The sequence below is a fragment of the Pithys albifrons genome, chromosome 2, assembly GCF_047495875.1.
Source record: "Pithys albifrons albifrons isolate INPA30051 chromosome 2, PitAlb_v1, whole genome shotgun sequence".
In the NCBI taxonomy this organism is placed as follows: domain Eukaryota; kingdom Metazoa; phylum Chordata; class Aves; order Passeriformes; family Thamnophilidae; genus Pithys; species Pithys albifrons.
The window spans coordinates 86,317,085-86,461,263 of NC_092459.1; the positions used below are offsets into that span (position 1 = coordinate 86,317,085).

At 40.9% G+C, this 144,179-nt stretch overlaps 2 protein-coding genes across 2 annotated transcripts; one reads left to right on the top strand and one right to left on the bottom strand.

The window, feature by feature from the left end:
* The first annotated feature begins 6,097 nt into the window (after positions 1–6,097).
* On the top strand, positions 6,098–102,191 carry GLP1R (glucagon like peptide 1 receptor). Its single transcript, XM_071576734.1, is given in 16 exon segments — positions 6,098–6,144; positions 6,146–6,281; positions 6,284–6,387; positions 6,389–6,503; positions 39,145–39,241; positions 40,502–40,612; positions 67,480–67,589; positions 70,132–70,238; positions 73,646–73,799; positions 75,257–75,416; positions 83,981–84,041; positions 88,102–88,171; positions 88,899–88,987; positions 93,182–93,320; positions 94,225–94,266; positions 98,745–102,191. Coding segments are annotated over 16 exon segments (1,710 nt in total). The 3' UTR covers positions 98,913–102,191.
* SAYSD1 (SAYSVFN motif domain containing 1) lies at positions 101,783–105,119 on the bottom strand. The gene is made up of 2 exons (XM_071576746.1): positions 104,938–105,119; positions 101,783–104,860 (listed from the first exon to the last, which is right to left on the bottom strand). Exons 1-2 carry the CDS (start codon positions 105,091–105,093, stop codon positions 104,570–104,572), a joined length of 447 nt encoding a protein of 148 aa, XP_071432847.1. The 5' UTR covers positions 105,094–105,119; the 3' UTR covers positions 101,783–104,569.
* Positions 105,120–144,179: the final 39,060 nt, after the last annotated feature.

Sequence of the window (144,179 nt, forward strand, 5' to 3'; positions counted from 1 at the left end):
CAATTTCTATCAAAATTATTTTATCATTTCTCACAAATACTGATAACTCATCCAAAATTCAAGCTCAATGTCAGTGCCAACATTTACCTTAATTAACATACAGTTATCAGTATTTTCTTCCTAAGTCTCATTTAGCTCCAGGGAGATGTGATTCCACTCTCTGGACATTAGGAAAACACTACCTTTTATTCTTTCAAGGACAGAATTACATACCCCAAGTTAAAGAATTCCCTCTCTGACTCCTTGCCTTTTCCCTCACCCCTGTCCCAACTCCTGCACTTTCCTTGTGGATCCACAACTTCAAATGTCTTACAATATCAACAGCCTGACTCATTCAATTCACCTTACACTTCATTTTCCAATTATCGCAGTATGTCTTAACAGGTAAACTGTCTGCAGCTTCCTGCATGTATTCACTAATCAATAATTCCCCCACCAGTGTTTATATGTTTATATTTGATATTCAGATTAGTCAAGGGGTTGTTCAAGAAGTTAGCTAATTAAAACTCTTAATTTAGTTTCTCAAAGTCTGCCGGCTAATCAGAAAAGCAGGATTTCTGTGACCAGACACTCAAAGGCAGAGCGATTATTTGCCGTTACAGACACCGTAATTACAGATAACTGACCTTCATCCTGGCAGCTTCAGATGACTTATGAGCAGGCTGCTCTATAGCAATGGAAATGAATGATGGTTAGGGTCACCCTCTCTTTTTTGGGGGATATTTATGACGTGACAAGCAAAAGCCTCAAAGACACTGTGATTAGCAGTTTGTGATCTGCTTCTCACTGGGCATATGAGCACTAAAAGTAAAATTACTTTAATGTAAATATCCATGTAAACATAGATGAAAACTCTTAAACCTGCATATTTACGGTCTAGAGAATTTAATCCAAACAGGACCCTTCTCTCTCTCTTTACTCACAGCCATGATGGCACAGGGCAAATCCAAGAAACAGGTTCCCAATCTCATTCATCAAGGGAATATTTTGATACAAAATGCTAAGACTAAAAAGTTTTATTTCTCAAGAGACACATCCTGTTTCTTGTCAAATTATATTTTTCTCAAAAATCCATCAGATACTGCAGATAAGTAAATAAATGCCTATCTCAGCATTTGGGATGCATTTTACTGAGGGGATAAAGGTCCTACCTACTATGAATCCAGAAGCAGAGTAGACAAAAGTTCTGTCTCTTTCTGTGGAAAAGACCAACACTATGATCATTGCACAAGATGCATATCCAACTGTACAAGGCAGTTTTCCTTTTCTGTATTGAGGTTTCCCTTGGTGGGAAAATATTGAATAGAGTGATTTTCAAATAATTTCCTCACATTAAAAACCAATCACTACAAAAAAAGCAAGATTGAAGAGAAGTATTTCTGTCAATTTTACTTAATAAAAAATAATTTGACTTCTCTTTTTCTTCTTTTGTTCTGTGATTCATGGCTTCCTACTTTCTTGTGAAAAATAAGGAAATTCAATTCTTTACCAAGAATTTCTTACCATCATTTCCTTTGTGCTAGCATCTTTTCTTTCATTCGTTCATCCTGGCAGCCTCCAGTAGTCTAAAATACAATTCTTAACAAAGCTTTTCAAACTGGGGATTTTTAATCAGGAATTTTTAATTAGGAGTTGGGAATTTTGGTAAAAAATTCATACTGTATTTAAAAAGTTATTTTCTATTATATTACATGACTGCAAATAGCCCTGACATTTCTATAATTCTAAGCTTTTTAAATATAAAAATTACTGGGTCAGATTCACAAATTAATGCAGAGCCATAAGAATTCTTCAACAACAGTTTATGGAAAGATTGAAATCAATTTCTTCTTTATTAGATGAAGAATATGTTTTCTATTGAAATTAAATACTTAACAATGTAAGCTTTGTACTGAAATTAAACACTTATCTAAATAATCCCCTCCATACAATCATTACATAGAATAAATTCCACAAGCTAGACTCCAAAAGTAGATACAACTTTCATTATACAGTTTATAAAAGTTTAGTTTAAAAAACCATTATATTTGCACTCACTTCTTTGTTGTCATCAAGAAATACATAGCCCGAAGTGTACAAGCCATATTATCTGACAGCTGAAAAATGGAGCTACCCATTTCGATCAAGCACTAGTGGTTCTTCTCTTATATTTACATACAACCAGGCCCTTATGTCTGGAACTTTAATCGAGCAATACTTTATGTTTATTCATTCTAAATCAGCAACTTATAATTATGGAAAGCTGGTTGATTTCAACCCCTTCATTCCAGCCCTGTGCAGCCAGCATAAAATATTCCATGTACTGAGCACATTCTCCTGCATGTGGGCAGGTAACTTACGCAACAGAATAATTAATACTTAAAAGCACTAAATTAAAAATAACGAAATTTATTGCAAAATGTGTACTTATGGCCAGTAACCAGCAGAAGTGCTCCTGCTCCCTAATGTTCTTTTAAAACATTTAAAAGTATTGGACATGGATCTGTCACATAGCTATTTGCTGTAGTCATGATCTGGTACAGAATACTTTAAGATCATTTTGAGTTTTACTAAGAAATGTAAATTAACCCAATGTTAAGGTCTCAAGGTGCAATTTATATGATTTAGTTTCTCCAAATATGTAGAAGTATATATAGCTCCAAGACACGATGATGTCATTTCTAAACACCAATGTGCTTGTAATTACAGTTGTGTCTTATATGTTTGTAACTCCCATTTGCATAATCCTTCTCAGAGATACCTTTCTTGCCCCCAGGTGGCCTACAGAAGGATTCAGTTTAGATAAACTTTTATTTCAGTTAAGTAGGTATTGGTATGAATTACAATTGTACAAACACCATTCAAATTCAATGAATCAACATTAAAATTCTTCTGCTTCCTTTCCTAAGCGTGTAAGTCAAATGTCTAAGTGATTTATTTGAATAAATTCATAGGTGCTAGTCCTTAGCTCAGACACTTCAGTTTTATTGAGCTTGGAAAGATCCTTACTGACATCTCCTTTTGGCTTTGTAAAGAAAAAAAAAGCCAAAGCATCTTCACTGCTGCAGCACAGTACAGAGTACAAAGCACAAAAGCAAAAGGGTAACAGCCTTTCAGGCAACACTTGCACAGCCACTGTACAGGGCAGCCAGTCCCTCCAGTTTTCATAGGACAATGTCTGTTAACCAGAAAACATCAGAGCAGAAACATGGAGTTTCTCCAGGACAGATCAGATTTTTCCATTTAGAAGGTTTCAGGGACAAAGCATTCAGTCTGTTATGGGACAGGGGTGTTAGTTTCTGCATATGAGTCCAGTGGTGACAATTTTCAAGTAGCAGAGCACCTGAACCCCTGTGAAGGCTTTGTCACTTGGCTGCAGGAACCTCCTGTGGCAAGCAGCTCATTGTGCAGCCTCTGCAGAAAGGGATTATCAGGAGACATTAGTAAAGGAGACACTGAGCTTTTTCAAAATGCAGTTTTGCCCTCTAAAAACAGTAATTGAATTAATAATGCTTAATAGTTATAGGCATACCATAATCCCTGTGTTGCAGTGTAACTGCAAGGCAGCTCCTCCTTAATACATGAGAGCCTCCTTAACACACGAGAGGTGTGGTGCAGCCGGGAGGTAAAGGAGCAAGAGAGGAGTTACAAAATCCTGCATTTTCAATAGCATCTTCAGTCTCTCAGCTACAGTAAAAGAAGTACTTGCCTCAACAAACAAAATTCTGAAGTTGAGAAAAGCTTTGTCAACTCATTGCATTGTATTTTTCAAACTGAAAGGACCCCAGCACCTGTCAAATTTTAAAGCTTCACTTGGCTATTTTCAAACTGTTCTTTTCTTGCATAAACACTAATAAAATATGAAGTTATATTTTAGAATTAATAAAACTATGAATAAATATAAAAATCCAGCACACCCAGGTTAGAGAGACAAATTTCAACAGTTTTTTAAAAAAAAGTAAATACATTATTTAATAAATACCTTTCCATCTCTAGGAAAATGACCTGTCTTTTTTAATACAGTGATTTAGGTCAAAAGGATTTGCTCAGCCTTCTGAAATTTGCTAACAGCTTCTTAATGGGAACAGTGAAAATGTGCCTCTTCAGAATTTACTCCAATCCATTTTGGTTTTTTCCTCCATTCATGTAGTATATGTGCTGCATTAGGAGTATAGAAATTTAGCATAAAAATAAATCCCCTTGTGCTCCAGCTGATCTTCAGAGATCAGAGGGGCTGGGTGTGGCTGGGCTTAATTTCTGATTATAGCCAATTTGGCATTTTAAGTCTGATCCTATTCAATAGGAACTTCCACAAACAGAGATTCACGAATACTGAAGTTTCAACATGGTTGGTCTGGAACAGGAACTTGTGCGATCACAGATTCACAACTAGTGTGGTTAGTGAAGCAACAGAAATACAGATTTGGAGCTGCAGTTGACAAATAAATGTACTTGCTACAATAGAGCTCCAATAATAACAATAATATTATCTTAACACCAGTAATAATAATAATTGTATGCAGAAGCTTACCAAGAAGACATCTCTGCTTGGGAGGAGGGACAGGTGAAGAGAGTAGCCCATTAACTGTCTCCAAGGTCCTTTTGCATCTTCCCCCTAACTAGGTGACATTTCTACTCTGCTTACACACAGCCTAGTCTTATATTCCTCCTCCTTATGTATAACCTGATCTAATGGGAGAATTGAGTAATATAGCCATACACGTGGTAGCATGAACCTCACTGAGATTATTAGCACATGCTGAGCTTTCATTTTAATATTTAAATACACCTTAATTAGGAAAAAGTTTTTTTGGCCATAGTGTCCTTCAAAGTTGTGATAATATGAATTTGTTCTGCCTTGTCCTGTTTGTTGGAGCTTAAAAAGGACCATCCTGTCTCCACGGGACCTCCTCCTTCAGCCAACTCATCCTTTCTTGATGTCAGCCATGTAGATCTTCCCTTACAAAGATAACATAGAAGGTACACAGTGTAAGCTGCAGATAGAAAGCCCTAGCTCTTGCCTGGCTCCTTGGTCATCATCCTGCAGTATGATGTCATCATGCCTGAAGAGTTACTTCTGATTATTTGTGGAAAGCAGAATTATTCCAAAGTAAAACCTCTGATTCCAACTTGGTATGTGTCACCCTCATAGCCCTGATAAGGCTTTTCAGTGGAGAGGTGAGCCTACTAAGGTCTTGCAAAAGCAGCTGACCCTCTGCTATGCACAGGTGCTGGGAGTCATCTTAGGAGCAGAAGTCCTAATTGGAAAACTTAATTAATAAGCCTGGTGCAGAAACAATAAGAGCAGTAAAGATTTTCTTGTGAAATAGGGGCATCCTGCTAAGGTTGACAGTGCTATCCAGGTGGAAGTTTCTTTCCCTTCATTTAAAGGTTTCTGTTGTCTGGCCTGAAGGTAGTAACAATTTTTTTCCTTCAATCTTTGTTTTCTTGCACTTTAGAGAAGTTGAAGGAAATATCTTTTCAGCCTTCAGTCAACCAAACGACCATGGCAAATTCTTTGTTCCTGGTGTTAGCTGTTGAGGTGCAATTGCCCTTGCAGTTCTCACTATGAGCAATTTCATGATTTCATGATCTCACAGCATCGATTCCCTGACTAGTTACACTCCCAGCCTGATGCTGGGTTGTATTTGAAAATAATACACATCATTAATATTTAAGCTATTAACTTTTTTATATTCCAGCAGCATCTAACAGACCAATGTGAAATCTTTTCCCCACTTCCTGGTTCAATTCTGAGCTTTCCTTCTCACTCTGTTGGCTCTGTATACTTTCTTCTTCCGGATTCTGGTGTATAATCTGATAAAATATAGATGATTTAGTGGAAGTTTAGTTTTACCAGTCAGAGCAAAATTAATAAATAAGAACAATAACACGAATCTAGCACAAAGCAGATTCAGAGCCTTCCTTTGCTAGGCAAGTAAGTGCTCTGAATCCTCCAAATATACACATTATACTACTGCCGGGACTGACCTTTCCCCCAACCCCAACTAAGAAACCAAGCTCTGATCTGACGTGCAGCTCTGCAAATTCATGTTATAAATGGATAATTGCATTTGCTGTTATTAAAACCTAATAAAACTTGGACGTCACGAACAGTATGAAGGTCACCAAGATGCACAAGCGTGAAAAGATTCAGAGTAAAATAAAACAAGAAGTTGCAGAGGTGGGGGGACGGCATCGCAAAGCCGCTTCCTCGGCCTTTTTCTTTCCCTTCTGCCGAACCCCGTCCGCGCCCCGCGGACCGAATCCCCCGTGGCGGTCTCCGATCCCCGCCGGGCGGCGCCGGGCCGGGCCGGGCCGGGCCGTACCTGGGCCGGCCCCTCCCCGCCTCCGCCGCCGCTACAAAAGCGGCCGCCGGAGCCCCCGGCGTGTTCACCGCCGCTCCGCCGGGAAGCCTCGTCGGGCCCCGCGCATGGGGGGCCGCCCCGGACATGCCCTTCTCGCCGCTCGGCTTCGCTCTGCTACTGCTGGCGGCCGCGGGAAGGTCCCTCCCGGTGAGGCGGGTGAGTGCCGCGCCGGCCCCTGCCCCTGCCCAGGGGATGCTGCCGCTGCCCCGCCGCTGCCTGGCCGGGCGCCCCGGGGGGATCCCGCTGAGCTCCGCCGCCGTTCTCCGCCCCGAGCAACGGGACGTGGGAGATGCGGGAGGGCTGCGGGGCACGGCCGCGGCTCCGGGCGCACCTCGAAGAAAAATCTGAAGTTTAAACGCGTTACTTTTGGGGCACCCACGCCAATACTTGCGGCGCAAGGAGCGGCCACTGGAGCGCGGGGATTTCGCGCGTGGGTCCCTGCGCGGCCCCGCGTCCGTCGCGCGCGCCCCCGCCGGGGGGTCGGGGTGGGCTATGGGGGCGCGTTTGGGTTTAAGGAGAACCGAGTGAGTGGAGGAAAGAAGCGGAGATGCTGCTACTGCGAGGGCATTGCCCTCGAGGTAACGCTCCCCGCGTCGCCCACAGGAAATAACACGCGTGTCTGTTTTGTCAAACAAATGTAGCGTCGTGGGAAAACCAGGGCAGGGTCACGGCGGGGGATTGCAGGGTCGGCTGTGACATAGCGCGAGGGTGGGAAAACAAAGTATAATCTGTGTGAAGAGCAAGGGGAGACGATAGGGAAAGAGAGGGCGTGAGGGAAGGGAGGATGGACAGAAAGCTGGCTACGGTTCTATGGGTTGGGGACAGAGAGGGACGAGAGGCTGTTCGAGAGGGATGGAGGTTACAGCGTTGGGGTGGCAGCAGGAGGCTACTGCTATAGGGAGAGCAAGGACAGGCTCAAAGCTGAGGTTGTGGGCTGCAGAGGTGAAGGAAAGGACAGAGTAGCTGATAATAAACCACATGTACTGCCTGTGTGGTTCCTTTTCAGTTGCTAAAAGTTTTTGAGGTTACAGATTTACACAGAAGATCTGTTTAATACCCAACCAGGTCTAAGTCTGTAAGGTTGTCTTGCGTCTTGGCTTATAGATTGTTTTTTGTTTCTTTTGAGGGGGGGAAATTTGTTTTCCTTGCTGTCTACTACAGGTCCTGAAAGGAACAAAAGGCACAATTTGCATGAGAGTAAATTCTATTTAGGAAAATCTCTTAATTGTGAAGATGATCAGACACTGAAATGGGGACCCAGGGAGGCTCCATCTGTGGAGGTGTTTGGTATTTGACAGGATAAGGCACTGAGCAACTTGAGCTTGTACCTTGTGGTGGGGTTGCCAGCAGCAGAGAATCAAAGTACCTTTTCTAGCAAAGGGATCTCCTCTAGCTGGATGTAGAACTGGGGGCGGGTGGGAAGAAAGAGGCTGCTCTGCCTCAATGCTGTGCCTTCAGTCATGCAATAAAATGTGTACTTTTAGGGCCTTTTCTGACACTAGAGGGTCTTATCTGACAACTTCTCTAGAGTAATGGTTGTACTTGTTGTATGCTGAGAAACTGCTCAATCCTAAGTGTATGCAAGCATGAGACTTTGGCTATCCTGATTTTTTTTCCTCTAATTCAGTTTAGAATAGTGTTAACTATGGTATTTAAAGGAAACTGAAAATAGCAGTGCATAGGATGGTAGTGGGTAGTATAACGTCTTGATTGAAAAAGTCACCTGCAAGTTCTGGTTTAAATACACAAGACAGATAGGAGGGGAAGGTAGAATGGTTTGATACAGAGTTGTAGGAGAAGTATTTTATTGGTGGTGTGACTACTGTTTTACCTTGTCCTTCCCTCTCCACTCAAACCCTAAAAAAATGAGAAAGAAGAAGAGGGAAATCTCGGGAATGTAAGTAGAAGGAAGAAAAATTTAAGTTATCTGAGCTGGTGCTGCTTACATGCCATCATCTTAAATGCAGGATGACTGGAAATTCCTTAGTAAGTGTTTAGATCTTCCTTACAGCATTGAGGGTAATAAAATGACCAAGAGCTGGTAGCACATGGCTGCATTGCAGAATCTTATTACTAATGACAAGCCTGTGTCCTTTGCCTGCTTGGCCTTGAGCAGCGATGCCCTGCTGCTGAGAGAGCTGACACACAGCTGGCCACTGGTTCCCTATCATCCAGTCCTCTCTTGGATTTGGATTTCAGATCCTGTTTTTCTATGCAGTATTTATGCTCAAATGTTTGATGAGGTAATCTTGAAGAAAGTAGTTTAAATGTCAGTGAAGAGCAGAAGGGAGCTGTGCCACAAGTCTTAGTTGGGGATTCTGTTCTTCAAACTACCCTGGTGCCTTTGTTCCACGGGCTATGAATAATACAGACGCCTGGTTAGAAATACAAACAGATGAATTCAGTTGGAAGGTTTCAGGTCTTTTGATCTCCTCACCTCCTATTTCTGAAGTGCACTGGTGTAGGAATAGAAAATCACTCACATCAATATCAACATTAATTAGAGTGTATTGCTATGTGTATGTTACAAATAGAAAAGTGATCTGGAAACTAGTGACTGCTTGCAGAAGAAGGATGGGGAGTTGAGCTGCATCTGGATTAGGTCTTCATTTAGGCAAAAATCCCTCCATACTTAGATTGGCTGGAAGTTCTGAGTTACTCCTTTTATTTCTCCATTTTCTGCTCCCAAAAGCTGGCATAAAACTGGTTTTCTTGTTGCCTGCACTCTGCAAATCAAAGTATGCTGGACCAGTCTCAGCAGCATGTACTGGCAGAGATATAGAAATCAGTGGAGGAGAGGGTTAACAGGCAAAGTCTGACACTGGACCACCTTGCTGTAGTTATTATTCAAGTTACTTGGCTGGCTTCTATGTAATGGGCTTCTTTCCCAGGAATATGGCCAGCTTCTTAAAAACTTAATATTTGTAGGCTACTTAAATTCATGACTGTATTAGTATGGTGTAAAACTTAAATTAGATGATTTTCCTATTAAGTTATTCAATACAAATTAAAATGCTCTCCCAAATGACTAAAACCTTTATGTATTCATAGAACAGTATGTGTGTGGAGTTGTTTGCTGCCTTTAAAAAAAAAATAAAAACAACAACAACTCTAATTTTCTGGAAACTCTATAAAGCTAGTGACAGTGTGTTTGCTATGAAGCCAGATGGCCTAACATAGCAAATCTGATTATAAAAAGCTAAAAAGGAGATACTTATTTACTTGTTATGATATCTCAAATATAGCTATACTGGGGAGGGATGGGGATGGCATATGACATTGCAGGCTTAAGGAGCCTAGGACAAGAGCATGTAGTGACAGAACAAGAGGGATTGGTTTCAAACTGAGGGTAGGTTTAGATTAGATATTAGGAAAATGTTCTTTACTGTTGAGGTGGTGAGGCTCTGCAGTGTTCAAGGCCAGGTTGGATGGAGCTCTGAGAAACCTGGTGTAGTGTGTGGCATCCCTGCCCCTGGCAGAGGGGTTGGAATTAGAGGATCTTCAGGGTCCCTTCTAACCCAGGTCATTCTGTGGTTCTGTGATCTCCAAGGGCAAAGAAAAGGACTGTATTTCACACAACAGAACAATGACTTGGTCCTTGGCATTGTTTTAAAGCTCTGATGCCTGTTCCAGGAAAGTTTAAGTTAGTGAAACAGCTCTTAAATCCTGTCACCTTCCCCATAATTGTGTTGCCATTACTGCACCACCACCACCACACACACCACCCACCTCCTGCCCAGACTAGGCAGCAGTCTGAAGAAGTTAGGACAAAAGTATTTGAAATAAAGTGTAGGCAGATACATTTGGGCATGGAAGGACAGGTTTCACGACTGTACAAGCATATGTGGCTGTCTTCTGTGAGAAAACTTGTATTCTCAAAATGACGGAAGTGATGGAGCTTTGCAAAACTAAGACTCCTGCACTCCAAAAGTTGGAGCGCTATAGCTGAGATAAAGTTCAGTGAAACTGTGCCTGATATACAAAGCATAAACAGTTGTCTACTGACTGTCAAACAGATTTTTAAAGGTATTGTATCATATCCTGTTTCTGTTAGCCTGTCAAACTAAATAGAGCTTTAATTTGCTGCATTGATTGATTGTCAGTTACTTGAGAGAACACACCAGGAGGAGCTGTTATCTCTGAAATCGCAGGGTCTCCACTAGTTTATAACTTGGAAAAGTCATTTTCAGAACTGATTGTTTCTTTCTGCAATGCAGTAGGGAAGCAAAAGCTGTTATGTTTTTGTTCAGCTTCATTCATTAAAAGCTTTTGTGTTTCTTTCTCTATGGTAAACCAGTGTACATAGTTCCGCCAAGGCTGTCTGCTGAAATTTCCTTGGTGCAGTACATCAGTTCTATTAGTTTGTGTCTTAACAAAAGTAAGTGTACACAATAGCAGGTATGTCTCTGTTTCTGGAAAAATAAAAGTTGTCAGCCTAGTAGATAAGAGACCTTTTCTTTAAGCTGTACGATGTTGTTTTCTTGTGAGCCTGAATTAAAACATTGAACAGTAACTCCTTTAATTAAACAAATCTTCCTAATGTAACTACAAAAAAAGAGAGAAAAGACCAAGTTTATTGCTTGCATCTAATGCTTCCCATTAGAAGAGGAATAGGGTAAACAGTATCCAGGGAACTCTAGCTTGCCCCTTCAAATGTCATAGTTTTATATGCAGCAAAGTAGAATTTATGGTGGGTGAAAAATGTTTGCAGTTGGTGGCTGAATACTCTTCTTTGGTGCCTCTTTTTCTTCAGTATTGGAAACAGATATTTATAAATCTCAACCACACTGGCCCATGATTGCTGCATTCCAGGCATCCTTTTGGGTGAATGTGAAGTAGTTTATGAAATTCATGTTGATCTTCACAGGCAGGAGGAGAGTCTTCCAGGCAAAGTAGCAGCATCATCATAATCTGTGGTTTGTAAGCAGAGAAATGGAAAGCCCAAACTCTTCCATTGTTGAAGGAAAGTAGATGACTCTACTTTTGACTGCCATGAATATGGACCCATGCACAAAGGAACTCCCTGCAGTTTTACTGGGACTTCAGTAAGCCTTAGTGTTCTGGGGTACAGTGAGGCCCATCTTTGTGGAGAACATGAGTGGATTTGTGCCAGTTGTCTTCCATTTAATCTTGATGGTCTTACCTTCTTAAAGAGAAAAGCAACTTTCCTCTCATGTGTATGAATGAATTGATACAGTGATAACATAAATAGCTCTTTCCCAAATGTTTACATGAAACCTTGTGAGCAACTCCTGCTGAGGTTCAAGTATGGCTTCTAATAGTCTTATAAATACTGCAGCTATGTATAGAAAAGACATGGCCTTAATTAAATTGTACAAACAATCAAAAAAATGGTAGCTGGGTATGGGAAATTGTAGTTTATGCATGTGGAAAAGAATAGTTCCTTCAGCTGGTCATTTTACTGACTACATTTTATTGCTGTTTCACCATAATTGATTGTTAATGGATTGCTGCCTTAGTGCAGTCTGGTACTAATTGAAATTTTTCTTGTAATTGATTGCATTTCATTGTTAGTTCACCCTCTCAACATCTCTTTCCTCAATTGTTTTATGCTGGCTTTTCCAATTACCATATTTTTGTCTTGTGCTTGTCTGTCCACTGAGCTCATCTGCATTCACCTGTTCTCTTCTTGCCTCGTCCCATTCTGCGCATGGCCTGTTAGACTTGCAGTGCCTTCTTTGATGCCTTCAGGGCAATTTTTGAAACTTACATTTTAGTTTTGATGTGTGCTTTTAGCTGCTGTTTGTTGCTGCCCTTTTCCCTGCTCTATTGCTGCTCCTATGTGTTCTATGCTGCACTGTGGGAGAAGTGTAGGAAAATGAACCTGCTTTTTCATTGTGCCTGGGAAGTAGCTGGAGATTCAAGAACTTTGTGAAACTATTATCTCCTTGAGCACAACTGAGAAGCTTGTGATTCTTTTGGTGTCCTGCCTTCTTCACTACCTTCTGGTTCCCTGGTTCTTTAAGGGATAAGGTAGATTGACTTAACTTACCATATAAGTTGTGTTGTAATTGGAGCATATTGTCTGCTCACTCCTTCGTGTCTCTTACTGTTGTTCAGGATGACTTTTCCCTGCCCCCTTGTAAAATTGCACAGTTTCTCTGTTCATGGTACCCTCCCTGCCCCTTTCCCCTCACAAAGCAGTTTCTTGCCCATTTGTTAGACTTAATGAGCTCAGGGCCAACAGAAGGCAGAGTGTGGGATGTTTTTATGGACATGTCTGCATAGGATGCTCTCTGAAATCTTGCTCTTCTTCCGATTTGTGTTTCTGGCTAGAATGGTTTGGTAACTCCTCTGACATTTGACAAGTTTACAGGTGACACAAAACTAGGAGGAGGCCCTGCAGAGAGACCTCACAACATAAAGGTCTGGGCAATCACCAACCATATCAAGTTTAACAAGGGAAAGTGCCAGATTCAGCCCCTGGGGTGGGGCAACCCGGGATGTTCATACAGACTGGGAAATGATATGCTGGAAAGCAGTGCTGCAGAAAGGCACCTGGGGGTCCTGGTCAATGGCAAGCTGAATCTGAGTCAGCAGTGCCCTGGCAGCCAGGAGGGCCAACCATGCCATGGGGGCACAGCAGTGCCCAGCCACTCTGAGTGAAGAACCTTTTTCTGATATTCAACTTAAACCTCCCCTGACACAACTTCATTCCAGGAGGTCCTGTCACTGGTCAACAAAGAGAAGAGATCAGTGTTTGCCCCTCCTCTTCCCCTTGTGAGGAAGTTGTAACTGCAATGAGGTCTCCCCTCAGTCTCCTTTTCTCCAGGTTGAACAGACCAAGTGCCCTTAGCTGCTCCTCACACACCTTCCCCTCAAGGCCCTTCACCATCTTCATTGCTCGCTCTCCTTTGAACACACTATAGCAGTTTCTTATCTTTCTTACATTGTAGTGCCCCAAACTTCACACCATATTCAAGGCGAGACCACCCCAGTGCAGAGCAGAGCGGGACAATCCCCTCCCTCAACCAGCTGGTGATGCTGCCTGATGCCCCCCAGGACACAGATGGCTCTCCTGGCTGCCAGGGCACTGCTGACTCAGATTCAACTTGCCATTGACCAGGACCCCCAGGTGCCTTTCCTCTCCAAGGCTGTCAGTGCTAGTTATAGTGTTGGCCAACATCTCCTGATGCTATATTCATCCTTATGTCCTGTGTCATTATGAAAACTGAAAAATGTGTTTTGGGGTGTTTTTTTTTTCTCAAAGTATATTGCAGTTGTTGCATCGCAGCCCAACTTTTTTGTGACTGTGTTTCAAAGGGTTTTGCATGTGACCAAACTCAGTCAAAATGTCCATAAGCTCCTCTGTTTTATCAACTCAGTCTTTCTCAGCATACGAAAGAAGCCCTATTAGAGTGAGTGTATTTGTACTGCACAAAAATAAAGTGCGTGACTGGGTGGTATAAATTACAGATGACAAACAGGTGACTTCTCAACTGCAGTAAGGGGGATCCAGTCCACTAAGGACCTCTCAGGGCAAATAAATCAGAGGATTACCTTATTACCTTGCTGGGTGTCAAAACCTGTGACCACATTAAAAGAAAACAAACCCAAAAAAACTACCCTAAAATAGAACTGACCTTCTAAAGCATTCTAGAACTTCTGTTGTTTGTTTTTTTTTTGAAGTTTGCTGTCACTGTGTAAGGCATTAGGATAGTAGGTGAGGGGGTATGGAATGTCCCTGCAATTGCAGGGATCTTACCATCAAGTCTGTAGTTTTGTTTCAAGGTGACATGGTCTGCTTTTATCAGAGAGAAGAAAGACAGAGTTTGTGCAGAGTGACATGGGGAGATTGTTTCTAACTTACTTGTTAGAGTCGAGGCCACATGTGCACAAAGCATGCAAGAAAGTGTTTGATGTCTATGTTAGCAGGAACCTTGGTGGATGTGGCCTAATAATTGTATTCTGTGCTTCTGTTCATCTCTAAACCCTCATCTCTGGGGAGAGGTTGCAGATATTAAACTAACGTTCTCTTGACTTTTGGCTAACATCTTTCTGTGATATTTGGTTTGTTTTTAGCTTTTTCTCAAGTGGAAGATAAATCCTAGGCAGTGTACCATGTGCGTTGTCAGCAACCCAGTAGATTTTTTTTTTTGCCCCCTGCAGTGAAAGAGCCTAACTCCAAGCTATGGCAGGTGAAGTAATGGCAGAAAACTTGCTCCCTTTGGGTAGTGTTTCTGGTCCAGTTTTCTCCTTCTGCAGGTGCCTGGTAGAAATTCTGAAGGATGAGGTTAATGTAACTATTAAGCTGCAGTGTGAAAAAGTGGTAATTATTGCCTTTCAGACCTTCTTGGAAAGACTGACATGACTGATATTTGCAGGCTTCTCTCACAAGATTCATTTCCTGACATGCATGGACTCCTGGCAGTGCAGTAGCCTCTTCATAGATTTTCTTCAAGATGGAAATTGATAACTTTATTTGCTCCTTTGACATGTCTGGAGTGTTGTACAGAGGCTACTGAAGAGTCTCTGTGAATTCATTTTGATATGCAGAAATCGTTGTGTGTACAGAAGCATTGACAAGTATCACATATCTTTGTCTGACTGGAGGGGAAACCAGAAAACTCAAGAGACTTGTTTTATAAGTTAAAGAATGCTCTATTCAAGTACTACTTTATTAAATTACTAATTTACTCATCCCAGTGTGACCTTTGTGTTGTTCAGACTGAGTGAGTACCTTGAAAGCTAGCATGGGGTGGCAGGGCAAAGTACCTGTCAGGTTTGCAAAGTCCAGAAACCTGTTGCCTTTATGGCTGACTGTGACTTCTTTACAGACTGATCATGCTGCTGAGGTGTTCTGTACATAGAAATCCAAATTTTGTGCCTGTCAAAGAGAGTGAGAATCTAGGCATCAGGGCTTGAAACAGTGTGCAGGGAACCCAACATCTAGGAAGATAACAGCTAGTTGCAAATGCTGTAGTATCACTAGAGGTGGTACTGCTGTTGTGGAAGGAGCCAGATCCTGTAAAAACACTTCCACTTCCACCTAAAGCATCTTTAAGAGTGTTGTAGATATTGGTACAGCTGTAGATGGGTTACAAATAAGATACACAGCTGTGTATCACTGAATCAATGATACTCTGTTAGGTCACTCTCCATCTTCCTTATTCAGTCTCATTCATCCAAAATAAAAATGTTCTGATGTAAAAAGCTAGTCATCCAGAATGAATGAATCTTTCAGTTTTTATCCCTTGAAATAGGAAAATTAAAGGTATAATATTTAGTCTAAATTATTTGAAATAACTGTTGGTCTTTGCTTTGGTCAGATGCTGTGATGTCTTCTAATATACTGCTCTTTTCATTAGTGTTCCTTAATGAAAGGAAATACATCAAGTACGATTTGAAATGCATCACTCTAAGAATAACAAAGAGATACCATTCCTTTTAAACTTGGTGACACTGTAGGCAGAGTATGCCCTGAAAAAGAAAGGCAAGACATTATTATGTGCTGTTTACAGTGACACTGTGTAGTTATAAATTGCACATCAAATAAATTGTGTTTGTAGTGGACTTCTTTCCAAAAGTCCTAAATTCTTAATATGTATGACTTGTCTAAATGAAATACGAAGCATCACAGAGCTGGCACCGATGGCTTTCAGATATTAAGGTTGTCAGAAACATCTTGTTCAAACAGTATTTCAGAAAACTAAGTTCCAACACATTTGGAATCTATCACATTGTTGTGATAGCTGTTCTTTAAGTCTAGATATTGGCAATCCTGTTTATTAGTTGAATTGAGCTAAAAGTTGGCACAGGAAGGTTCAAAAACCTGCATTCAGTTACTCTCAGCTTTGCTCCCTGTGGGCTTCCAAGGGGCAGCAATTTTCTTTTAACCAACTTAGTTAAAAGATAAACTTGCATTAGAATATACGTTTAGAATAATTATTCTATAACTATTCAGTATGGTCTGTATTTGTTCATTGCTCTTTGGGGATTAAGACACCTGGTGGTAATGAATGAGGCTATTAAAGCTTTATAGAATAAAACTGATTTTATTACTAATGAGATGTAACAAGAAAGGAATGTTAACTTAATAATTTGAACTCCTAACTTAATGGCCTTGCTGTAGTCAAGATGGTTGTAAATTGCAGGAAACACAGATGGAGTTGGAAACTGCATTTCTTGATTGCTTACTTGTTTTGACGTTTAAATGACATTGGTGTCTCAGGGCTGGAACCACAGAATGGCTGACGTTGGAAGGAACCTCTGCAAGTAATCTGGTTCAACCTCCTTGCAAAAACAGGCCCTCCTAGTTATTTACTCATGTGTTCAGGTAACATCCGTGCCAGTGGGTTGTTGAGCTGCTAGAGCTCTGCATTTCCTAATCTGTTGTGCTACTTGCTTCTCAGATTGAATGAGTGTTGGGACCTCCTGTAATGGTTGAAGGAAGCTTTCATCTTGTTCCTTGCTCCTGCCTCCTCTTGCACTCTGCTACTGTTCATCTTTCTTAATTAACTATAAACTTAATTTACATGCGGTATTTCACCAATCAAAGCTTTTTTCAAGGTGCAAAGGTCTAATAAATCTCTGTGCAATAGACTTATGATCTCCTCATTGGACTCAAATAGACCTTTACATGATCACACCAGCAATTAAACATTATGAGTAGGGAAATGGGCAGATGATTATATGGGTTAATCTCTCCCTCTACCATATTAATTCTAGAGGAAGCTCTTACAGTTGTGGACTGTTAATTATCTGTAAAAGAAGCCTTGAGTTAGTGCGGCTTTAATTACTTCTGCTTGGTTTTAGCTAAAGGCTGTCAGAGACTTTCAAATGTGAACAGCACTCTCTTCTTTGGACTTATGGTGATCTTCCGGGATGATTTTACTTTTTCTAGAAGGAAGATAGAGAGGCATTTGGTGGTAGGTTTAGTTTGTGAGGTTTTTTGATTGGTTGTATTGTTTTTTTGTTGTTGTATTGGTTTTTTCTTTTCATTATTTGTTTTGCGGGGTGTCTATACTGTATTGTGGGAGAACTCTTTTAAAGCCTGTTCAGGATAAAACGTTTCTTGTTTTCAAGAGAAAACTAATTTCGGTGTCAACGTGGGTGGGAGGTGTGTGCTTGCAGCTACAAAAATTAGCTGGAGCCTTCTTTGGCGACAGAGTTCTGTCTTCACACAGGAAAGAGGAGAAGGTGAGTAACAAGCCGTCTACCTTGTTGCTGTAGTTGTCATTGTTAGTCTGAGCAATTAAGGGCCATGGGGCATCCAAGACAAAGTGCCAAGGAATGCGACCACACTGAAACTTGTGGTTCATTCGTAAGCCATTTTTATCAGAGTTTTCTTTCTAGCTTATATGGTGCCTGCCCTTGCAGATGAAGGTGTTCTTCCAGAAGTAGCAAATAGGTGAAAAGAGACAGAAGGTTCTCAAGATCTGTGTTAAGTGTGTCTCTGAGGCCTCCGTGCAAGTCTGCTGGAACATCTTGTGACTGATAGATGACAAGAAATGTTCAGGTTTGATTTTGAGAGGGGTTTGCTTTTTTCTTTGACTATCTTGCACAGAAATATTTCAAGTTGCAGACTTTTATTATCTTATTGTCTTAATTTTACAGAAATTGAGTCAGATGAGTAACATTCCTGTGGGTTTCTGTTTTAATTATTGCATAGAGAAATGGGTTGCAGTGTTGTCTTCCATTTTGCATAAGGAATAGGAGCTGTTGTTGCTCTCTTTATTAATAGCAAGGTAGGATGAGCACATGTGCATGTTGCTATAATCCGTTCAATAAAAAGACCCCTTCCAAATGCCTGTTATGGGGAAGGAATGGTAGTGTTCTCTGCTGTCTGCACTTAATTCACCAAGTCTGTGTGCTTGAATGCTAATATGGGTGCCTTGGAAATACCAAATAGCTAAAGAAAGTAGTATGTAAGTATGAAGGTAGAGCATGAATTGCTTTTTATATTGAGTTGGGGTTGAAGGACTGTTTGTTTGCAAATGTTCTCAGTTCCTGTGTAATTGACTGCTGGGGGAGGAGGGGTTACAGCTACACAGTAGACATCTTCATCAATGAGACTATTTTTACTATTAAGCAGTTACACTTTTTAGAGCCAGGCACTTCATAACAAATGAAGCTGTCAGTCGGTGCGGCACATCCTATTTAGGGAACTTAAAGGCTGTCATATTGGGAGAATGAAGCTAATGTAAACATCATTTACAGTTCATGAGGTTAAATTTCTACTTGCTCAAGCTTTCAAGAATTAGTTTTCTTGATGTCTGTCTTTTGTATTGCCCCTTGCTTGTGGAGTTCTGATGTTCAGCAACTTGTGCTGTACCCTGTTGTCTTTGAAAATAGTCTGTAGTTTTTCTTGAACTGAAAAACTTACAGACCTCTTTAATCTTGGCTTTGCCATTTCATCTGAGCTGCTTGACATAATGCTTAATTAAAGCTTTAAATAAAAGTCACATGTTCAGGTAATTCATGAATAGACATGTGCTTAAAGAAGGGGAATGAGAGAGAGTACAGACTGATTGAGGAGTAACCAAATTTCCAGGTAGTGTACTAGAAAGAACTTGCATAAAAATCCTGAATTCCAAATACTTTTTATTGTCCCCAAATTACATCTGAGATGATGATCTTTATGTTGATGCTACTCTATGGCCTCTGGAGTTTTTTGGTTTGTTTTTAATTTATAATTGTTCTTATTCTTCCCTCCTTCTCCTAGTTTTGTAATGCTGGAAATATTTGGAGCAAAATCAAATTCTCGAAAAAACCAGATTTATTATACCATTCAAAGTATCTGTATCCTGCTCTATGGACAGCTGTGATCAGCACAGAAGAAAAGTATTTCGTGAAAGACAGCATAGACAGCAGACTGTGTCACTGGGAAAGGAGAAGATAATTTCATAGCAAATTTGTAGCAAGCTTGGAACACTGTCAAGTACAGGATGACAGGCAGCCGACATGGAAATGTTTAACTTCCACTACCGTTGTGATCTATCTGCTTTGTGCTTATTTTGCAATGCTTATCTTTTATTTAGTTTTATGATCCAAACTGGAAAAGAAACTATTTGAACAGTAGGGAATGGAAAGTGTCAGCCTGCTTTGGTTTTGACTAAATCATTTTCTCTTTAGACTTCTTTTCCCTCTCATCTATCTTTTCCTCCGCCCTGGCGCCGCCTTAAGTTTTTGACTATTTCTGGTCCAAGTAATCTGACAGGAGAGATGTTCTGTGGGTTAGTGTCCTTTCCATTAAAAGTTTTAGTAGAAACAAAGCAGACAAGCTATCCTGTCTGCTGTGTGTTTGTCCGGTTGCCCAAGCTGCTCATCTCATGGGCTCCTCCAGGGAGCACGTCCCGGCCCTGGCCAGTGTTTTAAACTGTTTTAAACTGAAATGTTTCAGTGTACTTTCTGCCCTCAAAAGTCTACACTGAAAAAGTAAGAAGATACTTGAGGCAGGAGAGGAACTGTTGTCTGTAGGGCAGCAGTGTGCGACTTGGTAGCTGTGAGGAGCACAGTTACTTTTTTGGGCAGAGCAGTCAGGCGTGAAAGCTTTTACCAATCTCTAGAAGCAGTTGTGATCTACAGCCCTGATACTTCATCGCTTTAATCTACAGATTTTGACTTGTTTACCCAATTCATTCCTCCTAATTGGTAAAGCAGGAAAAAAAAGTAAGCTACCATCTGCAGCTGCAAAACTGAAAGAGTGAAAATTATGTGGAAAGAAAATAGTATCATATAAAAGCACAAATACTTGTGGCTTTGAGGTGGTAGTGATGCTGATAATGTCCCCGATACCTCCAGCTGTGTAGTTGTCTTCTGTAATAACTTAAATCATTCTTGTAAGAAATTGAAGTGCTGGCGAAAATAACTCACGCAGTTACTTATAAAAAAGGGTAAGAAAGCTGATGGCAACAAGTAAAAATCAACAGTTTCAAAAATGCTAATAAAGGGTAAAGGATCTGACAAGTCTGTGGTGTCTAGGCCTAATGGACAACTGCCTACTTTGTCAGAAACCAACTCAGTCTTAATTGGTGGTGGGATGGAGAAGCCCAGACTCGCCTTTGCTACCATTTGTTACCATTCTAACTTTCTGCTCTGGAGCCCTTAATCTATGAAAATTCACTTTGTTTGCTTTCACTAGTTGCTATTAGCTATTTATCTTGTAGTCATCCAACAGTGTTGTGAAAAGACTGAAGAATTATATAACATCATAAACATTAACCAACCTGTTACTTAAGGAAAATTCAGTCAGGTATAATATGATTACATAATGTCTAGCTTATTAATTAAAACTATTGTGACATACTTCATGTTTTGCTAGATAGTTGCTTTTAAGGAAAGTTACTTGTGTGGTAATTTCAGCTCAGACCAGTAATAAGTGAAGAATTCAGTACTGAGGGTGATCAACCACAGTAACAGCTTGCCTAAGGGGACAGTGAATTCTGGATCACTGGGAGTCTTCAAGCCAGGATTAGATCTGCTTCTGAATGGTATTTTCTGGTTAAGCTAGCACATTTGAGATGGATGTGGCTGTTGCTGTGGGATTCTAGAAGGTGCTGTGTGGGAAATGGATGGGTTTATCATCGTGAGTCCTTCTGGCCTCCAGGTCACCATGGTTGCAAAAGGTGAAAAATTGCAACCTGTATAGTGGGGGACATAGATGAGGAAAACTTAAAGGCTATTGCTCCAATTGCTGAACTCCTCAAGTCTTTACTTCTTTAAGTAATTATGTTCAACTCCTAGTTTAACATTTTTATACAGGTAGTTCATTTTATATGCTATACGGCACTTCATGCACTTCTTCTAACGTGGTGAATAATTAAGATTATTCTTATGCCTCACTGTAAGGTGTGCTGCATTTATCTCTGCTTCACAGCAACTCTTACACTCTCAAACATTTTTTTTCCTGTTTAATTTTACTTTGGAGAGTTTGACTGTCTGGCTTACAGTGTTGATGGTAGGAGTGCTTGTGGTGGCATAAGGAAAAGAAGGGAGTGAGGTGTGGGAGAGAAAATCTCCACGTTTCTCTGGGGACTGAGAAACCACTACTTTCAACAGTAATGCTGGTTTATGCCACTTTAAATGCAGATAGTTATGCTATAAGATGACTCAGTGCTCCAGAAGTACATCTTATGTTTTACATCTCAGTTTATCCTTAAGTCCTTTGCAGAGCAGGTTAGCTCAGAGAGCAGATTTTTCCTCTGAAAAGGCAACATGTCAAGCCTGTGCTATTTAACATCCTAAGTTTTTTTTTTCCTCTGACATCTTCTCTGTGAATCTATTCTGTTCCTACAAGTGCTGCTTGATATAAAGTTAATGTCAGATGGGGAAATATGTAGCTGTGAAACTACTAACATGGAATGAGTTTAGTTCCTTTAAGTGACCAATCCATTTTCAGCTTTATTACTGCATGGTCACTGCTTCTCTCTGTGCTTTTCAAATTGGAGCTGAGGGAGGGGAAACTTTATGCACAACTTGACCTTCCTGAAAATGAATAATTTAGAGACTTGACTGGAGAGGCAGCTCTCTTCTGTGTTTCCATTTGTCCAGGCTGGGCAGCTTACTTGAATCTCTCTGCATGTTTTTCTTTGCTTGGATTATGAAGTTGCTTCTCCCTTGAGCTTTATCCTATCTCTTGCTTTCTGAAAACTGGTGTACTGATTGCCTGAACAGCAATCTTCCTCTCTTGCTCAGTTTTCCCTTTCTTTTGAAGATGCCACCAAGGAAGAGTGGGAAAAAGCGGAAGCCCCTCAGCTTTAACATCACCACAATCACAGTTCTGGAGCTTAAACCACAAATCTCTTTAGCTCCACATACCTCTATGAGAGTATGGGAAGGAAAGACAGGCTGAGGGGGAGGCTGAGTGATTTCTCTGGGAAGTTGTGACTATTTTTCCAACTGGCTGTTGACACAGCAGACCTGCAGGGCTGAAGGGCTGTGCTACCTGACTGAACCAAAGAAGCACGATCCAGCCCTGAGACTGGTAAGGATTCTGAATGAAGAAAATAAACTGATTTTCAATGATTTTCTGTATGTTGGAAAATGATGCTGTGAGATTGTAGTGATGGAGATCAAAGGCTGCTAGAAGTGGCCCAAGAATGAGGTAGGGATAAACTTCTGGAAAAGTAGAAGTTAGATCTTGCATTCAAGTTTCTTTCTTGTGCTGCAGTTTGGGGACAGAAGCACAGTAGCATGTGGGATTGCCTTGCACAACTAATGTATAGTTCCTTTGTTACTGATTCAATTTGTGCAGTCAGTGCCAGGATCTCGGGGCACAAGAGGGACTGAGTATGTGAATATTGGGTATGGAAGGTTAATGCAGTAGATGTAAGAATGTTGAGGTATGGGGAGAACAGTGAGCCGCTGTGAACACGATACTGAAATGGGCTGGAGGCTGTTCACTCATTTCTTACCCTGTTAAAATACTTGGAGAGGGACTTGGGGAAAATTGCTAGTTTGTTTGACCCAGCTGCAGTGTAGAATGTCTGATAAACTGGCCCAGTACTGAATACAGAATGAAATGTTTGAAGATGATTGTTTTTTATTAAAACCTTTGCACTTGAAAATCTCTAAAAATCAAGGGAATGGTATGCAAAGTCTCAGGATTAAGCATACCAGAAGGATTTTTAATTTTATTTACTATTGTCTCATCTACACATGCAGCTGTTGTGGTACTATTATCATCTCCTTGGGGAACTAGGAGAAGACAAAAATCCCAGAGTCTGCAGGTATTTTGGTCACCCGTTTGCTTGCTGTCACACTTGCCGTCTCATAATATTTTCAATTTAATGTGTTTCTGAAATTTAGAAACTATGGTAATCTCTTTGAAAGAGGCATTGCGGTAGATTAATTCAGATTTGAGGAAAAACCTGATCTGATTATTGTACTAATAGTGTGGTTCATAAGTTGCTCTGCAGTACTAGAGCAAGCAAAGTCTGTGATCCACTTGCCTTGCCTATATGTCTGTAGTTGGTTTCCCTGGCTGAGAGGGATTGCAGGAAAACTGGGGAGTAAATCTATTAGGTGTAAGTTTGTCTGCAAGTGTAAAGATGTAGGAGGGGAGGGCATTATTTACCTTTCAATCATTTGAGTCCAAGGTGATAGCAAAATGTTCAAATGAAACAGTGAACAGCTAAGACTTGTTTGGAATTATTTCAGAATCTTCAGCCTACTCATTCCTATTGAAAGCTCTAAAAGCATCAGACCTATTTTACAGATACCAAAGCCAACAAACAAAAAAAATCCAAAATGCAAAAGAAGAGAAAGCTAATGCCAATTAATGTATTCATGAAAGCTTCTGGGTTTAATGACTTTCATTCATGTGTCCAGCAACTAGATGAATTCTGTTTGATTGTAATGTTAAATCTTGTAGATGGTGTTAACTGTTCTCAGAGAGTGAAAACTTGGAAAAATTAGATTTCAGTTATATTTTTTGCCTTCAAGAAAGCTGATTTGGCCTCTGCAAATAAAAGTAAATGCAGAACTGTGCAGAAATGAAAGCAAACAATGTAGTTCTCTCATATCTGCTGTTGACTCTTGTACCATCACTGCTGGAGAAAGATGATCACGCAGCCTTAGCTTCCAAGACCTCACAAATACAACAGGCTGTTGTCAAGTTAAGAGGATGCTTTAGAGCACCTTTCTGCTGAGAGGCTTTCAGAAGCATAGCCAGAAAAAAAAGGAGAAAGAAAAGAATAATCCAGGGAACTAAACTCTTCTGTTTTAAAGAAGGAAATTGGGCAGGAAGGACATGTTAGGTGGGATGGTGATGGGAATGCAAGTTCCATGTTTGGGTACTCTCTGGAAGGGGTAATGTCATCTGGCCCACTCTGCCTGGGAACACCGCCCTGATGAGGATGCTGCTGATTGTGGGGCCAGATTTTTTGATTCTGACTTGTTGATTTTGATATCCAGAGGCTGCAAGATCTTTTCCTCAAACTTTGGATAAACATGATCATCCAGTGTAAGTTTAACTTCAGACATGCTGATTTTTGTCCTTGTTTATCAACTTATGTTACTTTGGTGTTTCACATGATCAAAGTGAAGGCCCTGGGTAGCATCTTGATACACCATTTTCATTTGTCTTACTACTCTTTTGCTGTTGTTGTTGATCTCAATGTTTCCCTGTATTGAACTGAGTAAAGACTGCAGCCTTTATGGAACAGTGCTCCTATCTTGGTTTTGACAAATAAAGCCCTTGGAATATAATAATTGGCAAGTTTCTGGATTGAATGCTGAAAAGTACAAGATTACATGTAGGCTATAAAACACCACACTGCATCTGACCAAGTATGTATGGCCAGACTTCACGAATGCAGATTTGAGCAGGGCTCTCCCATGTGGGTGTGCCCTTCCAGCCTGTGCAGTGGATTTTTTTAGGTGAGGCACAGCATGCACAGAACTGGCCCCACTGTTTAAGTCCTAAGGTCCATCTGCAACAGCCGAGCGAGCTTGGACAGTGACAGTGAAGTCCTCGGGACTGTCACAGCACCTGGTACTAACTGGGGCTGACCCTGCTGAGCATCTGAGATCATAGAATCATAGAATCGATTGGGTTGGAAAAGACCTCCAAGATCATCGAGTCCAACCCTTGGTCCAACTCTAGTCCATTTACTAGATCATGGCACCCAGCGCCACGTCCAATCTGTGTTTAAAAATCTCTAGGGATGGTGAATCCACCACCTCTCTGGGCAGCCCATTCCAATGCCTGATTACTCTCTCTGTAAAGAATTTTTTTCTGATATCCAACTTAAATTTCCCCTGGCAGAGCTTAAGCCCGTGCCCCCTTGTCCTATTGCTGAGTGCCTGGGAGAAGAGACCAACCCCCACCTGGCTATAACTTCCCTTCAGGTAGTTCTAGACAGTGATGAGGTCACCTCTGAGCCTCCTCTTCTCCAGGCTAAACAACCCCAGCTCCCTCAGCCTCTCCCCATAGGACTTGTGCTCCAGTCCCTTCACCAGCATTGTTGCTCTTCTCTGGACCTGCTCCAGCACCTCAATATCCTTTCTGAACTGAGGGGCCCAGAACTGAACGCAGTACTCAAGGTGTGGCCTCACCAATGCAGAGTACAGGGGAAGGATGGGATGGGATGGGATGGCAGGGAGGCATTGAACTGCCAGGGGATGGTCCCACTGAGACTTGAACTCAGGTCCTTGGGATTCAGAGTCCAGAGTGCTCTTCTTTACACCACGGGGCTGCCCCCATCTGACTAATGTTAACTCTACTATACATGATTTGGTACCACAAGGGTCTTGTTATAGAGGTCTTGTCCTGTCACTGAGTATTACAAAGGTGTACCTCTGCATTGCCTTTTTTTTAGGATTTGAAAGGCAAACAGATGACTTCTGGAGAGTGAGTTTCACTGGCGAACTTCTCTTGTATGCTCTGTTCTCAAATGTAGCTGTTGATGAAAACACTGGCAATTTGTGAAGGTGCTACATATAACTACCTTGGCAGGGACAAGGCAATATGGCATATAATGGGACAGTGGACCTTGAGCCACTGTGACAATGAGCTGCCGAGGGAGTTAATTCACATTTGTTAAAACCAAAATAAACTACTCCCCCCAACTAGGACTGCAAAAGCAATACAGATTTCATTGCATTCTTCTCCTGCAATCTCTAAACAATAGTAGATGCAGAACCCATGAAATTGTATGCTGAAGTTTTTGGGTTTGTGTCTGGTGGTGTTTTTTAAATAGCTTTGTGGTGATTGCTCTTCTGTCAAATAATTTTTTTTAACTGGAGAACTGAATTTGTTTACAAATTAAAAAGTGCAAATGGGAATGCATTCAGTGAGGAAAAAGCTATATGAAGGTTAAGGTGTCTGATTTATTTGTTCCCTTCTGAGGGGAACTGAGGGCCCTATATGTCGGCCAGACCCGTCCCACAGGGAAGTTTGCTGCCTTCCCGGGGCCAGGGTGAGGGATATTACCAAAAGACTTCCTAAACTTATCCAACCCTCAGACTATTACCCGCTGTTGGTTGTCCAGGTTGGAAGTGATGACATTAATAAAAGGAGTACCAGAGTAATTAAAAAAGATTTCAAGGCACTGACCCGATCTCTTCATGGAACAGGAGCACAGGTAGTAATTGCCTCAGTTCCTGTGCTAGCTGGGATGAATGAGGAGAGGTTTAGGAAAGCCCAGCTTACCAATAGGTGGCTTAGGGGATGGTACTATCGTCAAAATTTTGGTTTTTTTGATCATGCGTCAAACTCCGTGTTGCCCAGTCTCATCAAAGCAGATGGGCTTCATTTATCCAGGAAGGGCAAAAGAACTGTAGCCCATAAGTTGGCAGGGTTGGTTAGGAGGGCTTTAAACTAGGTTTGAAGGGGGAAGGGACAGCAACTGTGCTCTCCAGAGATAGGCCTAAGGGCATAGAGCCCGAGTTGAGAATGAAATCAATGGCCCAGCTGAAGTGCATGTACACCAATGCACGCAGTATGGGAAACAAACAAGAGGAGCTGGAAGCCATAGTGCAGCAGGAAAACTATGACATAGTTGCTGTCACAGAAACGTGGTGGGATGACTCACATGACTGGAGTGCTGCTATGGGGGGCTACAAGCTCTTCAGAAAGGACAGGCAGGGAAGGAGAGGTGGAGGGGTGGCTTTATATGTTAGAGAGTCTCTTGACTCTGTTGAAGTTGAGGTCAGCAGTGACAATGTTGAGTGCCTGTGGGCCAGAATCAGAGGCAAGGCCAACAAGGCTGACACCCTTGTGGGAGTCTGTTACAGACCGCCCAACCAGGATGATGAAGGGGATGAATTATTCTACAAGCAGGTGGCGGATGTCTCAAAATCTCCAGCCCTTGTTCTTGTGGGTGACTTTAACCTGCCAGATATCTGCTGGGAGCTTCATCCTGCAGAGAAGAGGCAGTCAAGGAGGTTCCTGGAGTGTATAGAGGACAATTTCCTTCATCAACTGGTAAGTGAGCCTACCAGGGGTAAGGCTGCGCTAGACCTCCTGTTTACAAACAGAGAGGGGCTGGTAGATGATGTAGTGGTTGGAGGTAGCCTGGGGCATAGTGACCATGAAATAATAGAATTTTCAGTCCTCAGGGATGTAAGGAGAGCCACCATTAAAACCTCTACTTTGGACTTCCGGAGAGCAGATTTTGGCCTATTCAAAAAACTGATTCAGAGCATACCCTGGGAAACAACCCTTAAAGGCAAGGGGGTCCAGGAGGGATGGACATGTTTTAAGAAGGAAATTTTGAGTGCACAGGAACAGGCTATACCAGTGTGCTGAAAGGCCAGCCGGAGGGGAAGACAGCCAGCTTGGTTAAATAGGGAGATTCTGCAAGAAATGAGGGATAAAAAGAAAGTTTACAGACTATGGAAAAAAGGGCTGGCTACTTACGAAGAATTTACAGATAGAGCTAAGTCATGCAGGAAAAAAATTAGGGAAAGAAAAGTGGAGTTTGAAGTAAATTTGGCTATTTCAGTTAGGGATAACAAAAAGTCCTTTTATAAATACATTAATAACAAAAGGAGGGGCAAGGAAAGCCTCCATTCTCTGTTGGACTTGGAGGGAAATATAGTTAAGGAAGATGAGGAGAAGGCTGAGGTACTTAACACCTACTTTGCCTCAGTTTTCACCAGTAAGACAGGTGGCCCTCAAGACAACTGGCCTCTGGAGCTGGTAGACAGGGAGAGGAAGCTGAATACCCCTCCTGTATTCCAGGAGGATATAGTTAGTGACTTACTGAGCCAGCTGGATCCTAACAAGTCTATGGGACCAGATGGGATCCATCCCAGGGTGATGAAGGAGCTGGCAGAAGAGCTTGCCAAACCACTCTCCATCATCTTCCAACAGTCCTGGCTCTCTGGGGAGGTCCCAGATGATTGGAGGTTGGCGAATGTCACCCCAATCCACAAAAAGGGCTGCAAGCAGGACCCTGGCAACTACAGGCCTGTCAGCCTGACCTCTGTGCCTGGCAGGGTTATGGAGCAGTTCATCCTGAGTGCAATCACACAGCACCTTCAGGGTGGACAAGGGATTAGACCCAGCCAGCATGGGTTTAGGAGGGGCAGGTCCTGTCTGACCAACCTGATCTCTTTTTACGATCAGGTGACCCACCTGGTGGATGAGGGGAAGGCTGTGGATGTGGTCTGTCTGGACTTCAGCAAGGCCTTTGACACTGTCTCCCATAATATACTCCTGGAAAAGCTGATAGCCCATGGCCTGGACAAGTGTACCCTCTCCTGGATTAAAAGCTGGCTGGAGGGTCGGGCCCAGAGAGTGCTGATGAACAGAGCTGCATCCAGCTGGCGGCCGGTCACCAGTGGTGTTCCCCAGGGGTCTGTGTTGGTTCCAGTCCTGTTTAACATCTTTATTGATGATTTAGATGAGGGGATTGAGTCCATCATCAGCAAATTTGCTGATGACACCAAATTGGGAGGGAGTGTCGACCTGCTGGAAGGCAGGAGGGCTCTGCAGAGGGATCTGGATAGACTTGAGAGATGGGCTGATTCCAATGGGATGAAGTTCAATAAGGCCAAGTGCCGGGTCCTGCACTTTGGCCACAACAACCCCCTGCAGCGCTACAGACGGGGCACAGTGTGGCTGGAGAGCAGCCAGGCAGAAAGGGACCTTGCAGTACTAATTGACAGGAAGCTCAACATGAGCCAACAGTGTGCCCAGGTGGCCAAGAAGGCCAGTGGGATCCTGTCCTGTATCAAAAATAGCATGGCCAGCAGGACCAGGGAAGTGATCCTTCCCCTGTACTCTGCATTGGTGAGGCTGCACCTTGAGTACTGTGTTCAGTTCTGGGCCCCTCAGTTCAGAAAAGATGTTGAGGTGCTGGAGTGAGTCCAGAGAAGAGCAACAAGGCTGGTGAAGGGACTGGAGCACAAGCCCTATGGGGAGAGGCTGAGGGAGCTGGGGTTTAGCCTGGAGAAGAGGAGGCTCAGAGGTGACCTCATCACTGTCTAGAACTACCTGAAGGGAAGTTTATACCCAGGTGGGGACTGGTCTCTTCTCCCAGGCACTCAGCAATAGGACAAGGGGGCACGGGCTTAAGCTCTGCCAGGGGAAATTTAAGTTGGATATCAGAAAAAAAATTCTTTACAGAAAGAGTAATCAGGCATTGGAATGGGCTGCCTAGAGAAGTGGTGGATTCCCCATCCCTAGAGATTTTCAAACGCAGATTGGATGTGGCGCTGGGTGCCATGATCTAGTAAATGGACTAGAGTTGGACCAAGGGTTGGACTCGATGATCTTGGAGGTCTTTTCCAACCCAATCGATTCTATGATTCTATGATTTTTTCCTTGTTTGTTGAACTTATTGCAGGGATTGCAGTGATGGGGTGGCAAACTGGTGACCAGGTTTACATTGCTACAGCATTTGTGAGCTAGCTCTCTGCACCTTGCACCACGGTTCTTTAAGAAGAATTATGGTTTAATAGTCATTTGGATAATTGGTGGGGGGTTTCACTCCCTTGGATTGCTTTGGTATGGAAAGTGAAAAGATTTAGAGTTTTTCCTGCCAAGTGAAAATACGGGTTATTTACAATGAAATTATGTTCATTCAGTCTCTGAGATTTTGATGAAGATTACTTTTGGATTTTTTTGTGGAATTTTTTTTTAGCTTGGAAACTCAAATGTTGCAATTCCATGGCTCTGTGGAACTGCCAGCTCAGTCTGTCCCTCTGCTGAGCCAGTTCTGAGACCGGACAATTTCTGGCTGGTGCAGAGAAACCAGTCAGAAGTGTAAGATAAAGATCCTTTGAAATGCGCTTGGCTCAGTATGTCCTAAAGAGCCAGCTTAACTAATTGCATTTTAAACCTCAGCAAGAGGAGCCAGAAGTCCAGCTTTGACAGATGTTCTTTGCTTTGTTTTGCTTCAGCAGCTCAGAGATGAGGATAAATCAGTTGCCCAAATGTAACCATCTAGTGCTGCTCAAGACTTCTCAGTATTCAAGACCCTGTATGGGACCAATGGGTATGATGCAGGATATAAGGAATCCTGTACCTCTCTGTAGCTGTGGCAGAAGACAAAACATGGGACCCATCTGTGCTGAGGGGACGTGTAGGTACCTATAATTAGGCATCTGAGTTCAGCCCTAAATCTTTGCTTTTTCAGCCCAATATATCCCTCACTGTCCCTCTACTACATTTGATAGTATGCAATTGTAATGTCCCTCTGGTCTGTACTGGGACCAGTACTCTTAAATATCTCTATTAATAGACATAGACAGTGGGATTGAGTGCACCCTTGGCAAACTCTTGCAAGTTTGCAGGTGACGTTAAGCTGAGTGGTGCAGTTCATTCAGTGGAGGGAAGGGATGCCATCCAGAGAGACCTTGACAGGCTAGATAGGTTGGCCCATGTGAATTTCATCAAATTCAACAGGGCCAAGTGCAAAGTCTAGCACCTGAATCAGAGGAATGATCAGCGTCAGGACAGGCTGGGTGGAGAAAGGATTGAGAGCAGCCTTGCAGATAAGAACTTGAGGGACTGGACTTGAGCTGACAATGTGCACTTGCAGCCCAGAAATTAGTCATATCCTGAACATCATTGAATGCAGTGTGGATAGGAGATCGAGGGAGGTGATTCTGCCCCCTACTCTGTTCTCATGGGATCCCACCTGGAGTACTACCTCCAGCTCTGGGGCCCCCAGTACCAGAAAGAAATCGGTCTGTTAGACTGGGTCTTGAAGAGGACCGTGAAAGTGACCTCAGAGCTGGATAACCTCTCCTCAAAGGCTGAGAGCACTCATATAGTTCAGCCTGGAGGAGAGAGGTCTCTGAGGAGACCTTATTGTGACCTTTCAATACTTAAAGGAGGCCTATAAGAAAGGTGGAGACAGACTTTTTATGAGAGCTAGGGGTAATGGTTTAAACTGAAGGCAGACAGAATTATAGCAGATGGAAGAAATGATTTGGTATTAGAGTTAGCATGGCAGTGGTGAGCCACTGGAATAGGTTACTCAGAGAAGCTGTGGATGTCCATTCCTGGAAGTGTTCAAAGCGAGGTTAGATGGGGCTCTGAGAAACCTGTTCTAAGTGAGATGTCCCTGTCCCCAGCAGGGGTATTAGAACTAGATGATTCTTAAATGTCTTTTCCAACTCAAACCATTCAGTGATTCTATAATATTATAATGTTTTTAGTGAAATGCTGAGTTCCTTTTCCAATAGCGTAGGCCAAATTTAATTTCTCAGTCTGAGGGTAGATCTGAAGTGCTTATCTCATCTTCAACATTTTAGCTTCCCTTGTTCCTGCAATGTTCTTCAAATTTGCCTTTGTTCCTTCCTTAATGTTTCTAGAGCCATGCCTTGTGTATCTGTCTAAAAATGGATTTTAAACTATTCTGTTCTTTTGCTTGCTCTGTTGTATGACTGCATCTGTAAGTCCTTTTCTAAAGAGCACTTCACAAAGCATACGTCTGGATTTGCAATGCACAGTAAAGTCTCCTTGTATGATAATGTAATTCTCATGAGTGCTGCATACCACGTCTCCCACTAAAATTGTTGAATTGCTTTCTTCTCTCCAAAAGTTTGTGAGTTATAGTTTTGAATTTTTTTTGCTGTTCCCCTGTGTAGTTGCTCATAGTTTCTTCTGTTATTTGACTCATACAATACATCCTTGACAGGAACACTTAGAAGAACAGATGAAAGACATTGTAATGAAAATAACATCTTCTGGTAACAGTGGCTGCCAATTTAAATGTGTATCTTCTTCAGCTGTAAGCATATGCATTCATGGGTTCTACAGTCATCAAAGAGGAAACATCTTTCCAGGCTAGGAAAGGTCTTTATGAGACTGAAAAACTCTGCAAATACATGTCCCAGGTCTGTCCATCACTGAAGTCAGAAACATTAGGACCTTGAACCGCATAAACACAGGTATGCACCACATTTTCAGACTATCTTACTTCACCTACAGGAGTTTGATTTTATGTATTTATGTCTTTAGAAGATAATGCTGGGTTTTTTATCATGGCCAAATCTTAGGCTTTACTTTTTTCTCTTTATTTTGAGACTATATACTATGCAAGTTGATTTAGGTCTTTAAAAAGCTTGCTTTGACATCTGTGTCCCTGTATGCCAAATACTTTGTCTTGATCCAGAATATTATAGGGGCCAAGAGATATTTTTTCATTGAAATGCACCTTGTCAAAACAAAAATTTCAGTGTTGGGATAACTGGTTATTTTCAAAGCACGAATGAAGGATCCCAGGACAGACCTGGATGTTTGGTCCTGGAGTGGAAACTCTTGTGGTCAGAGCTGTATTCTCTTGCCTGTTCAGACGGTTTACATATTTGGAATGATTTGTGGAGCAGTAAGTCAGCTAAAGTGGGAGCTGCCTATGCAGAAGTACCAAGAAACAGGAATGTGCCTCAAGTCAGTTTTGATTTTGTTCTTTAAAATGCCTAATCTGGGACTCTGGGCAGAACCATTCTACATTTTGAAACCTTCTTTAAGAGATGCATATGCTTATTCTTTTGTTCTTAATCTAGAAAAAACAGGTTTTAAGAACTGGGAAGGGTTTAGTGGTGGTAATGAGGGCCCTGTGCTGTTACGGGCTGCTGTGGGACTGAGCTCAGCTAAATCTTCCTTCTGAAGCTCTGGGCAGGTGTGTACAAGAGAAAGAAAAAATTCATGAAGGACAGGATGAGGGACCATGTGGTGCAGGGGTTATTTTACAGCTGAGAGAGAGAGGAATGCTGAGATTCAGCCTCTGGTTTAAAACAAACAAAAAGAACAACAGCAACAAACACCACCAAAAGAAAGAAATCAAAAAGAAACCAAACTAAAACCTCCACCCAGGTATTTTTATACATACTCTTGTCTTTGAGTGGAGTGGTGTTTGTTCTTTCAGGATGCTGTCTGTATTGTCTGAAATACTGTTTTGGAGCTTCTCTGGCAGAGGATGAACTGGAACTGGGGGGTTATTTTGGGTTTTGGGGGAAGCTATTTGAAAGCCAGATATTACTGTTTGGAACTGGAGGTCTGCCGTCAGTCTGGGCTGAGAGGCTCTGAAGGGACAGGGAGAGGAGTGTCTCTGCCATGTATTGATCATATGTAGGTGTCCCCTCAGAATAGAGGGGTTTCAGTGCTTTGACAGGTGGTTAAACACTGTTCTCAAGATTTCCCTTTATCAAAGTCCTGAGACATTTTTTTTTCTTAAAAGTACTTTTAAGTACTAAACTGCTTCAGCAAGAGAAAGAACAGCTGGCAGATGCCATCAGGGAGTTTCTCCCTAAATCCAGTAGCTCCTTTTGAGGGAGCTCATTTGTTGTTTTTTTTACTATCAGGGAAGATGCTGAAAGGTTTCTTTTTCTGGTGCACTTGAGGTACTAAAGCCATTGGTTCATTAGTAACTAAGGAACAGAAGCATTTGCAGGAAAAGCTCCTAGAAGCTGGCAATAGTCTTTCCTCTGAAAGGAAAGTTGTTTTGATCCTGTTTGCTTTTTTTTTTTTCTGAAGGATGAGGAATGTGTGCAAAGCGATCCAACTGCTGATGAAGTATCTTGTAAAATATGACTTGGGAAGCATAATTAATGTTATATCATCTGATCAGTCAAGCAGCCCTACAGAAGGGACCAAGAATAATGACATTACCTTAGAGGGTCACTTAGTGTTGCATAATGTCAAATAACTACATTAAACTTGATGACTGGGCAGCATAATGTGGAAGGAGAATGTGATAAATAGAGAAATCTGGGGAATGTTAGATGTCCTAAAGTGTGATCTCTGGAAAAGGTGTAGGGTGGGTACCTTTTAATGACACTTCTTTTGAACTACTTATAGTAGAGACAGCACTGTAATTTTTGATGTACCTCTCTCTCCTGTGGCATACCTTCAGTACTTAAAGGAGAGTGACTGGACTGTCAGGTGTTGTGTATAATGGGTTTGGATTAACTTATATAGAATTTGAACTACGTAGTTATAGTATTGAGTTGAATATGACCTCTTGGGTTAGAATCAGGGTTGAACAATGAAGCCTACTCCCATACTAACACATTTCCAGAACCTCTTTTGACCTTCAGGAAGCATTGTACTTGAAGGACTGATCTTCAACAGGATTGCTTTGTGGTGTGGTGCATAGTGGGTCAAAGGATTCTGTTAATATCAGACTTGTTGGGTATTTTGGCTTAGAGTTGGGTTTCTTTCTGCAACAATTAGAAAAAATTCATAGTAACTCCAGAGAAATTGCATCTTGCCAGTCATATGCTTTCATAGTTACTTCAAGTTAGAAGTGGATAAATGTGATGATGAATTGCAAGGGGAAATGAGTTTGTTCTGTGAAAAGCTAGTCCTGTTGCAGAGTTATGCTGTGCTACAGCCTCTGTTTTTAAGCTTCTGCTTCTAGAGGGATGTTGTGGCAAGATGAAACATCTTGTTAGGTGGGCAAGCACTTTCAGGAGAGTGACTGTATTTAAGACCCACGCAAATTAATTCATTTAAGTTTGAACCCTGGAAATAATTCTTTCTTGGACAGGAAGAATCTCATCCCAATAAATGAAAGGTGCTATTGGGTCCCAGAAAATCTTTGTGGGGTCGCAATGCTGTATTCTGCCCCATTTAGCAGTGATTTGAGGGCAAACCTGTAAATTCAAACTGATGTCAATGCTATGAATTAAATAAACATGTTAGGTGACCACTGTGTTGGATTTTATTGAGGCAGACCTATAGGTGATGTTGTATAACAGATGATTCACCCTCTGGGGGAAGAACCTCTTTTTAATATCCAACCTAAACACCCCACCCCCACCGCCCCCCAACACAGCTTCAGGCCATTCTCTTGGGTCCTGTCACTGGTCAACAAAGAAAAGATATCAGTGCCTGTCCCTCCTCTTCAGCTCACAAGGAAATTGTAACTGCAGTGAGGTCTCCCCTCAGTCTCCTCTTCTCCAAGTGACCTCAGCTGCTCCTCACATAGCTTTCCCTCAAGGCCCTTCACCATCTTCATTTCCCTCCTTTGTACACTACAAGAGTTTGATATCTTTCTTATATTGCAGTGCCCCAGACTGCACACAATATTCAAGATGAGGCCACCCCAGTGCAGAGCAGAGCAGGACAATCCCCTCCCTTGCCTGGCTGGTGATGCTGTGCCTGATGCCCCCCAGGTCATGGTTGGTCCTCCAGGCTGCCAGGGCACTGCTGACTCATAATTAACTTGCCAGAGAGCCTTTAGCAGCAAGTTGAAGTCTTGTTATCATGACATGTTAGAAGCATGAAAAAGTTTTAAGATAAGTGTTCCCATTTTAAAAGAGACAACGATAAAAGAAATACAAATGTAAGGAGGAATTTCTCATTCCATTGCATGTGAGTCCATATATGTGGTGATGACAGAAGAGGGAAGAAGACAACCCCAGAAGTCACCAGCTGTTTCTGAAGCTCTGAGAACTCTCCCTTCCACTTTGGTGCCATTTCATGGTGCATTTTGCCTGCAGGTTTATACTATGTGTGCTCAGACTAGACTGTATTAGAATATTGCTTTTATGGCACTGGTCACCTTGGGGTTTGTATGGATGTCATTTTTGTTTCAGCAGAAATAGTTCCAAAGATGTCGAAAAGTGATTAAAATGCTTCCTTTTACAGCAGGGCCTATGAAGACAAATGATGGCTGTAGAGAGGGGCTTTCCTATAAATTTGTTAAGGATTTGTTGGGAATTCTGTCTTCAAACTGTTGAATGTGCTAATTTAGAGGGTGCTCTCTAGAGATTAATTGTATACATACACTGAGAGGCTCCAAGTCTCTCTTCTTTCCTGTGCTAATTTTTCAGCATCTGTTTTATACTCCTCAGGCTGCACCATTGCTCACCTCCCTAATGAAATTCATCCATTCATGCCTTTTGACTCCTCCACCTTAAGCACTCAGCCATGCTTTCATCTACTTCTTTTCCACTATCTTTTTGTGGTGTTTTCACCACAGCAAACTATTGCTGTTTTGCCTCCCATGGTTGAGTATAACTGGGGAAAAATCCTGAAAGAGACTCACAACTACATGCTTTTAGCCAGAAAAATATAGTTCCAAGTTGAATAAAGCTGTATTTTTCTTCTATTTGCTCCAAATTTTAGGTACTGACACTTGGCCTTTTATATGTTCCAGTGCTTTGTTGTAGAAGAAATAAAACAACTTTTCAAGAAAATACAGTTTCTCTTACTGGAATAACTACTCACACAGTAAATCTGTGGCACTGTGTAACTTGTGATTCTCGTTCATGTGGGCCTGGGCCAAAACCCCTGGGAAATAGGGATTAGCATATATTAAAATCAAGTTTAAGTCAATTTCTCTGATAAGAAGCCATGGTATTTAGCTGAACCAGAGTGAACTGTTTCATGGAGAGAAAAAATTACGAAGTCTTGGAATTTGTTTGATTGTCTTATTGCAACAAACGACAGGTAATAGAAAACTGTCTACCAAATCAGTCATCTCCACACAAAGGCATGTGTAATTATTTTACGCTTATAGTTTGCTAATCTCCTTGTTAGAGTTTCTTCTCACATTATGAAAAACCAATAAAAGTAGCATGTTTTTACTTTTTCATTAAATGAAGGATAGAGGCTTGCTTTTTCCTGAGCTGTATTAAAACTGGTTGTACCTGCATATATGAAGGCAATAGAGAAAAACTTGATTTATAAAAAAATACTTTAAGGTTTGCTGACTTCAAAGGAGCTAATTTTCTTAGTGCCAGCAGTTTTAGGATATTTTAAAAGGTGGAGTCTCGTTTCTAAATGAGACTATGTATCTTTGTGTTGTAATGCTTTTAAAAGCTAAATTTGGATTAATTGATGGAGTTATCAGCATGCTTGATCAAGGGTTACTTTTTGAGAAGGTGTGTGATGTTTAGTAATTTCTGAAAGCATTCTGTATTGTAATTTGAGTTCATCCTGAAAATGATCCTTTTTATTCCTTTGTTAGAGTGTTAACCTGGTGATGAGAAGATAGTGAGGCAGTCCTGTGTAACTTCAATAACCACCTTTGTTAGATGAAGACCTTGAAATGATTCTGTCATTTTAAATGACTTATAACCTGTAATCATTTTTAAAAGGCTTCCTGAGAGAAACTTAGGTTTGAAAGCTGTGCCTCTCCCTGTACTCCAGTCATCTATCCTTACTTAGCCTACATGGATCTGTAAATGGCATTTTAATTTCAGTTACTGATTATCTGTTTCTTTACACACACCTGTTGACCTAATTTAGGTGATGTTTTCTTTCCCCTTCAGGTATGTTGAGCACAGATCACTATGCTACAGGTTTGTGTTTCCATAGGCACATGAAGTTAAAATTCAATAGAATTTTATACTAGGGACTTCAGCACAGACAGGCTTTGCAGCATTTATTGGCATAGATAAGATTATTAAACTCAGGCACTCAGGGTCAGGGTTTCCAAGATCCACAGGCTTGTACTTGTTTTGACTTCAGGCAGAGATGGTTAAATTCTAAAATTGTGGCCATGAGGCCCTAGCTGCAGCTCAGTTATAGGCAGTTATTCTTGAAACACAACACAGGTATCTACTAAGTGTTGTATGTCATCACATGTACAAGAGCATTTTTGTAATTAAATGCAGTGCCTTAATCCAGGCAGAAGCATTATACATATGGTGTTTGGATTTTCTAACACTCTTTTTTAATTGGAAGAATATAAAAGAAGAGGACTTGAGATGGCTGTAGTGCCAGAAATGCCAGTTGTACTTCTTTTATACCAAGGTGATTCCACTGGTGTCTAAATTTTAGTCACCTTGGTTGTAGTGAACAGCATTCAGCTTACCTTTCCTGAAACGCAGTATAGTTTTGTAAGGACTTCTTCATTTTAAAACAATTCTTCCTGTGCTCTGGCTTTATTCTAACCACCTGAAAGAGGTTTAGAAAGACAACTGGAAAATGAAAATTAGCAATTGAAGCTGGGAGGGTAGGATTATTTACCCTCATGCTTCACTAAATAAACTGATTGACATCCGGGATTAAATGAATGTTTCTTCACTCAGTGTGTTGTACCTGTTGATTGTGTGTCTGAGACATCCATGCTGGGCCTTTCTCTGGAAAAAGAAGGCTGAGTTGGCTGCACTGTTGATCACTGACAGCCTGCTAATCTTAACTTTCGTAATTTGGTTTACATAAATGCGAAGAGGGGAGAGAAGGACTAATGTCTCTATTTAAATGCAGTGAGTAAGCTGGATCTCTGCGAGGTAGGTGGGACACCTGCTAGGGTTGAGTGAGCAGCCAGCGCTGAGTTAGCTGCTCATTCTAATAACAGCTAATTTCCTTTGCCCTCAGATGAAGTTTGTATGTACTTGTCCCCTCACTACTTGGAGTAGCTGATGGTGAAACCTGGACCCTGTCAAAGTGCGCAAAAAGGAAGTCTGTTCTCTCTACAGTTTCAGGGAAAATATGCTGGATGCAGGGAAAAGCTGTTCATGGAAGAAAAGATGAGCTGGAAAAGCTTTCATTCACATTCTGGAAAAATGCTTAGGGAATATCCGCTGAATACAGTGAATTAACTTGGTTTCTTTTATGGGAAAGCAGAAATACTGCAGTTGGGAAGAAAATCTCTGCTAATAAAGGGCTTACTGCCAAATCTGTCTTTTCTTGAGATAATAAATCACGCAACTGGGGCATGTTCAAGACAGCAAGGCTAACTCAGTTTGGGTTTCAATGAGAACACGGTTTAGTTTGTGGGTTTTTAATTTCCTTGTGGTACAAATAGAAAGGCATTTGTTGGATTGCAATTAAGCACATGCACAGCAGCATGTGTACCCTTTATGGTAAGCAGTGCTGTTTTGTCTTGTAGTCATTTTCACATCCACCTACTCAGTTTGCATGAAAAACCATGCAGTTTCAATCCCTGCCAATGTCTGAGACTCATGGTTTCTCTTTCAGAATTCAGATGGGTCCCTCTCTGAGGTTGTGCAGAAGTGGAAGGAATATCAGCTCCAATGCCAGAAATACTTGTATGAGACACCCCCCATTGTGGCAGGTAAGCTGGTTGTTCAGGATAGGATATATTATTTTTTTAAATGCATAGTAACAGTAGCAAGGGAGTGACTATGAACTCGAAAATACTTCTCCAGCTTGCTTTCTGGTCTGTTGCTTCTTTATCCCATTTGCTTTTGCCTGCTCTGTGGGACTCTTCCATCTGCTGAGGAAGCATTTTATAGAACAATTTCATTTTAAAGATGTTTGTCCTTAAATCCAGAGTGTCTTGCAGTGCCAAGTGGTGGCTGTAGCACATCAAACAGCCCACTAATGTGTAATACCCCTGGAACTTTTACAGGGGTCAAGGTGTTAGGAAATCTGGAACCATGCTGTTCACTTTAAACTAGGAGTTTGTGGGTTGTAAAGTTGGTCTACATTATTCTGAGTATTGTAAAATGCTGAAATGACTTTGGAAAAAACAAGTGACTTAAGGAGAATGAGAATCTAGCTTGTCTTAGCACATTGCAGGAGCTCAAATGCTGGGAGCATCTGCAAGGTGTGTCAGCATCTTGGTGTTTAGAGGACACCGGTGACTTGTCAGTGATGCTCACAACTGGACACCATGCAGCCTCTCCTATGCTTCAGTGCATTTGTGACACACTGAGGAAAGCTAATATGGGTCTAAACTTGTGTCTGTAAAGAATCATTTCAAAACTGTTAATATTCCTTGTCTTAACTATGTTATTATGGCAGAATGAGAGCAGTAGCTGGTGACAGCAATGCCAGGGACACATTCATCTCCCTCCACTCCATTATCCTGTTAAGCAGTTGAGTGCTGCCCTCTAAGAATGACAGTTTAATAAATCTGAAGTTGAAATATTGTCATGGTGATTGAGCTGTAATGCAAAGTTATAGTTGTGTGTGTGAGTTTTGTTGATAGATCTATATATTAGGCTAGACTTTCCAACTGCATGACTGTGAACCATTCTGGGAAATTTATTTAGTTTTCAGAGCAAAAATGATTTTAAATTAAACTGAGACACATAAAGGTGTAAGATAGAAAATACGTTAATAGGTTAGTATCAATTTACCTTTTTTTGTCTATTGGTTTAGTCTTAAGACCCTAATCTGCTCTTGAGTTCCTCCCTGAAACAACAGTTTCCTGTGTGGGGATAAACCCTTGGACAAATAAATTATTAAATGCTGTTATGGCTTAAATGCATGTTCCTGTATTTCCTTCTATGTTCTGCTCTTCAGTCTTTTCCTTGTTGCAGTATTAATCCAAGGCAGTGGCACGACCCTCCCTTCTCTCTCTCTGCAGAAGGCAAGTTCTGCAACCGAACATTTGACGATTATGCCTGCTGGCCAGATGGACTGCCTGGCACCTACGTGAATGTCAGCTGCCCCTGGTATCTCCCCTGGGCTAATGCAGGTAAGAGGCTTTCCTTATAGGCAGAGCTTTAAACCAACCCTGTTTTCCTTGCACAGTTTAGCAAGGATAAGAACAGCTTAAATAACTGAGAATACAGTAAGTTTTCTGTAATAGAAAAGCAGGAATGCATTAGTATGATACACTCTACCTTTGTTTAGCAGGAGCAAATGAAAATGAGGGAAGAGACTGTTTTTAAAGATTTCATTTAGTTTGGGTTTTCTTTGCTCTCATGTGATTTTTCTGCTTGAGTAGTGGTGACTTAATAAAATAGCTCTGTGGTACTTGTTGAAGTCTATCTAACAATGATAATGGCTGAGATGGAAATGGAAAATTCAAATAAAAGTAACAAAGCTAACTGGTAGGTCATCGTGTAGCAGATAAAGACAAGTCTAAATTGAAAGTGTTTTGTGCTACTTCCTGAGCACAAACTTTTTTCTCAGAATGCTGTGAGATGAAGGCATTTGCTGTGGCTGCAAAGACTTTTTTTCCATGAAGGACTGAATGTCACCTTTAGATTTTGCATCCTTATGTGCATGTATACTTGAAGGCAATGTGTATTATATCACTTTGTCTAGTATTCTGTCTTTGAAACCAGTGACTTGTATAGCTTGTTTTGTGAAGACTCTTCTATGTTTTGAAGTGTAAATGAAACAGTTGTTTATCTAGCTACCTTGGTGAGGAGAGTTGGCTTTGGCCCCTGTTAAAGGCCAGAGGATTTTGGTTAATGTGCATGTGTAAGTCTGACTGATGGACTTAAAGATGGTTTAAGTGTGGAGAACATATTGTAAATGTTGGTATAAATGGCTTTCAGGAACGACAAAGAAAAGGGATGGTATGGCTAGAGGTTGCTTAGATGTGTTGGGTAATGTGGGACCTGGGCATAATACAGGTGGTATGAAATAAGGGGTAGGGATGGTATTGGGTTTGGCTGCGATGAAAGCACCTTTCTTCACAGCAGCCCACGTGGTGCTTTTCTTTGTCTTTATGGCTGCAAGTGTTGATAACGCACCAGTGGCTGTTGCTGAACAGCACTTGCACAGCATCAAAGCCCTCCCTCTAAGCCCTGCCCAAGACCAGCAGGCTGAGTCTGCAGGAGGCAGAGAGGTGACATAACTGGAACCACTGGCCTGATCTGACCAAAGGGTTATTGCCTACCACTGGATACTGTGGTTGGAAATAAAAGCTGAGGGAAAGCAGGGAAGAAAAAGATAGAGGCATTCATAATGGTGTTTGTCTTCCAAGTAATGGTTACATATGCTGAGGCCCTGCTTTTCAGGAAGTGGCTGGACATTTGCCTGCTGATGGCAAGCAGTAAATCAATTCCTTATTTTGCTTTACTTGCATGTGCAGCTCTTGCTTTCCTTACTAAACGGTCATTATCTTGAAGGGTTGGTGGTGTGTGTGTGTGGGGGAAATCGCCACTAAAATCAGAATGTCATCAAAACAGGTTAAAAATTTACCCCTTGTCCCTTCACCGCTTTCCAACCACAAAAGATTCTCCATAGGGAAATAATTATGTGACTGTCTGATCCCAGTTTTTGCCATTTCCTTTCCCAGTTACTTATTTACTTTGACCAGGAAATTTTCCATCTTACTTTCTCCCCCGTCCTGTTGAGGACTGAAAGCGGCTGGGTGGGCATTTGTCAGCCAGCCAAAGTCAATTTGTCTCATCCACCATGGTATCTCCAGGAGCTGTGAAGAAGTCTCTGCTGTGGTGCCAGTGGTATCTTCTCACCCTAGTGCTCATAGGGCTGTTTCTGATATATGTTTTCTCACCCCTCACTGCCAGGCAGTGTCTGGCCCTTTCCTTGCATGTTTTCCCCAAGGTGGCACCATTGTGGGTGAAGTGCTCAGCTATGCTCTACAGTGGATCTTTGGAACCAGTTATGTCCAGCATGGGGCAGCTCCAGCCTCTCCTTGCAGAGGCCATCCTTAGTTACCTCTTCAGCCTTGCCTGCTTTCCTAAGTGACCTCAGAAGTTAAATTTCTGCTTGCCAGTCCCCTTCAGATTACTATTAAAGATGTTATGCTCTTAGAATGGGTAAACAAGCTTTTATAAATGTATTAAGTTAATATTTACCTTAAAATTCATTATCATAAAATGATTGGATGCTGCAGAGTTTCTTTCCAATAATGCTACTCTTTCTGGGTACCTAAAACTCTTCACGGAATTTAACTTCTTTCCTCCTAACGTGTTTATTTTCAGTCTTTAAAAGCTTGGGCACAGTTATTTGACTTCCAACTGCTCTTGAAACATCACTGCTGGAAAGAGCCATGGTTTAAGACAGTACTGCAGATTAATAAATTATTGGAATGTGCAGTATCTTTCATACTTTTGGAAATAAGTTTTTTAAAAAATTAATTATCCTGAAAAGAGTGTTTGTTTCAGTGAAAAGAATAGCATCATTTTTTAAACTTCTTGCTAGGGAGAATTGTGGAATACTTCAGAAGTTCATTAAACCCCTGGATATGTTCTCTTGTTGTGCATATACCTCAGCTTCTGTTTTATCAGCTAGGAATAAGAATGGAACAAGGAGGTCTTTCGTTGTCTAATATTAAACAAGAAGTTTGTATTGGTGCCAGGTATGCAGTTTAGGAGCCTGAATTACCTGACAGTATTTTGTGACATCTTGTGGAGTCGTGTTCAAAGTGAATGCTAATAAGCTCCATGATGAAGAGGTAATGTCTGTATAATGGAAGATCTAGAGCAACAGGAAATTGAACACCCTGTGCTTTAGAGTGGTCACTAAAGCATGCTTATTACTTGTTCTTGCTTAGCCCCCTACCTGGAACTTGGAAGCCCTGCAGTGCTAGAATCTATTTCATCTCATCATGCAATGGAAACAGAGAAAATGAAAAGATGAGACATTGTTTGGGAAGTACCTTTGAAACATGCTCAGTGAAAATCATCATTTAGCAGGAAGTGCTTCAGTCAAGTGTACTCATTTAAGATTAATGTTCCTTTGATTAAGAGTCAGGTTTTCAAGTTCATAAAAAGCTTGTTGTAGGACTTCTTGCCATATCCCCTGAAGTCCCCTGGGGATGAATTGAGTCACTTGAAACTGAATGCTGCTTATGGTGGGGTACTGAAATGGAGGAAGCATTGAGTGCAAGTCCCCATGACCTGACCACTTCTGTAAAAAGGTGTAGAGGAGGTGGAAGCAGGGAAGGTGGCCCAGGAAGCATATAGAGACACTAATCATTAATGGATAGCATCAGGAAAGCCATAGCTCACCTGACAAGTGATGTGAAGAGCAACAAGAAGGGCTTCTAAACAGGTATGAGAGAAAATTGGGATCCGGGGCAGGAAGATTTTGTGGTAAAGGATGGGGAAATGACAGAAATATTCACTACCACCATCATGGCCTTTATTGGTAAAACTTGCTTTCAACAGTCCCAGGTCACTGAGATCAGTGGTGAAGTCAGGAGCAATGGAAACTTACTGGATGAGGCTCAGAATATGGAATACTCTAGCAGGACATACACAGGTCCACAGCACTTAGGGGAATGTGCTAACAAGTGCTGAAGGAGCTAATGGATGCCAGTGTGAGGCCACTCTTGATTGTCTTTGAAATGTTGTAGCAGTTGAGGTAGAGTCCTGCATTTGTCACCGCTCCCTTCAAAAGGTGCAAGGAGGCAAATGTGAGCACTTTTGGAAGATACGCTTCCTGCCAGTCCCCAGGCAGGTTAATGGAGCAAATAATCCTGGAAACTGTTTCCAAACACATGAAGGACAAGAAGGTGACTGGGAGTAAGTCAGCATGGATTTATGAAGGTGATATCATGCTTGATGAACCTGATGAGATGACTAGCCTGATAGATAAGGGAAAGAGCAATGGATGTGTTTATCTTGTCTTTAATAAGGCTGGAAAGCAGCTTTGCAGGAGAGGCTCTGGAGGTACTGGTGGGACACCAGGCTCAGGATGAGCAGTAATGTGCCCTTGAGGCAAAGCATAGCAGTACCTTCCTGGGTTGTGTTAGGAAGAGCATCACTGGCAGCTCAAGAGAATGATCCTTCCCCTCTACTATGGACGGTGTAACACATCTGGAGTGTTTTTTCCAACTTTGAGCTCCCCAGTATAAGAGAGACATGGACTTACTGCAGCAAATCTAGCAAATGATGGTGAAGATTATTAAGGGATGAGAGTGTCTTTTATGAGTTGAGACACTGGAACCTGGTATTCTTCAGCCTGGAGAGGAGAAGCATCAGGGACAGTCTTATAAATGTGTATGCTTACAAACTGAAATACAGGAAATTTCCTTTACCATAATTGTTTTACTTTGCGGTAGGTCATACATCTAGGACAGGATTCGGAGTCTCTATCCTTGAAGATGTTGATGATAACCTGACTGGACATGGAGTGGGAAACTTGCCCTAGGTCACCCTGGTTTGAACAGGGTATTAGGAAGTCTTCAGAGTCACCCTGTGGTGATGTCTGTTTTGTGATTATTTTTTTATAAGATGATAACTCTTGGTAACTAGTTACTGTCAGGTGTTACAGGTTTCTGTATATGTCAGCCAGAATATGAGATGAGGAAAAGAATTTGCATGGTAAATGCTTGGAAAGCTGGAATATTCCTTGGTGAAATACAGGTTTCACAAACATGATGCTGTGACAGCTCTTACTCTGTGTGCTGCTCTTCTCCTAGTGGCTGTCAGTCTTGAGCCTGCCCTTCAGCAAATCTCAACAGCAGATGTGGCTCAGCAGGTTGCCTAATAAAGTGGCAAGCTGGAAATGATATGAAGAACTTTTTACCTACTCATCAGGTATGAGCTGTGTCCAGCTGCACAGGAGGTTCTTGTCTCTACTTGCTGCTACAAGGTGCTCGCTGAGGTTTAACTTTCTTCTTGCTCATTTAATGTGACAGCTTCCAAGTCCCTGCCTGCACTGTGGGCACAGTTCAGCAATAATACTTTCTCCAGGTCTTTAGATTGCTTGTTTATCTCCAGGTACAAGAGCAACTGCAGAGAGATGGGAATCTGTTAATTAAAAAACTTGAGAGTTAAACTGGTGTTCAGTGCTGTATTCCTTTTCAGATTTGTGTGTATATGGAGACTCAAGACCCACCTTTCACAAGACACATTCATGGAGGATGGACCTGCAGGTCTTTTGTGCTAAGCAGCGATGTATTTGCAAAGTTTTTTTCTTACAGGATCACTTGCCTTATGATTGCAACGTTCATCTTTTGCCCTTTTTGAAAGTGCTGATTGCTAAGGCAGCCTATAAAGTACAGCAGAGACAATCAATACTGCCCTACTCATGTGTCGGATCTCTTTAGAAATGCTGAGGCTGAGACTTCTTTTTGTTGTGTTACCTAGCAGGTGTATCAGCATCCCTGCCAGACTCAGTATTGGTGTACTGTCTGCAAGGATGTAGTCTGAGGGCTTGGAGTACGTTAGTGATAATTGAATAGGAGGAAGATCACATTAGACACAGATTTTATCCTTGAAACCATGCATCCTTGTACTGGTGCAGACTTTTTGTAACAGGCAAGTAAATTAAACCTGAATTTTTAGAGGAATTTTTGTTTTATAGTTGCACTATAATACTGGTTATTCATTTGTGGGGGTGTTTTGAGGTGTGACCTGAAGGTTGGGTTATCGTATGTTTCTTGAGTGGCACTGCACTGTTGCTGTGCAGCAAACTAGATTGGGAATCTCACCTAACTGAAATGTGGGGTTTTCTCCTCATTCCTTTGAGTCTTTCTTTTAGTTTCATCTCTCATGCAGATCAGTTTCCTGACTGATGTGATTGCAGCTGTATTAGCATTCATCTGCTTCAAGTATATTGGTAATTATACTATTTTCTTTCACAGGAAACTGTGAAATAGAATATTATGGGTATCTGGGCAATCCATATCACACTGAAGCCAAAGGAGCTGAGATTTAGAGTAGCCTTTGCTTCAGTGCAGGTTAAGTTGTCACTGGAATGAGAAATAGGTGGCTGATGTGTCTCACAGCACAGTGCGGGGGTTTGGTACCATAGCATATGAGAAACCCAGATACTGCTGGACTGTGACTACATAGTAGGAGTTCATAAAGTCACCTGTGTCCTTTGAGTGCCATATAAAATATTGTTGTGCCTGTTGTGAGGAAGCCATTTGGGACAGCAAGAAGCAGTGTCATTGGGACAAATGGAAGGTGGAAGAGAATCTAATTTTTGTCAAACAAAGCATGTTGTTCAGGACTCTGCAGTAAAATTCTTAAATTTACTCTTTGAGAAGACTTCTTGGTTTTTGAAGTGCTGTTTCAAAATGCTTTGAAAATATGAAGTGAAGCATCTGGACTATCAGAACACACACATACTTAACTTATGCCATGCTCTGCTTCCTTACCCCTCAAAAAACACCAAAACCAAAGGAAAGCTTTTTTTGGCCTGCTTATACATCTCAGAAAGAGCAAACTACAGAAGTTTCAAACCCATATGAGCTATTTCACTCCAATTCTGTTTGGCTTACGTTTGTTCTTATGCACTTCCCTCTGTGGGCAGGTCTTTATGGAGAGATACTGAAGAAGCAGGAGGGAGGTTGCTGTTAAGTGAATTTCTTCTCCAAAGCTGCCAGTACAGATCTTGGGCCACAGCCAAAGCTTGTTGAAGGCAGATTTTCCTTACTTGTGTCTGTCTGACAGAGTTGAAGATTTTGCTCCCGTTTATGAAGCCTACTCAGGTTTCAGTAGCATGAAAGTTACACCAGGTAGACTTGGCACACCTTGCTATCCATGTGGTAGCCAATGAGATTATGACAAGTTCTAGGCCACAGATGTCTCAAAGTTCAATTCGTGCAGAAACTCCAGGGGGAGCAGTATTCCTTTAAGGGACAGCAGGCACCTTGCCTCACTGTCACTGGCTGTGTGCTTTTTCTTGTTACCTTCTTATAATTGAAGGCCAGCTGCCAGTAACACCATGTGGATTTGGAAACTGTGGAGCTGCACAATTCATCTTGCAATTATGCCTCCTCTGGGGTTCTGATATTTTATTGTTTAATAGCACTAAATCCTTTTTAATTAAAAAACCTTCCAGAGGTACTAGTTTCAAACAAGAGTTACGTGAAAATAGCCACATCAGTTGCTCCTATATGCACTGGACTGCACAAAGGCTGGCTACAGACTTGCATCAGCACAGATATGGATGTTATTGAGATCTCCACTCAAAATCTTCTGAAATCTGAGTGGTTTTTTCTCAGTTTTGGAGCCATCTCTAGTTTTGAGGGGTCTGACACCTAAACTGCTTAACTGCTGGTCTGTATCTGTATCGGTATCTTGTTAGTGAATTTTGAAGCAACCTCCTGATTGTCCTGCTTGCTGTGACTGAGTTAATTTGAGCAGTTTTGGTGTCTGTTTCTTTGAAGGGAATTAAACCAGAAGCTGTGCCCCAGGAGTGCATTGGATTCTTTTCACTCCTGGGTGGTGGCATAAAACCCAATGATTTGTCTATACTACTGTGAAGTCTTCCAGTATGACCCATACATAGGCCATTGGAGGACTTCTGAACTACCAAGCTGTTACTAAATTATGAGTGTTTCTTGTGCCAGGTAAAGGGCCAGATGACTTGTATGTTGTCCATGAGGCTTCAATGTTTTGTGATTCCCTGCGCTCTCTGGATCCACCTTTCTCCTAGTTTGAAACCCTTTTCTTTGTTCAATAACTTATGTTGTCATTCACCTTTGCTTGAATCACTTGTCTCCTATAATTCACTTTATTATCTATATTATCCTCCTTTCACTATGTTATGTGTTTCAATGGTGACACCTGCTACTTTGTTCTCCCAGATCATCAGGCAAAGTACAGCCTGGAGACCCCTGGAAACAACATTGCTTTTCAGCCTGTGATATGAAAGACCTGAAAGTCTCTCTGGTAGCAGAATAACCCAACACTAATACCAGATGATATCTGATAGTAACCTTGTGGCTGCCTCTGACTACCAGAGGTGCAGACACTCTCATTAATAGAGGCGATCTGGTACCACAGCTGTACTTCACACAGTAATTTTGCCTGGTCCCAGACATTGCATGAACTGAGCTTCACATGAGGGTGTTGTAATGCAGAGATCAGAGACCAGATTGCTGCTTCAGAGTACCTTTAGTTGAAAGAATACATCTAGGTCAGCTTTTTCTCATTTCTTCCTGCTATAACCTACGTTTGAGACTCTCTGTCTAGCACTCCTGATTTTTCTCTCTGATGGCAGAACTTCTTTATCTGATGTGTCTTGAGGTAGCTCTGCACGAGGCTTAGCATGGAAGTGAGACATTACCTTGGAACTCCCAAGTGTCAGTAATTAGCAGTTTGACCATGAGAATTTTATGCTTTTTTAAAGCAATTTCCCTAGGGTTATGAGATATAGACAAAGCTTGAGGTGGAGAAGGAGATGATGGAAATTGTCTGCACAGTCCCCATGCAGCATTAGTCTCTAGTTTGGTCCTGGCTGTTGTTTACATTGTGAACTAACACCTTCCTTCGTGTGTGGTGTCTTACCCCCTCCAAAAGCTGTAATTATAGACTTTCACAATTTGAATCATGTCATATATGGCAATATTGCAGATCCTGTTCTATGCTACACAAGCAGCAAAATTGGAAGTGTTGAAAAAGGTTTTGTTTGGGATCAGATAGATTCACCTGTGATTGTTGTGCCCACCAAGAGCAAGGGCTGAGAAAAGAAACAGAACTTTGTTGTGTTTGCCAAGGTGTTGCCACAAGTGCTTTAGGTTCATGGCATGCTCTACCATGACCCACTTGAGAGAAAATTACGAGTAGACTTCTGCCTGAGCAGGGATTTTGTCACTGACTGCTGATGGGGTGGCCAGTAGCACAATGCCCTCCCTGCAGCAGAGTGCTCCAGGCTGGGCAGGCAGCAGCGTGGTGGGGAGAAAGCTGGTGGTAAGCACTGGTTTGAGGTTGTGAGAGTAGAATAAGTGACTTCATCTAACTGTATCTGTATGTCTTGCTCAAATGTTGTCACATGAATGATGTTGTCCCACCACCTATGGGCCACTGGAAAAGCTTCTGCTGCTAACATTTTCCTAATTGTGATGTAGTGCTCCCTGCACCCCCTTGCTGTCAAACATGGTTACTGAGAGCTGATGTTTAAGCAGCTGAAGTCCTTGAGTATCTGCTGTGCTATGTTCTCCTGGTCTTCTTCGCTTTCCCTCTGTTTGAGCACTGTTTGGACTCAGAGCGGGTGGGAGTTTGGGGGCAGAGTGCCATAGTGCCAGCAAAAAAACAACCAACCAAACAAAAAAGCACTTGCTTTTGTTTGTGAAACCTCCTATGAGTAGTGATGCTGGTGTGGTGAAAGTCTGCTGTTGCCTGTGAAAGATAGACCAAAGGAAGGAATATATGTTTTTTTCTAGACAGGTCTATGGAAAATCGTACAGCTGAGGAAGCAAACATTTGTGTGAGAGTTTTCTTTCAGACAGTTTTTGAAGTATAGGCATGGCAGGAACACTTTGTTTAAGCGACCAAGTTAGACCTTGTCTGGTTTAATCTCTTTCACTTTTTGTTTAATCAGTTTTGCAGTTGGAGATAGTTATAAAACCAAGATAGCAGATGCTACAGGAGTGTACAGTTAAAGTACCTGCTTGTCTTTTTACATGCAAGAAAATAAATTTCACTTCAAATATTGAATATAGGGAAGATGATTAGACATTTATTAAATTTCTTCCCTTCTTTGCATTAATAAAACCAAGCTTCCAGAAAGATCTCTGTCATGTTGAAAAGGGGTGTGACCTTTTTTCAGTGAAAAAGATGTTGCTTTGCATTTGCTAACCTGTAAGGAATTAAAATTTTATACTTCCTTGCACTAAAAACTGTCTCAAGCTAATTGGCAATTTCAAGTTTGCTTAAAGAAATAATAAAAATAATGTTAGTCTTTCAAGTTCACTCTGCTTGTGTTTGTTAGTCTCCATCTAGTAGTACACCAGAGGACTCTCAAACATATGTTGCTCATCTCAAGGTGAGATATAGGGACTGTTGGCAGAAATAATTTTTTTTTAACATTAACAGATGGATATTATTAACATGCATTTATTTTGGGCCATGTGGCAATGCCATTCTCCATTCTATTAATTTTCTTTAAGGAAATGAAATGTATTTTTAAATAAATTGCTAGTTAATTTCAGATTGAGGTACATGCAATAGAGCAGTAGTTCATGACCTTTCAGCTGGGCTGAGATGTGACTTCATTTAGAGACAGTGGAAAGCTATCTGCTGATTTGTCTTCTGGTGCAACCAAAATAGATTCAATGTGTTATAGGAACAGAAGGAGATTTTTCATGTGACCAGGCATTGAAGTGCATGTATGGGTGATGGAAGAAGTGCCCGTTGTTCATATGTCAGGTACAGATTTGGCCTTCTAGGAAGAATTAAGTTTTCTGTGTTGCTGGACATTGTATTAATGCTGGACAGCCTTACTGTAGGATATCAGCTTGCAGTGGTATTTAGAACAGTTTGCAGGACTGTGTGTTTTCCAGCAATTTTCCAGTTATAGCTGTATCATATTTTTGTTTTGTTTAAAATAGTTCCTTGAAATGTACTGTCAAGGATGTCAAGGCACACCTCAGCAGAGACTTAGCTGAGCCTCATTCTGTGACTGCTTAAGAAGTTTCCCTCAGTTGATCCAACCACAAATAGGACATTTCAGTGAGAGATGAACACCATTAGATCCATCTGCAAGGAAGTGACTGGACTGCCTCTGTGCCTTGCCCATGCTAGTCTAGCAGGTAGCTAGATATGTTTGAGCTTACCAATTACCTTGGCCTTCATCTGTGCTCTCATTACACCCTCGCATAACTGAAGTATATATTATCTACTTGCTTTTATTTGTTTGCAGTATCAGTGTACTCTTAAATGGAGGGACCTCAAACCTTTCCTCACATTACTTGCAGTTTTTAATTGTAGTGGACAGGAGTAAACTGAACTAATTAAGGACCTGAATAAACAGTGCTTCTCTGTGCTACATAATTAAATGCCTCTCTGAAGCAGCTTATTCACTTTCTGGCTTACTTAGATGTTGCTAATTAGCAATTACTGATTTTTTTTATTTTTTCCCCCTCGAGTCCCAAAAGATGGGACAAAAAAAATTTAAAAAATATATATATATAAATGTGTACAGACATCTGATTCTTTGCCTCTTGAAGTTATTAACTGTGATTTTTTATAGTATTTTCATTTGACAGAATAGTCATGCAAAAAATGTGTACTGACTTAAAAGGAGTCTGCATGTAGACAGTCTAATTATAGAACATCCTGCCTTTCATACTATTTCACAATGCAACTTTAACTTGAAAACGTGCTAACATATACAGTGATTGCACTTCTTAATCATTCACCAGTATTAAGTATCCTTTTCCACTTGTGTGTGTTGTTGATAATTTTCCTCTTGTCAGTTTTCTGTCATAGACTAGGTTTTTCCCTGAGAGACCCAGGGCCCTGCTGTGAATTTTGAAAGTGTGTCTAATCCTGCTTAAACATGTTCCAAATGTTAACTGTTAGGATTCCCGTGCATCACTTTATTTTCTCTTTGAATAACAATAAAGATTTTTCTGGGCAATGTGTTTATCAGAGAACCTGGGTACATGACTAGTTTGATGACAATAATGGTGGTTGGTGCCTGAGCAGACTTACCTGACCTTTCTGGTTCTAATTTACCTTTCGACAATTGGAATGAGCAGAAATGAATTAGGCAAGAAAAGGATCAAGTGCTCATCAGCATATTTTCTCTGAAGGCAAAAAAATGACTTTCACACACAAAAGCTGCCCTGATAATTGTCCTGGAGCGTAATGAAGCAGGACGCCAACAATCTCCTTTAAGCAGAGTGAAGGCATGGGTAAAATGTGGAAACCATTGTGGTGGTGTGGCTGATGAATGACAGTGGGCCTCTAATCTTTTTAAAATGTGAGGTAGCTTTGGCAGTGGATATTCAAAGAAGGGATTGCACCTTGGCAGGAAAAGGAAAGTTTAAGTCAAAAGGATTTTATGTCCATCCAAGTACCTTTCAAGCAATGAAAATTGAGTGGAAACAAAAATTAGTGGAGAACTTGGGGAAGATTACCAATAGAATGGTGCAAGAGATCCTGATTTTGGGTTGGGTAGGTCCCATCTTTGTGTTGGAGGGTAAGAATCAGTGAGATTAGTGTAAAGATTAGCTTTGTAATGGAAAGGTATATCCAGACATACCTGCAGCTTTAGTGGCCTCCAGTCACTATTGACAGAAAAGATGGTGGTTTTCATAATAAAAATTACCTGGTGCTTTCTTCATTATTTGTAAGAACTTGTATTTAGTGGCTTACAGGTTTGTAGAACTTTGCTTGATGAGATTCAACAAAATAGAACCTTGTTTTAAGGCTGATGTCTTTTAAGAACATTTTTTCAAAACCTTATTCTGTATTTCAGCATGTGGATAAGGAAGAATAATATGGTGCCTGTGGTACTGGCAATATGATTCTTCCTTACATGTGCTGCCTAGACTTCCTAGAGTTTGTCCCTACTGTCTCCAGAGGCTACATCAGTGTGGAGTAGTGTTTCTTTAAATTTGTGTGACTGTTGGGGCCAGATGAGCTTATGGGCTACCTTGCTGGCTGCAGTGGACTCCAGATCTCAGAGCAGAAGCTTTTAATTGACTTGGTCCCTCCTCACGGCTTGGCTGGAGCAGGAGGAGCTTCTGGGATGCAATGGGGAAGTCTGAGGTTCCTCAGACTGGTAAGTAAGGAGATGTGAGAGGCTGGAGTGAAGTCTTGGTTTCAATTACAGTGTTTTCAGAGAATGGCAAGCTGGAGTAGGACCTGAGAGAGAAATAGGAAAGTGTATAATACTTTCATACATTGTAATACAGCATAAAAATGAGCATTGCAGCAACAGAGAGGGCTGGAGAAATTCATAGAATTGATTGGGTTGGAAAAGACCTCTGAGATCATAGAGTCCAACCCTTGGTCCAACTCCAGTTCATTTACCAGATCATGGCACTCAGCGCCACGTCCAATCTGCATTTAAAAATCTCTAGGGATGGTGAATCCACCACCTCTCTGGGCAGCCCATTCCAATGCCTGATTACTCTCTCTGTAAAGAATTTTTTTCTGATATCCAACTTAAATTTCCCCTGGCAGAGCTTAAGCCCGTGCCCCCTTGTCCTATTGCTGAGTGCCTGGGAGCCAAAGAGAACCAGGGAGGGGAGTGCAAGTAGGGGAAAGAAGAACAGTGTGACAGTGGCTAAAAGTAGAGGGGCAAAAGAGGTAGAGAAAGGAGAAACAGTTTGGGAGAGGAAGGCAATAAAATATAACAGAGCTTGAAATTCAATATCTGTATTCCCTTGTTGTGTAGCAGAGAAAACCATTGGCAAAGCATGGGGATGTTTTGATGTGGCACAGGGCAATGTAGAAGTAAGAACTGTATTTCTTGTTATACTTGAGCTAGCTGGGTTTGGGGTTTTATTGCATAATACCACCTAAAGGGCAGAATGAGAAGAGCCCTGCAGAGAAATGTTGCAGCCTTGGTCTCTTTCGGGAAGGGACCAGACCAGCGACGGGGTTCGCAGACTGCCTGCTGAGCTGTCGTTCGCGGCTATCCCTTGACCCAAGGTATGGTTTGCCTCGCGAGCTGAGAACAAACACCAAGGAGCCAAGGGTGGTCTGACCTGATCCGAAGATCTAGGCTGATCCAACTTTATTGGGGGAAAACAGGGGTTTATATAACTTGGGGTAGGGAAGGTTCTGGAAAAGGGGTGGAGCCGAGGCAGAGCATGCAAATCCACCTCAGCCCATAGGGTATGCAAACTAGGGGGGAGTAAACTTGGGCGTGGACAGATGACAGGCAGGGCCAGGGCCGCCCCCTAGGGGGAGCTGGCCAATGGTAGCTGTTCTCTTGTTGCTAGGCACCTGCCTGCCTGGGGGAAGGTTCTGGAACTGGGAGAGCAGTAGACATCTTTATTTTAATAAAAACTGGGGATAAAACTGGGGATTTAGAAAGTCCGTATTGTAGTGTCATTGTCAGGGTTCTTTGGGGTCTTCCTGGACCTTCCACACGTCGAACTCCGTTCGGCGATCCCTCGTCCTCCTCCATTCTTCCATGTCCATATAGTCCCCATCTCCAACAGAGAAACACTTGGGAGTGATGGTTGATGGAAAACTCAACATGAGTCAGCAACGTGTATTCACAGCCTAGAAAGCCAGCTGTGTCCTGACCTGCATCAAAAGCAGTGTGGCCAGCAGGTTGAAGGAGGTGATCCTCCCCCTCTACTCTTGAGAGACCCCATGTGGAGTGCTGTGTGCAGTTCTGGTGCCCCCAACCTAAGAATAATATGGAAGCGTTGGAGCAAGTCCAGAGGAGTGCCACAAAGTTGGTAAGAGAGCTGGAGCACCTTCCTTCTGAATACAGGCAGAGAAAGTTGAGGCTGTTCATCCTGGAGAAGTGAAGATTGTGTGGAGACCTCATAGCAAGCTTCTAGTATCTACAGGGAATCCAGAGAGGGATCCTTTATCAGGACCTGTAATGATAGGAAGAGGAATAACGTGTACAGATTGAAAGGGGAAATTTTAGCTCGTGTATACAGAGGTAGTAAGCCTTTAACCAATGCCAGAGTGCGCAGCTTGCTCAATAAAAATGTATCTCTTCAGTCTTTGAAATGCATGAGATACTTCATTTTATTTGTTCTGCTTTGAAGTTTGCACTTTCTTTGCTTTCTGTAGATAATGGATAATACTTGTGGAATTATAGTCAGTTCTAAATGAAGTTTGATGGTTTGAGTTGCTTTTTATGATATGTTTTGCAGATGTCTGTGCTGAAAGCTTCACATTGTTTAGGATTTTTTGAATTATCTTTGTCCTGTGAGAGATGATAAATTAGGATTATTGAATTGTTAGTTCTGTATACAATTGCTTTTGAGGATAACTAAACACCACTAATTTCCTTGTTGCTAAAGACTGGCTGTTTGTTTGCAGCACCTGGCATTGCTTTTAGCCTGCATAGAGCTTCTTGTTTTGCTCAGAAGCAGCGTCAACCAACTGGTGCTTATTTGCATGTTTACTTCCCTCTCCCTCCTAGCTACGTATATTTAACATACTAGTTGTTTTGGTTTCTTTCCAAGTTGTTTTTCCTACCTTTAGCTCAGCAAACATTGTCTAAGGATTTGTCTAGTTGTTTCCTTTCCTTTGAGCTCATTTTTCCTTTCACTGTCTGCGTGTTTGTTTGTTTATTTAGGGGGTGTTTTTTGTTTATTTTTATAAGGCCTTGGGGCATGGTCATAGTAAAATAGATCCCTTCCTCTGCCCTGGGAAGACTTTAGTTGTGTCTTTTGCATCCTTTTAAGTAAACTTTTTATTGCATACTTTTGTTACTTCATTTTAATATCTTTTAATGAGATGGCTTCTGTTAATTACATTAACTAATCCAGTAACTTTAAAACACAAAACCTCTTAGCACCATTTTTACTAGTTTATTATTCATTAAACTACAAATCATGTTTGTTGTTACAATAAATTTATTGTATTTATTCTGACCAAAACTTTTAATGGTGCTTTTTGGTACCTTCCCAAACTTTGCAAAACTGTACCATTATCATAAATACTTGTTTGTCATAAACTGCCTCCTTTTATTACATTAATTCACATATCTTTTATAGTTCATAAACACTCTTTATTAAAAACCTGATGCACACATACATGCATGCATTTTTATGATTCTTAAGTGTATTTCAAAAAATTATGTTAGGTCTCAGTGTGGTCTAGCATAGGTAATGCAGCCTTAATACAGTTACTCAAATTAAATACTTTTAGGGTAGTGCTCTGTGTTAAAAAACAATATTGTTTTTCAGAAAGCTATTTTAATTTTTATGAGATATTAACTCTTACCCAATGATGTATAAGTTTGCAACTTAACAAATGCTTTATGAGTTGACATAGTCCTATTTGCTCACACAACCTTTATTGGCCACCATTATGTGAGTAGTTTTTAATTATGAAACTATAGTCTGTGGATTTTTTTCACAGATCTTATTCCTTCACAATGAAGAATGGCTTTATATGTGAGATGTAGTAAAGGGGCTCTTCTCTACAGGATCATTGCCTCTAACTGAGGAAGTTTGTGTTGAATGAAGCAAGATACTGCACAGCTGGCAAGGATGATCTCTGCACCAGGAGAACTCAATATGCCCATGCAGAACAAATGTTGGGGCTGCATAATTTTCTTTATTGTATAAATCTGACTTTTTCATGTAACTAAAATATGCTCTATTTTTTGGATCATCTCTGTATACATGCAAGATAGTAGGCCTTAGTGTTCATTGGGAAGCTGAATTGGTGGTGGCCTTCACAAAGGGACCATACAAACAAGAAAATGCTGTATTTAATATAGACTTGATTCAGTCTGCTTAAATATAATTTGACATCTCATAGTGGTAAGGATGAATAATTTCATATTAAATTACCTCCTTCTATTCTGTGTCCTGAATAAAACAGTGGATTCTGTTGAAAAAAAAGTATGACTGTATGTAGAAACAGTATTATTGGGAGGAACTAAAATCCATATAAGTAGATTTAGCTTAGCACTTCCTAATTCTTGAATCTTTAGTATTGCTGTGTTAATATGATTTCAAAAGGAATACTTCTAAAAAAGAATTTATATGCAGGCAGTATCCCTTGGGTGATGCCAATCAGCGTCATCTCTGTCTGCTTATTCTGATTTTGTGCTTTTGATAGCACAGCACAGGATTTAGGCACTGAGGATTTCCGCTGCATACAGGGTGGGATGTGCAACCTGTGGTATGGCCTGTGCTTGTTTGGTTGGATCTTCCCTTGCACTTTGTAAAGGTATTTGTTAGGTCTGCATAAGCTCATGTCAGGTGGTAACTGCAAGTTATTATCTCAGGAAGAGAATAATTTTAAGTAGTGTTATATGCTTTGGGTGAGAGGTTGGGAAAGAAATTCAACCATGCCTACTGTGAATTTTCCCCATCACTAGGTCCTAGCTTGAAAGATCCAAGAATCTCTCCAACCTCTTCCAATAAAAAAATCATATTAATACTGCAAAGAAGAGTGACAAGAGGATGAGTGGTAGTGGAAGATGCATCCATACACCTGCCAGGAGACAGACGTGAACTTACACAGACCTAACAGATACCCTTATGTGGTGCAAGGGAAGATCCAGCTAAGCAAGCACAGGCTTTTTTCTTGTCATTAATAAAGCAAAGGAGTTGAAATGACTAATATGCTGTGAGGGAAGAGGAATAGTGGGAAGGTATACTAAATAAAGTACCTGTAGTTAAGCTGCCTGTTGAGGTAATGTAATTTTGGATGATGTTCAGGTGGGCAGTGAGCCCAGCACAAAGAAGCATTTTGATAAATGTGATTCTTGGACAGTAGTGTGGGCTGGAGCTCCTTTGCCTTCCTGGAGGCTTCAGGATCAGGCTGCTCCCTACTGTTGTGTTTTCAGCTACATGAGTCCTGGGTTTAGGATTTTTTTTGCAGTAAGCACCACCAGAATTGGGGCTGAGTGACACTTAACAGCTTCTACAGCTAAAAGTTGTTCTTTTCAAGAGAGTATTGCCCAAGTCACACGACGTGATAGCTGAACGGAGCTGCTGATGGGGGCACAAACTCCTAAATTCTGATAAATTATTGACCCCATCAAAGGGCAAGTTGTTTGTTTCAGGAACAAACCAGTCTGCTTTGAAGACCATCATAATGCTCTTATCCTGCAGAGGTCCTTGTTTTATGGGGAAAATTGTTACCTTTTCCAAAACAGTTCCCCTGCTGGAAATAGAGAATGGGTATTAACAGAGGAGATCTCTAATACTTGACACAGAGCAGACAGACAAAACCACAGGCTCTTGTTCTCATTCTCTCATATCTCTGCCTGAATATAATTGATTGGCTAGGACATGCTGTAATTTGTTTTTACAATGAATAATATTCCAGTTTATCCTGAGGGACAGCTGGGTGAGGAAGCCCACACTAACCTTGACACCCTGAAGTTGTTAAATGCAGATCAGGTTGGCCGTTTTAAACAGAGAAGTCATTCAATTTGGTTTTATTTCTAGTGAAAGGAAGCTAATAAGTGAATGTTTTTGAGACTCTTGTCTGTGTTCTCCACATGTAAAAGTATTCGCCTACTTGTAGGATTTGATTTGATTTACAGGTTCACTAAATAGATGTTATTAACTTCAGTGCTAATTTTTATCAGCTTACAGAGGCTGAGTTTTGGGCATCAGTCCATGTTTTAACATGTAATTCTAATGAGGTGTGATTGACACTGTTCAAATAAACTGGTCTTATTAAGCTGCTGTTCCAAAGGTTGTGCCAGCTTGCGAGTGACTGTATTTAACTTACAGGTTAAATAAAATCAGATTCCCTGTGCACCAGCTGTAGATTTGTTTGTTTGTTTGCAGAGGCTGATAGTCAATTCTAGAATGTAATGGAATTGGAAATGTTGGCTATATGGTAAAAAAAAAACATTACAAGATAGGAAAAAGGTATTGCAAGATAGCAAGGAGGCAGGAGCCACTTGAACCTTCAGAAAAGATTGTTCATTGTACTGGTGTACTAGAACTGAAGCTGATTGTTGTATGTTTGGTATTTTCACTGCATTAAATGTAAGAGTGCCTGAGTCACCCTGCAGGATTCAGGAATGGACAAATGTGAATTGCCTCTGACTAAACCACCTGCAAGCAAGAAGCTGAATTTGCTCAGTGGTTGCAGGGGAAGCTGTGTGCGTGTCTTCCTTCTGTCTTGGCACACAGGACACCTGCAAGCATGTCATTGTTAGTTTGCCTCTGTGTGTATTAATAACTAAATTTTTTTCAGCAATGGCATCATGTGAAAGCTGAAGGAAATGAGGTTCCTGGTGAACTTTGAATCAGGCGCACAGCAAAGGCAGAATGTGTACATAGACCATTTCCCTGTATCTAGTTTTAGGACATTGAAGATTTCAGTCATCCTAATATATATATGCATGTGGATCATGCTGTGTGAAGTCCAGGACTCTTGGGAGTATGGGTCTGGGCAGTCTCTTCTGGGGGACTTCTGCAACTGATAACACAATGTTAAAAGATGTCAGTACCCCTGGGCTGGGTTTGCCTCGTGGTGCTGGATGGGCCCAGCTGCAGGGGATGAATGGTTTCATGTGTGTGGTGAATATCCATTACTGAGCTGTTCACAACTCCACAGAGTGATCCTGGGTGGGTACTGTGGTATTCAACGTGTGACTGAAAACTATTTCCACAACAAGGAGACTTTTTTCAGATTTCTGAGAATAACTTGCTGCCTGCAGTGCATCAGCCCTGTGCATTTTTCATGTCCTGGTTTGTGTTCTCCTCTACTCTTTCATGAGCATCTCCCCATGTATCAACCAGAGTCTCAATGCTGCCTTATAGTGTTTTCTTTTTTAACTCTTTCTGTCTCATAAGCATTTTGGCTCATAAAGTATTACATAGACCAGATGTATACACTCTCATATTCTGCTATGCAGTTTCTTCTATTGTGGTTTTTAGTTTGATTAGTTTTTACTTCTTAAGGCTTTTCCTGGGTACAGGCAGCCCAGTTAGTCTTCAGCTACCTCTGAATCCTGTGCTGATCAGTTTTTGTCAGGCAGTTAGTCTGAGGCCACCTGACACAGCTGGCATGTGGCTACCCACAAGTCCATAAGAGCCATCAATCCAATTTGAGTGTTTGTGAGTCCTAGGCATGGCAGGAATGTTCCTGTTCAGTTTAATAGTGTTACATTATTTTGCTTCATATCTAAGTGGATTGCCTTGTCTTCCTGTCTTATAGCAAATTCCATGTTTTTTCTATTGTAAACTCTTTGATTTTCTAATATATCCCAGGCTTCAGCATACAATAGATTTTCCTCTTTATTATTTAAAAAGAAGTGTTATCAATAAAAAGAAAATTAAACTGTCATGATGATTTGAAGAGAAAATAAATACAGTGAGGCTAAGCATTCATCCCAATTAGACCTTGCCACTAAAAAATACTGGCAGGGTGGAATTCACAAAGAGTTTCAGTGAATGTGATAATGTGGGGGGGAGGTTTTGTTCGCTTGGGGGTTTTTAAATTAATTCTCCTTTAGCAGTTCTTTTTTTTTCTTCTTTTTTTTTCTCCCAGGAACATAGTGAAATTTCTTCTTGTGTGAGACTGTTTCTTAAAATAATTGTTTCGCAATACGTGATTATAACTTGTACAATGGCAGTCAGACTGAATTTCTGAGTACTGTGCTCCTCTGGACTTAAACCGCCAGGATTTCACCTTCATTGCCTTCAAGTATATAATATTCACTGTTTCCCAATTATGAGGGCTGCTTTTCATAGGAGTTTTGAATGACTTACTTCAATTTGTCTACTAATCCTGAGGTGGGAAAAAAATTATGCTTTCCAACTTGCTGTCCTCCATCAGGTGTGAGATTCTTAATATTGTCATAGAAGGATAGAATGGTTGAGTTGAAAGGCACCTTAAAGATCATCTAATTCCAACTGCCCTGCCCTGGGCTTGGACATCTTCCAGGTGGCCAGGTTACTCAAAGCCCAATTCAGCCTGGTCATGAACTCTTCCAGGGAGGTGAGGTCCTCAACCTCTCTGCATAACCTGTTTCGTCTGTCACCACCTTTTGTAGTAAAGAGTTTGTTTCTAATACCTAGTCTAGACCTACTCTCCTTCAGCTTCAGGCCATTACCCCTAGTCCACATGCTCTTGTGAAAAGACCCCTCCCCAGCTCTTTTGAAACCCCTTTTAGGTACCGGAAGTTGCTGTGTGGTCTCCCTGGAGACTTCTCAGGGCTCAATGGCCCCAACTCTCTCAGCCTGTCTTCAGAGGAGGGTGCTCCAACCCTCTGATCAGTTTAGTGTTCCTCCCTTGGCCTCGTTCCAACACCTCAACATCTTTCTTGTGTTGGGGGCCCTAGACAGATGGAGTCTCACAAGAGTGGAGTAGAGTGTGAAAATCACTTCCTTTGACCTGCTGGTCACATAGCTTTTCATGCAGCCTAGGATACTATTGGCTTTCTGGGCTGCACGTGCTTATTGCCACGTCACATTGAACTTCTCCTCATCTAACTAATCTTCTTCCATTCTCTGCCCAATTTGTACTTGAGGTTGTCCTAAGTCAAGCACAGGACCTCACACTTGGCCTTGTTGAACTTCATAGTGTTCACACAGGCCCACTTCACAAGCCTGTCAGTGTCCCTCTGGATGGCATCTCTTCTCTCCAGCATGTTGACCACACCACAAAGCTTGGTAGTGCCAGCAAACTTGGTGAGGATGCACTTGATCCCTCTGTTCATGTCACCAACAAAGACATTAAACAGTGCTTGTCCCAATACTGACCCCTGGGGACTGTCACTCTGCACTGCTTTCTACTTCGACATTGAGCTGTTCACCACAGCTCTTTTTGAGTGTGACCATCCAGCCAATGTCTTAGCTATCAAGTGGTCCATTCATCAAATCCATGTCTTCCCAGTTCATAGACAAGGATGCTGTGCAGGACAGTGAAATGCTTTGCTTAATTCCAGGTAGATGATGTCAGTTGTGCTTCCCTCATCCACCACTGCTGTAACCCAACTGTAGGAGGTCACCAAATTTGTCTGTCGTGATTTGCCTTACTGAAGCCATGTTGTCTGTTACTGGTCACCACCTGATATTTTCATGTGCCTTGGCATAGTTTCCAGGAGGATCTGCTCCATGATCTTGCAGGGCACAGAGGTGGGATTGAGCAGCCTGTAATTCCCCAGGTCTTTCTTATTTTCCCTTTTTAAAATGAGGATTATGCTCCTCTTTTCCAGTCAGTGGGAATATGGTGAATAGTGGCTTAGCCACTTTCTTGTCCGCTTCCCTCAGGAATCCACATTCCCATGGATGTATTTGATCCAGTCCCTTGGAATTGTGTCATCATGTGAAGGAACTACAGGAAGAAGTGAACAAGCTGTCTAGTACTCAAGCAAACAAGCCAGAGATTGACAGACTATTTTCAGAGACACTACAGTCTCAAGACTCTTGGGAGTCTCAGACCTCCATTGTAGGGGAGAAGCAGGTGGACTTAGTGCATACCCTGTAGTCAAAGGACTGTTATTCAAGGGTCTGTTAAAGAGGAAGACTGGAAGCTGGTCCCTGCGTGTACCGGGAGGAAGGTTCCTTCTCCTTCTCAAAACCTGCTAAGTAGGACTGGAACCTGCTACAACAGGTATGAGGCTCTGGAACTAAAAGGCCAGGCAACTGACGGGGTGAATGAAGGTCCTTCTGGGATAGTGGGGCCTCCTAAAACACCACCTTGTACCTTGCATCAAGACCCCCTCTGTCAAGAGGAGAAGAAGGGGGATTGTAATAGGAGAATCCCTTCTAGGGGGAACAGAGGACCTGATATGCAGATTGGACCCAACTCCCAGGGAAGTCTGCTGACTCCCAGGGGCTCAGAAAAGGAACACTATGGGAAAACTCTCCAGTCCAGTAAGGCCCTCTGATTACTATCCACTATTGGTTGTTCAAAGTGGCAATGAAAAAAAAAACCAAAGAGAGGTCTGAGGGCAATTGAAAGAGACTTCAGGGCCCTGGGATGATTGGTAGAGGGATTGAAAGCACAGGTGGAGATTTTATTGATTCTTGAAGTAGCAAGAAATAATATTGGTAGGAATAGGCAGATCCGTCAGGTGAATGAGTGGTTCTGAGATTGATGTAATCAGAACAATTTTGAGGTTTTGGACTATGGTCTGATTTATTGAACAGCTGGTCTGCTGACACATGACAGGATGCACCTATCTCAATGGGTAAAAAGAGTTTTACCGCAGGACCTACCAGGGCTTTGCCAGAGTGTTAAACTAACTTGAAGGGGGAAAGGGGCAAAACCAGGCTCAGCAGTGATGAGCGATGGGAGGGTGTGCCAGAACTTGAGGAAAGGAGCACTAATGTGATCCCTCAAGAGGTGTTGGCTGCAATGGACCCCAGCTGAAATGTTTCTACATTAATGCACACAGCATGAGGAACAAAGAAGAGGAGCATGAAGTTTTGGCCCAGTTCCAGAGGTGCGACATCACTACATAAGTGAAGTGTGGTGAAACAAGTCCTGCTGGAGTGCTCTCTTGGATGGTTACAGGCTTTTCAGGAGGGATAGACAGGGCAAAAGAGGTGGAAGGGTGGCACTGTATGTAATAGAAGGGTTAGAAAGAGTGGAGCTCACAGTTGGCAATGGCACAGTTGAGACCCTCTGAATAAGAATCAAGGGGCAAATAAATAAAGTGGATGTCATTGTGGGAGTCTACTATAGACCTCCCAGCCAGGATGATGATGCCAACGAATTTTTTTTTTTTAGGAACTAAGGGATACTTCAAAATGAACTACCCTTGTCCTTACGGGTGACTATAGCTTGTCAGAAATCAACTGGGAGCATGAAACAGATGGTACAGCCTGGGACAGAAGATTCCCAAAAAAGCCTGGGTGATCGCTTTATGGAACAGGTCCTAAGGGAGCTGACTAGAAAGATGCTCTCCTTGATCTGCTGCTTGTCAGCGGAGCCCATCTTGTGCGTGGAGATTGGTAGCCTCTTGGCCACAGTGACCACACAGTGATTGAATTTAAAATCTCTATTGACAGGAGTAAAAGTGCCAACAAAACCTCAATTCTGGACATGAGGAGAGCAGACTTCAGCCTGCTCAGGGAACTGTAAGTAAGGTTCCCTGGGACAATGTTTTTGTAGGTACTAGGATCCATCAGTGCTGCTCGATTTTTGAACATCACCTCCTAAGGGCACAGGAGCAGGCAATTCCCAAATGTTGGAAGTCAAGCAGGTGAGGTGGAAGGCCATCTTGGCTGAGCAGGAATCTTCTCTTGGAGATAAGGCAAAAAAGGGAAGGTGTATGCCCAGTGGAAGAAAGGTCAAGTGACATGCAAAGAACTCAGAGATGCTGCTTGCTGCTGCAGGGAGAAAATCCCTGTGGCTTGAGCTCACCTGGAACTGAAGCTGGTGAGAAATGTGGGACAGTAAAAAGAGTTTTTTCTAATACATTAATGCCACTAGGCAGTATAGAAATATTACCAGCCTGTTACAGCATGAGGATGGTCACCTCACATACAAGGACAGAGACAAGGCAGAGGGGTTTTAATGCTTTCTTTGCCTCTGTCTTCAACATGGATGATGGACCAAGGGGGTCTCAGTGCGCTGAGCTGGAGGACCATGACTGCAAGAATGATCAGCTCCCAGCTGACTCTGATATTGTGCTGGATCTGCAGCTCTGGCTGGATCCCTACAAATCTGTGGGGTCTGTTGTGATTTATCCCAGAATCCTCAAAGAGCTGACTGATGTCATTGGAAAAACTCTCTTGATTTTGAGCGGTCTTGAGAATCCAGAGAGGTTTCAGATGACCGGGAGCTGATGAGTCCCAGTTTACAAGAAGGAGGACCCTGGAAACTACAGGGCTGTCAGTCTCACTTTAGTGCCTCTTAAAGTTATGGAGATTATTATTCTGGGAAATACAGAAAAATACCTGAAAAACAATGCAGTTTTTGCTCACAGCATGGCTTCATAACAGGAAGGTCCTGCTTCACTTTTATGGCAAGGTAATCCACTGTGGCTGAGATCACTTGGTCTCTTCAGCCTGGAGGAGACTGAGGGGAAACCTCATTGCAGTCTACAACTTTCTCATGGGTAGAAGAGGAGGGGCAGACACTGATCTTTTCTCTGTAATGAACAGTGATAGAACCCAAAGGAATGGCCTGAAATTGTGTCAGGAGAGGTTTAGGTTGGATATTAGAAAAAGGTTCTTCACCCTGAGACAACCTTCGGGGTGGTCACAGCACCAAGTCTGCCAGAGTTCAAGAAGCTTTTGGACAATACATGATGTGATTTTTTGGGGATGGCCCTGTGCAGGGCCAGGAGTTGGACTTTGATGATCCTTGTGTGGTCCCTTTCAACTCAGCATATTCTGTGACTCTGTGACTTGTGCACCTTTAGGTTCCTTAGTCTTTGTCAAACCTGGTCTTCTACAGAGATTGGTTCTTTATCCTCTCACTCACTGCTTTCCCCTTCTGCAACTTGGTGTTGTGACTGGAATACTTACTGGTGAAGGCTGAGGCAAAAAATTCTTTGAGTACGTTACAGCCTTCTCCATGTCCTGTGCAGCAGGTCTCCCATATCCTTCCTGAGAGGACATTCATTTTCCTAGTCCTTCTTTTATTGTTGATGGACCTAAAGAAGCTTTTTTTAATTACCAGTGAGCAACATTGTAGCAAATTCCTGGCCTAAGGAAGTGGTTGTCACTGGTAGTAGGTAATGAGAGCAGGTGAAAAATGTTCCTAGCAGTTAGTTGCTGTAAATGTATGTACTGCAAGTGCTTTCCTAATACCTTCTGGTTTTGTGTAAACATGTACAAACACATATCCTTAACAGTAAAGAAAAAACCTCCATCGAATATAACTTAATTTTACTATCATCTTTATATTATCTCTTAGTTGTATATTCAGTACAGCAATTAATAAACAAATAGGCTGTACCTACCAGAACCATTATCAGTTACCATTTAGCATTCTCATTAAAAATGGCTTATTAGAATATTAATAGCTATATTGTTCTTCCAAACATCCTTCTTCACTCTGAGTACCTACCACAAGTCTGCTGCTGGTAATTATCAAACATTACAGGCAACTAATATGCCAATAGCCTACTGGGTTGTTATAATTTTAAATAAGTTTTAAATTTGATCTAAAAGTGCCAAATTCTATGAGTTCTAGTTTGCAGTAATGAAGGAACTAACAACAGGATGAGGTAGCAGAAGGCAAGGCTGAGTTTGAGCAAAAGCTGAAATTGAGAGGTATTTTTGATGCCCATGTAGAATTGAATCCTCCTAACTCAACATCTTGTGACTTAAAACATCGTAAATTTCCAATCACAGCCTGGGTAGAGGCTAATCCTGGTTGAAGGATGGAACCAGCATTGCTTTTTGAGGGGTAGCTTTGTACTACAGAGTAGGTCTATTTACTGGGTCACAAATGTGATTAGCAAGAAACTTTCTATGTAATGCAGCTGACACTGTACTGTAAAGACAGCTCTGGGTTTCTTGTGTATACAGATGTAAAAGTTGTTAGACTTCCCCAATTCTCCAGACACTAGAGAGGGGATTTCTTTTCATACACTGTGGCTGAATGCTGCTTTCCCTTTGCACTTTTATTTTGGTGCCTTCAGTCTGACATAATTATATTAGGAAACATTTCAATGTACTTGCTTTTACAAGATCAAGCAGCTAACTGCTCCAGAAAAGTGTTTAATTTATTGCTGATTTTGTTAGTCAGACATGTTGACAGAGGGAATAAAAAGAGTACATGGGTAGTTTAGGTGAAGATTCATGTCTTCATTTTGCACCACAGGTGTTTGTATAAGCATTTACATTTTGGGAAGCCTGTGTTAGCATACCTGTTCTGAGATTCCTCTGGGTCTGTATGCTCTTAGAAAAGAAAAAGCACATTTAGTCTTTGTGCATCTTCTTTTCCATGGGAGTTTCATAGCTGAGCCTTAACTGTCCCAGAATTTGTGTGTCTCAAAATCTGACATTTCAGTGAGCTGGAAATTATGTGTGTTGTAAAACCCACACAAAGACAGAGGAAACTATTTCAGGCTGTTGTTGCTGCTGAGTGGTCAGCAGATGTCTTGGAGCATATGCCATCTGATCCCTTGGCAACTGCATGTCCTTCCAAGCCACTCTGGAGTCCTGAGAATGAGCTGCAGAGTGTCGGCCTCAGGCAGGAGAGGGTGAAGCGCTACCCCACCATGCTGCAGCTTCCCCCTCCAGCCAGGAGGGTAATAGGTGAGAAGGGAGGGTTGTACAGAGTCTCAGACCACTGTGTGTGCCTTGCCCCTCAATCGAGCAGGCTCTTCTCCCATTAACTCTGTGGCTCGTTTTGCTCCTGGCAGTGCCGCATGGGCAGGTGTACCGGTTCTGCACCTTGGAGGGGACATGGCTGCTGAAGGAGAATTCAACAGTGCCCTGGAGGAACCTGTCTGAGTGTGAGTCCTCTGACCAGGTAAGAGTTTTTCACCCCTCTTGATACTGTTGTTTAGGACAAAGCAGAAGAGAGGAAAATAATAATCATTGGTGCCCACAAGTTTTTGTCCTGTAAAAGTAACCTTTACTTACGCAGTTCAGCGAGGCTGATGGTAAGGGTTGTCAGGTCTCTCCCCTTCAACGAAAAGAACATGGAGGGAGGCTAGAATAGGTTTAAATGTACATGAAAGAGCCAAGAATCAGGTCGTCCCAGCTGTAGTGCAGTGCAAGGAGCTCAACTGCAGCCCACCCCAACCACAAGAGTGACCTCATGTTATTCCTTTGCCTTTATTCCCATTGTCATGCCATTATAATAGTTACCACTCACGCTCTCTCTCTTGTTGGCAGCTATTAAGGTGATTAAGATGAACTGAACTGAAGAATATTTGCTTTTCACCTTTCAGCAGGAGGTAGTCCCTGCCTTTTTTTTTTGTTTGGGTTTTTTTGTCTTTTTACCTTAGTTTTCTTTGGGTGATGGAATTAGGCTTGTCAGTGTTATTTTCTTGCCCTAGTGATTTATACTCTGCAGGGAGCTGAGACACCTGGCACCAAATGAAGGAGAGCCTAGGGATTTCCAGGGGATTTTTGACAGCCACTGGCGTCAGCCAGCACACCGTGTGCGTTGCCATGACACGTGATACCAGTACCACTGTGAACCTCCAAGGGTGATGCTTTTCCTCACAGAAACTGAGTGCACTCTCTCTATCCCAGAGTACTAAGCACTACTACGTTATCTAGTCAAAACAATTCAAGTTTATGAAAGTCCCAAGAGCCCCAGGATCTGTGCCCTCTGTAGTTTCTGTTGTTCAGTGGCTCATTCTTCAGAGGGAATAATGGCTGCAGAGTAGGAAGAGATGGGAAGAGAGATTGTTTCTCTTCTCTAAATATGTGAACTTTATTATTTTCCTTTAATTTGCAGCCTTATTCCTTGTCTCATTCACGTTCTGGGGAGAGCATGTTTTCTTAAAGCAATGTTACTTAAAGCTTACTTGTTTGACTTTTTCTTGTTTGCCATTATAGTTTCTTCTAGAGCAGTGTTTGGACATGCCAAGGAGTGAGATACCTAATGGTAACACTTGGCCATTTGGCACCTGCCTCTAAGTTTCCATGAACTGATAGGGCTTCTGAAACCCTGTGTACAGCTAATGTATATAGAGCCCCCTAATAACTTAACTTTGTTTTATGCATCTGCCACAAGAGAACAAGAGCTTGTTTTTTATAAGTTTGCCATGAGTTATGTTACAGCTGTTACTAAAACAGATTCCGAAGGGTTTGTGAGTGAATTTTTATAAAATAACATTGTTTACTTTATATGCATAATGTCGTTTTTATCTGTGTAGATGTTTTAAATTGTCAGGTTCAGTAGTTTGCCTAAGCTTTGATACTGAAGAAATTTTTCTTTCTGTAAGCCAGCTCTCATATCATTCTCTTTAAAGCATTAACCTAGCAAATCCCTGAGGAACAGCCTCTTCACCTTAAATCCTCCAGGCTGTGCAAAGTACATCTGAATAACTATACTTAATTTCTGAAGTGCAAGGAATGTATTCCTTTGTACAGCACAGATCTCAGGAGTCAATTGCAGAATTAGCCGCTTGAAGAAGGGAAGTAAAATGCCTGAGTCTATTTAGACAAAGATACATACTTAGAAATGAAGCAGAATAGTGAATATGAATGTGCCTCAGAGGCTAAGCAATAAGCCTCTGTTAAAATTCAGACCTGCCTGTACCTTTTCAAATTCTTCTCTTCTCTATAAGGATTTTGGCCAGAATTTTCAAACAAGGGTCTCAGTTATCATTTCTTCAGCAGTGAACCTGAAGAGAGCCCCTGCTCAGGCCTGCAGGTGGTGAGGATCCCCACTGCTCTGGTCTGCACCAGCTCGCTCCCTCACAAACAGTGCTGTGACACCTTGGTCATGAGATGCTGTTGGGCTGTGGATTGTTACCAGTAAATTACATAGTTGAGGCAGAAGAGACACTATCTGGGGGCAGAAAAAATCTTTAGTTGCATAAATGCAAGTCATGTTTTAACTCAAAATCAACAAACAGAACCTGACTTGTTTTACTTCTGAATATAGATGTAGCCAAAGGACCCTGCTGTTACCACAGTAAGGAGACTTGCATGAAGTGTTCACGTCTGAAAAGATCAGCTTTGCCATTTTTACCGCATTACTAAGTGGTGTCTATGCTTCTTGCCACCTGTTTTAAGAATTGCTTGCGTGGTAATTCATGCCTTTCCAATTTTATTATGAAATAATGTCACATTATCTATTTTTCTAGCCTAGCTGCAACTGTTTGAGTGAACACCTGGGAGCAGCTGAGGAATTAAGATTAAATTTTTATTTCTTTAGAGATCAGTGGAAGACTGATTTGATGTGTGCATTTAAACTTGAAAGTAGGAGAATGATTTTTGGTTATCATTAAGAAAAGTTAGAAAGCAGCTGGGAGAAAAGAACTGAAGCCCATGAGCTCTGTCTTTTCTCCCTCCCCTCCCTTGTTTTTCTTTTCTTCTTTATATACTCTCAGGATGCACCAGAAGAACAGCTCCTGAATTTGTCCATCATATACACCATTGGATATGCTCTTTCCTTCTCTGCCCTTGTAATAGCAACTGCCATTCTTCTTGGATTCAGGTAACTGGCAAAGCTTTGAAGAGAGTGGAGTAAATGTTTTATGTTTTTTCTGTATATGACAGTACCAGACTTTGACAGAAACATGTGATTATTTTTCCCTTCTCCATCACCTCATCATTTCTCTATCTTTTGTCACTCCTGTGTTCCTTCCTTAAATGATTTCTTCTCAAAATGCAAGTAAAATTGCCAGTTTTTTGCAATTTCCTGTATGAATATGTGCAACAGGTACTTTTTATCAATTGGAATATTTTGTTGTGATAATTTTTATTACTATGAAATTTCTCCTGGAAGATGTGGTAAAAGAGAGAGATGCCAGCATTCCTTCATGGTGTCACCTTGCAGATCAGGCACAAGTCTGAGGTGAGCAAGGACATATAGGAGAGAAATTTTCATCTTGCTTTGCTTGGAGTTACACAGAGCATAACTCTCAATCTGGCCTGTTTCCCAGCCCTCACATACAAGATGTGCAGAAATGGATTTATCACACTATTTTCTTTTTAGAGAACTTTCAGAAATTCTTAATTCTTTTGCAATATGGAAGAGAATCTAGTTTTCAAACTGGAAAAGTTTATGTGAAATAAATTGCTGTCACCTGACTGTAGTGATGTATTGAGTTCATCTAGGTTTGCACCAACAAATTTCAGGGAGTGAACTGAGAGACTCTTGGTTGCACATGTCGATGATACATTATGTATGTTTGGTTAAAAAAATAAAAAACAAACAAACAAACAAACCAAAACACAACTTTGGACTCCAAGAGAGATTTCTTTTTTCCTTTGTAAATGCAAGAGATGTCTTGATTTCAGCCAGACTTTCCTGCAGTTTGGGGATGCTGAGCATAGGAGACTGATATTTAGAAAACACAAAGATGAGATCCTGCTGTTGTGGAAATGAAGTCCCTCTGCCACAAAATCCTGTTCCTTGCTGCTATATATAGCCAGATCCTGTCATCCCTCTTATGTGCTGATGAGGCCACCTCCTAAAAAAGTAGAGTTTTCCATCTCTTGCTACTCTTACTGGACATCAGATCAGGAACCTTCAGTGTTCTGATCTTAAGAAACTTTCTTCCCTGGCTAAAGAATTATCAGTGACAGTTACTGATCATTTGCTCTGGTGCCTGCACTCTACATTTAGAAAGGAAGCCCCTTTCCTTTCCTCACTCCTATATATTTATACCCCTTCCATATTTTAAAAGGTCAGTTGTTCGTTTTGAATTCTAATTTCCCTAACTAAAATGATGAAAGCCTTCTAATATTGTACCGCACCTTTTAGCACTGTATTATCCATCCTGCTTCCACTGGAGGAGCATAGGCAGGCAATCTCAAAAGTTTTAAAATGACTGCAGAAATGCAGAGACACGCTCACCCTCTGTGAATGTCATGTGATAATTATGATTTGTACACGTTCTACCTGTGCAACTTTGGGACCCATCTGACAAAACACCAGATGGTCTTTAAGTCTCCAAATGTCTCCCAGGATAAGTGTTTTCTCCTCATTTCACCTGTCAATGACACTTTTTGAGTAATCTTAGCAGCCCAAATGTAAAGGTCACAGAGCACAGCCATATAGTTTTTGAAGGAAAGAAAAAAGGATGTGCATATTTTCTGTCAGGGAACAAAGAGCAAGTTTGTCACCCAGGACTGGTAGGAGAGAGGGAATTTTGATGCCTCGACTTTTATGGGGTGATGCTTTAGCAATTTTTCCTTCAGCTGTGAAGGAGGGACTGGAGAAATATATGGGAGTGTGTAATTCTTATTTTGAAACTGAGGTTCCAGGGATGTTAAAGGGGCCAAAAGTTATTAAAACTATGCCATCAATCTATTTTGTGCTTTCCTTTTTAAATTGTCTATCAGGAGACAGCTTGGTCCTGGGCCTCTTGAAATACATGAGACCTACCCCTATGTGAATTTCACTTGCTGGATTCTGACTGCAATCTCTGCTTGTGGCCTCTCCCCAGAGCTGTGCAGCCTCAACAAACGTGGATTGAAATCTAGTCCCATGACACCCAAATGCTGATGGGCCTTTTTAAGTTCTTAGACTACAAAATAACCTTCATATTTGTCTTTAATGATGATACAGCAGAAGAAACAGTGTCTCTCTAGGGTCTTATTTTGCATCCTTAAAAAGAAATAGAAGAAAAATCTGTAATTTCAGTGGTGGGAAATGAACTAGGCCCATAACTTTATGACTGAAACAATTTGAATAACTTGCACTGCCTGTAGCAGAAATACTCAGTAACTACTTGCAACCTATTTTCTTCAATTGCCTAATTTACATAATTTTTTCAATCAGATTGAAAGTGTAGTAGTTCTGAAGGGTATCAACAAATGAATTTTTAGTTAAAGGAAAATAAATATTAATAATAGGTAAGTTTTGAAATAAACTGTGACTTAAAAGTGACTCAAAAATTCCATTTGAACTATGAAAATAAAGTTCTTCTTCAGTGCAAAACATCTTTCAGTCCAAGTCAATTTTTCTACCAAAATTTATAGAGCTGTAAAAGATTTAAAGTGTAAGTTCCCTGAAACTCTTGCTGGAATAATTGCTGATTACCATATGTTACCTCTGTCTTTTAGCATCTAAAAAGAGTCATATCCAGTGTAACTTCCTTTGAGGCAAGGTATAGCCTTGCAGAGCTGGAAGAAAAATGTTTCTGGAGAAGGCTGGTAAAATACTGGCAAGCGCTCTGCAGTTGGATGCTATTTACATGACTGCAGTTTCTTTTGCTATCCCTTAACATGCTCTTTTTTGACACATAGTAATTTTATTGTCTTTGCAGCTGGCTGCTGAAATGCAAGCAGATTTTTTCTTTGTTATTTTTTGTTTGTTTGTTTGTTGTCCAAGGTGAAAAGTCTGTTACTTTTATTTCTACAGAAAACATTTACAATTCCCCCAGGAGGCAATTTGAATGCAGATTTTTCTCTTGTTGTCAAAGTAGTAATTCACAGGTGGATGTTTTTTCATTGTGGGTTTGAGTGCAACCAGAAGGTGCACTGCACACCAGTTCCTGAGCTTTGCCAAGGTAAACCTCTGTGCAGTGACATTGGGGTCAGTTCAAAGCAATTAGATTCAGCATTATGTGAAAAGACTTTTTTAGTCCTTTCAGATATGTCTTCTGAAAAATGACTTAATTTCACACTTTTTAAACTTTTAATTTTTTTTTCTGTAACACACTCGTCTCCTTTCTTTCCCCAAGTATTCAGTCTTAGACCTGAAGTTTTGAATGTGTTTTCCTCAGTAGTGATTTCTTCCCAAAGACAGTTTGAAATCCCTGCAGCCACTCTCAAGTTATGGGATTTCCTCTGATACTTTCTGATTCCCTACAGGACTTACTTTTCCATCCCTCAGTCCTATGTGTGATGTTGCAGCTTTTACATAGGTAATGAGTCATGACTTTTTTTTTACAGACATCTACACTGCACGAGGAATTACATTCATCTGAACCTCTTCACCTCTTTTATCCTCCGGGCTATATCTGTTTTCATTAAAGATTCGGTGGTGAAGTGGATGTACAGCACAGCCACACAAGAGCACCAGTGGGAAGGACTTATTGCCTTCCAGGTAAGGCCAGACACTGTTGTGGTTCTTAGGATATTGGAGTCATCACTATGGTATGTGTGCATTAGATCAGGTAATTTGATTCATTAGTTGATGACTTGGCATGTTTCTTTACCTGTGGGAAGTTTGCCCCCACTAGACAGAGGAAACATGAAAAAATTCAAGTTTATATATATCTATATAGATATATACACACACACATATGTATGTATACACACAAATGCCCATATCTTCTTCCCATACTGCAGATTTGTTTCTTTCCAGCATTCATTTCCCTAAACCAGCTCCTTTTGTGATAGGACTGTCTTGTATAATGACCAAATTAGTTGGTTGTTCTTAGAAACCTTTATAATCTCTTGATGACAGGGAAAAAAGGAAGCAACTGATTAAAATGCAAATTTGAAAGTATTTATAAAAGCTTTGGAGGAACAGGATAATTAAATACTTGTAACGGATGGGAGAGGAGATACAGCTCTTTTGTAAATAAGATGAAAGTGTCCCTTTCCCCATTTCAATCTGGAATACAAAATGTACTTGAATCCTCAAAAAAGGTATTTTTATTATCTGTATAGCTCTTGTGATTCTAAAATATGGGTACAGCATTTGCTGCTGCTGTACAGGTTTGGAGTTGTAAAGGATAAGTCTTCTGATACATCCTTAGCACCCATCGTTTTCTGATACTGCTTAAGGCTTAAGTCCTAATACTACATAGTAAATCAAATATGCTTGTTGATTTTTTTTCATCTACAGTGTATCAGTTGCCAGAAAATAACATTGTAATACACATCTTAAATGGTTTGGAAATCTTCAGATTGGATTGTCAGTCATTTCCTCCTTCCAGAAAGCCTAGGCTTTATTCTTTTACACATGGTTTACTCGATAGTGGTTTCATCAGACCAGATGGATATATTAATTAGGTTTCATACTTATCTAAAGCCCTGCTGACCATTTCTGTATAATTTGCCAGCTATGAGAGATTTTGCTCTTAAATGTGGTGCAGTGGGCAATGTTGCTATTCTATTAAAAAATCTTTTGCTTTGGAAAGTAGTCAACATTATGGCATCCACTGTTCACTCTTTAATAGAGAAATTCTCACCACTAGAATAGAGTATCTGGGAAAGTGACAAGTTTCACTGGCTGCATTTGATGTAGTACCTTTCACTTGTTCTTTTCATCTCTGTGTCATGCTTTTCAAGATAAAATCTATTGCTTATTGAGATACAACCCATTGCTTATTATTCTAAAAATGTGTACTTTTTTTTTAAACGAGTAATGTTGTTGAAAGTATCTGTCTGCTGCATGTGGCACTTATTACCAGTGTCTGTCCCTTGAGTACTCAATTGTGATTAGCAAGCATTTTTTAAGGAGCAAGAGTAGGAGACAGAACCAGGCTTGTGTTAGCATGCTGTTATTCTCAGCCCCTGTTGCATTCATCTGGGCTGTGCTTTCGTCCATCCCAGGAATCACTCAGCTGCCGGTTGGTGTTTGTGATGATGCAGTACTGCGTGGCTGCCAACTACTACTGGTTGCTGGTGGAAGGCATGTACCTTTACACACTGCTGGTGCTTTCGGTCTTCTCTGAGCAAAGGATTTTTCGGCTTTATCTCTGCATTGGCTGGGGTAAGTTGAATTTTCCATTTGTCCGCCTGTGGCTGCACTGACTGATGGTGTAATGGGAAAAACTCAGTCTATTTTAGTGCTCCCCAGTTCAAGTCCTGCACTCTGTCTTCCCTTTTTGTTCCCAATCCCTTACCTTGTTTGAGCTGGAGAGTGCTGGGCCATTGCAGCTTCTGGATGTTCATGGAGTAGAGGCAGTGGGTTCATAATACAGGGGCTGTGTGACACTGTGGGAGCTCCACAGACCAGCGGTAGGCACTTGCCTACAAGTCATCAGCTTTGCACCACAAATTACATCTTGGTGGTTCCAAGCTGGTGTGGGCTTTTTTGGACTGCCCTGCTTCATCTCCTGAAATTTTCCCATTGCATTTAAATATATGTTAACTACTTGGGGTGCAATATAGCAGTGAGTTGTGAGGTTGGTTAAGTGGACAGAGCAGGTCAAATAGGGACTGTTGGGGCAAAACCAGGTCAGGGTGCATGTACCATGGGCATGTGTGTGCTTCAAATCAAGGATTATGATGGCTTGAAATCAATTGGTTGAGCAAGGCCCACCTTCTGTAGAAATGCTAAAGCTTTAATTCTTTCACTGTCCAGTTCACCTGAAAATACATGACAGTTCAGGATTAATCTTATTTTTGAAATGATCTTTTATGGATGTTTATTGCATTTTCTCCCATCCTATTCTCTGCCCTCCCCTTTTGGTGGAATCAGGCCACTTTTGGAAAGCTGAGAGTAAATCCAAGTAAATACTGCAAGTGCTTTCACAGATGCTAGTTTGAATATTTAAATTGCTTTGACTCTTCATCTCCCTCTATGGATTTGAACTGTGAATATTTTAACAAATTAGTTCCCTGGTAAAATGCGTATAAATGGCTTATTGTGAATTACCCAGTTCTACAAAAAGTGATATATGAGAAGCAAAGGCATTCTGGCATATTGATTAGAATAAATAAATGCAAATAATAGCAGTTTCCTGCTGGAGAGTTTCAGTTAAAGTTCTGTATCTTCCATATTCTTTTATATAGGGAATGCAGCAAAAGCAACACTATTTTGTGTAACATTTGAACTATATATGTTTTAATTGTACCTTCAATTTAATTTTAAAAAGTGGTAGGAGGGGAGCTATTCTGAAGCACTGACTGAGGTCATGAAAGGAAACAAAAGAAATTAGAACCAAATTGTATCTACTCAAATCCTGAGGGGATTGTGGTGGTTTATAAGAAACGAACAGGCTGGTTTGGGTCTGAATCAATTCTATTTAGAGTTTATCTCCTGCAAAAGCAGAAGACAGAAACAGAAGAGGGTTTTTTTGTTTTGTTCTTCCTTTACAATGGCAGTTTTGCTACTGTATATTGAATTTCTGGATGAGTTTGTGGAAATGAGTGGCAATGCCAGAAGTTGGCACTGGATCTATGGGCTTCATCCAAGATTCCTAGAAAAGCCTTATCCATGCCTTTCCATCCTCATCGGTACAGTTTCTTGCTGTCCCAGATGTGTCTGCATGTGCAAACCTTGCCAATGATTCTCCACCTTCAAATGCAGAAGTATCTGCTATTTCAGTGCTCCCAGATTAGTTATACCAGATAACAATTTCATCTCTAGCAAGTGGAAAGATAGGAAGATTTTTTCCCCCCTCTTTCTCCTTCTTAACTGGCACATTTTTGGGTGCTTGAGTCCTTCACTGGGTGACTTTCTGCTGTATGCAATGCTCAGAAGATTTTTATTTAATTTCTTTTTCAGCAGCATGATAGCCTTGGTATAATTCTGAGGCTTCAGAGGGACAGTAGGTTCCTGTCTGAGCAGAGAGCATCCTGCTTTTTGAAATAGTTTTATCAACTATAAAAATAAAGCTGGAACAAAAAAAAATTTATTTAATTGTCAGGGTTGATTTGATACCCCAATCCTTTGTTCCATAAGTGAGTTGTCCTCCTACAGAGCATTTTTTTACTTGTTCATTACTCATCATTTGATGAATATTTATGTATAAAAATTTCATAAGTGTATTGTTCAAGAACACAATGGATATTAGTCACTTCATGTTGTTGTTTCTTCTAGTTATAACTGAAGTTTTTCACCACTCTCAGACTATACCAAAGTCTGCTCTTCTGAAGTGCAGAGTACTGGGCTTGCTGTGCACACTCCTCACTGTCCTAAGGATCTTGAATTTTATTTCGTGGTCGCTGCAGCCAAGGCTGCCTTTGAGTTTCACATTCCTCACCAGCCCCTCCTTGTTGGTGAAAGCAAGGTCCAGCATGGCACCTCTCCTCATTGGCTCCTCTGTCACTTGGAGAAGGAAGTATCATCAACCCATGCCAGGAACCTCCTGGATTGCTCATGTTCAGGTGTGTTGTCCCTCCAACAGACATGAGGGTGATTGAAGTCTCCCATAAGGACTAGAGCTTGTGAATGTGATGCTGCTCCTGTTTGTCTGTAGAGGCCCTCATCCACTTGGACTTCCTAATTGGGTGGCCTGCAGTAGACCTCCACTATAATGTCACCTGTCCCTGCCCTCCCTTTCATCCTGACCCATAAGATCTCAGTCAAGTCCTTGTCTATCCCCTGATGGAGCTCCACATGCTCCAGCTGTCACTGACAACAACACTGCCTCCTGGTCTCCCCTGCGTGGCCTTCCTTGGGAGCCTGTTCCAACACTCCAGTCAGGAGCCATCCCACCATGTCTCTGTGAAGCCAGTAAGATCATAGCCCTGCAGGTGTGCACACATCTCTAATTCCTCCTGTTTGTGTCCCATGCTATGTGTGTTAGTTGTGTCCCTGATGACTCCAAGTTAATGTCTGGAGTGGCTGGGATTCCTTTGTGCCACTCTTCAGGTTCTTTCCTGCTAACCTGTGATCCCTCGAGGCTCTGGGCCTGGCATCATCTATTGCTGGCACTGGCATCAAACTGGTAGGAGTGGGATGGACTGAAGATCCCCTTCCCCAGCAACTTTACTTTAAAGCCCTCTTCACCAGCTGGCAAGCTTATGACTTAGAGTCTTTTTCCCTTCTCTGTCTGATGGACACCATCAGCCCACAGTAGACTGGTTGTTCCAAGATATTCCAAATATATTTTGCTATGATAATTTCAGGTCAGTTCTTACGTCAGCTTTTAGGCACTAGTCCATTTATTATCAATTCAAATTATTCTTTACTGTTTATCCGGTGTTATTGCATTTTGCAAAACCTAGAAAAGTTATAAAATCTTGATAAAACTATGGAAACTAATGTAGTTTTATAAATTGGGAATTGTTTATATCAACATCAGGTTTATTGATAGGATTCTATAAACTTTCCCTATTACTTGTGAGGTAACTCTATTCCTAATGGCCACTTCCTTGCTGAGATTTCATGCCGTACTAGGCTTTGAGATGGCTGCATTAAATTTTTCCTATTTCATTTACTGTGGAATATGTCTTGCTTATGTCTTCTATTTCTGTGTAAAAGCTGACTTTCATACATTTGTGTTAACCTTAATTTCCACATAGCTTGCTGCAAAAACAAGCAGTGGCTTATGCCATTTTCACAGCTGATGGGGCCAAAAAGAGGCAGAAACACTAGCAGCATCAAACCCCAAAATTTTTAATAGGCTAGTGGAAGAGCAGGTAGATGAGTTGTTTCCTTCAGTCTGTGGATCAGCACAGCAGCAGCTAAAATGGATGATTCATATAGTTATTATCACTTGCAGAAAAAAAATCTTTCTATATCGTTGCTGGTACCTGGTGCTTTCTTCCTTTGACATAAGAGAAATCCTTGTGCATCGATCTCACCTGGTAGAGAGAACAAAAAACATTTGTAGACAAAGGAGGGGGAAACCCCAACCTAAATACCAAAGCCAAGATGCTCACTTTATTGTTTTGTTTGTTGCTAGGGATGTGCAGAGTGCTCTGAGTCAGGGTGTCTGGGACACCAACATGGTGTTCTTTGTGTCTGAGCCCAAGTGAAGAGTTGCTGAGCCTGACATTGACTTCAAACTCTTAGTGCTGTATTAAGTAGTCTCCGGAGAAGAGCGATTTATACTGTAATGCTGCTATATCTGAGGCTTTTAGTGGAAAAAGGACCTGTTCACATTTAGGTGTAGGGAGGAGGGAAGAATGGGGAAACAACAAAAATATCACAAAGTGACTCTCTATGACATCCAGACAGGAAGAACAACAGGAGACTATTTTCATCACCAAAGGCTAAGAAGAAACTGTTAATGAAAAGCTAAATATTGTCTTAGTTTCTATGACAATTTTACACCCAGCTGCACTTGCAGCAGGCAAATTGCCTTAAAAAATAAATAATCCATTTCCTTCCAAGCCTTGACAGTCCAAACTTGCTCTAAGGAAGAATACTTTAAGGGAATTAAGCTATCACAAGCCGGAACCCTGTCTGGGGCATCAAAATCTACATCCTGATGGCAAGGGAGATCTGATTGGAGCAGCATCAATAAGAAATCTTCCTTCAGAAGCCCAGTATGAACTTTCTGTAGCAACACGATGCATTCATTGTACTGACCACTTCTTTTCTGTTTTCAAGTGAAAATGTTGTTTCAGACAAGGATGTGAATCTAAGTTTTGTATCCAGACTAGTCTTGGTCGGAAATGCATGTCAGGAGTTCCTCTTAATCCTCTCCACTCTTTGTCTTCTAGCTTTAACGCTCCCATGCTTTTTCTTTCTTAGAAAGAAAAAATGTTTCATCTTTTCTTCTCACATCTTCAGTGCTTTTACGCTTTCTCCATCTACCATATTTATCAATTCTTTCAGTTCCTCATTGCATTGTTCTTGCATTCATACATCAAGCAGTTGATCAAGTCAGAGTGCCTTGGATGCTTTCTGAGAGAAAGAGGACTGAAATTGTTATGGCATCAGTAGTGTCCTTCTGGTTTATGTGCCTGATTGTCTTACAGGTTGAACTTACCACATGTGAAAACCAGAGATGTCAGGTTACAGCTAAAATACTGAATACAGTCCTAAAATGTTCAAAATATGCCCTTATTTAAGGGTCTCAGCAGGATGGTAGCACTCTTGTCCTACAATTTTACTGTAGGGAGAATCTCTAATCCTCACGTGAGGATGAGGGGAGTCCCACTTGCTCCTCATGTATCTTCCATGAAATTGCCTTCATGTAAAGCGTGTACAATACAAAGCTACAAATAGGGTGTGTCTGTAGGAATGGAAATGCTTGTACGTGGAGCTAAGGGTCAGAAGATGGCATGGAACAGCACCACCACCTGCTGACACCTTTCATGGTAACCGGTACTTAGTGAGCTCCAGAACGAACCCGAGCTTTTCTGTTCTGTTACCAAAATATCTCAGACCCATCAAATGAAGACACTGATTGCTACATGCTGCTATCATGGTATGGTAACTTCCACTAGCAGCTCCACGAATTTCTTGCCCCTCTGCTCATTAGGGAAAGTGGAGCATTCTGAAAACGTTAACCTTTGCGGATTTTTCTCACCATTTTCTTCTATGGCCTACCCCATTCTTTTGTCATTCTGGAAAACGCATGGTTTTCCAACTGTTTTTTCTTACTATGCTGCCACCTGGCCAGATGTAGAATTTATTAGCTAGAATGAAACTAAGAAAGTTGTGCTGCTTATTTTTGCAGTGGCATGTTAAGATGTTGATTTGGCAGTTTCATTACTTTCTCATCATCCATAATATATATTATTATTACAGCCTATAATTTAAATGCCCAGTCATTTGAAGTTGAACTTTATTATCTGAACTGTCAGCAGGCTTATTTCCTACTATACTTGGCAGATTTCATAATCACCATATAGTGTTCAAAGATTTTGGGTCAGCCATCAGCCTGCAAGAATTAACATTGCAGACTATTATGAGCAGGCTGTTGCAGTTTCTGCTGTCTTCAGCATTGATGCAGTACAGAAAAAAGTAGATATTGCCATTTCCAGAATTCTGAGACCTTTCTCTGTCAGTTAATCTGGTAAAGCTAAGTCTCAGAGCTTTCCGTATGATGAAAAGCAAACCCAGAAAGAGTTCAGCCTATATCTTAAGTATATCCTATAAATAAGTGCAGTTCATTCTCAGATATCTGATGTTCTTTGAATAGCAGCAGCAGGAGAAAGAAGTGTAGGACTGAAACTCAGATTCACCAAAAGACCTGTGTGCTGGGAGTCCAGGAGTGGAGTACATCACTGATTCTGTTAATGAAACATAGTTGTCTGTAGTATTTATTCAAGGAGTCATATACAGTTTACTTCCACTGCTTGCTCAAACTAGACAGAATTCTCTTGACTGAGTGAAGTAACCAGAATAATATGTGCACTTGTGCCAGTAAATGCAGGGTAATTAAGTGTCAAGATTGTCAATTAGTCTTTGGAGAGTCTCAGTGATCCTTGCATAATACAACTATTGCAGAGATGCTTTAGACTTGTTATTTTGCTGCTTTGAATGACTTCTACAGGCTTGAAGTGACTTTAGGGAATGTTCTCAAGGCAGTCTTTCTTTAGGTCTTCACTAGGGGTTTGGAAAACTGGATGCATTCCCATCTGCTGAGAGTCTGTCCTAGATGGTTTTTAGAGCCACACATTTCTCAGGAAAAGGCTTTGTGAAAGATGTCAGGTGGTATCCATGTAGAATTTGCATTGATGTTCAAGCCTTACATCTGTGTATTGCACTGTTAAGTCTTGGTGTCTGAGATTAAAGTTTGAATTGCTAGCATGGAAAAGAATTTGACTGATGGTGTTACAATACCAAGACACCAGTGGCATGCACCACAAGTGGGAATGGGCAGAGGATGTTGAACAAGTCACTTTACACATGCTGCCTATTAATTTGTGTAATATTTGCATATCAGGGAGGTAATGCAGTTCTATAATACCAGCCTCCCTCTAGTTAGATTCTTCTGAAATATAATATTAATTACAGATTCTCTATTCAAATGTCAAGTAATGTGATTAAATATGGAGAGATTTCTGACATATCCAGCGGAGATGTCCACAAATCATTATTGTTATCATTTGATATGTCAAATGGTGTATCCACTGACATACAGCCTTTGTGTTTCAGTGTTTTTGTCTTATGCTGTAAGTTTCATATGAAGATATCTTAATTCTCAGCAAAGTCAAGAAAGGAATAATTTAAATATAACTTGTTTCTATGAATCAAAGGCTCTTTTGGTTTGGAAGTGATTTGCAATGACCCTGTTCTTAGTCTCTGTCTGCCTCTATCAAAGGAGCATGGAGTTCTTAGGAACTTTGCTCTCAAAATACTGTATATTCTCAGTATCAGGTATATCTGTGCTCAACCACTTGCCCAAATAATCTCTAGTCAATTCACCATCTTTGCTATTATTCTAATTATTGGTATTTTTTTTCTTGCTGCTCTTTATTATCTCTATTTTTTTTAACTGATTAAGGAGAATATTGTTCTTTTTTGTCGGTAGTATTTAGCTGTTCTGATAGCAGAGAAAGTCTACAGTACAAGAGAGAATAATTAGTGGTAATACCCACTAGAGATAACTGCTTGAAATACTCAGACTGCAGAAGATGACAAATTCCTGTGTGGCTTCTGTTGCCAGGAGCTGTGTACTTGACCTGTGCAGTACTTATTGCTGTACCCCAATGTTCTTAAGAATACAATTACAAAGTACACTAAATGTTGCCCTTTCTATACAATGTACATGAAGCGTCAGACCCTGACCAAGGAGGTACACAGAGGAATTAGACCATCTCGATCCATCGTTAGGCAGAAATCTCTCATCTTGCTTTTTGAGTCTCAACCTGCTTTCCTTCCTTGTGTGCTTTTTTGACATTCTCTTTACTGAGTATTGATTGGTAGATGCCCTTTAAAATAATTTTTCATGATGTAGGCGTTTCATAAATGAAAGAAATGAATTTATGAGCCTTTGACACAGTAAAGCAGGTAATGTTTGCCAGCTCGTTTGGCTTGTCTCTCTTCCCTTGGTGCCCAAAATAAACTGACCAACCATGGGAGGTGCACTGTCAGAGGTAAGGGTAGGGACAAGCTTCTTCTCAAAGCCAAGTGCTTCTGCCATCTTTGCTGCAGCCCCTCAAGTCTATGGCAGTATCACAGCCAAAACTGGGCCTTCTGTGTGGGGGAGGCCTGGGCACATTTGCTGGGTGTGCCCATACTCCCTCTGCCGTCGGGGGCATGTGGGCTCCCTGAATACAGTGAGCACCAAGCAGCAATATGGAGGCAGAGGTCTGGGTCAGAGCACACTGTGCTCCTCTCTAGTGTGAGTACAGAGGCTATTAGAGCTTCCAAGAATTTCATTCCTTTGACCCCTCTATGAAACCTTCCATGGAAGATGTGGGATATGCTGAGTATGGGGGCAATTCTGTTGTTCATTTTTCATGCCTATTGGGAACTAGGTGGGAGCCCAGGAAAAATTAGTTATATTTATTAGTTATTTGTGGGTTAAAAGCCTCCTTCCACTGTTGAAGGCCATCTGTGCTGGGTAGGAGCTGCAGCCCTGCCACCAGTTAATTATGTTGCTCATCATTATGGTGTTTGTGTGTGTGGGGGAGGTGAGTTGTCCTCCTCTCTGCTTTTCCCAGTCTCAATGTCAGTGTCAACCTTGTCTCCTCTCTTCCCAGGTGTGCCAATGCTGTTTGTTATCCTCTGGGGAACTGTCAAGTACCTTTATGAAGATGAGGGGTTGGTTTAGTTCTGATTTTTCTTGCTATCTCATTTGTGCTGTATGTGTGCACCAGCAGGTCATTGTTTGCTTTCTGTTCTGTGTGGTTTGCTTTGGCAATGTGCTGAAACCTCACATAATTGCTTCTGTTTTGTCTGAAGGTCTTGCATAACATTTCAGAAAGGAGCATATGTTTTTTTCTGATCAGAATTTTCTGCATGTCTGAATAAATCTATCCTTTTGCAGGTCAAGAAAAGGTATGTTTTGTTTTTCTGTAGTTACAGTATCAACGGTAAAAGTCATCATACCCAACCAAGACCACTCCTGATACTGTGCCTTTGGCAGTAGCCTTTACAGTTATGCTTCAAAGGGAGGCAACAACCTCCCACAGGATTCTGCCTGTGATTTGTAATGGTTAGCTTATGCCTAGCAGCAGAGATGTGATTGCCTGTTCTTGTTTAAACTTGCATTAGTTAGATTTTCTTAAAGTAAAGGCAAATCTTCTGTCTGCTTATGTTAGTCTTGCTGAAGTCAACTATGTCATGCACAAGACTGCTGTTGAACACAAGATACTTTTCATCTATTTTTACCATAGTGACTACTCTGAAAAAATTACCTTGTGCTTTATGTACCAAATAGTATTGTAGGAGGTTGTAGCATTTGTTGGTTTTTTAAAAACAAAAATTAAAAAAGGAGGAAAGCGGCTGCCTCTTTTTAATGGCAGTGGCTGCCAGGAAATATTTGAGTAGTATTCTTTGTGAAGAAATAAAGAAATGTATGCTATCTCATTTTCATTATAGATGTACTGTTCAATGGGTTTTCATCTTACTTAGTTTCCAAACTACCCAACCAACACTTTTGAAGAGGGTCCTATTTTTCCCTCTCCCCCTCCCTTTTTCCCCCAGACATAATCCTTGCTGTAGGGATGCTGCAATGGGAGAATTCGGTGTAGTCAGTGCCACCTGCAGATTGTTTTCTGGTGTGTGTGGTATGAAGAACCAGCATTTTTTGTAGTGTTCTTCATAGTACTGAACCAGTTCAGTCAAAGCTGCCTTTTCTGGCTTAAGCAATGCTAGGACTTTCTGATTTTCCTTTTCAAGGTTGACTTGACAATATTCTGTAGCAAGGTTGTGGCTGTACCAATGCATTGCAAGGTTTTTTGAAATTATCAGGATAGATAGAGAGAACATGCAGCCTCTGAACAGGCAACATTCCATGGACATATCTTCCCACTGATGTAGAAAATGTATTCAAAGTGCTCATGCTGAGCCTCCTACATTATGTGGTGCTCAGAGCTGATTTATTTTTTCTATTAAGGAAAACTGTCACTCACTGCCTTCAGCGGACCTTAAAAGGGGCAATCTTGCACCTTATTGAATTTTCTAAATCTTGTCTAAATATTTGTAAAATACAGCAATAAATAACCACATGCAGCAGCTGCTCTGAAAGGCAAGATTTCTGTGCCTTGGGCAGGCATCTGTTGGAGCAGCCAGGGATATCCTTCATGCTGTTTGCCATAGCGTTGTCACCATGGATGTGCACAGGGCTATGAATTTCATTTGTGATTTAACTACTTCCCTGGCTATGAAGAAAAACTGGAAGTAAATGTGGTCAGGGCTGGCAATTTGAAGCAGTCCTGTGAACGCAGCCATTCAAAAGAAGGACCAAAGCCTGCAAGACTTACTTGGAAACTGGCTTCTTCTTTCCTTACATATAGATGTATAAACTCCTTTAGAAAGCAATCAAAGTTTTGAAAGTGAGCTGTTGGTATATATTTTGTCTAGATTACAAATGAAATCAAAGGCAAACTATTGTTCTTAGTTATCAGACTGCACCTAAAAAGCTGATACTTACACATTTTTGTTTCTCTCTGCAATAAAATGTGGAAGCAAAACCGCTGGCCTATAATCCTTTTTTTAAAATGGAGCCATTCAGCTGTAGCTCTTCAAGGTAAAAATCCAGTGTTTTCACTTCTAGAAAAAGAATACTGGATTGGTAAGCAAAGGCAGAAACTTCCCAGTAGCATTTGTTTCACTGGACAAATTCTCCATTCATGGCTCTGAGGCTATTAGTTGCCAAGCATCTTCTGAGTGGTGCTGAGCAAACTTCAGGACTAGATCCCAACCACAATATATGTTGGTGTGTTTATCAGTGTGGCAGTCACAGAAAGCACAAATGGAGAAGAATTCATGTGCAGATATATCAGTTTTATTTTCTGGACACTTTAATAGCCATGACACTTTAATTAACCTGTAGTGGTGTTTTTATTGCACATATTTATATAAATTTAAGAGTAGCTAAAACTGCTGTGTACCACAGGAAGCAAATTAACACACACAGAAATGTAGCAGAGTTAATGTAAAGAATTGTTTCTCAGACTGTTATTATAGACATTTTTAAATTGCCTCTGCATCTATTGCAGCTAGTGAGAAAATTAGAACTCAGTTTCCATCCATGCCTATTATCCCATCAGTTTTGAGGGGTTCAAATAAAATTAATTTCAAAGGCTCCATGAACTGGCTCCCAGTCACATGTACTAATTAAGTTCTTCTGTTACTCAGATTTCAGCTCAAGTATGCTGACTGCACACAGTCTATACAACTTTTTTCTCCAATTTCTAAAATACAATTAAACTGTAGGTTGTCGAGCTGCTGGTGGCAATAATATGCTTGTTATACACATTAAAACTGAAATTGAAAGAAAAATTAAATCCTCAGCCCTTACTGGACTTGCAATACCTTCAAGAGAATGTGGAATTGCCACAGCCAAGCTGCTGTGCTTTCCTCTCTAGGCTGTGAGCACATGCAGGTATGTGGTTGTAGCACAGATCCCTCCCACGTGCTGCATGGTTTGCTCTTTTCTCCTAGACTGTCTCAATGCAAGGCTGGGATAGTTTCATCTCCACCAATATTACTCAAGCTGAAGGTTCCTAGGTCTCTCAGGAAATCTTAAGTAAAAATGTGCATATGTATGTTTTGGCAGGTGAAGATGTATGTTTTGGAGATGAAGAGAAACTTGTTTTGTGAAGGAACTAATGTTTTCTAGTGCTATTTCCTAGCTCGTGTTTCACAGCCTGTGTGGCTCCGAAACCTACTGGCTTTACTGGTGACTGTTGCTTTAGAGTAATGCTGAGCAATATGGCAGGAGGCTAACAAAGTTATGTCATAGAAATATTAAGAATGATGTCACTGCAGCAACAAGTGAACTGGCATGTGAGCACTGCCCTAAGGCCTGGGCCATCGTGCACAGACATGGCCCATCAGACAGGTGGTGGTTGATGAAAAGACCTAGATGTACAAACCCTACAGTATAAGCACTTCAAACAGGTGATCCCAAACTATGGCTGTCAGGCATCACTTTTCCTGTCATTGTTCTCCAATATTGCTCAAGGAGACAGGAATTTAAAAAGCTAAAATGAGACTCATAGGGGAAATGAAGTATTAAATTGCCTGCAGCGTGCTGCTTACTTGCCAGAGGGCTCAGGTCAACAAAAGTTAGCAACTGTTTCTCCCAGCTTTGATTTTATTTGTTTATAATTTTTAAAATTCCATTTGGGCCAGAACCCCTGTGCATATGCACTGAAGGAACTGGAGTTTGCTGCATCAGTTGCTTTCTCCTGGTTGAAATGTGTAGGTCCTTTTCGAAAATAAGGACAAATAGAAGTAGTGCAGAAAGAGGAGGCTAGGAACCCACACAGGAAAGATCTGACTAAAACAGATTCCCCTCCCCCTGCTTCTCCTTTCAGCCACATGACAAATTTGACCTTGGTTTTAATGGAAAAAATCTTCACAATTAATGGATCCTAATTCATAGCAAATTGTGGAGGAGAGCTAGCCATTAGTGGGCAAGGAGAGGCTGGTGAGTAGTATCCAGTTGGATAATGATAGCTGCAATAGTACAAAGCATTCAGTGTTTCTAAGAAGCAACTGCCTCTGTTTCCATGTCAGTGTGATGTGCTTTCCTGGTATCTAGTCCTTAATATTGTTTTTTGTCTGCATTGCTGTGACAGAATGAAAAGCAGGAGATTTTAGTAATGTACTGAAACTTTTCATTCTTGTCTCCTTTTTGTCATCTTCCTAGTTGCTGGACCAGAAACTATAACATGAATTACTGGCTGATCATCAGACTGCCCATTCTCATTGCCATTGGGGTGAGTATGAGGCGCAAGCTGGGAGCTGGCAGATTTCCATGAGAACGGGGCATGATATAGTACAAAGATGCACACATGGCCCTTGTGCGTGTCCAAAGGCTAATAACCTTTGAGGCTATTGACATTTTCATTCAGAAATGTGATTTTATGAAACCAAATTGGTTTCTATCACTGGAAATCCAGACTAGCATTTTGTTTTGTTTAATTTGGCCACATGTTGTCATGTTGTAGTAGCAGGACCTGATAACAAAACAACATGCTGCAGCAATCCAGTTAATTCCCCAGTGAGCAGAAAGCTATGGCAGGTAGTACAGGGAGGGTGAAGACAGTATTTCAGATACTGCACTACAAAAGAACCACAAATGTGTGGCATTGTGTAGAAATACCATGTTCTGCAGCCACAATACTGTGTCAGTGTCCAATCTCCAGACAAGGCAAATGAGCCAACCCACACTTTTACTGTGTTTCATTCCCCAGACAGCAGATAGGTTTCCGTGCTTTGTTTAATGAAGCTCTTGTGTTTTCAAAGGTGACTAATGCATTCACAGTATGTATTTAGAGCAGAATTCCTTAGCAAGTACTTGAGTTACATGGCAAGCTCTGCAGCTGCAGAGTAGCAGGATGCAGAGACCTACTCATGCATATGCAGACCTACTTTTTTGAGTACTTAACACACATGTGTGTATTGATGCTGCTGATTATATAAATCCTTCTTTTATTTCTCCAGGTAAATTTCCTTATCTTTATCAGAGTTATATGCATCATCATCTCCAAGCTACAGGCTAATTTGATGTGCAAAACTGACATAAAATGCAGGTATGTCTTATGGCAGTCTGACACTTTTCATGCCTATCAAAATAGAAGCAAAGAGGAGGTACATAAAAGGAGTGGATTGACAGAGGTGGTTAAAAATCACAGCCCTGGAGTAATGCAGAAGTGATAACTCTTTAGACAGTCAGTCCCCAGAAAAGACTCAGTGAAGCCAGGGGCAGGTGTTATACCTGTGTTTAGATAAACAGAAGGCTTGATATCTGTCACTTTACAGTGTTCCCTTACATTGGATGAATATTAATTAAGCAGATATTTTTAAAATACATGCAGCATATGCAAGTACTAGATGTCAAAGCCATTGAAAGCATCCGGAGAAGGCCAGCAAAACTGGTGCAAGGGCTGGAAGGAATGTCCTGTGAGGAGGAGCTGAGAACTTTTGGCTTGTCTGGTTTGGAGGAAAGGGCTCTGAGAGGTGATGTCATTGCTCTCTACAGCTCCCTGGGGAGAGAAAGTGGAGAGGGAGGAGCTGAGCTCTTCTTTCTGGTATCAGTGATAAGATGTATAGGAATGGTTCAAAGCTGCACCAGAGGAGGTGCAAACTGGACACTGGGAAGCATTTCTTTACAGCAGGGTTGGTCAAACACTAGAACAGACTTCCTAGAGAGGTAGTTGGTATCCCAAGACTGCTTAAGGGGCGTTGGACAGTGCTCTTAATAACATGCTTTACATTTTGGACAGCCCTAATGTAGTCAGGCAGTTGTACTAGATGGTCATTGAAGGTTTCTCCCAAACAAAAGATCTTATCGTATTCTAATTTGAAAAAAAATATTATGACTGATAGAAATAAAAGTTTTCATGTTGAGAAAGATAAAAGTGGGGTCATGTTGAGTTTTACTCCTTGTTCTTTGTGCCAGTTGTTATTGGGACAAACTTTCAATCTTGAATGCATGAGATGCTTCAAGAGAAATGTCAGGGCTATCACCAAAATGTTCAATTTTTGTTTTGCAGACTTCACCCTATCCATATCTGTATTCTTCCTGTTATATAATCACCTTACTAAGATTCATGGTTGCATCCTTCATTTCTGCATCTTGAAGACTACTTTTGTATTGCAGTCTGAAAAACAATGTAAGAATAACAAGCTAGCTATTGAATTAGCCAGTGTGAAGCTACATGCTGTGGTAGCTGGACTGCTACTGACACTGGACTTAGCTACTTTGAAATTGGGTATTTCAATGATTCAGCTTTCTAAGCTAGACACAGTATGTTTTTTTTGGTGCATTCTCACTGCAGTATAGATTACCTTGTATGTTACCTATCTTCTTTATGTCACATGAAATTTTGGAAGTCCTATTGTGTCTTTAGAGCTCAAAGCAGAGAAAAGAACCTGTTTTGGTGAGCTGTAGGCTTTGTTTTCAAGCCTACTTTTTTTAAATTTTAATATATGTGACCTTTACTTGCCAGGATAAAATTTGTGGTGGAAGGAGGGGATTTTCCAGTTTTATGGCTTGAAGCCATTTAAAAGTCATAAATTTACCCTGTCAAGGGAGAAAGCCTTTGTCCTCATGACTCCCTCATGGCAGGAAGGTTTGATGCAGGTGAGCTATTTCTCAGAGATGCACGTTCATACATTTTTTTCATTTTGCGTGTTCAAAAATCTGTTGTGTGAACAGAAAGATTTTACCAGGAAACGATTTACCCAGCAACAGAGCCTTCTTCACTGATGAAGACTGTAGATTTGGTGGTCTATCTGGAGGTCAGTGGTTATAAGTAGAAGCTTTGGAGAAGTCTTCTACTGAAAAGAATTCAGTTCATTGGTACGCTTCTGATGATAACAAAATCAGTAGTCAGAGATTCCTGTATCAGAATTTTTTCCCCTTCTCTTCTGCTCAAAGTCACTGGAAGAGATGTTGGGTAGAGGAAAGAGAACTGCTATGTGTGAATGGGTTGTTTTAAACAAGAACCAGTCTAGGCGTCCTTAGAAAGTCACTAGTTTACATATGTTTGTGTATGGAAAAGATAAGAGTGTTTTGCTCTCAAGGCAGTTTTTCTTTCATCTCTCTCCTGTTGCCTACTTGTTTAATGAAGAGATCGAGCTCACTGTTCAACGTGGCAGCAAACCCATTGTCTCTACAGAACTGAAGTTGTGCAGAAACTTGTCCCCCTGCTCAGGGGGATTTTTACTTACCTAGGAATCCTTTTCACAGGACTTTGCATGGCTTCCTGTTTAAGGCAGAGCTCTCCATGTATCCCATCTAGAGCAATTAACTTTGTTAAATAAGGAAAGGGATTGCTGTACACCTACACAACTCCTCATTTTTACCCAAGCAGTGTCTCCAGGGCCAATTCAGCATCAGCCTCAGCTTCTCTCTCAATCTCAGGCAGGTGGTGGAGGAGCACAGCCTCCATCACAACGCTTGCTGGTAAGTTGCTTGTTTAAACAAGCCTCCTATCCCCCAGAGCAGTGGTGTGGCCTAGGTCTACTAAAAGGTACATTTCTGCTGACCTGAATGTGTAAACTGTCTCATTTCAATAGCTGCTTTGATTCACTAGCCCTTGGTCCTTGTGTATCAGGGACATTGGCAGGGCAGTGGGTGGGCTGGCAGGAGCCTTGCACTTGCTATGTGATAACCCCATGCAGCAGTACAGGATGGGCACTTACTGGGGAGAATGCTACTTAACAGAAGACCCAGGGATGCTGGAGGAAAACAAGTTGAATACGGTTCAGCAGTGTGCCCTTGTGGCAGTGCAGGCTGACTGCATCCTGGGCTGCATAAGAGCAGAGCCAGAAGGTCAAGGGAAGTGATTGGTCTCCTCCATTCAGAGCTTGTGAGACTGCATCTGGTGTCCAGGTTGAGGCTCCCCAGTATAAGAAAGACAGTGTCTCCCTTACCTCCAACCCCATGGGTCTTGCATCAGTTTTGCACCAAACTAGTTCAGGGGCTGGACCAGGTGACATAGGAGGAGGTACTACAAAATGGGTTTATTCAATCCACAGAAGAGAAGAGTAAGCAATGATTTAAGTGCATTCTTCAGCTAATGTTAGTTATACAGAAAATGGAGCCCCAGAGTATTTTCAGAGTGTCACAGTGAATGGACAAGGGCAGAGGTCGGAAGTTATAGCAAGAGAAATTCCAATTGCATGTCATGTGGAAATAAATTCACAGTCAGAGTGGTGTGACGCAGGAAGAGAGGCCCAGAGGGGCTGGGGAGGACCTTGGAGATATTCAAAACTTGGCTGGACACAGCCTTGACTAACCTGCTGTGAACTGGAGTTGGACCAGAGACTTCCAGAGGTGCCTTCCAATCTGAATGATTACGTGATTCAGAATAACAGCCAGTAGCCCTCAAGCACACAAGATCTGCTAAGTACTGACAGCCCTTCTAGAAGAGTGATTTTGTGTCTACTGCATGTTGTGAGATGTTGATAGGTTCTGTGACGCAGGAAGCTCCCATGCAATGCTCAGGCATTTTTTATTATCCTGTTTGGTGGTGGTATGTATGTCTTTCAAAAGAGACTTAATTTTTTTCCTGTGGTTGTATCCTTTGAGCACTGCTCTCTCACATGTGAAAAATGTTTTATTTCAGGTTGGTCTGTCTTCTTTCTTTTGTTAGCTGTGTCTTTAACTGGCTGTTTAAATCATGGAGCCATGACTTCTTTTAACACAGCCTAATTGCTTTGACAAAGTCTTCTGCAGCTGCAGATAGTTACAATGTTTTGAAGATTTACCAAACCCCAGAGATGGGAAGGAATAGCAAGTAAAGTACTCCTCCCTTTGCCAAGATAGTTTTAGAATATTCAAATTACTGACAGATTATTTCTTTCAAGCCGTCAATCAGGAAGGCTTTGGTCATCTTTCCCAGTTACAGGTGAAGAAAAAGATACACAGGAAGGCATCACAGGTACAAGAAAGCATATGGCCTCTTACTGAGTTTGGAAGGTTTTCCAGGTGAAAAGCAGCCAGTAGCTAGATACAGAGAGCAGCTCTCACCGAGTAGTGGTCTGCAGTGAAGGGGTAGGGGCAGTTAAAACATGTGGAAACTTATTAAGATTATTTTGAGGGGGTTTTTTTGTTTTTGCAGCCTCTGGAGGAGGGCCCTGCATCACAAAGCGGTGCAGTGACTTACCTAACCTGACGTCAGCAGAATGCAGAAATGGTGATTCACAATGATCATTTGGATCAACAATGGTCTACTCAGTGGCATTATGGTTTGTTTTTTCTTTCTTTATGGTCTTAGGCTGGCCAAGTCTACATTGACTCTGATCCCACTGCTGGGGACCCATGAGGTCATCTTTGCCTTTATTACCGATGAGCATGCCAGAGGGATGCTGCGCTTTGTGAAGCTTTTTACCGAACTCTCCTTTGCTTCATTCCAGGTAGCACTCACAGTGTGCCCATGGGCATAAGATACTTTTTAGGTGCCATTTGGGGACCTGCTTTATCTCTCATTCATTGCATGTTCCCTGTTTCTTATAGTTCTCAGTTTAGCACTGGATGTTACAGGATTATAACAGTGAAAGAGAAAGTATAAGGACTAATTTTTAATAGCCAATTTAGATGTGTCACATACTCTTATGTTCAGTATCTAAAAATTTACTGAAAAAAACCTAATATTTCTGTCCACATATTAATATTTACTTCCTATGGTTTACCTCAAGGCAATAACAAAATTGTCTGTGATTTCCTGTAATTGTATAATGGCATTGCTGAAAGCAAATTTTGTGCTTTCTCCAGTGTTTTTTATACTCCTTGGAAAATCTGTGCTGTGAGAGGTAGCTGTTTACAGCTGTAGCTGCATGTGAAAAGGACGTAGGCTTATTGTGATTTTTATTTAGCTGTTGCCTTAGGTAAGGCTATTTCAAAAGAATCTCCTTGTCTAAGGAAATAATTATTCCTTTAGTTTCCCTGCACACTCAGTCATTCCCTGTTTATCAAGCACAGAGCTGTATTTAAGACCACTGTGAATTGCTCACTTATTAAGTGTTTATAACTTGAAACCAAGTAAGGAAAAAGAAGGGGAAAGGAATCATTTGACAAAAAGAACATGTTGAAGAAAACAGCAGCTCTTTTTTCCTGAGATCATATGCTTTGAGACATAGTTTGGTCAAACCTCTCCTTGCCATCAGAGCTGACAGGGACCAATCAGCTGACAGTTGATTGTCTCCACCTTTCACCCTATCAGGGATATGCCAGTGTGCAGCCTCTAGACCTCTGCAGTTTTGTTTGGTGAAGTAAGGAAACTGCTCTGCTGACTGTTCTTCTTGGTTTTGTTGATTTCAGGGGCTGATGGTTGCAATTCTTTACTGTTTCATCAATAATGAGGTAAGAAAGACGCCATTTGTTCCAATTTGCCTTATCAGCATGCAGTATAGGAAAAGGAAATTGAAAATGGTCTTGAACTGCTAAATTGTCCTTGTTCAGGAGTTTCACCTTTTTTTTTTTTAACAGATCCTTCACTGCATAGCTACACAGGATAACTCAACAGATAAATGTTGTTGGAAGGAATTCAGGCAGTATAATTTAGGGTCACTATTTGTAGATGTGGAATCTCACAAATTGTCTTCCTCACAATTGTGTCGTTTGCACTGCTGTAATTCTTTGTTTAAAGAATTATAGCTGCTCTTTTCAGTCTGTCTCATAGAGCTTCTTATTGGCTCGTTTTGGTGAATGTGGGTGTGGAGCCCTTTTTATTCTGTGAACTCAGCTCAGTCTCCTGGTAAAGTTGGAGAATCCTCATGACTATTGCTGTACACTTTGGTTTCATTTGGTTCCCCTGTGGCCCAGCTCATGAAGACATCATCACCCTCTCATTAAAACTGAACTTCACAAGAGCAGTGAGCTCTCCCACAGGCCCAGGAGAAATGCATCTTTGGCTTTGAGTACCATCTTCTGTGGATTCTGCTGAATCCCAATCCTGTCGGGGAAGAGGGTGTCGTTCTGTTTCAGTATTGCAGAAATCTTCACGCTACATTCTAAGTGATTATTATTATTCATTAATTCTTTCATTAGCCAGGTTTGCAAGGAAAACAAACACTACTTATTTGGCAGTACATTATTCAATTAAATGCATATCAATGTGTTTAACACTTGCACTAAATCTACTTTTAATGATGACATGGTAATTCAAGATCACCTATTGAGAGACAGGCCTCATGATAATTCTCTTGCCTTTTTAATGTAGTTCATACAATCTAACCACAGTGTGCCCAGCTTCACTGACAGACGATCTAGGATGAATTATTCTGCTTGTTTCAACTCTTGTTAAAAGAAGGGAGTAGGGTATTGTCAAGGCCAGTCATCAGCATCCATGAAATAAATCCATGTGAAGAGTTTTATTAAGTAAAGTCTCTTCTATTTCTTTTCTAAACTATATGAGAAATTTTTCCTAAGCTAAATGAGAAACTGTTTGTCTTCTGACACCCTATACATGTCCAAAGAATATCCTTGTTGGCAATGTGGTCTATATTTTGTTTTTGTCTGTGACTCATTGACTCCTTACAGAATGAAAGTTCTTTGCAAGTTCTGGTGTGCAGATCAAGAGTAGAAATTTTGCTAGAAATGATATCATTATCCTTTTCCAGTATCTACTTCTGCAAAACCATTAGAATATTCTCATATTTCAGTCTTATTTCACCGGAAAGATTCTGGATTTTCTCTGAACTTGCTCTGAAGCCAAGAGAAGGGTCTCATGAGATTGCCTGTTACCACCAATGTTCTTTGCAAAATGGACTAGGTTTAATACAACCAGTTTTTCTGCAGTTAGTACTATTTTCTATAAGAAACATTTTAAACCACAGGATGCTGCCTTTTTCCACCAGTTAGTTTAAGATGGTTCAGGTTTGATTCTCTGTAGTCTTGGCTTTACTTTTTGCTTCCTTCCTATCACTATGGAAGTACACTTCACTCTCTTCTACTTTAAACAATCTGTCCTGATGCCACGAGTCCTGAATTGTTGAAATACTGCCCAATCCTCCCTTTTGCTTTTAATTTCTTTTCATGCTCCATACAGACTATTCATTAAACTCCATTATCAGTTCCATTCCATTCCATTTCAGACATGCTTTCCTTTCACTATGATTTGTTGGGATTTTTTTTTTGGCCAAAATTTAACCTTTTGTAATCATATTCCAGATGCATTGCCACACTCTCGACATCCTCTCCCATTAGCTGCATTAAGCTCAATCAACTGGTCTCTGTAAGAAATATTCTCCACCTTTAACCTCCATTACCATCTTTTTCAAGTTATCCTATCTCTTTCTTTTCTCTTTCAAAATACCCTACACAAACATTTTACTTCTTCCCCTTTCTTATATGGTGTGGTTTAACCCCAGCAACTAAGCACCATGCAGCCACTCACTTGCTCCCCCCTGGTGGGATGGGGAAGAGAATTGGAAGAGCAAAAGTGGGAAGACTCATGGGTTGAGATAAAGACAGTTTAGCAGGTAAAGTAAAAGTTGTGCATGCAAGTAAAGCAAAACATGGAATCCATTCCCCACTCCTCATTGTTAGGCAGGTGTCCTCCCAATTTCTTGTGCACTCCCAGACTATTCACTGTCAGGGTGGGGATGAGAAGCAGAAAAGGCCTTGGCACTGTGTAAGTGTTTATCAGCAAAACCAAAAGCTTCTGTGTATTATCAATACTATTTGCATCACAAAGTGAAACACAGCCCCATACTAGTTACTATGAAGAAAATTAACTCTACCCAGCCAAAATCAGCATATCCTGGGAGTTTTGTTCTTGGTTTCGTTTTCCCTGTACAGCTTATTTCTGGGGACTCTTATCAACACATGGAAGCTACTAGGATAGTTATTTTGCGGAAAGATCTGTAGATCTCTTTCTGTGTTCCAGAACTGCCTCTTTGCAAAATAAACCTTAACCTATTTCCTTGGTTATACATTCAGAGCTGTCTAGGCAAAAGCTTGATTCAATACAGACACCAGAACTGTTCCCTGCCCTTTTCCTAACTGCTGGAGAAAAAAATTATATTCTGTCATTCAGATCCATTCCTACAGTCTTTTGTTCAGGTCTTCCATTCACTTTATCTCAGTCTGGCAGGCTATTTGTGTCATAACTCTAGCCTGTTATGTCCAGCTAGAGTAAAGACTCATTTCTTCCCTTTGACTGATTTGAAGGTGCCTATTTTGATTGCTTATTCACTTAGTCTGTCAGTGCGTTCATGGTTTTGTTCAGGATTTGCCTGTAAATGTCTACAAGAGCTTTTTCCCAGTGCTGCTTGTTGTTTTGCATGCCCACAAAAAGTGCCAAGGGGTGGTAATATGGTCAATTCTTCTGCGCACAGTATGGTTCCTGCATTTTTGTCTTTCTCTGGCCATTCTCCCCCATTCTTCAATGCCAAGCTATCCCTAACACACTGTCTTTCTCTGATACCTTTGTGCACCTTTTAACACAACTCCCCCTTACCATGGCAAAATACAAACTTCCATCTCAGCATCTTTCCTTCTGGCCCATTTGGTTGTGATTCTGGAGGGACATAATCTATTGTCAGAAACACAGAGATGCAGCTGGTTCCCATCAGGACAATATTCAGTACAAGGGCTGTAGCCCAGAGCTGGCAAGCACTGCTAGCAGTACCCAAGGAGGGAAGATAACTAGTTATGTAAGGCTTTGCTCCTTTCTTAGGGCTGCCTCCCAGATTCAGTATTTCACAGTGAACAAGCAGAAGAGACAGCATACAGCAGCTGGTTCCCTAGGAAGCTTCTCTCAGTGTATGAAGGTTTCAGCAGCTTGGGTATGATGACAAGTCTACACAGAAATGGCCATCAGCCTGTTTAGTCTCTTGGTGGTCAGTACCAGATCCTAAAAGGAAACAAAAAGCATCTCTCCAGAGAAGGCTCACTTGAGTGACCCACCTACAGTGAACTTATTTCCAGGCTGAAGTACACACCATAACAAATTGATTACTGTAGTTGCACTCCTGCCTTCCTATCTAGAGTACCAAATGTTCAATTTTCTGTCCTCTGCCTTATGTATTAAAAGCTAATGGAGGTTTTTGCTTTGGTCAAGTGGCAAGAACTTTGCCCATGGAACAAGAAGACCTAAATTCTGTTCTTATGTAGCAGTTAAAAGACACTGGATAAACTTCCAAATGAGTACAGAGGATACACAGTTTAACCCAGAACCTATGACTAACCAGCATACTTCGTAGCTTTAAAAAAAGCTAATATGTGGGATTAAATATTGTAACTGCTGTTTAAACAGGGGGAGTTTTTAACCTGCTTAATTATTGCTTTCAATTCTGAATAAATCTTCTTTTTCTATGGAATAACAAAACTTATATAAATATTCAAAGACCAAAAATAGTGCAGGACATAATAATGTTTGAATGGTTGAAACCAGAAGTTAGAACAGAACTCTTAGGAATACCTGTGGTGACAGTATTGAGCAGGAAGGCAATCTTCAGACATTTCATGGCTGATAAGCAAAATCAACTTAATTGTTAGTTATTGGTAGGGCACAGAGTACAATCAGTATTGCCGGTGAATACAATTTAGAGTAAAATAATGAAGGTAAGATTTTCTGGTGCATAAAAGAGTGTTATTTCTACAAGTAAAAATGAATGACATTATTTTCATCGCGAAATACCCTACTATGGACTAATGAGATAATTGGATCATATGAAGCAATAATATTGCAGGTTTAAAGCATTCCCAGCTTTTCTCAGTAGTGTGGTATCTTTTTTTTTCTCTCTTTTTTCCCCTTACTCTTTTCTAATGTAGTCATTTCAAGAGCTAATTAGTTCTACGTTCATTCCTTTTGTTTCCTTCTTTGCTTCTGTTAGGTTCAGATGGAATTTCGGAAAAGCTGGGAGCGCTGGAGATTGGAACATTTGTATGTCCAGAGAGACAGCAGTATGAAACCTCTGAAGTGTCCAGCCAACAGCATCAGTAGTGGAGGCACGGTAGGCAGTAGTGTCTATGCTGCCACTTGTCAGGCCACATTCAGCTGAGATTTCTGCAAGTGAATGAGACTGAGAACAATGAACTGTATAATATACCTGAAAACCCTTAAATACCCAAGCAAGTGGCTTAAGTATGCCATCTCCAGCAAGAAACTTAAGCATATGCTGCTCATTGCCCTCAGGCTGTTGGACAAAGGTTTCTAGGGAAAGCAATCTGCTAATGTAATCAACACATCAGAGGAAAAATTGATCACATCTAAAGTAAGTTAGAAGAGTTTCTTCCTATTTGCACACAAGGCCTCCAGGTGTCCAAAACTTAAGCATAGCATTGATCCAGTCTGAAACCACAGGGTCAATGGCTTATTACTGCTGAGTGGGCGAGCTGAGTGATTGACTGATTAAATTACAAAGATACAGAATATAATTATTGCCAAAAAATACATTTAGACTTTTATGGGAATAGGGCAAGGTGCCATCATCATTTATAGAAAAAAATAATTTGGTGGCACACAACTTGTGTTTTAAGAAGAATCAGTATTGTAGTAGGAGTTTGCCAAAGTTAACATAATATGCTAACCTGTTTTCTGGGTGGGTGAAGGACAGCATCCCAAAGTTCTGTCAGTTTCCAGCAGGTAGTTTGGTCACCACTTGAACAATTCTGACTGCTCTTTTGAAGTTTCACTGGGGGAAAAAAAAACAACAAAACCAAACCAAAACAAAAACCTCAAAACAAAAAAAAATCCACAAAAAGAAACCCCCAAACCCACTATCTGTTATGTGGCCTTGTCAGCTAGAATTAGATACATGTTTTGGCTGTTAGCGTGGATGGAATTGGCTCCTGAATGCACAGCCCCTTCCACTGTAAATGATACTCTGCTTTTCTGGTGGGCACACAGGTGCACAGGGATGGGATAATGACTTCTGCTTCAACAGGTTTTCTGTCTAGGCTCTACTCAGCTTCATGTGAGTGCAAACGCACAGAAGTCTGCTTGTGGCCACTGCTGGCCTTAGCAGACCTCACATCATTGAAAAGATTAGGTAGCTGACATTGTAGGCTCACTTTTTTTTTCTCCTCCAGCCTTGGTCCGTTTCTCGAGACAGGAGGTACTCGCACTCGGGGGCGGGAATGCAGCCCTTGCATAGGGCACAGGTTCAGAACCGAGGACAGCTCCCCCCCCCCCACGCCGGGGTGGGCTGCCATCCGCTCCAGAACCCGCCTGCTTCCCATCAGTGGGATTCCAGGAAAACCCAGACTCAAAAACCACTATCCCAAACTACATGAGCTTCTGTCTAGCAGTTCAAAACAGTGAGTGCTCATGGCATGAGCACGATGTAGTGTTCCCCTCCCTGATGTTTGCAATAGTTGCTGGGGAAAAACAAGAGATACCTTTCCAAGCAGGATGTGATCCATTACATCGCTTAGTAACAAGCTTTACACATCTTTAGTCAGCTGTTACTTGGGGTCCCTTTACAATAACGAGGCAAAATGCCAAAGACTAGCCCTGAGAATCTCCCTGTTCATAGACTTCTTTTAATAAGTTAGTTTCTATGGCATAGCAGTTTAGAAATACTCAGCAGAAATAACACACCATCACCCCCTGCCAATTTTCAAGTCTTTTTGCACTTGCATTCACAGCCCCCATTGCCAGGAAAATGGACTGGATATTCTGAGGTGTAATTCAGCATCTCTCCTGCCTGAAGCTAGATTGCTTTGCATGGGATTATTTAATCATTGTATTAGAATCCACATTGCCAACAGCGTGGATTAGTTTTGAAATCACCAGGTAAGAATTGAATTAAGAGAGGATGTGTTATCTTCTTCTGCTACAATGCTTGTAATTGAGCTGCAGGGAGAAAGTCAGACATGTTTATAGAAATCCACCACAGTTCTCAGGCTGGTTTATGTGTGTTTAGCATGCTGGCTTGTATGTGGGCCATTTCGAGGCCTTCCCTCCCTAACATCAGTTGCAGAACTGACTTTGGAATGAAGCACCTCAGGTTCTTCTGTAAATTTAATAACTAGCTTCTGTGTTGTGTGACCATCAATACAATACTTGACTACCACATGCAGATGTTAACTGCTGTCCTAAAATTTAATTAATTACCTCCCTATACAGAGTATGCTTGATGTTTCTATCTAACATGAACCCTGATGTGCTCTGAATAAGAAAAAAGCAATAGTCAGTGGTAGGTGAAAAAGCAGCATGATGACAGATAAAATCTACAGCTGTAGGATAATACACACTGGAGGGAATTTCACTTATTAATATTCAAGAGTGGATACTAGTTTTTCAGGACCCTGCTTAGTTGCATGGAAACCTGGGAAAAAAAGTTTCTGCTGCTTGTGCAGCTGTTAGCAAGATGATAGTTTTTCTATGACAACAGGAAGTTACAGAAGGGTTTTAACTCACTACTGTGCTGGGAAAAAAGTATATGTAACAAATGAAAGAGGAAAGATACAGGAATAGAGAGTATTTCCATGTGTGGTAGCAAACCTGTACTTAGTTGCTATCACAAGATTCTTTTAACAGCTTGACATGCTTTTCAGTTAATAGGCTCTTCATGTCCCTCCTAGTCATTTGAGAACTAAAGGCTTTGGGCCCACAGGAATAGCTCCAGCCCCAGATGTCAAACTTACCTTGGTAACTTCTGCCTTGTTAGAATACAAAAAAAAAATAAGGGAACAAGTGAGGTCTTAGCCAAGCAGAGGGTTATGGAGGAATTTTTTTCCCTCTCTCTGATTAAGCTCTCACTTCTTCAAACCTTTTTAAATCCCCTCTGAGAATAACTCAGTGAAAGTAATTACCACCAAAGCAGAATTACAGTATTTGTGTATTTAGATAAAGGCCTTAATGACAATTTCTCCATCATACTTTACATACTGCAGTAAAACCTTTTACAAGCCTTTGTTATTCCTGCCATCTCTATTTCAAAATGTGTAATGTACATTTATTTAAGTAGCCTGAAAAAAGCAAACCAACACAGAGCACTGGAACAGATGAATTGTGTCAAGTTTTATTTCTTATGCCTTCTGGCTTCATGCTCACCTATTGTAACTTGTTTCATGAAGCATTTAATACAAGACTCTGTAAATTCATCTGGACATAATGCAACTAGAGTTTATAACACGTGAAAAGTTTCTTTCCAGCATTGCTGCTATGAAGTTTTATAATTTCATGAATCTCACTTTATATTTAATATTTATTTGCATGTATTTTGTTTTAATAAACACCTCCAGAATCGAACTGTACAGGATGTCAGATTATCAACTCCCCATAAACACTATGCTGATGTTAATTTTTATCATTGTGAATAAAGTTTCAACTCAAAAAATTCCATTGTTTACAGGTGTTTTTATCATGACTACTTCTTGCCTTATAATACTTTTTAAGAATGGAAAGATTCACAGTTGATAGTTCTTCTGAGGGAACAGCTTTGAATTTGCAACTCTGTGTCCACTACAAAGAGGCCTTTGAACTTGCAGAGCCTGTGTTCATCAAAACCAACACGCAGCATCACTGGTGGGGTTCACAGGGCTCCATCTTGGACCCTGTGCTCTTCAGCATCTTCATAAGTGACTTGGACACAGGACTGGAAAGGATACTAGGCAAGTTTGCAGATGACACAAAAATGGGAGGAGCTGTTGACTGACTCCCTCAGTGGCAGGGAGGCCTCAGCAAATCAGAGGACTGGGCAATCACCAACCATATGAAGTTCAACAAGGGAAAGTGCTGAATTCTGCAACTGGAATGGGGCAACACTGGATGAACATACAGACTGGGGAATGAGATGCTGGAAAAGTGCCATGGACAGGGACCTGGTCGATGGCAAGCTATGAGTCAGCAGTGCCCTGGGAGCCAGGAGGGCCAGCTGTGTCCTGGGGGGCATCAGGCACAGCATCGCCAGCCGGGCAAGGGAGGGGATCGTCCCATTCTGCTGTGCACTGGGGAGGCCTCACCTTGAGTACTGTGTGCAGTTTTGGACACTACAATATAAGAAATACATTAAGCACTTAAAGAGTGTCCAAAGGAGGGCAACAAAGATGGTGAAGGGCCTTGAGGGGAAGGTGTGTGAGGAGTGGCTGAGGGTACTTGGTCTGTTCAGCCTGGAAAAGAGGAGACTGAGGGGAAACCTCATTGCAGTTACAACTTCCTCATGGGGGGTAGAGGAGGTGCAGACACTGATCTCTTCTCTGTGGGGACCAGTGACAGGACCTGAGGGGACGGCCAGAAGTTGTGTCAGGGGAGGTTTAAGTTGGATGTCAGAAAAGGTTCTTTACCCAGAGTGTGGTTGGGCACTAGAAGAGGCTCTCCAGGGAACTGGTCACAACACCAAACCTGCCAGAGTTCAAGAAGTGATTGGACAACACTCTCAGGCACATGGTGTGACTCCTGGGGATGGTCCTGGGCAGGGCCAGAAGTTGGACTTGATGATTCTTGTAGGTTCCTTCCAACTTGGCATATTCTGTGATTTGTACAGTCAAAAGGAACCAATAGTGAGAACTCTGAGGGATTTTTTACCAGAGGATGGTGGAATATGTGCAAGGCATAAAATTCTATGCTTGGCTTTAAATAGCAGCATTTGGAAATTATACAACAGCTTAAGACAGAAACTGTGAGAGTGCTGTGGAGAGCTACTAAGAGATGCTTAGCAGTGTTACCATAGGATGTGTGCTTTAATCTATTAATCTCTTTCCAGTCCAGTTATATTCAAAACACCACTTCTTTTGTTTCCACAACCAATGATGAAACTTGTGATAAGCCAAGCCTGAACACTGTGTTTAACTGTTAAATTAGAAAAAGCATAATGAGACAGGATTTGAAAGACCAATTTGTGACTTTGCTTCTCAACTTTGTACTCAGAAACACAAGTACTAGCAGTTGCTCTTCACTATTACTTAATGATTTCATAGAATCACACAATCATTAATATTGGACAGTACTTTAAGATCAAGTCCAACTGTGTACCTACCACCACCACGTTCACCAGTGAAACGTGTTCTCAAGTGCCAAGTCCACCTATTTTCTGAATGCTTCTAGCGATGGTGACTACCACTTCGCTGGGCAGATCTGGTTTAAAGCAATGATCTATATATTAAAAATAGTGGTGGATCATACAAGTACACCTGCCAGTACTATGTCTTTTTCTTAAGTTAAAAATAAGGAAAACTCTAATATGAAGCAAACAGGGAGTTTGCATTATAATCAGATGTTTGTGTTAGATGAGACACGACTGCAAACTGAAGCAGCTTATTTTAGATAATGTGGATAGTGCTTCTTCATGTCTTTTCTTTAGAAAGAGGGGTCCAGCCAGTGCTGGGACGAGCACTAGTTGGCCCGTTCTAGAGAAGGTACCGTCAAGCACCAGCTTTTCTGTTACCTGTGGCAAAGCTCCTCGGGAGCAGAACTCCACCAGCTGACACGCTGGCAGCCACCGCCGTGATAAGGCTGTGCCTCTCGGGGCCCTCCACAGGGGCCAAAACAGCTGCCGGGCCCCCAGGAAACGAGACCAGAGCGCAGGCTTCGCTAGGGCTTTATTCGGGACCGGACGGACACGTGGCCAGTTGCAAGGCTCGGGCGGCGTTTTGCACAGGAACAGCCACGGTCTTGTTCCGCGCCGGCCCTGCCTCGGGTCCGTGGGGCGGCGGCAGCGGGGCCGGCGCAGCACAGCGGCCGTCCCGGGCCCGCCCCGCGCTGTCCCCGCCGCTACCTGCCCGCGGCGGGCCCGTAGTGCAGCTCCCTTTCCAGCTGCTCGGCCGTCAGCGTCCCGGCGATGGCGGTGCAGCCGGGGTTGAACACGGAGTAGGCGCTGAGCTCGCCGGGCCGCCGCTCGGCGGGGCCGCGGGTGCCGGCGTACATCCAGTACAACAGGGAGAGCACGAAGAAGGGTAGCCCCAGCTCCAACTCCGCGAACAGCGCCAGCAGCACGGCCCACAGCAGCACTTTCAGCAGCAGCGGCCGCGCCCACACCGGAGCCGCCGCCGCGCCGGGACGGCCCTGCGGAGGCGGCAGCGAGACGGCGTCAGCACCGACCGACCGACGGACCGGCCCCGCACCCCCGCCCCGGCACCCACCGCAGCGGCGCTGCCGCCCTGGCCCGCCGCGGCTTCCCGCCGTCCCTCGGCGGCCTCCGGAGCCGCGACCCGTGCCGGGGGCTCCGCGGGGCGCGGGGCGGTGGCAGCGCGGGCGGCGCGGAACTGGGCGAGGCGCCGCTCCACGGCTCCCGACATGGCCGGGCTGCGCCTGCGCCGGGGCCGGGAGCGCTCCGGTACGGGGCGGGGACGCTAGAAACAAACGGGCGGGAGGGAAGGGGCGCGTCTGGATCCACGCCCTGGGGAGCCGGGAGCTGCTACACATCTCCTCGCTGTCTTGCATGGATAGCAGGCCCTGGCTCTGGGAAAAGCTCCCGTTCACTAGAGGCCTCCTCGTGTGTTTTGTTTTTACAAAATCACAGAATCAGTTAGGTTGAAAAGGCCTTGAGGCCAATCTTTGACCGAACTACCACTATGTCAACCAGACCATGGCACTGAGTGCCACATCCAGTCGTTGCTTAATACCCTCCAGGGACGGTGATTCCTCCACCTTCCTGTGCAGTTCTATAGGAAAAAAATCTTTTAAATTTAGAAGACGGCAATAACCTATGAAACAAAGGAAGTATAACAAAGGAAAGTTTTATTTTCAGCACGTGCTGGGTGCCTCAAACCACAAGGGGTCTGGAAGCACACCCTACATTCAAACTTTGCGCTTTTTGTAGTTTTACAAAGTCCTGCCTTTGTTCATCAGATAATGGATGTTCACCAGCTTGCTGGTCTTGCCGTAAGAGGTATCTTCTCCAAAAGGAGAGGAGGTGTCATCTTTTCCTTAATTGGTTGTGAGGAATCCCCCCCATACTAGTTGAAGGGTCTCCTTTGTTCACAGGGGCCACAACTTACCAAAGAAGCCTTTGTGCACAGGGGCCTCTGCATGTTTAAGTACTTGGTATTTTCCTTCCCCTGTTAAGTCCCTCGGTGCCAGGTCCTGACAGTACCTGGTACCTTACAATCTTCACAGTATGCCTATAAATTTCCTATAAATGTACAGCAATATAAAAAGAAACCCGAAATAAAAGAAAGAGATTCTATTCTAATTCAACTAATCTTGCGTGTTATTTTATTTCTTACACTATATAAAGGAACGAGATCCTATTCTAATTCAACTGGTCTTGCTTGTAATTTTACTTCTCACAGTTCATTCCAATGTCTAATCACCCCTTCTGTGAATAAATTCCTTCTGATGTCCAACCTAAACCTCCCCTGGTGCAGCTTGATGCCATGTCATCTTTTCCTGTTACTTGTTGCCTGGGGGAAGATGCCAACCCCAACCAGGCTGCAGCCTTCTCTCAGGAGCGATAAGGTCCTGCCAGAGCCTCCTCCTCTCCAGGCTAAACAGCCTAAGTGACTGATGTTGGAAGCAAAATTAAGAGGTGATGGAGAGAATAAAGCATGGAGTGACCAAAGCCTGAGGAAAGTGAATGGAGTGTTCACAGCTGGGCAGAGGAGATGGAGGAGGCACCGCAAGTGGGCACGGCCACTCACCATGGAGTGTGTGATAAGTATAGATATGATTTGTGCCGCCAAAGAAACAAATGAGTCACTGTACTCATTTGCAGCCCCCAAAACAAAAACAAACTGATTATTGTTAAGTCATTAAATTCACCATACCCCCATAAAGAAATAAACAGATTACTCTTGCAACCTTGTCAGGAAATACGTGAATTATAGCAAGACAGTTGTTAAGTTTCTCTAAACCTTTTGTCAGGAAATACATGAATTATAGTGAGGCCATTGCCGAAGTTAAAGATAACAACGGAACTGAGATAATAACTTAGCTATGGCCATATAAAGAAATAGATGCTTTGCATGATATCATGAAATGTATATGACATAATGAATATGTTTCATGAAGTAACTAGACAAATGCCAGGCACATGCTGTACTAGGTGTGTGGGGTTGGTGGAGCGGCCACCCCCCTGCACCCAGCACTGCTTGCTAGTCCCATATAATAAACTTTAATTTAAAAACCTTTATCCGCCTGAGACTCTGCCTCTCACAGGTGCAAGGAGTCAGGGCTCGCCCTGTGCCACCCACTGTGCTGGCTTTGGAGAAAACCACGTGTAACAGAGGCAGCCTTGCCAGCATCCGTCTCACCCTCTCTGTAAATAAAAAGTTAAAATTGGGAAAACCAGCTCAGTCACATCATGTTGCAGCTGTCAGCACTGCCAAGAAATAAAAATTTATTTACAGGGTCTGTCTCTTAGCCTCAGGAGTAAAATATTCATCACTCTCCAGTGGTAATAGTCAGCAATGAGACATCATTTCATCCTGCAGTGCTGTTTCCAGTTACTTATAGCCTTCTCAGAAGTGACCTTTGGCGCTGAATGTCTCATGCATGTGTCAGCTCAGAAGTGATTATGAGAAGTCTAATAAAAATCAATTTGGGTGTTCTTAAGTTATCTTAATGTGGAAAAAATTGTCTTTTTCCCCAGCTAAATAATTTTTCAAATGCCTATTTTATGCTCAGTTACAGAATTATTTTCTTTTAACCTTCTGACTTTGCAAAAAGTGCCGTAATGAATGACATTTTTCTCTTTATTTGTGGAAATTTGATTTTGAAATAACAGTATATTTCAAGATATCCTGCACAGGACATTATTTTATTTCGGGTTTTTTTTGTTCCTCGTGTTCTGCTGTTCAGTGAAATAGCTCCTTGTTCTGTACACATCATTGGTCAAACTAATAGTTACACCTGAGCTTAATACCTCCTTTGCAAGCTGCACTCAGTGATTCCTATGCTGTCAGATTTGATTCAAAATTTATTTGGTTTACTATGTATTTACTATTATACATCCATACAGCTATTTTATGGCTGTGTTGGCCTACCTATATTGCCATGTATTGTTAGGAAACACATGCCTTCAAGGCCTAAGAGCGCTTCAGGACCCTCATCTCTAAATGAGTGTTATACTGCAGACAAATTTGTACCCATAAAGTCTTACTCCAGTGTATCTTGTTTTAAACAAACAGCTTAATTGCATAGTCAGTTTTGTTTGTTTTTTATTTAACAAACCATATGGACAATTTGTTCCCTACTCCAGTGCCTACAAGGTCCTTGGCAGTTCACCAAGCCTAACCTTTGGATCCTCAACCTGTGGTTGGGAGAGTGGAGGGGACATGGAGGGTCCAAAGAACGCTTTTGTGGAACTCAAATTACTTCATGACTTTTTCACTATTTATGAGAAAACCAAACTTAATATAGTGGGTTTGTAGGTGTGAGACTATGAGTCAAGTCTTTCTCCCCTTTAGTGCAGCCAATGACTAATCAAAATTGTTGGGTGCTGTTGATAGATCTCTAGAGCTGCATTCTTGGTAAGGGAAATCCTGGAACTGCCCATCAACTTTTAGGCAGCAGCATTAAGATCACTTTAAAAACTTAGGATTTTTTTAATGTGTTTCATACTAAATTGTAATACAAAGAAGTTCACATACATATTTCTCTGCCAAGAAGAAAACCTTTGTTCTCTATAAATTTCTACTTCAGCAATTATGAAACCTTTTCCTTTACCCAGATCTCAACTTTTCATTATATTTTAGTATTTATGATACAGAAGACTCTGCATTCTGCTCTTAGCCAATTATCACCAGCTTAGGGGACTAAGGTTCCAAGCCATTAGGAACTTTGTTTATGGCACTCTATCAGCAAGTGAACTGAAGGAGGTGAAATGGCTGCTGAAAGAACTGACAAAACAAGAAAGCTGTCGAAGCCATGCCCAAAGTGCAGTTGATTCTACAGTTTTGAGGTGGTGACTGCAGAGTTTTGCTTCATTAGTTTTCAAGTATATCTGCTCTTTCATTCTCCTCAAAGGAAGGAAGAGAACTGAAAACTAATTAGATGAAGTACTTTTATCTGACAGATGACATTAGAACTATTTGTGGCAAAATACTAACCCAGCTGAGTTAACCTAAGCATTGATAGCAACATTCAGATGCTGTGGCACCCTTTGCAGGTACCACATCACCACATGTCTTGGTGTCAGCCACCTCTTTATTCAATAATACAGGCTCGAGGCCTTGTTCAGTGGTTCGGAGTGTTGTTGCTTACTTCCTACAGCTGCAGATACCTGTTTGTGTATGCCAGATTTTTCAGTAATCAAGTCACATTAGTTCTCCTGATGGATTAATACTATTCATTGTCAGGAGCGCTCTCCTTCGTGAGATAAGTGTTCACTCTTGCACTGACTTGCTAAGTGCCATAAATGCAGACAGAAGGGCAACCTATTATTAATATGATGACCTCACTTAATTAGTTCAGTGGAGCTGAGGTAGCATTAGCTCCAGTTGTTGAGGTCTTGCAGAACATGTATAAAATAGATTGAAGTGCACAGACTCGTATTTGTCTAATTCCATAGAGAGCTTCCTGCATATCCATTTACTAATCAGTTCTAAACTGCAGAGAAGAGCTGCTTCCTTTGTAAAAAAATTGTGATTAATTTTCCTGCATAAAATAGCAGCATCAGGGAACTTTGCCCTTAGACATAAAGAATTTTTTTCTATTTTTTTATTGAACAAGTTTAGGCTCTAAATTGCAAATGTTCATGTCCATGTGGTTTTGAAATATGTACATTTGTATATTCAGCAGTGTATGTTAAAAATGTCTGTGATCCTAGCACTTATGTTCCTGTTTTATATACTGAAATGCTCTATATTTAAACACATTTAAAATTGGGCAAAGCAGTTATTAATGTTTTTGTAACAACTCTGAAATGTTCCTTATCATTTCATGGGAAACTTCCATTGAGGAAGAGAGTGAAAACCCCTCACTAGTGCAATGCCAGCTGTAAATGTCAGACATTTAGTGAAATCACTGTAAATGAAAAGGGAGATGAGCTATTTTATTGCATTTAGAAGGTAACACCCAATAAGCACTCTAGGTGGGATTGTTTTTCTATATTCATAACTTTGTTCTGATTCCAAAGTCAGGGTTTTGAAAACAGTTCTAAAATTTCAGAATTTCAGGATATTGCCTTTTGATATTTATCATATAGTTAGTGTGGTAAAAGAGGCATTTGCCGCTTGGCATTCCTTATAACTTAAGTGAAAGGAAACCTGATTTTCCTCTCCTGTATGTCAGCATTATGTTGGGTTTAATAAGTCTCCTCTTCTCAAAAGTTTTTTTGAAAACAATACTTTGTCAATTAATTATCAAAGTACTTTTGTGAAAGTACTTTTCTGGAAATACAGAAGGCTCTTTGGGCTTGGAGTGAATATTTTTTATTCTAGGCTTGTATAGCTCTAGCTACAATACATTCTGTAACTAGATGCTGTAATAGCATTTCCCCAGACAGGAAAATGAAGTAAAGAGAATGCTAGAGAAGATCTTAAAACCAATTGCAGATCTGAGTTCTGGTTCCACATCTATTTCCTTCCAATCCATTGGAGTTTAAAACACATAAAATTCTATATGCTAGAAGTTGAATAGTCAGGAAGACAGAAGTGGACTACATAACCCCCTTACACACATACACACTCAGTCTTCAGAAGTCTTTTGTTAAAAGTGCACTGTAAGCTTTAATGATCACATTGGCTTCCAGTTTTATACAGCCACTTCCACAAAAACACAAAGGGCATCACAACATTGGCTGCTTTTATTTTCAGAGGAGCAGAATGCCCAGAAAGGAACTGTTGCAGCAACACCTTCAAGCCTCTGCCCTATATAATAGGGCAAATCATCATCCAGAAACACTGAACTGTCATTGCAGTAGGCAGCGTGTGTGCCAGCCAGCTGCTTGGAACCTCAGGTTCTAGCTGATAAATATATTTTTCCTATAAACAGTTCAAATAATGCTGAGACTTCACCTGCACCGCTGAGGTTGGTATACCATGCATAAGGGTTTGGTATTATTTCTTAATTCCCAGACTACTTAATTCAGCAGACTACAAGATGAAGGAGGGAGATATCATGGCATTCCTATTCCTCCTTTACATGAAAAAAAATGAGTTTGCCTAAAACAAAACAGTTGAATATATATGTCTTCACGTAATCCATAGGACAGAAGTCCAAACTATTACTTCTGGCAAGCTGTTGGATAGTATGAAAATATTATGTGTTTACTCTTTTTGGCAAATTGTCATCATCATCATCATCATCATCATCATCATCATCATCATCATCATCATCATCATCTTTTAGACCCAACACCTATGCTAGATTTTGGAATATTTATGATTACCACCAGAAGTGAAACTGCTCAGTCAGATCACAGCTAAAGGTTAGGAGTAAAGCCTTCCGTAATACTTTGAAAAATATGAATAAGCTAGGCAGTCCATCAAGAGGATGGGCCTTTCAGCATGTCCTGGGAAAACTCTTTTCCAGATTGGTATTTAAACATACGATATACCAAGTACTTCATTCCAAACTCTGCTACAAAATAGCTGTTTGTCATTGCAACAGAAGCTTTGAGCTCTAAGCTGCCTTCAGTAATACACAAAGATTGTGTAGGGGTACACCAGTGAAAGTGGATAGCACGCAAAAATAAGAAACAGGTACACCAGTAGTGAACTTGATCCTTAAATTCATCTTTCAGTTATGGAAGGAATTTTTATGGGTTTGTCAACCCTGGGAGGAAGGTAGGAGCAGAAATATTTATATTTCACCAATTCAATGAGTCAAGGCTGGGGCATCATCATAATCAGCTGTGAAAAACCTAGTGTTCCATGAGGAAAAGCTCAAGCTGTGATACATCATACAAAGTGGGGGCATCACTGCAAGTACAAAGTTCCCCAAGCACTCATTCATTTTTTAATGGAAGTGATTATTTTTTAATGCTCTGAGTTGAATCCAGAGCTATCAGATATCTCAGCTATGTACAAGAGCAATTTACTACCCCTAGGGATGAGTGCTTTGAGAATCACAAATTAATTTCATAGAAAATAGGACATTGAGGATGCTCTGCTCAGTTAATATGACAGCACTTCTGTAGACACATGGAAGCACCCAAGAAAGCTTTCTGAACAAAGTGTGTCTAATCCCCAGGGCAAAGATTTTGTGCATGACTTTCTTAGATTGTAGCCATGCAATCTAAATTCTGTCCAAATCCCTCACCCATGTATAGGTGACTGCACCTACTCTATTTATCTTGCATCTCACAACTGGCATTTTGGATCAAGTCACAGTCCAGACTGCAACTGATCAGTGTGTAAAGGTCTAATTAAATTCCAGCCCTGCTGTAGGTACATACTATTTTGGTTGTTACCCCCCAAATGATGACTTTTAATTCATTAAGAAAATGCCAACAAATTTATCTTCATGATTGTCAAGAAAACACAAGAACCCAAGGGGATACAATCAGAGTAAAGGTGCAATAGTGGTACAGAACTCTTTAGTAGTCAGAGCTCCTTGCTTTTAAGTTAAATTTAATAGTACACAGACAGAGTATTTTTCATGCCAATATATGTTTTGATAAATGGAATAAAGATCTGGAAGAAAAGTTTATATAAAGCAAAATGAGAAAAGAGAAGCAAGATATTAAAAAGTCTTGAGTCTGCAAAAGACTTGCAGAAAGACAGCCTTTGCTAACTGCTGAAAGCTAGTAAAAGGCAACTTTACCTACTGAAAGAGATATGTAACCCTTCAATTTAAACACATTGCTGACCCTGACTTGCAAAACCCACCTATTCAGTACTCCAGAATCCAATGCGTAATGCAGAAACCTACCTCTGACATCCTCAAAAGTGTAATATCCTCAGTATTCCACTAGCTGCTGCTTTGTTTTGAAGTTATTTCCATGGCTTGAGTCTGATTGTGAGTCCAGAAAAACTCATTTCAAACACCACATCACCACATGAAGCAGAGACACGACAGAGCCTCCTGTTGTTAGTGATCAAGATACAGTATCTCAGATGTAAAGCCAGTAAGGTAGAACTAGATGAATGCATAGGTAGGAGAGCAGAACGAGGGAATTTATGTGAGAATAACAGAGGTGAGGACAGACTGAGTCTGAGAGATGCAGATGGCAAGCCAGATCCTCAGTTTTCCTGAAGTGATGAGACCTTGTGGTGTGAAAACCTGACCACACTTAAATCAGTGGGTACTTTGCCAGAACTACACTGGGGTTGGGATTTTATCTCCTGATGGACTGAACTGAGATCATGCCTTCATATCATCTACTTGATGAGACCTGTGGGCCTCATACAAAATAACTTCACTTTACTTCCCTTAAAAATAAACTGATACAACAACAAAATCTTTGCAATTTTAATATTTTTTTTACTCTGATAAATCTAGACAATTTATTTTATTATACTGTAAGTATGCCCTACAGGTCTTGCACCTTATGCATTTTAAAATAGCATAAATTACATGAGGAAGATAATTAAGACCTAAACAAAATTATCTTCTTATATATTGAACTGTAAAGACAACTTGAAATGGGACTGAGTCTCTAAGCTTATAGCAAGTAAAATTCAGATCTGAGTCTGGCTGGTTCTAGTGAAACAAGAGAAGGTGAAGGGTTCATCCTGCCTCTGGTGGGTTTAGATACCATGGGCCGTGTTTTGCCATTTTTGTGCTGATCCTAAGGGACACTCAGAATTGCAGCAAGTTCAACATGTAACCTCCTGCTCTGAGGGTTCTCTCGTCAGTCAAAGTTGACCAGAGTGTCAGTATTTCACTTGATTGGGACCTCATAGGCCATGCTTTGAGCAATCAAGCTATGAAAGGAAGGAGGGAAAAACCCAAGTGCCTGAAACCCATACTTTGTATGTATTGGTAAAGTAGATATTTCAGATGCAGAAAAGACAGAGGACCATTTCTAGATCATTTCCTTATCTTGGAGGGCAGGAAAGGATGCAATAGGTTCTTTTGTCAGCTCTTCCAAAGGATGACTATGGCTATCATAGGTAGGACATTGCAAACATTTAGCAATATTATGCTATCATTTCTGTTTAAGCAGTCCAGTAACCACAACAATATATAGCGGATAAGGTCTGAAATCATGAGGGGGATATATATACAGATTAAGAAGTGTAACGTTTGTGTTTCTAGAGAAAATATAAACAGACGACAGCAAAATTCTCTGTATTTCAGTTTTGTTCAACCAAAGTGCTTGTGGTACAGCTGTCGTGTTTTGAAGCTGAGTTCTAGCCTTAAATACATACCAGTGGGTATTTTCTTCCTCCACTTGTGGTCTCTAACTCTCCTCTGGAAAAATTCCACTGAATTTCAAAATTTGTTGGAGTTTTTTTTAAGATTCTTGAAAGTAGCAGCACAAGAGAGCCTCTAATTCCCTCATGACACCATGAGCGAAAGGAGAAAGGATAGCACCCTCTGCTGTCATTTTAGATGATTACCTTGAAGATTTCTGTGTTAATGTTACTAGTTTTATCTTTCCTGGAAAAAAATCTGGCATCATTTTTTGGTTCATAATTTCTATTTCGTGTTAGGAAGACTGTGACGGCCTTGTGATTTCTTTCTTTCTTTTTTTTTTCCTGTGGTTATGTAACACTGTTATATTCTACAATTCAGTTTAGTTTGTCTTTTGGGATGTAAAAAGAACTGACATTTTAAATCTGTCTTCTGCTTATGTGAGATAACATTCACCTTTTAAAGTATACCTTTTCCTTCAATAAACATGGGGTTTATCCCATGCACATTGAATTTCAACATACATTTTCTACAACCCACTGTCAGACTGAAAGCCCACGAGCCAGACAGGTTTAATCTTCACTTCTGTAACTCATACAGCTAGCATGAAGAAGCTGCACAATACTGACTGAGATTACATCTTCCTTTTCCCTGCTGCAGACACAGACAACTCTGGCACTGGAGGGATTTCATTCCGAGTTTGGGGACTGAAGTACAATTTGCATTGAGTTAGATGAGTATATGCTCCCTCTGTCTCTGATTCCTACTTTTCTTCTATGATAAACATATGTTTGTGGTTCTGGGTTATATAAGTTCTAAAATAAATGTAAAATCACAGAGACTTTATGTATTTATGGAAGTGGACTTACTTGCTGTAGTCCTGACCTGATAGATCCAAAGTTGCATTTAATTCCCTCACATGCATGAGCAGAGTGCAATATATTTAATTTATAGTATCGTGATTTACACAAAAGTACCTGTGTCTGCAGACCATGGGATACTGAAAATGGAGCTCCTGGACCAATAACAAGAAAATCCTTTGCTTTAGAAACTTCATGTGATGTATTAAGCCAAAAAGGGATCAAGTCTTCCTGTATATGTAATGTCTAGCTCATTAACTGGATTTCAGAGTTCAATCTCAGGTTTTCCAACTACTGCTATTTCTTTCCAGACAAAATTTAGTATTCTGTTCTCTTTCTTTCTTTTTCTTTAATGCTCAATATTAACATTTTAAATTGAAGTTCTAGAAAAGATTCTTCTGTATTCATTAAAGAAGCTGTCCTGCTGGCAGTGGCTTTAAAACATGGGATATTAGTACTCATTCATGTTCTTGAACAAAAGTGATTTCAGGAGAGAAATGCAAGATAAATACTGATAATGTACATGAAATAATAGAATTTTCACTAAGACAGAACAAATTCATAATTATCCCAGCATTGCTTTCACTTCATGTTGTTGCACAGATTTGTTAGCACACAGTAAAACAACAAAACCAATGGGGAATCAACAGGACAGAAGTGAGTAGGTTCTCAGTGGGCATCAACTGGTACATAAAAATCACTAGCACTGCATGCCATACATAAATGTCTGGCCAGTTACTCTTCCTGGTAGGTACTGGACTAACACTAAGTTTCATATGGTTGACTCAATTTGGTGTCTATGTTTATTTCTGGGAGAAATTCCTAGGACATGGAACAAAATGATATCTACTCTACAGTTGTACTTACTATGCATCATTACCTATAGCCAAATGAACTTGTGACATATATCCAGACCTATCACTATTTATGTCTGTCTTAAGTTGTCCTTTTACCACTTCAGCTTCACTTCATGAGTGAGTTGATTCCCTTTCCTGTTGTCCTATGTTATTCTCCACCCTTGACTGATGGCAGAAAAGTGTTCACCATCCATGTTCACTAGTCACAGCCCATCCTCCTGTCCCCTCCTCAGCATTTAGCAGGGCTGTAAAGCTTCCAAGGCCACTTCCACCTAACAATGCTTAGGTGCTTGATTATAACATTCTGGTACTGCCTGACTGTGTTTACAATTTCACTGTATACATCAAGTCTAAGACAAAATTATTCTCTGATAGATTATAATCTCTTTAGGCCAAAGCCACCTTTCAAAGTATATAAATCAAGTCTCTTGACATACACTTCTGTGGTCTTCAGACAAGTTGGTGTGGTGTTTTGCTGTTGCTGACTGACATCTCTTGGTATGAAGCACTCAGGTCATGGTTCAGGACATTCAACAAAGACTTCTTTGATCTCTTGATGAAATCCAGCACAAGGTTAGAAGACTGATGTGGTCTTCTCTCCGATATAAACAGTGCAGGGGACCACGTGGGATCTCAGGCAGTTTTACATCATGCATTGTCCCAAAACAGGCAAGCACAAGCATCCACACTGAGGAGCACCAAATGAAGGAGGTGTAGCATCACAGAAGGCGAATCTCAGATGAGGGAATGGCACAACTCTGTCTTGGCCTGTTTGAACTGCACCATGTACTGAGAGTAACAGCAGCAGGGTCAGGGCCCAGGAAAAACAAATCAAAATCAGGGAATCATTCTGTACACAACTCTCCATGTTCTTTCCCTGTTCCTGACATCCACCTCTTTGCGTCTATTTTCTCACTCTTGTTTATCTCCACTAGGTGGTAGCAAAAATACGTTTTAAGGAGAGAAAACGTTTGCAGGGCTTCTCTTCGCCCGGGTGGCTGTACTATTCTTCCCAGGTATCTATAGGCTGCTCTTGGTGGTGGGCAGGTGGGGGAAAACTTGAAGAGCTTCAGTTGTGTAGAAGTCAGGTTGCTGCAAATGATTTTGTTTTTCAGAACCACAGAAGAGTAAGTAGGGAGTTAATGGGGATTTTCTCCTTGAAAGCACACCCAAAACCTGCAAAGGAATGTTCTGATGCATTGCTGTCCCCCACACCCTTTGTCATATGTGTGGAGGTTTCCATGTTCATCTCAGTTCATCAGGATATGCGATATGTAATAAGCCATCCCTAAGTAATGTGCTAGAGGTTGAAGAGGAGAGCAAGGTGAAGGCAGTTCATGCCATGCTGATGACATTGTTGCTTCATTTAAGATTATCCATAATTAATAAATTAAATAAACCAGCTGTTCGGATGAAGGTTCAGGTAAAGGCCTGAAGACACAAACATGGGTCTCCCTCTGCTCCACATCTCTAACACATCTAGCACCAAAGCTTAGTAAAAATACATGAAGCTTCTGATCTTGTAGAAGTTTCCCTTTACTGTACAGGGACAAACTCTGTATTTTTAAAATGAAAGATGAAATTATTTTTGGCTGAAAAAGATGCAAAAGAAATTCCTCAAACTAATTAGATCATTTACATGGGAAAGGAAAGAAAATAAACCAAGAAAATTCTCTCATTCAAACCTCTGCTTGATTCAAGGCAAGCCTTGATTTTCAGTGGGCAGCTTTACCAGAGACTGGGACCTCTACATTAGTGCTCCTGGCTTACCTCTTGGGACACGGTGATGCAGTCTTGTGTCTGCCCAGCCTCTGCTTCTTTGCAGGTCTCCCTCAGCATGTTAATCTGAATTACCACACTACAGGAAACATCTTCTGCTGCAACATTCTTGTAATATATTTGGCTAACAAAACAAGCATCTTTTATTTGGAAAATTGCTCCAGGAAGTCCTGATCATCTTTGCTCAATGGAACAGGAGGGCCATGATTTCAGAGTTAAAAAAGCAAGCTCAGCAAAGGGCTTGACCTCTTGTGCACATGCAACTTCCCTGCTACTGCTGGAGCTTAATAGAAAGGGCCACAAAACAACTGGTGTAGTCATTTCGTACCAACCAAGAAGAACTGAAGCAGTTTGTTTCTGTTCTCCAGCTCCTCAGCATTTAAGTTGCAACAAGTCAGATTTCTTTGGAGAAATCCCCACCAGACTGCAATTTAGTTGATTTCTTATTGTTCTGCAAGAGAAAAGCAGAATAAGGAAAATGAAAAAAAAGAAAGAAAAACCAAAACCAAACCAAACCAAACCAGTAACTCCTCATTAAAAGGGAATTTGTTCAAGAGCAAAAAATTCAGAAAATGTCCCATGTCAAAGAGGATCAGTTATATTAGCTTTTCATTCCTACAGTTTTGATTCAGAGGCAAGATAATCAATAATCCACATATTTTCATGATCTTAACAACATCCTAGAAGAAATATTTTCAGAGGGATAAAATATTCAGCAATTTCTTTGGTATATTAATCACAAGAAAGCCTTTCTTGAATGTCAGACAGTCCTGTCCTGCTTTTTGTTGCTATTTTTTTCTTTACAAAAAATAGAGAAAAAACCAAAACAAAATAAAACAAAACAGAACAAAACCTGAGGTTTATTTTGCCATTGCTTAACTTCATATCCTTTTCACAAGACAAGTTTACATTGAAACCCAATCCCCGTGGCACTTTCATTTCTACATATAAATTATTTGTCACAGTTCCTGCATTTAAATTATAATTCAGTCTCGCTTAATTTTTAGATTTTACTGTAAAAAGAATGCCTTAAATCAAGGTGAATACATTCTTGTTACTATGGTGGACTTCACAAAGGCTTTTCCTGATGTCAGATCTTCTCTAGCCTCTTGACAAATACCATTGCTTTTGTAGATGATTTTTCCCACTAACAGGATATGTAGCCTTTCACCTCTAAGATGCTGTTTTGAATCCTGCCCTTTTCAGTTGCCAAACAAGTGTCAAAGAGCAGCAATTTAGATTGCAAGATTTGAAGGATCTTGATGTAATTTCCAGGGAAAAGATATTCAGAACGCATAGAAGAAGTCCATTTGGCTGTGCTCACCAAAGAGTTAATACTTAAAAACTAAAGTTAGACCAACTCAGTTATGAAATAAAGTGGACATTTTCAGTAAGTCATGCAATTAAATATCTTACAGATTTAGCAGACTTTCAGAGTCAGGGAGAGGGTATCCAGTGACCAGAAGCTCATGTTTTACATGTACACACTAATGGAATCTTTAATACCTTTACCTCCTGCCAGCAAGAAGAGTGTAATGACCACAGCATCCCCTGCTCACTTAATAACTGTTTGCCTCTGTGCTGATGCCTACCAGTGCTTCTAAAAACCAGGACTGGCATACAAGCAGGAAAAAACCAGTTCCCTTTTTGCATGCCCAAACCTTGCCTATCCCATGATTAAATGGAGTATTCTCTTACCATGTTCTTCATGGACGATGGTCCAGGAGCAGCAGTAACTCTAAACAGTCTTACCCTGTCCAGTTTCATTAACCTTATTCTTTTGTGACTATGAGCTTTGCAGCCTCAAGTGTCATCGTATTTTCTGCTGTCAGATGCATGAGTTAGTCATGCAGGGTTTTATTTATAAATGTAATATCACCTTTTTATTTGAGCCCCAGAGCTCTTGGGTAAGGACAGAGGCTGGACAAATGGGGTTGCTGGGTCTGAGCATGAAATGCAACATTTTCTGAACACACTGTGCTGCATTAGTAAGAGTAAGTAAACATCCTAAACAAAGGAGAGGCCATAAGGAGAACAAGCAGAAACAGGACTAAAATTAAATCCAAGGGCTTTACACACACACTCATATAAATCAAATCAAATCAAAATAATAAAATTTAAAAATAAAAAATAAAATAAAATATAATAAAATAATAAAATAAAATAAAATAAAATAAAATAAACCAAACAAAACCAAAACCCACAAACCCCACAAACAAAAAATCCTCACACCAAAACTTATACACATCATGCATGATTCATGGAGACAGGGAAGAAAGGGCTGCCTTGACCATTATGGTGGGACGATACAAATGTTGCAGTTGGCTCTTGCCAGTCCTCCTGTTGTTACTTGCCATCTTTGCCTTTTTGAGGGAGCAAGGGGCTATGGCAGCTCCTCTGAGGCATCTCTGCCGAGCCATTATATTCTCCTGTCAGTTTCAATGGGCAGAATTTTCCATTATGTGTTCAGGAATTTTCCATTTTTTGACCAACAAAATGGTTTTTTGGTTCTGGCAGGTTTCTCCCTTTTCTTCCTGGTGTATGCTGAGATGAAGAAACTGCTCTGTTTCCCAGCACTATCTAGCACATCCTTGAACAACTTCCCCTTGGCTTAAGCAGTCTCTAACAGACCTTTTGTCCTTGACATAATTATAAATGTGCTATTTCAACTTCACAATCTTCAACCCTGTTTTGTCACATCTTTTGTTGCCTTCCTGACATTTCTGGTTTTCTTGACCCTTTTCCAGCATTTTGCTATTTCTTTGGCTGTGTGATGTTGTGTTGATCCTGCTGATTTATATTTTTTACTGTGTCTTTATCTATTCCACATCCCAGCCTAGAGATAACTGACCATTTTTTGCTCATCAGGTACTTCTGACTTGGTAATAAATTTTTGAAGTCCCTAAAATTACTTATCTTTCCCACTCCAAGCCTATGTGATTCTCTTCAATACTCAGTGAAGTCCATAGCCCTCCCTCAAAAGGTCAATGAAAGTCATGTTTGTGCATATCAGGACAGAATTTGGCAACAAAACCTCAAGTTTTCCCATGTGTTACTTTGCAAAAACTTAAAAATAGAAATATAAAAATAAGTGAAGATTTTTCCCACTCCACATTTCTCACTAAAGCAGAGATGTTTATTACCTTAGAGATGCAAGTTTTCACTTGTATCTGCTATCCCAAGAGCTCCAGATAAGTGTTTCTCAAGATATTAGGACATGTGAAGTCAATGAGTGTTTTTCTGGAGCTCTAAGGGCCCTGACTTCAAGCATTCACCTACCTTCAAACCTGAGCTTGGTTGTTTTTCAAATATTTAGAAAGTAAGTGCAACAACATACATTTGGATCAATACCTGGATATAATCATTCAATAATTTTGCCATATCACAGAGCTGGATCAAGAGCTTCAGTCTCTTGTTCTGGATTCTAGCAACAGCTTGCTGTGGGATACTTGCAAACACAAAAAGTTGCTACACTAACACAAAGATCTGGAATTGAAAGATTCTATAAAAAGGCACAGAAGATTATTTAGTACCCTGTTATCCTAAGTGATACTGGGCTTACTGCAGGGAATGGATTTAGTACAAAACATGAGCCTGAGTGTCCTCAGTAGACAAGAGGACATTCATTGAAGAGGGACAAAAAAGTCTTAAAATTCATCTGCAGGTGAAGTTATTTGATAGTCCTTGTTTTTATTTACTACTGCATTCAATAAATTCTCCATTCTAAGCAACATAACATTCATGGTTTGGCTCTTTGCTCTAAAACAAACAAATAAACAAGTAGGTGTTTTGCCTGAGTTGTTTAGGAAGTTAAATTATTTGTCATAGTTATGAGCACAATACCAGCTTCAATGTTTTCCAGTCCTGGATGCCATTTTATGTAAACAAGCAACAACTAGAGCAAATAATCAAGGTCAAGAGGATAGATAAATAAACCTCAGTTTGTTGGAAAATGTTGTAAAATCAATGGCATGGACCTCAGGCTGCTGTTTCTTACTCTCTATCAGGTAATTGCGTGAAGGCAAACCTTTGTTTTTATGCTCTATCCCCTGGCAAAAAAGTTTGCAATATTTTTTATATTACTTTACCTGCAGATGTACTTTACTGAGATCACATATTAATTTTTCATCAAGCTTCTGCACAGGAGTTTGGATTCTTCTTTGCACAACACCAACAACTCCACAGCTGTTTGCTTACTGGTCACAGTCACAGGCTAAGCAACTCAAATAAAAGATTTGAGGGTTTTTTTACTTACTTTCCCTAGTGTTACAATTTATCTATTTAAAATTACCGATATTGAAACATGAAATACATTGAACCAAAGAGAAAAATTAAAACTTGTCTAAGGATACCATCACAGCAATGTCTGTATGTACAGCCTGCAGTCTTGTCTCCCAACAGGAGAAACACAAAAGGGTTTGTAGTTGCCAGGGCATGGATATACACTGTTGTTTCTTCCTATCCACTTTTTAGTAAATGTTTTTAACAAATCATCCCACTGAAGAAAAATACAGATTCATTGAAAGCAATGCACAGTTCTTGTTTCTGGTTGTAACAGGCATACAGTATTTTAAAAGAATTATCATAAGTTATTAGGTTTTGCAAGGCCATGATGATACTTTTTTGCATTACCTGATAACAAATTAATAGGCCATGTTTGCAATTATTGCATTTCATATGGCGTTTAGTGATTTCTGTAGAATTCGTTTAACACTCATTAAAACTCAGACTTTGTTAATAAAAAACTTTTAATCTGAAAATAGAAGTGTAATGGATTTTGATGTAGTGTCACACCTGCACTAATCGCAGACAATGTGGCAATGTACAGTAACCTGGATGAAGTTGTTCTTGTCTCTCACTACCTTGGTTTATATTTAGAAACAAAAAATCATGATAGTGGCTATTGTTGTAATCCTTCATGTTTGAACATGTGTTCAAAGTTCAAGTTTACCTAAAAGAAGAAGTCAGCCTGAGGACAAACAGTCCCCTTGCAGGGAACTGGAAACACCAAGAACTTTGGACTCTGTGAGTTTGGGTTTCTGCTGTATTGCTTGTTGTGCTACCTCCATGGCAGAGTAGAAAAGAAGGCAAGGATGACAGGAGGGTTTCACAGGTGGCCCCTGCTGGTCTGGAGCAGAAAGGAGAGGCAAAGAAGTGGGTTTGGAAGTATTTTGTTTCTGAGTCCTGCTTTGAGGTGTCCAAGTGAGAAGGGTAGACAAATAGGAATGAGAATTGCTTGTATTTTGATCACAGTCCCTCCTGAGCTAGAGGTCCCTGCAGTCTTGATCATCCTTCTAGCCTAACCTTCTTCTGACTAAGATGTCATATCCTTCAACTCCCTGTAGTGCAGTGACCTACTAAGAGTTCAAATTAACCATGTTCTTCTCCTTCCTTTGTCCTCATCACTCCCTTTCCTTCCAGCTTTCCTCCAATCGCAAATCCCTTTGCACAACTTCTGTTTCAAATACCCCATTTGCCCTTTTCATAAATGTCCCAGAAGTCAACCGCAGTGCCCTCTGCCATCCAAGAGCATCACCTCATCAAACCCTCTCCCATTTCAAATTCTTAGTCTTGACCCTGTAACCCACTCTGGAGCCTCTTTACCACCATCTTGTCATTCCTCCCCTCATCCCCTAATCCCCTGTTCTGCTCCCAAATTCTCTTCCAGCTCACCCTTACACTATACACACACTCCCCCTTAGATGCAACTCCTTTTCCATATTGCCTCATATCACTAAATCTGTTGTGGTTTTTTAGTTCTACCTGCTCAGCTTTGGTGATATTCCCATTGGCCATACTCTTCCCCTGGAGCTGGGCCATCAGCTAAAGTCTCCCTCTTCCTTGGCTGTCCTTGTAGGATAAAGCAAAGAATCAGAGCTCCTCCTTTATCTAGGAATTCAAAAGTTCGGTCTGCACTTACCAGATGTCAATAAGAACAAAATAGTTTTCAAAAGAAAATAGCAATGTGAGGAAAAAGATGTAGGGTGGTCATATTTGTCCTCACAGAAACTGAGTGGAGAAGGAAATTTGCCTAAAGGAAGAAGTGGAGCGAAAACATTAGCCAGGTCAGCATTCCCCTAAGCAAATCCCTGGAAAGTGTAAAGAGTCAGAGCAGTATGTCCCATCTCCCTCAAGTCTGCATTACACTTGTGTTCTCCAAAGCATCTGGAGAAGCACAGCCCAAGCTGCCCTATGTGCACCACATCTGAGCTCCATCTCTGAACAGAAGGAAATGGGGCCCTGGTCCCCAAAACCCTTGGAAACAGAGTGAGGCAAGCCATGGGTGACCTAACTAAACCAACAGGGAAGATTTCTGGTTTGGATTTTGAGAAGTTTGCAACATAGGCCATAAAAATTTCCCCAGAGCTATGTATGATCAACTGCACAGCAGCAGCCTAATGCTAGTTGTAGGACATTATAATGGCAACTGGAGAATTTCTCCATGTATATTGTTGCAAAATGGTACTGAGCAATATTTATGAGTATATTCTTGAACATTCTTTCACACTGAAAGTGCCTAATCCTGTGCAGATTTAGCCAAACTTTCACAGAATACCAGGCAGTGCTGAGGAGCAAAGCAGCAGGACCATTGCACAAACTACCGTGTAGCTGTTAGGAAGAACATTTGGCAGAGGAAAAAAGTTAAAGAAAAGAAATATATATTTTCCCTTCTGCTTGAGTAGGCTTTCTTGAGAATATGAAATTCTTTCCTTAGAGAACAAAAGGCCTCCTCATTGAAAACGGGTCATTTCTTCAAACAGGCATCCAGATTCTGAAGAAGAAACAAAGCAGCCAAATGATCAATATATTGTAAAGCACACTACATTAACAAACTTAAATGTTTACAGCAAATGGGACATACTCCAACACTCCACGTTCTTCCTCATAGTTGTCACTTGCACAGATACTACTCTCCTCATTATTGTACATGAGATTTGTAAATCCTTCTGCTGGCATTACTGAAATATTCATTTGAAAACAACAAACAATATTTCCTTACATGCCAAGGAAAACAGGAATTTTGACATCTTAAGCCTTCCCTAGAGATGGCAGGATTCCCTTGGTTTCTGTGTTACTCCACAGAGTTGCATGTTATGCCAGTGTGAGGGAGGGATGCCTCCTCTGGTTTTTTCCACTAACTTCGCAGTGAGGAGCTATTTGTCCACACGCTCCTATGATGTCTTCTTGTTTCCTGTTCTTGTTTCTTGTTTCTTTTGCTTATCATTCATTTCAGAATCCACCAGGTAGGACAGTTTTGTACAAGATGGGGAAAAAAAGAGTAATTGCATTTGCCCAGACCCCCGTGGCAAACAGAAGGCATGAAAGAAGGAAGCATAACAGGTTAAGGCAAGTTGAGTCTCCCTCAACTTTAGTCCTACTTCAGGAACCCATTTCTTTCTACCAGTCAAAAGTTTCTGATCCTTATCTGCTCACCTCTCCATTTAGTCTCTGGTTTCCCTATGCCACCAAGATCTGTGTGTTGGCTGCTTCTTGTGAAGGACAATGTTGAGCCAGCAGCCAACCCTGTGCAATCAGGGCACTGCTCCTCTGCCCAACTGTGACTCAGAAACAGCTGGGGGCCTTCTCCCCTTGACGCTTGGCTCCTCATGCCCCTGGTTCATCTCCTATCACACAGTGCCATGCTGGGCTGCCAAATATTCCACTTAGGTAACACTTGGCATTTCCAGCCCCAGGGCCTCAGCACTGACGCGATTTCCAAAATTATTTTTTAAAAAGCCACAAATATTTTGAATTCCTAGCAACTGAGAAACCCCAAAAGCAAGAAAGCAGCATTCTTCTGCTAGGAAGGGCTGCAACAGGGAAGAGGATGGTGGTTTGAGCACTGCTTCATTTTACTGTTCTCTCCTCTTCTTTTAAAACTTGCTGGCAATGCAAGGTCAAGGGAGAGAAAAGGAAAAAAAGAGACAAAAACTGGGTGGGGGAAATAAATTTTGGAATTCTTTCTCCAGGAGTAGAAGTGGAAAAGATCACATAAAGCAATGGTGGTATCTCTCTCTTCTCTAGCTTCCAAACTCCATAAAATCCATATATTAGTATAGGTGAGAGATGGATGCTATTATTTTTTCCACTTCTTCCTTCATTAAAAATAAATAAACAGAGGCATAGTTAATGGTTAATGCTGCTGAGTTCATGGAACGAACAGTTCTCTTTTCCCATCTTGCCTGTAGTTTAATTATGAACTTAGGCTGCCTTCAGGCTATGAAGGGCAAGAAAGCAGGAAATACATATATCCAGAAATGCAGCCAGTGTTTGATGTCTCTGAGCTAAAATTAAATAAAATAATAAAATTGAAGTGGAGAGTAAAAGCAATATGCAAACCATGGAGCTTAGAGTCAAATGGATAAATAGCAAAAAACCAGGTCTGAGATAGCTGAGCGACTAGCAACATGGGGGATTTCCACATTCAGCAGTAATGCTAGAAAGCTGTTCCTGTGAAGGTTGTTAGTAAATGATCTTCAAAGTAGTGACAGATTAAAAATTAAATGAACAAACTATGGCTGCTCTAAGTGTACTGTCTAGGTTTGCCAGCACTGAAGCAAGGTAGGAGATGAAAAATCAAGACCCCAGGGTCTGGAGTCAGAACAGTGACTGAGAAAGCCAGAAACTCTGCAGGGATGCAGAGAAGCCAGAAGTGCAGACGAGCTAGAAGAATGGGATGCATGCCCACACCCCTCCAAAATACATGGGTAGCTCCAGGATTGCCTTGGAGCGTATGATGCTCCAAAACACTGAACGTCAAAGAGGATTATTTATCTGTCAGGAAGGTGAAAACAGAGCTGAAGAACCACATTGGATAAGGATGTTCATATAGTCAGACACTCAACAGTGCCACAGGCAGTCAATGGACAACTTCACAGACACAGGCAGCAGGCTTCAACTCCTGATGCTGGAGGAAGAAGAAGAGGGCTTTCTCTCTGGCTTATTCCATGCTGGAAAGAGGACAGTGCATATAGATGCCTGCCAGAAGGTGAAGAAGGATTTGGAGCTTTAGCACAAATCAAAACTAGCCCCAAAAATGTTTTCTTTAAGTATGACACACATTTTTGTGTAGCTCAAAGAAAATTAGAACTACTAATCTCAGTATCACAGCAAAACACATGAAATCAAGGAATTGATCCAAAGTTCACTAAGCATCGTGAATCAGGCTTGCCTTTGGGTACAATAAAATACAGGTGACTATTGTATTTATAAGAAATAGGAGGTTTACACAAGCTAGCTGACTTCACAGACCATATAAGGTCACTATTATTTGAAGAAGCCATAAAACATGATGAATGGCACAGGTATGCTCAAAATTCTGATGAATGCAAAATTAATAATTACAAGTACCAGATAACACATGCTAATCTAGCTTTTCAAAAATCAGGGAGGTAGGTAGTCAGGCCAGTTTCTAGGAGAAACTCCAGGGAATGTCTCCCATAGTTTAATACTAAAAGAATAGTGCACCCCAACATCGGACACATCAAGAAATGTGCAGGATGTGAATTCCTAAGACACAGTACATACATACTGCAGAACCTGAAAATATCTAGCTGATGCAGATTAAAAGACACTGTACTTCTAACTAGTCTGTAGAACTCAGAGAGCTGTCTTCCTGATTGGTGCCTTTCCTTGTATCATCTGGTGAAATCATCTTGCTAATCAAGCACATGAGCTTTCTAAAACAATTGAGGGCTAGGTGAACACTGTAGGAAGGACACTGTTTTGAAAGGGGAAAAAAGCCCCAAGCAACCAACCACCCCAAAAACCTAAAAGAAAAAAAATCCAAATAGATGTTTTCACTTTTACCTCTTTAATACATAAAAACGATAATTAAATTTAGACATTGGCATGCAGATTACAGGCAGTAATGTTTACATATGTGTCCAAAAATCTAGCTGTCTTGATGCAAAAGGAATCCTTAAGAAAAAAATAAAAAGAGCCACTTGTGGCAAAACACCTCATGAACTTTGATATGTTGAAATGCATTTAAAAGTAAGACTGAAAAGGAGAAGTAAAAAAGCCTTTAGTGATGTTCAAAGATTATCTCTTCTTATTAGAATAACTATGGACTTTCAAACAGAAGGCAGAGTGGGTTATTCAAGATCAAATGGACATCTATATTTTAGCAAAGAAGAACCGAGATGCTAATGTGAAACAAGATGGAGATAATATTTAATCTTTTCTTTGGTTCTGGAACTGTTAGCACAGTTAATCAGACTACGAGTGGGATGAACGAAGTTTGGAAAAAATCAAAAGCATAACTGTGTATTAATGCAGGGTCCAAGGGCAGCACATCATTAATCTAATGATACACCTGTTATGTTACAAATTGCAATGTTCTATTAAACAAAATCAATAATTACATTCTTTTCTCTAGAGGACTAGAGAGATTGTCACAAAAATTGTTATGAGTTACATACGTTATGATTAATTTTTTTCTTTTGCTAGAGTACCAAGCCTCCTCTCTATGAACGATCTGACCACTAGTTGGCATTGTTACTTCACTTAAATAAATAGCCTTTGAACGAGATGTTTAGCTACAAATCCTGACCTCTAAATTTTTGAGCTCTAAGTTTCATTTTGCAACTTCTGGAAATAGCGATGAGGGAAAAAGGAGGAAGAAGTAATACGTGACTAGTAAATTATTTCCCCCTCCCCACCCTATGTATCTCTTTCAGCAAGTTTTCACTTCTGACTTGAATTCTGAAGGAGAGAATGAAGCAATGTACAGTGTATTCATGGGGGAAAAAAAGTCAAACCAAACCACAGCCACAGTCATGTGTACTTTTGTGGTACAGTCCAGGCTGTGAGTGTAGCTCCAGTAGTATGGAAGATTAAATAACAGAAACAACCATTGAATGCAAACATGAAATACAAGAACCTTGTGCCCCCATGAGCTGCTACTCCTGTTACACCAGTGCTATTGGTGGTGCCTTATGCTCTGTTCTACCAGCTCTGAGCTGCTGCTAATAAAGCAAGTGACAGCTTTTCTGTGTGGAGAGTCTGTCATGGATAAATAATATCAGTGACAGCATAAATGAATAAAAGGAAGGGTGCTTTCTTCATCTTCACAGATGCATCAGGGTGATACCTTTGTGAGTTGGAGTGCAAAGAGGTCAAAGAGACCTTTAGGGCAGAATCTGCCTGTGCTGCTCAACCCCTAGTCCATTCACTCTGAGGCAGCTTTACCACACACAGGATGGGATGAGGGATTCCTTCTGGCTGTGCTACCCATAGCTCTGTCATGCATGGCAGGGGTCACCTCCGAGGTTCAGCACACAAGCTGGTTCTGGTCCTGCAGACAGGAAAGTGGAAAAGAGAACAAGTTGTCCCTCTCTGCCCCATCAGTGGGACAAGAGGGGATTTTCACCTTTTGGTGTCTAACTTCTAGGGTTGATATTGAAACAGTTAATAGTTGGCTTTAGCTGTAAATGAAACTTCCTTTCAAATAAAATTAACCTTTCACTTACATAGAAGCAAGCTTTCAAAAATACCCACTTCTCAAGGAAAAATGAACACAGCCAGAAAGAGCTGCTTTAGAACGGTAAGAAAGATATAATCTCTTTAATACTGCAAATCCCAGCTCATACACAAACCACAGACTAACACTGCTAGCACATTAACTACAGTGAGTCACAGTAAAGTTCTCAAATTAAATCCTCGTCTACAGTACTGACACAATTTAGGGCCTTAGGTATGTCTCATCAACACACCTGAGCTCTAAATTACACTTAACACTTACCCAGCATTAGAAAAAATAATTCATTAGCAACTGCAAAGTGCTAGGTAAGTGTTTACAACAATTAACAACCAAGTAGGATGTTTTTGTCACCAAAACAAAAAGAAATACAAAATTGTAGCAGCACCAACATAAACCATGGAAGATAAAAGCCACAACTCTTCCTTCAGTTCTAGTGAATGTTTGAAAGGCAAAACAACAAAAAGCAGTCAATCAACCACACTGTAGTTTTGAGTAACTTCAGTAGCTTGACATCAACTCTTTCAGAACACACAGTGCAGCTGATACGTAAGAAAATTTAAACAGATTTTGCAACTCCTTTACCTATAGGACTTTCTAAACTCTCATGATAGAAAGCAGCTGATCCCACAATATCCAAGATATCCCTTGTTGATCTAGAGTTAATTACATTAAACCACTCACAAGATTATGCTACAGGACAATCCATGGATGATCACAGAAGTTACAGCAAATTGTCCCCAAAATTTCCACTATTGAATATCTTAGCAACTGTTTTCTTTTGAAGGAGCTGGACATTAGAAACTCTTGATGGATTGGAGCAAGCAGATGTAATGCTGCTTCAGACACCCATGTCTGCTGTCTAATCTCCCTCCTCTTAGTGAAAAGCAATTGAAGTATGTGTGATGACTCCTACTTTATAACAAAGACTGGAGTCTGATATCCGATTGTACTCACTATCAAAATCTACATAAATGCCATTCACTTTATTTAGCGCTAAAAGCTTCCTTCCTTTGAAGATAAACAGGTTAACAAGCTTTAAAATCATTAATGAAGTAAGGCTTGAGGAATATCTTTCTGAGCAGCATAAACATTGGCTCAGCTAACATCTCATGCCATCAGTGAAGAAAGATCACTAGCAGACCCAGGCCATGATGCTGTGGGAAATAAGTGGAAGGCAATAACAGCTGGAAATATTTGGCACATACAATAAAGTTTTGAAATCCTTTGGATACTGAGTTTCCAAGCTTTTTTTTTTTTTAACCACAAGATCTTTCATTACCTCTGGTGTGAGAAACAAAGTCAGCACCACCCAGGTGTGGTATGACATTGTTACCTTGCATGACATGATACAAACAACCCGCTCCTTCCTTCCCTCTCCAATTAATCTCTTTGCAGGATGCAACCAATGTTATGTGATATGTGTAGGAATACTTATCTGTCTGTATACATTACAATTAGAAATCCAGTCTTCTTAGGGTACTTTGCTAACATCTGTCCAGCTTTGCATTTCCTAATGATTTTCAAACATGACAGGCAGTTTTAGCCGCTTTTGACAGATGGATTGAAGAGGTCCCAAATGCCTACAGTTCTGTAGGAGATTCACATGATGATAGAAGATACCAGTGGATTTCCCTGTGGACGGAAAGGCTGCAACAGGGAATCAGCAGCTCTCTGCTAAGTTGGGTCAGGGAGGACACTGCTCAGAACTAGGCATGGCACACAACACCTTTTGCCCATGCAGAGCCTAGAGGAAGGTGAGAGTGAGTATGCAGGGAGCAGAAAGGCAGAAAATAGTGAAAGGAAAAAATCCTACTGGTGGAGGCCTCAGGAAAGATGCAACTGTTAAATCTGGAGAGGTTTACAATTTTTTTTATTTCATTTTATTTTTACTGGAAGAATGTTTGGATGTAGGATGTAGACTGTGGGGGAACTATATTTCTGCAGCTCAGAAGAAAAATAATTTCTTTGTACTGCAGTGGTTCCTAACTATTTAGACATCTTACTCCAGCAGATGTAACCTGCTTATACACTGGTCAATGTGATGGGGGAAGAGAAAAGTAAGGACACAAATAGTCATATACTGTGGTACAGGAGTCTCAGTCACTGCATGGACCTGGCTGTGCTCACTCCACAAATGTAAACAGGAAAGATTATTCCTATCCTAAAAAAACCCTCCAAAAACATAAATATTTTTCCCAACTGCCTTAAAATAGTGAAACCCAAACTAACCACCCTCTTTAATGGTGATTATAGCCTTGCTGAATTCTGTGCACAATAACAATGGTTTGAGTTTGTTAAAGGTCACAAGGAAAAGTACAGCAACAAGACCTTGTAACTGACAATGTGTTTTTATTCCTCAGCTTAAAGTATACACAGTAGCTGGCTCTACAACAAGTGCTTTTAAACAGCCATCTACAGAATAAAAAAAGGAATTAATTATACAGTATTAAGCAAAATAAACTGATAGATAAGGGTATGACTGCTACTCTCTGAAATTTCATAGTTATTTCACCTGTGCAAATCCATGAGAGAAAAAAAGTACCTAGCACTGCTCTTTGACTGTGCAACCTAAGGAGGAAGATCGCTTCCGCTGTCATTTCTGTCACATACAGAGCTCTGCCACAAGGAATATTTAAGGATACTCTCTCATGAATTTTTTTTAATGCACCAGAAAGGAGGAATAACAGAGGCAAAGTAAATTTGGATTCAATCAATACAGCAGGACAAGTACTCAGGTGTACTCCAGGTCTTGCCTGAGTAAACAGCAATGTGTCTTGTGAAATGTTCAAAATAAAAATTAATTAACCTCTAAAGACACAAACTGTCTGTATAAACAGAGGCTGGGGGAACACTACTTGATTTCTAACACCTTTTGATGGAAAAAGAAATCAGCAGCTCTTCCTTTAGTTGGAATGGAGAACTGGGTTAGAGATCCTGCAACAAGGTTTCCTGCAGTCCCAGGAATTCACACAACAGATGTCCAAGCACCCACTTTCCACACAATACCTTCCCAAAATTGATAACCAAAAAGGACCTAAGAAACAGCTCAGACAAAACAGCTGTAGAGAGAGGACAGCAAAAGACACAGACTGAAGGCACTGCTGCTGTGATAGATCCCTGCAATAAGCAAGAAAACTGTTAAATGAAGTTTGTTAAATAGTTTAAAGGGACAAATCTCTGCTGATCCCTACAAGAAAGGGGTAGAAGTCTTAGCAGAGGATTATAAAAAAATAGATACAGTGCAAGCAGTGATCTGGTTTCTTTTTGAACCTAGCAGATACACATGGATTCTTATCTTCAGGAATTCTCCAAATTAGTTACACAATCCCTTCCATTGGTCTTATCATGCTCCTAACAATTTAAACTCCTTGGTCCTTCCAGTCCTGTTTGGAACTACTCTCTGTAAGTGATCAGGAAAATTCCAGTTTCTGGCCTAAATTAATTGGATAATAAACACTTAATCTGGGATTAATATTATAATTTTATATAAGATTTTTGCCTCCCTGATACATAATCCTCCAATCCATTTACAAATAATTGTCCTATCCCCTAACAAGCATCTGCCAACCAGGCTAGAGCAATCAAGGTGTTTTATCTCTTTGTAAGGAATAACAGGGAAATGTTTAATCCATCTCATACTAATCCTCATTGGTACCTGTCTGAATTCACATTAGGCTTTGTTAAAGCTGGGTGATCTCAGCCATACATAAAACTTTATCATTGTCGCACACAATGGCTTGGATAACTCTACAAAACCTCCTTGCTTAGAGTGGCCTAAAGGTACATTATGCATTTTATGTCTACTTCACACTGGTCACTCATAGACATCCACAAATTTGATTAACCATCATATTCTTCTCTTTCATATTTTTGTGTTTGTATTTGTTGCAAAGACCCCCAGCAAGTAGAGGCAAGACAGTGCACTTCAGGGATGGCTGCTGTGCTGCTTCTGCCGCACCACAGGGCTTGTGGCATACATACTGTATTCAGTGCCCCTTTCTTGTGTCAAGTGGTGGGATTAGCACACTAAACAAATAGATTATTGCTCAAGATTTAGCTTTTGCAGAAATATAATATTCACTTGCAATAAGGAATCAATTTTCTCAATATTCCTACATCAACAGATACTTAGAGTTACATGGAAATTGAGAAGCAAAAACTCACATAGTTTTATGTGCAAACTAACCAGTAAGGAATAACTCTTGCAAACAGACAAGTGAGATCCCCCCGACATCCAGTTGTGGAGCTCTTGGCATAGGAAAGACATGATGTTGGACTGAGTGCAGAGCAGGGTCCTGGAGATGATCAGAGGGATGGAGCACCTGAAGGGCAGTAACTGTGGATGCCTTGGGAATTTACAGAAATGTGAGGGCAAAACTCTATGGACATTTTCAGAAAAGAAGTATAAAAATGCCAAACACAACATAAGTGAATGACAATTCACAAGTGAATGACCAAGAAACAGCAAAACACTTATTGTATTGAAAACTGGCCTTGCAGCCACACTGCCCTTTTGTGGCTGCCAAAACGAAGCTCATAGCCATGGCTAACACTACAAATGTAATAACAAGATTACTTGCACCTGTTTTGTTTTTTATTTTAAATTGTAATATAACTGAGATTGAAGTTACATGTTTCTTGTAAAATAATTTGCTTAGTCAATTACCTTCAAATCCATGCACACACTCACAAAGGTCTCAGGGAAAAGTACAAGCTTTTGGCCATCAGCAGGTCAAACACATATCAAAGAATTATTAAATAACATTACCTTAGAGTTGAGAAGAGCCAGAACTAAGATTTAACTTCTTAAATTTGATTTATGGTCTGCTTCTGGAGAGCATGACATCACAGGGGAAAGAAGTAAAATATTACCTAAAAGGGTTGCTTTTGAGAGAACTCAGATACACAGTTCTTTGTGACTTTGTGGACAAGTGACTTTGTGTAGCTCTCTGCTATAGCTTTGTCACAAGTTGGTTTGGTTATGGCACAGACTGTAACACTACTCAACTGGGAACCTAGGAAAGCAGGATGTCTTCTTGGACACCTGGCTAACGAGAGGAGTGTGCTATAAATAGACCCTACTACTTGTCCTGCTAGTTAGCTGAAGAGAAGGCTTTTATGCTACCCTGCCCCTATGCAAACTTTATACCAACTACTAATTTCCTGTCTTTCTGACATTTGCACTTATTTACAAATTCCATAAACAAAGCACCTCTGAGCATTCAAGGAAGCACTTCCTTTGATCACGATGCCAAGCCTCCTTCCAGCTGAGCCCTGTGAGCTCCTTCTCTCTCTTGACTTCATGCTTCAAATAAATCTGTTTGCTGCTCCTACAAGCTTTCCTTGGCCGCTGCTCTCTCAGACCCATAGGAAGATCATCACAATCTTTGGATTTTATTTGACTCTTCATAAACTCTGCCTACACAGCTCACAAAGCCATTGAGATTTCTATGAGGCCTACACTTTGACCAGAAATGATTGCTATTTTATCTATGCCAGAGAAGAAACTAATAACTTACACATCTTGTGAAAGTTTCACCTAACTCTTCTGCCACTGCTTTTTCCACAGACTCTGTACACACCCTCCCCCAGAGCACAGACCATTTCTGATGATTGACTATAAGACAAGGCAGAGGACCATCCCCTTTTCGCTTTTCTCACTGCTATGGTTATTTTCTGCATGGGAGACAAAGGGACAATCATGGTCATGGGCCTGAATCTAGAGCCAAGGCAAGCTCTGTGTTGCCTTTCCTTTAAAAAGGGAACATCTGGCCTTGCACCAGGCACCAGAAGTACTGAGAGCAATGGAGTTAGGCAGAGCTGAATTAATCCTCTCCCAGACCCCCCACCCCCTCACTTAAAACCTTGGGAAAGCTCAAATCCAAGCTTGATCTCTAGGTACAATATGCGTCAAGGCCACAAAGTGCAAGCTTGCAACCAAAGGTGCTTTGAATACACAAAAGATTTCCCAGAGGGGAATTTCCTCCATTATTATTTTTAATTTTCCATTTCCTAATATTGAAATACCAAAGAATACATCCAAGCACACTCAGCTTTGAAGAAAGCAGTTAAGCAAGGACTAAACTAAGAAAGAACACTTGGCCTTCTACAACACGACCATTACATTAACTCCTCTGAGAGCTGGTCTTTTGAATCCAAACATAGTTTGTTTTTTTAAAGTCACTAGTGATTACCAGAGGAAGAAAATAATTGTTGGGAAAAGCTTGGTTAATTCACTGACCAACAAAACATTCAGCTCCATTCCAAGCTTTCTGTGGCATGATACGCTGCGAGATGATGGCATGCTGTACTCTGAGGGTCAGCCTCCAGGGCCAGGAAAAAAACAGTCACCCAGAACTTGAGTTCACGTGAAAAGCACAGTTAGTTTTTGGAATGGAATGACTGGTGGGCACAGAGCATTAGGTTTGAACTCTGGCAATATAAAAATACATTCTTCTAATTATAAGCTAATTTTATGTACAAGGTTAAATACGACATATCTCTTCAGGATGTTCTGTGGGATTTAGCACCAAAAAAAGCCCCATTTTTTAAAGTAGAATTTTTAAAAGAAACCTGTTCAAGAGACCCTAAAAACATGCAGATAAACCCCTTGACTATCACAGCATCTTGTTTTCTTTCTTTCATTACCACTAAACACCACATAGGAAAAAATGGAAAAAAAGAAAATCTTTTTTAGGACCCTTCCAGATCCTTCCAGTTGTGTGCATCAACTGCAGAATCCCAGATCTTCTTCCTTTAAGCCAAGGTTGCTCCAGCTGAAAGCTTTTTACAATCCACAGTGGGATTTAAAAAGTACAGCAAAGGGGCAATGGCAATATAACGTGAGCCTAAATGTAATCTGAAGTTTTGCCAGTTAAAGTTGGTATTTTCTGAAAGAACAAACACATCAGCATCACCCACTTCAGCTGTAATCCTTCACTAGAGAGTGAGGTAAAAGTAATGAGACTAAGTGTAAGTGTTGGCAGCACTGCCAGAGCCCAGGAGAATAGGTTATGCTCTTCTAAACCCACAGATGCAGAAAGAAGCCCCATAATGTTTGACAAATGCAAAAATGTTACATAAAAATAAAAACTCCGCTCCTTCTGGACGTATCACTGCAGTAAAATGTGCTTATAAGCAGAAAACTTGATCTGTAGTCAGGAGATGTTATAATCTTTTCAATAGCTGGATGCTTCTGCAATTGCAGTGCTACACTTCAGATTTACTGACCGCGTTTGACAAAATGGTCATAGAGAGCCAGAGAGGTTCTTATCCACCCTCTGTGCCTCTGCAGTGTAACAGTGACTGCTGCTTCATTAGGTATTAAAAAATACATTGATGAGAAAAAGCTTTCTTCTTCTCCACATGAAGGAAAGAAGGAAAATACAGGTGAATTTGCCCTGAAATAGTATTAAGAAGGAAAAACCATTTCCTCCTCTTTTCAGAGTGTTTCTAGTAGTTGTGGTTTTATTACAGTGAAATTTATTTTAAATATCAGAAAATGCCATTCCCAGGGTGAAGTGTAATTGAAATCCTGAAAAGTTCCTCTGATCTTGGCCCATCAGTGAAAGCAGTTTGAAATGTCTGCTTCTACTAAATGTTTTGTTTGGGTAACTTCCACAAGGGATTAAGCCTTAATGCTTTATTTCCATTAGAAAGTCCTTTGAACAGGGCTTTATAAAAGCTTAAATGAAATGAGAAAACACTTAGGTCAGAACTTGTCCATAGCAGTGTTTCTTTAGGACTTTATTAGCCTGGGATTGAATGAGCTGTATTGTATCACCTGACAATCAGTAAATAAAAGTCTGGGTAATTACGTTTTTTTTTTTCAGTTCAGTGATTGTTTCACAGCAACTCCAGCAAGGGAGCTTTGTAAGCAAGAATGTGATTCATCCACTAGAGACAGTCAGAAAAGGGCACACTCACTTGCCAATATGTATACAGCCATACAGACACAGCACCTCAGAACACAGTCAGCTGAAAATAAATGTAGCAGATTTTGCAGTTTATAGCCCAAGATTTGTTCACATTTAGACAGGCCTTTACCCAGGTAACATCTATAATCTCACTGAGATAAAAAACAAAACTAAACTTTAAGCAGGATCAACAAAAGCAGTGTCTGGGTCTTCGAATCCAGCAGAGACTCTAAAGGTATTTCAAAGCCAATCTTTCAAAAGAAAATTCTCCTTTAGAAATTCATTTTATGGATTAACAAATTCAAAAAATAATGAAACTGACAGTAGGAAAGTGTGAGAGAACATCAGTCTCCCTATCCCATATACTTTAAATTGTAATCCACTATGAGGGGTTGGTATAAATCCTGGAATATGAAGTGTATTACCTCTCCAAACTGTTCTTCATTTTGTGTTATACCTCTTCTGGTATCACTTTTGCTTTCCACAGTGGGCTATAAAGAAGTGAAGTACAAAAATACTTCTGTGGTCACAGCAGACCTTAAGAAAGTCCTTATACAGAGCATTTCCCTTCAAGGTGCTCCAGCTGTTTTTCAGCATATGAATGTGACAGACAACCAAAGCAGTGATCCCTAAAAGAGGGAATAGTGTCAGGAGAAATATGTTGCTGGTATACATGTGCTTTCTGACAGCAGTGAAGATGTTAATCATGACAGCACCAGAGAATATGACTCCATGGTTACAGCCCTGAAAATTTGTCCTACAATAAAAATGTCTCTATATTTCTTACATTTTAGCTACTCCCCTGATTTGCAGTAAATTACAGCTCCAGCCAAAAATATCACCAGAAGAGAAACGTTTCTGACCATCCACTTTTATCTATACACAAGATACAATCAGTTTCTGTTGCAGAAAGTCTTCAGCACATTCAGTTATATTTTCATCCAAGGTTAACAAATATCCCTCAACCCTCCCCACCACAAAACTTGGACTTGCTCTGGAACTGCAGTGTTGCTCTGGAACATGATGGTGATTTTCCACTATCTTTACAACACACAGCCCTTGATGTTTCTCAGGTGTCTTTGCTACATGGATCAGGCTTTTCTAACCAGACAATCCATTTCTCCATGATGCATCACACTTAAAACTCTGCCCTCCTCAGAGAAAGTCACATCTGAAAACAAATCCTACCTATTTGCTTAATTTGTTTCAAGAAATCTAGTTTTTAATAAATTACTAAAATAGCACCCTTTTTCTCACTAGTATTTCTTTTCTTTCATAGTTATGTCTTCTCAAAAATCAGTGCTCTTTGCTTTTTGTTACATGTAAGGGGCAAAATGAAAATATTTTACAGAACATGATACAACAAATGAGGGCAACTATTGTTAGACAGGCTCTCACCATATAGCTAGTCTCCTCCTCCCCATGTCTGCCTTTCTCTTCCCCATCAACGTTTAGCAGCCTCCAAAAATGCAACTTGCTTTAAAGAAATCAAACGAAACCCATCTCATTTCAGCTCTTTTGTCCCATCCCATTCTTACATTATTGCTTTCCAGCCTCACTTCCCTCTGTTCTCAAGCACAGCTTCTCTGCTGGACCACAAAATGTTACTACCAGTGCACACCTTTCTTGCCATTTTCCTGGTCATAGGCAAAGGTGGAAGAAGTTAACTCAAGTATCACCCTAAATACTGTCCTCACAGCATGACTTGCAGGTACACATTGATTTGGTTATCATTGCTTTTTACCTGTACTGTTTACATTAATTCCAAGCACCTGCAAAACAGCAGTCAGCAATTTCTGAGGAAGTTGGCTGTGCAGTGCACTGATGCCATCACCTGAACCCTGTTCAGAGACATGCCAGCCTGGGTTTCCTAGGAATCCCCTCATCTTCCAAAAACTAACATGTGGCATCTCCTCTGCACAGGAGCAAGAGCTTTACATAGATCTTACTTAAATTTCAAATCCATTCCATTCCCTGCTTTACTATATTTATCTTCATCATGCACAATCAGATTCAGATGGAGACTTCTTGCTGCAATTCCCATGCAGGGAAAGTGTTTGCCAAAAGCAGGACTCAGTGGTTCTGTTGGAATCTGGCAAGGGTTTTCCTCATCCTTGCAGTGGTCTTGTGTCCTCCCGCCCTTTTTTCCCCCATGATGTTCCCAAATCTGCCTTAAACTTTGATAGTTTCTTCGAACACCCAGATGTGCTTTCTCTAACCACCTGGTAAGGCCCTCAGGAGCTAGTGACAAAGATACCTGGCCAGCATCCTCACGTGGTTTTTTCAGAATCTGAGCTTATCTGGATATGTACACAGCCAAAATCATTGTAACTGTTCTGAGTTCAGAGCCACAATCTTAAGACATAGTTTATTTGTTTATTAAACAGCATTATGATGTCCTGGGAAACTTTTTAAGTTGCTTATATCCTATGAAGTGACATCACTGAAATGAAACAGCAGGTCACAGTGTCACAGCTGGAAGCTTTGAATACATCATAACAGGATCTTCAAGTTTCCAATTCTAAAGCTCTGGAGTGCTCAAGTGTTTTTTCCCCCAAGGGTATTAGCACAGGATTCTGCTTTCCATGGATCTTTGAATAGGAATTGGTACTAAGCTATTGATAGGATATCTCTGGAAAATCTAGCTGTGAGAACACTGTGTGTGGAAAAGCACAGTGTCAGAAGCTGTGGCACAGTCCTGTCCAGCCCTGAAGGGAGGGTTACACTACTGGGTTGCCATGCCATGAGGTCCCTACAAGCTTCAGAACTGTATGAAATACAAGAAAACAGTCCAGGTTTGATGACAGATAAACACAGGCTTAGGTGAGGAAATAGATGTGTGATACAGACATTGTGTGCAGCAGAGCAGGAGCCAAATAAGAGAAGACAATCTATGTGAAAAAAAATGTTCCTCAAGACAGAGGTTGCATCCATGCACACAAATGCATGGAAGAAGACCGTTATAAAGAAATGTCTTATATTCACCTTTTTCCTACTTGACCAGCAGAATTCAATGTTCTTCCATCTCTGTGAGGTTACAGACAACAAGCGTGGTAGAAGAATAACACTGACATAATTTGGATAGACCTAAGGACTCAAGCCTCCAGATTTATTTGACAGTGGGTACACTTGAAAACAATGTAGGCAATTTCTGCAAATGTTTCTGTATGAAGTCATCTGTAGGGAAGGAAGTTTACACTGTCTAGCATCAGTTGTCTAAATAGTCTCTTACCTAGTGAGAGTGCTAATGGGGACCATATTTCTGTTAATAGATTGATTGCAAAACTCACATCCAGCTCATGGGGAAACACAAATCCAGCAGGATTTTAATGTCCACTCCTTGAAGGTGAAAAATTCCACATTTTCTCATCAACCACAAAATGGATTGTTTTTTCCCCAATACCTTTTAGTGACTACTGTTCTCTTCTCAGATTAATATTTTCTTGAAACTCACTAAGATACATATGTAGAGGGGGAAAAAAGTAAGTCACAAACTTTACCAACCAACCAACCAAAAAAAAACCATTTAGAAAAATCTTCCAAAGATAAACAGAATTTCTTGCATGGCTTAATGGCCCAGTTAAGATTAATTAGCCAAACAGGAAAGATTATTAACCATTTTTAAACAACAAAAACTGCCTAATCTGGAGGAAGGGAAGTTAAGTAGTGAGTATTCTTGCCCTCACATATAAAATACAAGTGATTATTTCTTAAAGATAAAAACCACATGAATAATTATTTTGGGACCAGTTTTAGTTGCCTGGAAAATGAGGAGTGACCTAATACCATATGAAGTAAGTCTGATAGAATTGTCTATCCATTTGCAGTAGACCCTTGTAATTTTTTTAGCTCTACAGGTTATGTCCCAGTAAAATAAAAAAGGAGAGATGGTGGAAATTGAAGAAGTTCCTTCAAAGAAGGAAAAGAAGTACAAAGCAGCAAAGTGGCTCACCCAAGACATTTTGAACAGAAGGGAAGAAGGAAGTCAGATTCTTACAACATTAGTGACTGAGACAGAAAATAGTGATCTCTCCTCTCATCTGTCTGTATCTGTCACACTGGCACACAGACTCACCATGGATCAGCAGAAAATTTTGCCTATAAAAGACTCCAGAAGGAACACTAGTTAAACAGTCCATTTCTCACTACATGAATATGCTTCCTGAAAAATGGAGAAGATATCTCATTTTCTTCAGGAACTGCACAGCATTCTGCCCCTCTAAAAGCTATTAAGAGAATATGAAATTAAATATCTTCCCAGCATTTCATGCTCTTTCACATAACACATTTAAAGAGAAACAAACAAGTTGTATAGGACAGTGATGAACTCTGAACAGTGATGAACCTCTTTTCATCAGGATCCAAACTAGGTTTCAAAAGCTGCTTAAGCCATGCCTAGCTATTTCTGTTCCACAGCAACACAGTCATGGAAAGTTTTCCATGTACCACAGCAAGGCCACAGAGGAAACAGTTTATCACTGGAGTGTCTGAGCTTGAATGATAAAAAACAAACAGGGAGTAATATATGACAAAACCTTGAAAGCAGAATTTTGGACTCTAATTACCTGGTCAGAAGCTCTTTTGAATATGTTGTGTGAGCTAATAATTTCTCCTTAGGGAACAAGAACAAGTCTACTCTGTCTGAAGTCTAATCTTGGCTTTATAGCAGATTTTGATCAGTGCTTTTTCCCTGGAATTTAGTTTCTCTGCATAGATTTAAAAGAATAAGTCTTCTCTTTCTTCAAGGCAGTAGCATGTAATATAGCTGCTCCTACTTTTTGCCCATATTTGGGGTGAATGGCAATTGCCTTAATTTTTGCTTATGCTTTGGTTTTCTTTGTTTTTCCAGCAAGAAGACCCTGAAGAATTCCTACAGAAGGCCTACCACTAAGATGGCATTGAGGCTCTACAGTATTTTTCCCTTTCTTCTGTGCAGATTTTAGTGGAGCAGGTGGAAGATGATGGGGCTTCCTGTGGTTCAGGGTTGTTGCCTGGTGGGTCTGGCAGGCAGCTGTGTTCAAGACCAGATGGGCAAGTTTAAGTTCAATGGTTCTTGCTGTGCCGTATCTCACAGTTGAGGACCTGCGAAGCCTACAGCTGCCCACTGGTTCATCTTTGCAGGACAGATACCGCAGAACCAATGTGGGAACAGCAATGAAGAGCTGTGGCTTGGCTGCTCCAAAGATATAATGATTTAAAAATGTGAATATGAATGATGAGGATCAGGACATGGGGTTTCACTAATTTTTACATTAATCCAGAGGAAATCACAGAAAGCAAGCATGACTTGTTGCACTTTGTTATCCACTGTAGTGACATATACAGTCTAGAGTACCATAGAGTTGGAAGGTCATATAGTCCATCTAGTACAACCTCCTTGCAATGACCAGGGACATCTTCAACTAGATCAGGTTGCTCAGAGACCCATCCAGCCTGATCTTGAATGTTTCCAGGCATAGGGCATTTATACCTCTCCAGAAAACCTGTTCCAGAGTTTTACCACCCTCATTGTAAAAAACTTCTTCAAAAATACTGGTTTTTTGACTTCTGTGAAAAACCTGTTGTCTTTATACATCTCATTAGAGTCTACTCATGTCTTTCCCTTGGTTTATTATGTACACCAATCTCACCAAAATACTAAGAGAAGATCCCCTTGACTGTTCAGTGATCATGTTCTCATAAATGTAAGACTTCAAAAGAACAGATGTACTAAATTGGCCCAAGGATGCTGAGCTGAATGGAAAGTACACACTGATCAAATATTTGCTATTGCTGATGGGGAGGGAGCTGAGAGGTGGCATTTCCATGACATTTTGTTCTTGCAAAGCGAAGAACTGTTCTGTAACCTTTGAAAGTGCCTTGAAATTGTTAATCTCACACCAGAAGTAAATTGAGAGATTTGGAAAAGATGCAGTGACTTATTCTCAGTCCAGATTATCACACATAAATAACACCTAGTAGTGAATATTATTTATAAATAAATCCTCATGATGACTATGAGAAATAACTGATCATAACAAAGGAATTCACAGCTTAAGAGCAGGGTGACATAGCAACTCCATAGAAGGTTATCTTACTCTGTCTTCTTGAAACAGGCAGATGTGCTTAGCTGAAAGTTTATGTTAAAAACCATGCTCATATTCCAAAAATCATCTAAGAGTAGTAGTCTACTAATATGAGGTGTTTCCATATCATCCATTACCCAGAGCTCCCAGAACAATGCTGTGTAAGAATCAGGGAATTAAAATGTTTTTACCACTTTTACCCTGCATTGAGTCATTTCTCACCATCCACTGAAAGTTGCTAGTAGAGATGTGGCCTGGGGTACAGACTGGTTGTACTTCAATAGAAAGCAAGCAGGAATAAGAAATGCCATATTCAAGGAGAAAACAGTGAGAAGACTCAAAATTAACCTGAACTGTTCAGAACAAGAGATTAAAATAGTTTCAGCTACTGATTTTTTTCTGGCAGAACAAAAGTCCAGTTTTTCTCTTTTAAAAATACATGCATTGTCTTCTGAAGCATCTGCCTTCCCCTTTCTTTTTTGCTCCTTTGCAGTCCTGCTGGGATGCATAGACACATATATACATCTTATTTATCAGGCACCACAAAAAACTCCATTTCTATATAGCTCTTCTCTCTTGGAAAAGTGCAAGAATGTTACCTCTCCTGCAATTATTAATATTTTGTCTAATGTAGTTTGAGTATGTGCCAAGTGATATGAAATAATAACAAGAGTTGCCATTTGGTAAATGGTAAATGACCTTGTTGCTTCTACTAAGGGAAAAGATTCATTATGGTGAGGGAGGATAAAGGCCGGAAAAATCCCACCCAAATCAAAACAACAACACCACCAACCAAACCAAACCAAAACCAAAAAAATCCACATGCCCAAAGTCTCCCCAAAAAGAAGATAAACCCCATGAGACCATAAAACCAAAACAACATTTAAGAATTCTTTCACCACTGAGCCTAAGATATTTCACCTGCAGCCTGTGGGAACTACAGGTCATTTAAACCATGGTTAAGTTTGTGATGTATGCAGATTTCACTTGTCCTTTTATAGCTTATTTTATTGTCAAGCTGCATTTTATTATCATAGGTGTTGCATGATTGTTACCACCCAGAAAATAAAGTCAGGATTGTTGGAATAACTTTATACAGCTATTGCATTTTACCATCCTGTGCCTCTATGTCTCTGCAGAGATACGTAATTTATTACAGCGAGCCAAATAATTTTAG

Excerpts from the sequence above, each read along its gene's own strand:
- SAYSD1 (XM_071576746.1), bottom strand. The coding sequence starts at position 105,093 with ATGTCGGGAGCCGTGGAGCGGCGCCTCGCCCAGTTCCGCGCCGCCCGC. Across the intron at positions 104,861-104,937 it reads AGGGCGGCAGCGCCGCTGCG|GGCCGTCCCGGCGCGGCGGC; the intron begins GTGGGTGCCGGG and ends CCGCCTCCGCAG.